This window comes from Zootoca vivipara, chromosome 2, assembly GCF_965207765.1.
Source record: "Zootoca vivipara chromosome 2, rZooViv2.hap1.1, whole genome shotgun sequence".
NCBI classification, from domain to species: Eukaryota; Metazoa; Chordata; class Lepidosauria; order Squamata; family Lacertidae; genus Zootoca; species Zootoca vivipara.
In genome coordinates this window covers 74,999,518-75,121,542 of record NC_142584.1, presented here as the reverse complement: position 1 = coordinate 75,121,542, position 122,025 = coordinate 74,999,518, and the positions used below count along the sequence as shown (strand labels likewise).

The 122,025-nt window shown below is 41.8% G+C and overlaps 1 protein-coding gene across 4 annotated transcripts; it reads left to right on the top strand.

The window, feature by feature from the left end:
* Positions 1–14,389: 14,389 nt before the first annotated feature.
* VGLL4 (vestigial like family member 4) lies at positions 14,390–121,365 on the top strand. 4 transcript variants are annotated; one of them, XM_035106220.3, is made up of 6 exons: positions 14,390–14,727; positions 19,143–19,219; positions 76,088–76,277; positions 101,589–101,811; positions 116,653–116,776; positions 118,359–121,365. In XM_035106220.3, exons 2-6 carry the CDS (start codon positions 19,156–19,158, stop codon positions 118,631–118,633), a joined length of 876 nt encoding a protein of 291 aa, XP_034962111.1. In that variant the 5' UTR covers positions 14,390–14,727; positions 19,143–19,155; the 3' UTR covers positions 118,634–121,365. The 4 variants fall into 4 exon arrangements, with proteins under 4 accessions (XP_034962111.1, XP_088518334.1, XP_034962110.1 ...); XM_035106219.3 differs by lacking the exons at positions 14,390–14,727; positions 19,143–19,219 and adding an exon at positions 46,611–47,160; XM_088662208.1 differs by lacking the exons at positions 14,390–14,727; positions 19,143–19,219; positions 76,088–76,277 and adding an exon at positions 46,608–47,160.
* Positions 121,366–122,025: the final 660 nt, after the last annotated feature.

Below are 122,025 nucleotides of genomic sequence, written 5' to 3'. Positions count from 1 at the left end.
ATTTGAAAGCTTACAAGAGCTCAGGTTAAAATGTAATTTTAATTTGATTTTTTTTCACTCTTTCTCATGGGCTCAAGGCAGGTAAATGTATACGGATGTGTTTTGCAGCTCAGGTGGCACAAGAGCTTGATGACTGATTGTAGAAAAACACACACGAAGGCTTTAAATTCTGACATTAAATAGAATGAAAAGCTGTACAAAAATAAGTCATATTACATTTAAAAATAGTCAAATGAGCCTATTGATGTGCATATTTTGTCTCAGAGAAATGGCAGAGGTTTACAGTATTCTTGATCAATTCTAGAAAAACTTTCTCATATTTTAGTCCTGTTGAAATATAGTGAGGTTTTTGTGATGGAGAGCTTTACATTTCCAGCTTCCAGGATTATTGTGTTCCCAAACTATTAAAGTAGAACAGATTGCTAACATAGTAAGGAACTACATGGGAAAGTTTCTAATGCTGGAAATGCCCTGTTGACACTTTTTCTCACAGCAAGCTCTTTTGCAAAATCCTGGTTACTTTTTGAACTTGAAGGCATCTAAGAAGCAATTTGGGGGGCCAACCTCACTCTCTGCATGGATACTTATACAGAGTAGTACCGAGCAGCTCTAGAAAGTAGCCGTGGCCTTTAATTAAGAATTCAGGAGCTCTTGCAGACTCTTCAATATTTGAGCTTTCTAGATTATTTTACTAAGCCATCTGAAAGCCAAAGATTGCAATCCTGTGTGTGCTTTTCATGTAAGTGCCACTGATTCTAATGAAGCATACATAGCATGAATTCTGTCGTGGAATAGCCGCAGGTGCAGCATACCACATATAGGGGGAAGACCCATGTTTGAAGTGAGGTGAGAGATAGAATTTAGACGTTATTCATCCCATTTGCAGTCTTTTGAGAAACACTTTGTGTGTCAAAAGACTGCAAATGCCAAAGTGAAGCAGGGTGCCTGGGGGGGGGTGGCGGCTTTGGGGCATGCCCAAAGCAAAATGGATTCCCTGTGATTCTGCACAAGTCAAAAAGGGAAAGCTCTGAAGCATTTTGTGGCACCTTGGTGATCCAAACATCAAACTCTGCAGACAAGTACCTGTGAAAAGTGTGGGGGGGATCTCTGATTTTACCATAGAGAAAACTTTGTGTGGGGCTAATAGGAACAGGAATCAACTTTGCAGAACTGAAATGTATGTTTCTAGCTTGAAGAAAATGTCAGGGTCAGGAGGAAGACTGAGGGATCTAGCTTGTAATCGATGGGAATGATCTTATTAGGAAAGCAAGCCCATTTAGTTCTTCCCACCCCAAAATTAGCTTCAAAAGCCCTTGGAAATTTTGGTTTGAAATTTGACAGGTTTCTTAGATGCAGGGGTGCCTCCCCCATGTCTGCAATTTTCAGGCCAGTTGCCCACAAAATGTTAAAACTGTTGACAGCTGCCCTTGAGGAGAAACCTTTGCAGCTTTGCTTCTGAAATTTGGCAGGATTCATGACCTCAGAATTGGTAAGATTACCTGATATATATTCTACCCCAGAATTTAAAAGTTAAGACGTTTCCTTAAAAAACAAAACATTAAAACTGTCCCATAGAAAAGCCCCTGGATCTAACTGCATGTAAATTGGCAAGCTTCCTTCACTCCGTTCCTTTGCAGCTTTCATTCACATCTGCCTAAAGGAAAATAAGTTATAGCTGATACTGTTTTGGGGGTGGGAGAAACAAAATGGACTCACGCGAACTCTCTAGATGAATCAGAAAATCTAAAAAGTACCTTGAATCAAGGTAGGCGGTTTCCTGACACCCTGGATTGTGGTCCAAAATAAATGATGTGGTCAGTGCACACTCCTAGTTCCAATGCTGTGCTTGGGGGACACCTCAGTGGTAGAGTTCATGCATGCAAGTTACATTTGCGGCATAAAAATGTGGAGAGCCACTGCCAGTCAGAGTATGCATTTATTCGTATAGAAATTTCTGCTTCAAGCTTATAATGCCTGTGTGTACTTAAGGGTGGCTTAGCAACAATTTAAAGTTGCAGTGTCATAAAACACTACACAAAATACAAAGTAGATCATACTGATGCATCGTGGTCTGACTTGCACCAGTGGTATAAGGCAATTTCCTGTGTCCTCTTGTGCAAGTCAGCTATATATTTTTGTATTCATTTACTTATTTCAAAAGAAAGGGCAATTGCATGCTATTGAGAAGTTTTCCGTGCCCTGTGCTAACGAAGGGTTATTTCAATCTTAAGTGGTTAATGATCAGGAAGGAGAGAATTTCTGCTTGACCTCTTCCAGGAACTTGGCAGCTTCCCTGATAGCAGTTCAGGTCAGTTGCTTAGGGATTTGGCAGTGAAGTGGGAAAGAAAGTTTATGCAGTCTGATCAGCAGATAACCAAGATCCAGAAGATACTGGGAACGAATTTTTCTGGCCCTACAATATTTAAAAAACTGATGTAAACATCCAAAGCCAAGAGATGGTAACATTGGAGCCTCACAGAGCTGCCTGGGGAGGGTGTTCTAAAGATATGGTGCCACCACTGATAAGGCCCAGTTTCATGAACATCTATCTATCCTCTGATGATACTGAACACATGAAGGGGGGCATCAGGAGGAAAGTTTCCAAAGGATCAGGTAGGTTTATGTGGGAGAAGGAGGTTCTTCAGATACCTTGGTCCCAAGGTATAGAAATGGCGGGATAGAAATATTAGTAATAAATATATATGATCAAAGCCAATATGTGAATTGTGTGTGGAAGCCAGTGAAAGCACTTTAAAACAGGTAGAAGATCTTCAGGCTAGTGTGTTCCACATAAAATTTTAGCTGCTGTGTTCCAAACAGTCTCTAGTAGTAGTCCCACGCACAATGCATTTTTAAAGTCTAACCTGGATATTACCACAACATGCCTTTCATTTTCTAAGAGAGCCCAGAGAGCATAAGTTGATGAAAGGCAACACGCAGAACACCTGTTGAAAGGCCTGGATCTAACAGTTCCCCAAACTGTAAACCTCTTCAAGGGGAAGTACAAACTCACATCAATAATGAGCAGGATACTACTTCCCATACACATTGAGCCGCCTTGTCATTTTTGAGATGACAAAAATGAACTCACCTGTTTGTTATTCGTGGCATGTTTTTTTAATCTGAATGAAAGTTGAATGGGCCTTAGCTGGAACTCTGTAGGACACCATAGCACAAGGTTGTCAAGCTTTAGTGCCAGCACCACGTTCAGGCATATGTGCATCAGGAAGGAATAGGATGCCTAACATGGTGCCTTCCAGGCAAGTGAACTGAAGGTAATAAAGTATCAAAGACCACGGAGAGACTCAGTAGATCTAATGAGGATGAACTTCATCTGTCTGTCTCTCCTTATAGCTCCTCTGGGAGGGTGACCAAGGAAATTTCAGTGCCATATCTGGGTCAGAAACCACCCAGAAATTTATTTAAGATATCAAGCAGTATCATTCCAAAGTTTCTGAATCTGAGCCGCTACCACCACAAGTGGAGTACCTTCCCCCAAAAGATTTTATGAAGGAAATATGGCTATTCTCAAATAACTGTGTTCTTGGTGAATTAAGTTGTTTGTCATGCACCACTGAAACCCCCTGCCTTCCTTTCCCCCTCTAACATTGGTGCATTCTCTCTTCCCTTCTTGCTGAAGTGTACCTTCTTTGTGAACATTTATTTCTGTATTTTATAATTGCATTTTGGGTAATGATTTTTTTAAAGCAACACTTCCTCCTTCCTTTTTAAGTTGGTACATGCAAATACTCTGGTGGGGTGGCTAGTGGGTGGTAGGGCAGCACACATACACCTACCAATTCTTTCAATATGTATTTATAGGAACATTCACACAGTTCTGCAAATGCAATTTAGAGGTGTTAGTATTTATCACAAACTTCCATGGATTTCTTCTTTTACAAGGTGTCCCTACATCATCACCACCCTTGCTTCGAATTTCTTTAAATTCTCAATATTAACATGCAGATTTGGGGAATTGGTGCAAGAACCTTTTAAAGCAAATGGGTGCTGTGTACTTTCTGGGAGGATTGGCCTATTCTATATAACCTAGCAGTTCGAAAGCACGTCAAAATGCAAGTAGATAAATAGGAACTGCTACAGCGGGAAGGTTAACGGCGTTTCCATGTGCTGCTCTGGTTTGCCAGAAGCGGCTTTGTCATGCTGGCCACATGACCTGGAAGCTGTACGCCGGCTCCCTCGGCCAATAACGTGATATGAGTGCCACAACCCCAGAGTCGGTCACGACTGGACCTAATGGTCAGGGGTCCCTTTACCTTTACCTTTATATAACTGGAAGCGAAACTTACTTGTGCTACAATTATTATTTTTTAATAGCCCATAAGAGTTTCCCCCATCCCCACTAAACCAAATGTTAATATATAAGCAATACACAGTCTTATTTGAGTGTTCCTGAAAAGTACCCAAGCACGCCACTCTTAAGCCGTTTATTGTGACAAGAGCCTCTGTGAGCATCAGCTTACTTCATCGTGCAAGATGGCAGGTGGTATAGTGAAGGGTAAGTGAAGCTAACAAGGGAAAGATTCTTGGATACACTAAATATACTTTGCTGGAGTATCAAAGCATAAGTACTGTATTGTAATTGGAAAGACAACTACAGTGGTACCTCGGGTTAAGAACTTAATTCATTCTGAAGGTCCGTTCTTAACCTGAAACTGTTCTTAACCTGAGGTACCACTTTAGCTAATGGGGCCTCCCACTGCCGCCACGCCGCCGCTGCATGATTTCTGTTCTCATCCTGAAGCAAAGTTTTTAACCCGAGGTACTATTTCTGGGTTAGCGGAGTCTGTAACCTGAAGCATCAGTAACCCGAGGTACCACTGTACGTTGTTGTGCTGGAGGTATTTTTCAATAGTTTATAAATAAACTATTGGAAGTGTGAACTTCCAATATATAAATAAGTTATACATAAACTTTCGGAAGTGTGGACAGATGGGCACATAACATCCGTATATTTTATATATCCAAGTATACTTTGGTTTCACATACCCTTTTTCATAAGTTAGGCAAAACAAGACAGTTTGGGGGGGCGGGGAGTGTACATTTGAGATGGACCGATCATAATAAAGACCAGTTTAAGAAGTTTACTTAAGTTGCCACTTTGGGAGACATCACCCTAATGAAAAATATGGGCCAGAGCATTAGAAGTAACTTGATCAGATTAGGAGGAGGCAGGAGGTTAACCCCTCTGCCTTGGTAAAGAGCTTTGTTGCCTTCAACTTGAAACTTGCTAGCTGAGAAAAAGCAAATGCTACGTTCCAGAGACCAAAACGAAAAGTTACCGACACAGTTCAACAGCTAATTAAGCATTTTATATGCAGCAGATGTTCTGTATAAAGCCAAGGCCCAGCAAGCCAATGGCACAGTCTCTTACACATTACAGGTGCTTTATTGTGGAGCTTGACTGTAACCTGAGTCGGTTTTATTTCTCTGACGTGGCTAAAGTATATAGTGCATCTTTGGGCAAGGTTTGTGGAGAATTTGTTTGTGTACAAAAACAAACAGGCCATTGCATACTGTTGAGAGAGGTGGGTTTTTTAAAGGTCAGTTTAATGGGGTGGGCTAGCTTATTCCAGTTGTGCGTTCCCTGCAAATATTGTAGAGTAAATCTTGTATGAGTCAGGACATAAGAAACTTTCCCCCTTTAGCAGGGACAGTCTTGAAAGCATTTTCTTTCAGTTCTCTGTAAATCATTCACATCTCTTGTGGGGTTTTTTTTTTAAAGAAAAAGAAATAAATTAAAAAGAAGTAGCCTACCTTTCCTCTGGAGCCTACAGGCCTTCGATCTATTTCGGTTTTGGCACAGAGCCACAAGTGAATCATGGGCTATAGTAGTCGATGTTGTGAGTGCCTCCTGTTTTTGTTAATAGAAAACACCCTGTTCAGTTGTGATGCCAAAGAAAACCTCATTCAGAAAAGTCTTTCTTAGAGACAAGTGTGCAGACATGGGAGAGATTATACAGTGTGACCGAAGGATATGGAGAAAAGTGTGGTTTGTTGCATTAGGAGTCCCTCTAAAATATGGAAATGAACATTTACCACAGACCTTTAATGTTAGATAAGCGCATATTTAATTTTGTGCACTTCTAAAAACTTACATCATGCTGACCACTTTTGTATTCTCTCTGTTCTTTCCTTTTGCGCTCTTCTGTGCTCACTTTTTTTAGATTTAGTACCCAAATTGCTGCTCCCTAACAATCTTGTGTGTCTTGCTCTTCGTCCTCTATAGCTCATAGTCTAGCCAACATGCTGCCCTCCAGATATTGTTCATAGAATCATAGAGTTGGAAGGGACGATAAGGATCATCTAGTGACCAACACCCTGCAGTGAAGGAATCTCTTTGTCCTACATGGGCTCAAATCCATGCCCCTGGGATTAAGAGTCTCGTGCTCTACCAACTGAGCTAACTTCCATCAGCTCCAGCCAATTGGTCAAGATGATGGGAGCTGTACTCTTAACAGCATCTGCAAGGTACCACATTAGCGAGCCCTGCTTCAATCAATAGCTTTAACTAATTCTGGTGTTGGTAGCTGCTCTTTCCTTCCTCCTTAGCACTATCAAAGTGCTTGTACCCATTCAAATAAAGCAACATAAGCAAGCAAGCACAGGCTTCTGCCCTTGGGAACTTGCAGTCTGAAGTGAAAGCCTTTGGTCCTTGCTTCCCCAGCTTCATGTGAAGATCCTCATATCCCATGGCTTAGTATATGGTGTAATTTCATCCATTTTACCTAAAGATGAACCAGAGTCAAATGAGTGACAGCACTCAAATTCTGGCTCACATCTCCACAAAAAGGGATATTATATAAGAAGGGCAAATCCAGCCACTTTATAAGAAGGCAGGAGAACATTGGGATTTTTCAGCAGCGAACAAGACGGAGAGATGGCTGTGAGTTAACTCTAAGATGCCATAGGAATAGAGAAAATATTCTGGATCCAAGCCGTTGGCAAGCAGACACCCGAGAATCTCATCAGATGGGACTTCACTTTGGCAGCTACTATTAAAAGACCATTGTGAATGAGTCACCAAATGTTGAAAGTGTCATGTGACCAGTCAGGATATTGGGCGATAGCTGAAAGTGTCTATGAATAACCTGGTTGTTTGAATTCACCCACTGATTCTGTCTTAAGGATGAACTCTACTGCTTGCATTTTTCTCCACAGCCATTTGAAACCACCCTTCACCCAGTTTTCAAGCTGGCCAACCCTAGCAGTTCAGCGTTGTGCTACAATTATAACACAGACTGCATTCGGGTGAATTCTGTTCTACTGTGCTTTGTACAGAATTGGTGAGCTACTTTGGAGACAATGCAAGCTCGAGAAATAGAACAACAAACTTTGGAAATATTTATTGTTCTCCACTTGCTCAGTCCCCGCCCCCAAAGCAATATGTGGAGCATAATTGTATGGCATGTTGTTCCAGGATGTTAGCTATCTGACTCCTCAAGTATCCAATGTTATATTTAGACTACCCTGAAGCTGAAACCCAGCTGCAGGCTCCTTTTTTGAACCTTGCTGCATATGTCTGTTTAGTGCTCCTCTGCTTTATGAATTAGTCCAATATACGGAATGCCAGCTGGTACTGCAGTATAACAGAATAACTGCAAGTGATAATCAGCTAGCTGCTGTGCCGTATCATTTGGCCTGGGCAGGAGGGATACTCATGCCTGTAGTGCATTTTTGTCATTTGATGTGTGAATGTGCCAACAGTTAGAATACAAAGTTATTTTGAGTCTTAATAACTTGCAATTGGGCAGAGAGGGAGGTCTGAATGGGAGGGGTTGGGGAGGTGCACCCAGATCTCCCATTCACCCTAATGTCCCATTACACTGCCTGTGCAAATATTAGGGTTGCCAGACTCAATAGAGGACAGGACTTCTGTGCCTTTAATTGCCCTGCTCTCTTTTGAGTCTGGAAACCTTAAAGAGAAACCAGCAGACCCTTTGCTTGGAAATTAAACAAAGGGTCTGCTGGTTTCTCTTTAAGGTTTCCCGACTCAAAAGAGAGCAGGGCAATTAAAGGCACAGAAGTCCTGTCCTCTATTGAGCCTGGCAACCCTAGGAAATATACCTGCCTGCACATAAGCAAGAAGGGAGCAAACAGGTATTTATTAAGCCCTGTTGGGACCCTCCATGTATGGGTGTAACTTGCTCAGTGTTTCTCAGTTGGGTCAGTTTGCACACACGGTAGTCAATATTATCAGGCGTTGAATCAGCTGCTCTCTCAGTATACTTGCGTAACCTAATCCTCTAATATTTAATGCTTGAAGGCTGACAAAATATGGTGGAGGTGCTCAGTCTTTTGAAGCCTGAGGGGACATTCTGAAAGCTAAGGAATTCTGCGGGCCACCAAAAAAAATAAAAATTTCACAGAAGAAACACTGGCCCCCATCTGTGCTACATTGGGCAGCCCATATGTCCCTCCATCTTTCTTTAGACTCAGATCTGTTTTACTCAGGTTTTGCAACAATGACAGAGCTGGAAGGCTTTCCCTGTGATAGGGCCCACTATTTTGAATGGATTTCCATAGGAACCCCTCCTTCCATACTGTGGGCACTGGGCAAAACCTGCCTGATTTGCTATTGATTGAAGACTATTGTTTATGCTGACATTGGTTAAGGATTTAACATAATTTTAAAAAAATCTTACTGGTTTTTGTTGTTGTTAATGTGTTAACATAATGTTGATAAATAGATAATCCTAATCATGTTGGCACATTTTAATCTATCCCCCCCATTTTATTCTAATTGTTTTTAACTATTTTTTGTTGATAATTTTCATATTTATGGTAGACTGCTTGGATGTTTTACTGGAATCAAGTGATATGCACATTTTGTTAAATAAATGCCAAACATGTTGCTCTGCTTTCCTTTGGTCCATGTAAGTGAGGTGAGGCCATGAGGAGGTCTTGCTGTCTGGGCAGCCCAGGACCACCCTACACACTGCCCAGGCTTGCACCCCAGGGAGGTCACTTCAGTGCTGCTGGTGCAGTGGTTTGACTTACCCCCCCCCCCCCGAGGCACACTCCATTGTCTCTCAAGACAGACAATGCCAACGTCACACACACACACACCCGAACTGCTTCAGTGGTAGAACAGCTGTACAGAAAACAATCTACAGTTTAAAGTACAAGTTAAATGCTAGGATATCATGTTTATGTTGTGCAGGGTTGAAGGTTTTTTTTGTTTCTTAATTATTAATGGATGGTCACTTTTAATGTGCTGTTCTTGATTTTAAAACTTAGCAACAAAATCCATACAGCTATTAACTGCTTTGTTCTGGGGAAAGTGACCAATAAACGGCATCTTTTAGGAAAGGGATAAAACTAAAACAGCAATTATGAATTGCATTATAGAAATCTAGGTTGTGCTCCCATTCAGGCCACATTCCAAAAGAGACCCAAACATACTTCATTCTGTGTTGGATTCTGGCCAAATAGCGTTACATACAATTCTGATTCTGTGTGGGTGGTGGTGGTGGTGGTGAGGAAATGAACATTTATCAAGTCAAAACTATAGAGAGAGTGGATGGAATTTTCTCAAAACCATGTCTGATCGTTTAGCAAAATTCCTTGGCAGACAAATAGACGTACATCTGCACACAGTGCACATTTTATAACGTATATGTGCTGTTTACCGTTACAATATATAGTGACTGTGCTAACTTTGATGGGACCTGAAAAAGGATTTGTCAGAGTCCTGGATAAATAGCTTTATTTGGAGCTATAACCTGTGAAGTCTATGCAGAACTGTTTATTTGAAGGCAGTATATACCCTCTGAATACCATAGGAAGAGGAGGAGGAGCAACAGCAACAACGGGATGGTTGCTGCAATATGCCTTGACCCTCTCCGAGGCACCAGTGTTTCCACCGTTGAAAGTAGAATGCTGGGTGAGTAGAAAATAGGTGGAGATCTACTGGCAGATTTCTGGGTGATGTCTAGTGAATTGGCCAGGTTTTCCGATTTCCAGATACTTGATAGGAATTACAAAATTAGGCTTCTGAAACGAAGAGAGCTAACCCAGAGTGGACTTTTTGTGCGTAAAAGGACTGCAAACTCTATTCGGTGCTGTTGCTGAAAACAAGTTATTAGGTTTAGAATGTGTTCAGAGGTATCCTGCTCTTTAATTCTAGTTGTAAGTTGTTAGCGTTTGGCTCTGGCTGGTAGATCTTGGGATTTTAGTTAAAAAAAAAAAAAAGTTGACCCAAGAAGCCTGAAATCTGCCCATCATCGGATTACATGAACCATTCGTATGAAGCTTCAGGTCAATTCATGTTAGTTTGCCATTATACTTGCTATTTAGATTGCTTTCTTTCCAAGTCTTGCCACTGTCTGCTCTTTTTGCTGCCTCAGCACACTGATCTGACACTTTAAGTAAACAGGAAATTTAGAATCTATCAGTGTATAAGTGTAGCAAGATTGTTGGTCCCAATGTCCCTTAGGTACCCATTCCCATCTGTTGATTGTCTGGCTGTCTGATTTTCCCTTTGTACAGAATGCAGAGGCATGAGCCATTAGTTCCTTGATTCATCTATCTTTTGGAACACCTCATACGCTAAGGGGGAGTGGGGGACAAGCAATGTCTGATCCAGACTCTTAAATATGCCTGTCTAGACATTTATGATATACTCATTGTAATGCTATGAGAGCACCAGTTCATGGCAGGTCACATCTTTCAAAAACAGCACTTTGGTAATGAAATTGATAGGAGAGGCAGTGTAGTACAATGGATAAAGACTTGCGGTCTTATTTTGTACTAAGGGGTGGAAGAGAGAAGTATGGGTGTGAGATGACAATGAACACTTAGATCCAACCATTCCTTGGATGCAAATCTCCATTTCCATGTACCTTCCTTCCCTTTGAGATATATAAGTGATAAATTCCATACTCAGTCCTAATGCACCTGATTTTATAGATCTGCTGCTGAAGAATTGTGCAAACGTTTCCAATAAAATATAAATGCACTACTGTAGAAAACTAATTAATAGGGAGCAAAAATGGGTTTTGCATGTAGAATTTAGTATTCAGTGTGCTACATTTTGGGAACAAACATACTAAATGCAGCCTTTGTAGTCTGGCTGATCTCTATTCTTTGCTACATCAAAGGCTACATTGTTATGGGATCTTGAGTTATAATAATTATGGCATGTCTGGACCATCCTTTCCCATTTACAATGTTTCTCTTACGGTTTGAATGCCATATACAGCATTCTTAGACAACATTTGAAGGGTGGGTGTGTTTGTCTGTGTGTGTGTGGGGGGGCCTAAACGTTTTTTCAAAGGAAACATGTTGACTTTTTTATTGTTATTTTAAAAAAAACATGCTTTGGGACTTCCCCATCTCCCTGTTTATAATGGCCTGGACCCAACAAGTGAGGCTAGGCCAAGAGCATGTGCTGATCCAACAGGGATTTTTATTTTGGTTCCTTTGAACAATTGATCCCTGTAATGTGGCAAACAGCATGCACCACTCCCTTCATTTTCAATCTTTCAAATGTAGCCTGCAGAGGTGCTACTCAAGAAACACAACTCTCATTTGCTGTGCATGAAACTAGTTTCACAGATTCATGTCTTACATCTCCACAGTCTTGCAGCACTAGAAGATGAAGTCTCTCTCCAACTAAGAACAAATCATGCAGTCAAGACACTGATACTAAAAAGCAAGAGAAATTAACCAGTAGACTAAAATACTTGTCCATTCTTGGAATAATGAGTGCTTTGTTATGTCCCCACTTGCAAGTATGAGAAGGCAATTGTCTTATAATGTCACCAGAAATAATAAAATATTTAATGCCAGCATACTGCAGCAAACTTCTTGTTGCATGCAATAATTACTATATTTCCTAAGTTTAACAATGTTCGCAGCATATCTGGAATTAGTTCAGTTTGATGAGACAGCTTGTCTCTTATTTTTCTCTTCCAAGTAACTTTTGAAGAGTATCCTTAAGTCTTCTCACATGAACCATGTTGCCATGACTGTGGCGTGTTTCTGATAGAGTTTGACATTTTGTTGTCATCTGAGTATGGCTAGATGTCAGGCTGTATGAAGCGGCAGCTTTGCAGTTGAGCAATGCTGAAATACTTTCTCAAATTATTTGCATATGGAGCTTAGTGACTTGTTTCAGATTAAAGTTTCCTTGAAGTACATTTTATAAAGCTGATGTCAGTTGTAAACTATGACCAATAATTTTATTAAGGCAAGATGTGGATAGAGTTAAGTCACAGAGAATCAACCAGACTGGCACAAAAAAAATAGCTAAAATTCCAGGTGTACGAAGATTTTGTGATACCTTTGAAATATTTAATGAGTGGTATAACAAGTAGACATGTACACATTCCACAAGCAAACCAGGATGAATGCTCATTATGATATAACCACCTTGTAAACAAATCAGACTGAATGTTCAATAAAGACTGGGCATAGTCTAACCACAGCCTAAGCTTTATGCTAGCAAGTCAGGATGAAGGCTGTTGTCCAGGTTCTCTAGGACCCCTACATTAGTAATTGGATAGAAATAATCCTGTCTATTGGGAAGTTGAGATGTGGGTGGCGCTGTGGGTTAAACCACAGGGCCTAGGGCTTGCCGATCGGAAGGTCGGCGGTTCGAATCCCCACAACGGGGTGAGCTCCCGTTGCTCGGTCCCTGCTCCTACCAAAGTGCAAGTAGATAAATAGGTACCGCTCTGGCGGGAAGGTAAACAGCGTTTCTGTGCGCTGCTCTGGTTCGCCAGAAGCGGCCACATGACCTGGAAGCTGTACACCGACTCCCTCGGCCAATAGAGTGAGATGAGCGCCGCAACCCCAGAGTCATTCGCGACTGGACCTAAGGTCAGGAGTCCCTTGACCTTTTTTGGGAAGTTACCAGGTCACCGCAGCAATCCTTGCTGAGAAATGACACACAGAAGCCACAGTGGTACATCACCATGGCCCCAAGTAAATTCCCACTTTAGCATAGGATCAAAGAATCACAGAATTGTAGAGTTGGAAGGAACCCCCAGGGCAATCTATTTGAACCCCCTGCAATTCAGGAATCTCAGCCAAGGCATTCATGTCAGATGGCCATCCAACCTCTGCTTAAAAACCTCCAAGGAAGGAGAGCCCACAACCTCCCAAGGCAGCCTGTCAAACAGCTCTTACCATCAGAAAGTTATTCCTGATGTTTAATTGGAATCTCCTTTCATGTAACTTGAATCCATTGGTTCAGGTGCGATCCTCAAGAGGAGGAGAAAACAAGGTTGCTACAGTCCCCATGTGACTGCCCTTGAGGCTAAACATACCCAAGTCCCTCAACTGTTCCTCATCAGGCATGGTTTCCAGACCCTTGGTCATCTTGGTTACCCTCCTCTGCACACATCCCAGCTTGTCAATATCCTCCTTAAATTGTGGTGCCCAGAACTGATCACAGTATTCCAGGTGTGGTTTCACCAAGGCAGAATAGAGCAGGACTATTACTTCCCTCAATACTTCTGTTGATGCAGCCTAGGATAGCACTAGCGTTTTTTGCTGCTGCGTCACACTGTTGACTCATGCTAAGCTTGTGGTCTACTAAGACCCTTAGTTTCTTTTCACATGTATTACTGGCAAGGCAGCTGCCGCCCCCCCCCCCCATCTTATATTGGTGCAGCTGGTTCTTTCTGCTGTACAGCCTTACATTTGTCCCTATTGAAATTCATTTTGCTGGGTCAGATTTTTATTTATTTTTTGCCAGGGTGTACTCTGACTTCCCAAGTTGCTGGGCGCAAAAATGTTGCCATGGAAACCGTAATGTCATCCGTAGTAAGCAAGCAACAATACTACCAGATGAAAGGCTGAATGAAGCTTGTTCAACTTCAACTGCTCTGACACATACAATCAAAAACGTGTTTTCATATGCACCTATTTCTGATGCTTTATTTCCAGGATTATTTTTGAAATGTCTACGTTGACTTCAAGGTCGACACAGAGCACATCTTAAATGCAGAAATGGAGATAGGATAGAGGAACTTCCCATCTAATTGATCTAGGGTGGGGCTTATTCCTCTCCTCCCGTCCGGAGCACGTTACGCTGAAAACTCTGCTGCAAATGACTGCTGGAGTGTTTGTGAGGTGGAGTCAGAGGAAAGAGAAAGAAGTGTGTACTGTATGTGTGTGAGGGGGGTTATAAAACCGACTGCAATGCAGCGCCGACCCTCCTCCCCGGAGGGGTCACGGCAGCTCGAGGTTCCTTTCCCAATCTGCCTCTCTCCTTCAGCTGAGGTACATTACCTCCTGCCTCCCCACTCCCCTCCCCCTTTTCTACCTGCTGAGGATGTGATGTCAGGGCCTCATTATCCTAATGTATGCTGATCTCATGGGCGCCGCAGCCAATGGGGACGCGCGGCTCTCCCCACCTGCTAGGAAGAGAATTCCATCATTCTTGGAATTCTTCCCTGGGCCAGCGCACGGCGGCGCGGGCTTCCTCGCGCGGCTGCTGACTCTGCAAAGGCGCGCATTGTTTGGGGAGCAGCCGCTCGCTCGCTCGCTCGCCTGCCCGCTCGCCCAATCAGCAAGCAGGGAGCTCTCTCCGGCCGGAGCCCGCGCAGCCCAGCTTGGCTGCCGGGAGTAGCAAGCGGCGCTTGGAGCCGCCGCCGCCGCCGGGAGCACGCTGGTCTCCGCCCCCCTCCCGGCCCGGCTCAGCTCGGCTCTGCACTGCAGGGGGGAAGCGACCCAGCAGCGTGGAGCTCGTGCAAACTGGTGAGTGAGGCGACGAAACTCTGCGGCTGCTGCAGCTCGCGGAGCCCACTTCGCCCGGCGAGCTTGGTGGCGGCGCGGGGCTGGGGAGGGGGGCAGGGGAGCTTTTCTGGAGGGAGATGCGCGGGCAGGCAAGCAAGCAAGCAAGGCACACGAGAGCCTCTTGGCGGCCCCCTGGAGGAGGAGGCGTCGGCGTGGAGCTGGTGGCCGGAGCCACTCCATGCCGCCCTCAAGCAGGCCGGGTGCTTTTGCAGAGAGTTGTGTCTAGACTTGCCACATGCCCTGCACATTGTGTGTGCGCGCGTGACTGGCTGCTTTTTGTTTGTCTGTTTTGTAGGATAACGCGCTAGAGCTGAACCCAAATCCCGAGGAGGAGGTGCGAGGGGGCTCTCTTTAGCTTTCGTGTTTTCCTCTCAGAATGCGCCCAGGATGTTTGCAATGTTAAAAATGCATGTGCAAAAGAGCGCGGGGGGTGGGAGGTCGAGTGGGACTAATGCACGCTGCATTAAAAAGCAAACAAACGCCGGTTTCTTTTATTTTTTTGTTTTTTTAAGCCGGCGCTAACTTGCCCCTAACTTAACACTAGTCCAAATGCAGCCGAATTCTTTGCTCCACAGTCACAGAACAAACCCTGCAGGCGACTCTTCCTTTTGCCTGATCCGAGGCAGCGCTCCTTGCTGTGTTTGTAAGAGAGGAGATCCTGCCGCGTGCGGTGAGCTCTTCCTCGCCAAGGCTCTTGCAAAGATGCCTCACCCAGCTCTGTTCCTGCTGTCTCCCAGTATTTGTTTCCCGTGAACACGTTTAACCCAACAGACGTTTTAGGACCGGCGACTTGCTGGGTGGATCACAGAAGTAGGTATGGTAATCCCCAGTCAACTGACTGAGTTAGTTGATTAAAGAGTCCTAGGAAGGAGACAGAAGTAACGGAGTGGCAAGAAAAGTCTGATTTGTTCAATCTTGCAGTAGCTGTGATTCTGTCCTCCTTCAGTTGTTTTGGCTTCTGGCTTCTGTTGCTTGACGGGCTCCTTGATATGCAGTTTGGCTGCTTCCTTTTCTTATTTGTTCCATGTATATGGCCTTATGCTGAGGAGAATCAGCTAAATTGCATCGCAGTAGTATCCTAGAAGTTTTATGTCCACTTTGCACTGCATGAAGGAAGAGGCGTCTGGTTCTCGTTCCATGAGAATTGGACTGTCAGTTCTACCTCCACCCCAGTGAGTGCCGTCTGCATTGTTGATGAACACGCCTTCTTCTCTGACAGTTGTGATGCAACTTTGATTTGAAATTCTGGCCATCTCCAGCTTGTGGCATTGGGAGCTTCTTAAAGCAAAAGATCACCTGAGTTCAGAGTCTGTGAGAGACAGAGTCCAACGGTGTATGAAGGAATGTAAGGATGGTTAAAAAAAACAAAAACCCACAGAGCAGTTTAAAAAGAATAGCAAGGAAATGTTATTTAATTTGTCTTACCTTCTAGAAATCTTAGTTTGATGGGAGAAGCATGAGGTGGTTCTAGTGTCATATCAAAAACTTTCTCTCTGTGTTTTCTCACACAAAGCAGGACTCCTCCAACAGGGTGAACTGGCACTATGATGGTATGCTATGTCCTAAGGAAAGAAAACCGAACTAACTGGCCTGGTTTCGAAACTGAATCAGTGTAGGATTTATTTTTTTCCAGGGCAGGTTACAATTGCAGTTTAGTTTACAATTATGAGGTAGGAGTGGAAGGGCCTCAAGATTCTGCCTTCCAGCTCTTTGTACTGACACACATTCTGCTGTAACCAATATTTCTGGCAGGTGAGCCCATTTTAACAGAAGAATGGAAGCAGAGCAATGGCTCCCACCACAAATACAATTCTTTTTTTCCTGTGGTAGTAATGAAGAATGACAATTTTGGTCCAAAAGCACGCTTTTCATGTTGAAAGAATCATAAAGCCTTAAAACCCACTTTGCTGCCCTGAAGGTAGAATCTTTCATGGTCAAACATCATTCATTTATATCCAAATTATAGTCTGGCACAGTTGGGGAGTAGGCGAGACAAAGAGTTCTGGAAGCTCCTGCAAGATGAGCCTTACTTTTGTGGAGGTTTCTGTATGCATTTTGTGGAACATCTTCCATAATATTAAATTCATTTTAATATTAAATTTAATATTTAATATTATGGAACATCTTCCATAATATCTCTCAGTAAGAGCTGTTCGGCAGTGGAATTTGCTGCCAAGGAGTGTGGTGGAGTCTCCTTCTTTGGAGGTCTTTAAGCAGAGGCTTGACAGCCATCTGTCAGGAATGCTTTGATGGTGTTTCCTGCTTGGCAGGGGGTTGGACTGGATGGCCCTTGTGGTCTCTTCCAACTCTATGATTCTATGATTCTAATATTCAATTCATTTCTTTTATTCTTAGACTATGGCATTACAGTATTATGTGTAAAGTATTTGTTGAAGTGGCTGAAAACCTATCCTGTTTCTAAATAATTGCATTTCCAAGGAGCCCAAGGCAGCAGATATGGTTCTTCTGCTTCAAGTCTTATTCTCACCAACGACTCTGAGAGTTAGTAACCGGCCCAAGGCCACCTCTCCTCATAGCTGGTTGGAATTTGAGTCTCCTTACTTCTAGGTGGATACTTTAACTCAGGCTTCCCTAATCATGTCCCCTCCAGATGTTTTGAATTACACTTCCCACCATCTCTGACCATTTGACAAGGTTGAGAATTGTAGTCCAGAGCATCTGAAGGATGCTAGGCCTGGAAGTCTGCTGCTTAATCACTGCAGCACACTGGCCTCATGTAAAATTATTTGTAAATAGTCATGACTTGCGATATATGAGCATTGCTAATTTTTGTAGCTTTTGAGCACATGTAGGCTCGTGACATTTCATTTGGGATAAAAGCGTAGAATGATGTGGGGTTATGCTTTTAACAACAGAAGGGCTATTCCCTTAATGTCTTGTTGGAAATTCCAAGAGATACATGTCAAATTGATGTGGCAGAAAGATGAAGGAGAGCCTCCTAAAATGCTCTTTCAGGCATTTTAAACTGTGTAGAATCAATATGTGGAGGAGGGATTAGTTTCACAGAGACAGTCCTCACCCTTGACCTCAACCCAGTGATTGTCTGTGTTGTGCAGAGCCAATCAATGCATCTGCATGTTGTGTGCATAGCACATCTGTGCTTCGAGCCTGCTGAGCTGATCCACATGTAGAGATTGACCCTAAAGCCATGTACAGATTGGTAGAAGCATCAGTAGTCTAGGTACTCATGGTCTATATTAGAAAGTTGTCGCTGACCACAAATGAGTCAGCTCATCGTCCATCTCTGCAGATTGCCAGATTTATAGGTCCGAAGGTCTATAGCAGGGCTAACAAGACCATGAATGAGAGTCAACGTGTTGCATTTGGTTACGTTTGCCTAGGTGAGGTTAAGTTGCTAGAATAGGGCCAAATCTGTTTGCTCCATGGAGGTATACTGCTGTGTACCATATTTGGTACTTCTGCCATCGTTGTTGCAATAGTTGTCTTTATAATTTTGTGAAACTTTTGAGACAGGGATTTTTGTGTGTTCCTGGCAGCGCTGGGAATTGACTTCAAATTCCTAGCACCAGCCTAGAAAGTTGGGTTACCTGGGACATCCAGAGCTATTGTTTCGATTGTTAAATGTGCTTTATTTGTGTGCTGCATGCCAACAGTGATTTGTTGGGCTACGCATGCAGTGCTCCTGGAACTGAGTTGGCTTATTAAGAGATCAAACAAAGGGTTCCCATGATCTTCTTATCCATTCCATTTAATGAATTAGGTGTGCAGAGTAGTTCCTACAACCTGAACACTGAAGTGTCCCCTCCCCTTGCCTGTTTTAGGGAGGAGTGTAAAGACACCTGCAATGTAGTTCGGAAGCTGTGACTCCAAAATGAATTTTCCAACAGAGCCATTTTTGGCAACCAGCAAAGGCATATGGTGGGTCGGTGGTTCAATTTCCACCCTTGAAGGTAGTTGCCAGGAAGTAATATTTACACAGTTACATCTCCTTTTTTACAGTCTTGTTTGGGCATGTTTAAGTCTTAGGGGCCTATGGCTGCTGGCTCTGTTCTAGATCAGAACTTTCTAGTGGAAGTTGAAGAATTGCATTGCTCATAGCTTGTAGATGAGAATGACTATAGATTGCACAGGTATCTCTTCAGTTACTTGGTGAGGAGGAGGGTTAGTCATTCAAGCACAACCCATGATAAATGACATTGTGATCACCCAGAAGAAACTGCTACACATTGCACTATGATCTGGTTGCAGAGGAACTAATTAAAAACAGAGATTTGAAATACATGCAGATATTTGGCTTGTCAAAGAAGTCCCTGCTTTACGGTAGCAATGAGATGTTTTTCTCATTTTATTTTTCATGTTTCAGAAAGTTACAAAATATTTCTCTTTTTATTCAGGATCCTGCCAGGAATGGAGACTCCACTGGATGTTTTGTCAAGAGCAGCATCCCTCGTGCATGCTGATGATGAAAAACGTAAGCCTAAAGTTGAACTTCTGTCTTTGTCTTGAGGTTTGGTACAGTAGTCATTGTGCATCCTTGCTGTTGACTTACATGACTATAAAGGTAAAGGACCCCTGATAGTTAAGTCCAGTCGCGAACTACTCTGGGGTTGTGGCGCTCATCTTGCTTACTGGCCGAGGGAGCCGACGTTTGTCTGCAGACAGTTTTTCTGGGTCATGTGGCCAGCATGACTAAGCTGCTTCTGGCGAAACCAGAGCAGCACATGGAATACATGACTGTAAAGGTAAAGGGACCCCTGACTATTAGGTCCAGTTGCGGATGACTCTGGGGTTGCGGCGCTCATCTCGCTTTACTGGCCAAGGGAGCTGGCGTACAGCTTCCGGGTCATGTGGCTAGCATGACTAAACCGCTTCTGCCGCAGAGCAGCGCACGGAAACGCTGTTTACCCTCCCACCAGAGTGGTACTTATTTATCTTCTTGCACTACATGCTTTCGAACTGTTACGTTGACAGGAGCAGGGACTGAGCAACAGGAGCTCACCCCTTCGCGGGGATTCGAACTGCCGACCTTCCGATTGGCAAGCCCTAGACTCTGTGGTTTAACTCACAGCGCCACCCATGTCCCTCTACATGACTTTAGTTCATGTATAAAATGCACCGATCGAAAGATGTTGTTAAAGAAATTATTTTGGTATGAATGAAAAAAAAATCCTAGTTGGTTTCTAAATAGATTCTCACTTTGCTCATTGTGTTGCCTTTCTTGTGTGTAAGACAGAAACCTTTGTGGACATTTCAATGATTTTAAAAAAGACTTGAAAGCTAGAGGGGAATATTTCCTCCTCCTAAATGTAGATTGGGGAGATACAGTGCAAATGAAATAGAGTACATGAGTTATATTGTCTGGATGAAGCAACAGGCTTTGGCCTACTCTTGCAATCCCACATTAAGACTTGCTTGGCCTGCCCATATTTGATTAAGTGTCATAGAATCATAGAGTTGGAAGGGACCATGAGGGTCATCTAGTCCAACCCTCTGCAATACAGGAATATTTCCCCGACATGGGGCTTGAACCCACAACCCTGAGATTAAGAGTCTCGTGCTCTACCAAATGAGCTATCAGTCAGAGTAAATTTGTGTTAAACCAATTCTTTTGCTAAGGAAATTCCCGAAATATGTTATGTGATCTTACATTGAGGCAAATGCTTACTATTACATAATTTGAGTGAAGCATTGAGTCACTTAAAGCAAGCAGGCGGGTGGTGGGCAGTGAGTTGCTTAGTGTGGAGATCTTCATTTGTTCTAGGAGGCATTCCCCCTGAAATACTGTATTATTACAGGCTTCCTTAAGGGTTGGTGAGAAAGAAAGTACTGTAGGTGTAAAATTCCACATTTAAATTATTGCAAACATTGCTGTTGACGTTGGCCTGTGTCCGTTTGCTTCTACTGTGTTCTGAGTATTGTACAAATAGTTATCAAACAATGGAGGGTGGCAGTTTGCCTGTTACATCTGCTTGGATTAGTACTGAATAAATCTGTGAATATGCACAGCGGTTTATTGATTTCTCCAAACCTATTTGGAAATTGTTCCATGCTTGGCTTTGCCTTGTATTCAACCATTTTTTAACATGGATAGTCTCTATTATTAATTTCAGAAACCATAGTATGTGCAGTTTGCCTGTACTGTGTTTTCTCTCTTTCATTTCATGCCCCTCCCTACACATTTGGGCCATTTATGTATATGTTATTTCTATATTATTATTATTATTAACAACAGTATACTCCTGCCTCATAACATAAGGCTCTCTGGGCAACTTGCAGTGAATAAGTAAGAAAACAATTTGGATACAGATATTGTAAGACATAAAACAATGAATAAGAAGGACAACATAAATTCCACCCACCCCACAAAAAAACCCTCTCATTAAATCACCAAAGTCAAAGCACAGATTTAAAAACTGCGAGGCCCTGATTTATTTAATGCCACCATGCATTGTGTGCAGGTTCATGCCAACATTTCTTTTTGTTAATGACATAATCTTAATTTGTTAGCTTGCATGTTTACTGTTCTGTTGTGTGTTGTTTCCCGTTTCTTTAAAGATGTGGACATTTCTTAACCCACCCCCCCAAAAAAGTGTGTATGCCTTTTTTCCTTTAAAAATAATTAATACTGATCTGGGAATGTTTGGGAAGGGTTTAATAATGCTAGCATCTGTCTGATTCCTCATTATATGTGACATTGTGGCTGCAGCCATTTTTCTTCAGGGCAAGAGTAGAGGCCTTAGTGGGGGGAAAAAAACATATCCATACTTTGTACCCCATAGGAAACAAATGTAGAGTTACGGTGTAAAAGGAATACCCTCACATGAGGAAAACAAATATTAGTGTACAGAACCATAACATCTGCCTTGTAGATGCTGAACAATTGCAGCTTGATGGGAGAGAGCACATAAGCCATCCTAATGTAATAACTTCTATTTCCCATGAATTCATATAGATGTATTAAAAAGCAACAGTAGTATGTTGCTATTGTTAAGACAATAAAGGGAGTGCAAGGAGGGAAGGTATGAGCTAATAACAAATATCCAGATTGCTGGGCTGACTGAAAGTTGAGACCAGTGGGTGGTGGTTGTTTTTTAACCCTCCTTTACAAACTGCAAAAATGTTCATGCGTAGTCTTGTTTTGTGTCCAGTTGTGTATGTTTTATCACAAGGAATGTTAAAACAGTTCACAGTTTAGAGCGCAATTGTGCCACATCAAAGCCGATTAATTTCTAGGACTGTTCTTCAAGCACAATCCTAAACATATCCGCTTAGAAACTATGTCCTGTTGAATTCAATGGGCTTTACTTCCAGGTAGCTGATACAAGGATTGCCTTGAGGAATAGCGCTGAGGTTTGTTATACCCAAATTTGTACATGGATTATTATTTATTGTTGCATTTTCACACCAGTAGTAGTACATTGTGTTGTTAACCAGAATTCCAACAGTGTAATGCAAAGAAAAGGAAATAAAGTCATTGTTTTCCATGAATTACAGTGGGAAAGGTTGCTGAATTTCTGTGGATAGGATATAACAGAAGCACTCACTATTTGAAAAGTGCAAAATCTTTAGAATCAGTTGAACCTTTTACAACTATATTTCAAAACAAATGTGAAAAATATTTAGCCATTTCTCTCCCTTAGTGGGGAATTATGCTTGGTGATTATGCTAATGAGCACCAAGCTACATTATATGTCTTTTTTTTTAAAGCGCAAGGCAGCAAAACAGACAATTGCCCCATTTTCCAGTCTATTTAACAACTTGAAAATGTAACTGTTTCTGTAATGTGTGTCTCAGCCAAATTAAGCCATACTCTCAGCATGCCAACTTCCCTCAGTTTGTGGTAAAAGACAGCTGAGTAAGAGTTTAGGTAACTCACCAAATTTAATGAAACTTCTGGGCAACAGTGTTAATTTTTTTGGCTTACTGTTTTTGATGTAAATTATGATAGTGGAAATAATTCTTTGTCTAATCAACAAAAATTTGATATTGGGAGTATACAGTATATAAAAAAAGAAGCAGTCACAATGCAGTGATAATACAGTCGTACCTCCGCTTACATAAACTTCGGGATATGTAAGCGGCAAACCTGGGAGTATATTTCTGGCTTTTTGCCGCGTGTGCATGTGCAGAAGCGCTCTACTGCCGCATGCGCAAAAGCAGTCCCTCTGGTTGCGGAAACCTCGGAATCTGACCGGAGCTCTGGAACTCCATGTCTTTCATCCACTTCCTACAAATGCCCCCAAGCCTATGGGATTCTGTGATTCTATGGGATCCTTTAAACAACAGGGTTTAATATCATTGGCGTGTGAATCTGATGAGACACCATTATCTTTGTTGATGTGGAACTGGCCTGGGAATCGGAATGTTTCTTGACTATTGAAAATCTAACCAAGACTATCTATTTTCTTTATGAGTTGAAAGTCGAGTGCTGCAAGGAGTAGCTGGGAAGAGTTTTAGTATTGGGTAGTTGAATTCTCACCCCCCCCCCCCGCCCCTGCAACTCTGTTGTTTCTGTTCCAGCTGTTCCAGCTATTTCCAGTTGCAGTAAACCACAGGAAGGGAGAGTGTTCTTGTGCTCAGATCCTGCTTGTGGGTTTTCCACAGGCATTTGGTTAACCACTATGAGATCAGAATGCTGGACTAGCTGGACCATTGACCTGGTCCAGTAGGGTTTGTCCCGCCCCCTAAAATGCTTTTGGGGTATATCTGTTCACTCCAAACTTCTAGGATTTAGTGGATTAAAAATACAAATACTGAACCTCCTCCACATACTGAAATTAAAAACACCCGATAGTTGCTGAAGTGGCTTCATCTGCATAGCACGTAGCAGTTGGCATTGCATTGCACAAGATGCAAATTGTAAAACCTGTTATGGTGGAATTACTTAACAAAGCCGTTATATTTCACTTCTAGTAAATGTTGAATTTGTATGTTGACCTCCTCCAGTGAGATTTTTTTTAAAAAAAGGTTAAACATCTAAAATGTAGTAGAAATGATTTTGTTGCAATGTATTGATTAAATTTGATCTCTAATTTTGTGTTTCCCATTCCAACAAAGAAAAATCTGAAATCTATGATTGATAACAAAGGCAATAATACCAGTGCACAATAAAAAAACCTCATTAATAGATGAGTGTTGACCCCCTCTCCAAATAGTTGCTGCTACATTTAGAAGAGAGCTCTGCTTAGAATAGAACAGTCATTTGATTTAGCAACCAGTATCTTATTTTATTCCTCAGAAGCAGTATCTACTTTAAAATAGATCCAAATTGTTAACACTTGCTTAGCACAGCCTCAGCACGATCAAATGCAGAGGTCCTGTTCAGTTCATTTTCTTACTTCATTATTGTCTTGACCTGTTTGTTGAGTAAATTTGCATGGTAGGCTCGTTTGTTTTATTTTTATGCTGCCTTTCCAAAGTTAAAAACCATGCTCAAGGCGGCTACAACATCTAAAAAATTATATAACCACAAACATAACAAAAGTAGTCAGAAACAAAATATCAAAAAGCGCACAGGCAAATTGAATAATTTCCACATAAATCATAAGCTCCCAAGAATTTGATAGAAAAAATTAACAGCAACAACTCCTGCACAACAAAAACCCTTAAAAACACCCCAGCCCAAGATTCATGTAGTGCTTTCCTTACCATAGTTTAAACTAGGAGCTGTTAAACCAACTGCCATCATATCTGATGTAATCATGAACGGGTGTTCCTTTGTAACAGGAATACAAACAAAGCATAGTGCAAACATGTCACAGCAAAGTTCAAGTTGATTAACAAAGCTTCATCTTAGATGTAGTGTTTGTGCAGGCAAATGGAAAACAACTTTGTTTAGGTAGATGAGGGATTTTAGGTATTTTGGTCCCAAGGTGCCTAGGACTGTGTTTGTCAGTACCAGCACCTTGGACTTGACCTGGTAGCTGATGGGCAGCCAGATCTAGTTTCCTGTTCCTGACCTGGAAGGTTGAAGGTTAGTTGAAGGTTATCCCTGGTTTAAATATATAGACCAGGGTTTCCCAAACTTGGGACTCCAGATGTTATTGGACTACAATTCCTATCATCCCTGACCACTGTGCCTGCTAGCTAGGGATGATGGGAGTTGTAGTCTAACAGCAGTTGGAGACTCAAGTTTGGGAAACCCTGAAATAGACCTTGGCTTGTAGTCTGTTTTGCAAGGGTTATATACATTGTTTGTACCCTAACCTTAACCTCCTTCCCATCTCAAAGAAACTATACCATATGAATTTGTATAGCCATGAGATAAGTATGCATTAATGAAAAAGGGTTTTTAGAAATTGCGAGTAGATATTTTTATGTATATTTGTTTGGGTATAGTACTTCTGTGTTCCTCTGTCTAGGACAGGCATCCCCAGACTTCGGCCCTCCAGATGTTTTGGACTACAATTCCCATCTTCCCTGACCACTGGTCCTGTTAGCTAGGGATCATGGGAGTTGTAGGCCAAATATCTGGAGCGCTGCAGTTTGGGGGTGCCTGGTCTAGGAGGAAACAGTGGCCACCAGCAATTGCTAAATTCATTTGAATGTAATTTCAGGATCCCACGACTGCTACATACTATCCTCATTAAGAAGCTTCATAAAATAAATTATCTAGCATTGCACCAAAAAATACTACAATGCTACGATAAAAAATCCACAGTAATCTTAAAAATCCATTCAGCATAAAAGCCAAGTACAAACAACTTTCATGGGTTTCTAGCATGGAGCAACACTTAATTTGTCAGCAGCAAGTAGATTCTTAATCAGGTCTCTATAAATGAGAATGCCACATCCCATGAAGGAGGATCCATTGTAGGCTGTATAGCCATCCACTTACATGCTGCATTACATGGAGATATGTTTGTGGCAGAGGTGTCGGCTGTTGTTTTGGTGCTGGAGCTGTGCTCAGACTCTAGATGCAACACTAGGTAGAAGTGTGAACCTACTTGCCTTTTCCAAGGCTGTTTTTGAAGTTTTGTGCTGTTGGAATTGTGAGCAGCTGCCTTGTTCTAGGAAGTAGTACAGTACTATTTTGAGCTTGCATGAGCTGAGTTGTCTGACAGCAACAATGAGATTTAAACATCAGATAAGCCTGCATAATTCCCTTTATTTGTTTGTGCATTAGTCTGCATCCTGCTCAAGTTGCAAGTGGAATGGAATTTCTCTGCACTGCGTTTACCATTTTCCTCCACTAACCCTTCTCTAGCCCTGCTTCCTCTTGTTATCTGGAAATGTAGCATCAGTGCAAAAACAAGGAAGGCATGTGACCATAAGAAAAATAAGGTATAGCTGCTGTTGCACTTGAATGGATAGGATCCGGAAATCTGATACACGAATGTTCACATGTGTACAACAACCTATAAAAAGACAACAATCTTCAACTTCATGTGTTGCAACTAGGAAATGCCCCCAATATTTCCCAATAGTATTCACATTCTGACATTAAGCAAACCATCTTGCAAACTTGAGGCTTGTTCTAGCATGTACCTTCTGGCAACAGTTCTCTTCAGGCACAGGAAGCTTGATGATGGTGGATGGGAGGATGTGGCAGTGACTTGATTGTCCCTGGGATGCAGGGTTCCCCAGCATGGGCCCTCTAGATGTTTTGGACAACAACTTCCATCACCTACCGTTGGCTGCGTCATCAGCTTGTGCTGACGGGAGTTGTAGTCTAAAACACTTGGAAGGCACCAAGTTTGGGAAGCCTGAAAAACAGTCCATTTTTATTGGCAGACGTTACATATTTTTTTCATTCGGTATGCACATTAGTAACATTTCTGTTCCTAATTTTTTTAACTTGGGTCTTTAAAAAGTTCGAAAGAGAAAAGGCCCCCAATCAGAAATAATGTAGTGGTTACTGCCTACTTGGAGAGGGGGGCGATTGAGCTGTTTGCTTGTGTAAATGACTTCTGTGCCACTTTAGGACCATCAATCTTCCCAAAGTGACTTACAGTAACCCCCACCCCACCCCAGCAAAATAGTAACATAGGAAATAGTCCTTTCTTATGTGCCCGAGGCTGATCTTCATGTCTAGGAAGATTATATGGGTGAAGGCCAGTGCTTTCCCCCCTAGAAAAATAGGTGCTGGTACTGGATACCCATGAAGTTGTTGCAGTAAGTGCCACACTTTTTAACAACAACAAAAAGAGGTGCTGGTACTGTGTACCCTTGAGTACCTCTAAAAAAAGCACTGGGGAAGGCAGTCTTTCAAACATCCCCAAACTGCTATAAGAATATCACTCAATAGGTCTGTGTTCTGATTTGTTTTAAAATATACTTTATTAGTAAATTGTGGGTTATATTCAGTACTCAAAGTAGACCCATTGAAATGAAAGTATTTTAGTTAGTCCTGTTCTTCAGTTTCATTGGGTCAATTCTTGAGTAGGACTAGCATTGGATGCGGCCCAGATTTGTGCTGTTTATGAACAAATGAACGAATGCCGAAGCTATGGTTTTGTAGAATAATACTGATCAAGCGATATTTACAAACATACAGAAGATCAGACTAAAATATGTTAATCTGGTAGGATTACTTGACAACAGACTCCCCCTCCCACATAACCGACATAACATCATATTATCATGAGCTGCTCTACTGACCTAAATGGAAACAAGTTGGCATTTGATCACATCTGTTGCTTTCTCACAGGCCAGATTTTACCCGTTGTGGTCTACTTTGCTATTTGATTTCGTTGTTGTTGTTGAGGTGGGCAGCTACCATGTTCCATAGGCAACATTTTTGGACTTGTGACCACTTTTCAAGCCAGAGATATGGCATCTCCCACTTTTTGAACTATATTAGAATGTTTCTTTCAGCCTAATCCCAGCAGCCTGGGGCCAATATTGTGTACCCTCTAAAGATCCATGTTCTGTAGCAGGCATAGGCAACCTTGGCTCTCCAGATGTTTTGGAACTACAACTCCCATGATCCCTAGCTAACAGGGCCAGTGGTCAGGGATCATGGGAGTTGTAGGTCCAAAACATCTGGAGAGCCAAGGTTGTATGCCTGTTCTATAGCAACAATGAAACCATTAAAATGATATGTGTTGTACTACTAGTAGTACTAGTTGTACTACTTAGAACCCAGAATGCTTTAGAAGAAACCATAAGACTGTCAAATTGAACCTTTTAGCCAAAGACAGAAGACTGCATGTATCAGTCCCCTTACAGAATAACCTAAAATGCATTCAAACCCGATGCGTGTATTTCAAAATGGTAGGCATTAAACATTTTGGCCCCATTTCAGGGAAAGCTGTGTCGTATCTAGTGTTTGAATTCATATAATTTTCATCATTAGGTCGTCCCAAGCATTTTAAAGAAAATTTAAATCCAGTGATCTTGCTTGGATCAGTGTGTCTGTAAATGTGACAGCTCTTCCCATCTCAGTAAGGGGAAAGGACTTCAAGGTATTGGGTACACTGCTTATTGCTGTTAACTTTCAGGAAGAGCCTGACCATTCCTTGCAAATTGTTACTCACCAGCTGTAGTTCAAAAGACCCAACAAGGGCTGTAAAAATTCCTGTGTTTACTTGGAACTTCGAAAAATGAGGGTGGCCATGTAGATTCTTTTTTTTGGGGGGGGGCGACAAGTTCTATACAGATATGTTGAACTACCCAAATTGAAAGGTGCTTTCTGTTTACCTTACAGAGTGAAAGAGAAGGTTCCAATGAACTGTACTATTTTTATCTGCCCAAAAGATATTTGGGTTTGTGTTCGTCAAACATTCCCCCTCCCCTCTTGCTACATGGCATATTGCCTTTTTGAAAACAAGGGGATTTCAAACACACTTTGTAATGCCACGTTCAAAGGAAATCAAGATGCCCTTGGGGAAGCCTAACTCCTTGGCCATGTCTAACAAAATCCTTTGGATCCTGGCCAAGTAATTAAAAGGATATTATACTAGTATAGTGTATAAATGGTTCAGGCAAAGTGGTGTAATATTAAGCTTCTAGATACTTTTGGGTAGCATCTGTTGGGGTTTTAAATGAGAAGAGTGAGTGTTCATTGTTTTACAGACTACAATTGCCGTAGTTAAATTATTTTTGAGGAAAGCATTCTCCATGGAAACTTGCCCTCTGACCTTGGGTTTGTCATGTTTAAATGGACCTGAGCTTGTTTCACTATAAACCTATTGGTTGATTCAGTCTGACGTAGTGACGACATTCAGATTGATCATATTTCAGCTTCATGACCTGAACTGAAAATGAGCCCTCTGTACTCAGAAGAGGCAACTTTGCTCCTTCTTTCATGTAGGTGGGGAAATGACCCAGAAAGCTGGAGTTGACCTTAATTTCCAGTGTGGATGTAGAATGAACCTATGGTTAATGGCTTCCAAGCAAGCCAGGATCAGACAGGCAGCCAACTTTAAACCATAGCTTGATATCCCAGTTTGTTTGAAAGCTATTAACCATAATTTCCTAGTGTGGATGAAATGGGGAGCTGTGGATAAATGTGGCTTCCTTCCCTGTGTGTACAAATGTGGGAGCAAAAGCAGATGTGTGCAGGGGGTTTGTTCATATCTCTGCTTATTAAATTGAGGTATGATGGTCCAAGCATGACCAGCATGTTGCTTCAAGATGAAAATCAAATGCAGACGATAATCTTTTTAATGGGTTTGTGTAACACTTAAGGGAATTTGTTTTTAAATTACAAGCATATTCTCTTTCTAAATTATAAACTAGGTAATAGAAATGAATATCAGTATCATTATTTTAATAATAGTAACTGTATGTATAATCCACCCCTGAACCTGAAGGTTCCCAGGGTAGTATGTAGGGTTGCCAGACTCAATAGAGGACAGGACTTCTGTGCCTTTAATTGCCCTGCTCTCTTTTGAGTCGGGAAACCTTAAAGAGAAACCAGCAGACCCTTTGTTTAATTTCCAAGCAAAGGGTCTGCTGGTTTCTCTTTAAGGTTTCCAGACTCAAAAGAGAGCAGGGCAATTAAAGGCACAGAAGTCCTGTCCTCTATTGAGTCTGGCAACCCTAGTAGTATGCAACATTTCATCAAATGCAATGCAAAGCATTAAAATGTAGTATACAGCAGGTGACATAAATAATAATAAAATGTTTGGTGCATTTCATGTACAATATAATGGAAATGATTTCAAAAAGTACTAGCTTTATTTTCCTTTGGTTAAAACCCACTAAGTTTTACTTTCAGTAGACTCACTAAAATAAAGGGGCAAAAGTTATTTGTTTGTTTGTTAAAGAATTGTATTCAGCAAAACGCTAAGGAGATTCTTTTTAATAACAACAGCAACAATTTTTATTAGCTTCCAACAGTGTATAAACAAAACAAGAAGTTTTTCCCATTCCCATCCTCCTCCCTCAGGAAATAAAGAATAATGTATAAGATTTTGTCATAATTCCATAGGCATGGCCAGTGGTTCTACTCATCAGGATGTTCATTTCAGTATTTTGTGAAGGGGTACCAATTTTTTTTAAACAACAACAACAACAACAGATGTGTTTTTAAGGCATGTACCCTCTTTGTTAGTTTTTCGGTTAGGGGAATTAGCCATACATTCCGTCTCCATTATGTGATATTCCTTTCCAATTCTGTGCTTATAAGCTGTCATGCTAAGAAGATTGTTCTGTCTTTTCTGCTTGCCCAGTAGAACAGTCTTACCTCTCCTTCCCTTGTGTGTTGTTCTGGGGCATTCTCCCGGCCCTCCTGCGGATTCGGGGAGCAAATGAGGGGAAAGTCCTACTGATCTACTGGGAATCAATGTGCTGGCTTCTCCTAGTGGAATATGGCAATCTATATTTCTATCCTACCCTCCCTCCCAAAGGAGCCCAGGGCAGCAAACACCAAAGGGATACAGGGGAAAACACTTGCATTTGGGAGCCCCACTGGGAGCAGCTCTACCTGAGAGCTCTAGAGTGGAGCCAGATGCTGCTTAAAGTGGGGATTGTAGTCAGCACTGAATTTAAATTTGAGCTGTGGCTGCAAAGCAGAGGATAGGCCAGATCTGGATCAACCTCATCAGCCTGATCCAGTTCCCCACTCCTTTGGAGTAGGCAGTGTGCTTTTTGTCATTTTAAATAAGCTTTAACCAGTAAGCCTGGAACCAACTTTCATTTTATATAAATACGATGCTCTCATATTTGTCCCTTTGCTTTGTTCCTTTCCATCATGAACCACTGTTTAAAAATCAACAAGTGTAAGTGAAAATAGTCACACACCTATGTTTATTTAAGAATAAATGCCAATATAACAAATGGGGATTTGTTATCCAGCGACCTAATAGCAACCAGACCATTCATGTTTGCACAACATTCGAGCAAACGTTCACAAATATATTCGCACGTCAATACCTTTCTCTGCCCATCTTCAAATGGAAGAGAGGTGGTGATTTTCTTCCCTTGTGCAGAAGTGAAAAGTCTTTAAAAAAAATAAAAATCCACGAGTTGCCGTTATGATTTCTTAATGGAGACCTCTCCATCTCCCTCTTCTCCAGCCACAAGTGCACAGAATGCACTTCAATCCCTGACCTCAGAATGAATCTGCATCAGTCTCTTTTTGGGTGGTCCCTCTGCAGTTCCCTTCTTATTGCAACATACTGGTTTTGAACCTCCCATAACTTGAGGCCAAATAGATAGGAAATAGATGCGTTGATGATAGCAACATATTTCCCCCTCATGCGTGTCTTGACCCATTCTCTTTATCATCAAATGGAGTATGGGAAGTGATGAGTGCTGAATCTTCCCTGTCTCCCTCCTGCAGCTTACCTATCCTCATTCATTTGGTTCAGGCCCTTTCCTGCCTTTCCTGCTCACTTCTGGGTATTAGAGCATTGAAAGAAGACAAGTGCCCAGAATAGCTGACTAAAAGAAGATAGTAAAGGTACACGGGTGGCGCTGTGGGTTAAACCACTGAGCCTAGGGCTTGCCGATCAGAAGGTTGGCAGTTCGAATCCCTGTGATGGGGTGATCTCCCGTTGCTCGGTCCCAGCTCCTGCCAACCTAACATTTCAAAGGCACGTCAAAGTGCAAGCAGCGGGAAGGTAAACAGCATTCTGTGTGCTGTTCTGGTTCGCCAGAAGCGGCTTAGTCATGCTGGCCACATGACCTGGAAGCTGTACGCTGGCTCCCTCAGCCAATAACGCGAGATGAGCGCTGCAACCTCAGAGTTGGTCACGACTGGACCTAATGACCGTTAGGTCCAGTCGTGAATGACTCTGGGGTTGTGGTGCTCATCTCGCTCTATAGGCCGAGGAAGTCGGTGTTTGTCCGCAGACAGCTTCCGGGTCATGTGGCCAGCATGACTAAGTCGCTTCTGGTGAACCAGAGCAGTGCACGGAAATACCGTTTACCTTCCCGCCGGAGCGGTACCTATTTATCTACTTGCACTTGACATGTATATGTGTTCATTTTAATGTTAAAGTAGCTGTGCCTTCTGCTTTGCATTGTGATGTCATGTCAGAATTTGGTACTGAGGGGTGGACTTCAACCCATCACTGTGACTCTAGGGCAGGCATCCCCAAACGTTTTGGCGTACAACTCCCATGATCCCTAGCTCACAGGACCAGTGGTCGGGGAAGATGTGAATTGTAGTCCAAAACACCTGGAGGGCCGAAGTTTGGGGATGCCTGCTCTAGGGTAAAAAGAGAAATACTAATTTACAACCCAATTGGTTTTTAAGAAAGATGCATCAGTGCAATTCAAGCCACCAGGAAGACGTGTATCTGTTAACTGCTTATTATTTCCACATAATTCCTACTATTAACTGTGTGTTATAACTGCCTGTTATTTCTACAAAATGCTTTAAAAATTCGTCACAAAATGTGTGATGCAATAAATAGAAGAACCTTTGGCACTCATCCGTGCCACTCCACCCATGCTAGAGCATTAAGCAAAAGCTGTTTCCCAGTTCTTTATTTTAAGATTGTGGTTCCTTATTTGATCCGAAGGTACAGATATAGTTTAAATAAGGAACTGGGATTTGAATATCTCTGCACCCTCAAATACGTTCTGGGCTATTCTTATAACCAATGCCCTATAACATATCACCAATGCTCTATAAGGTTTCATATGCCCTATAAGCCCTATATGCTACAGCAGCATATATTTTTGTTTTTGAACATGCACTATCCAACAGTAGGCATAGAACATAAATAAAGAACTGGATTCTTTTAGGGTACAGCTTGCTAATTAGATGGATGTATTGGTACGAGTGGCCCAAAGTTTTGGGGTATAGAGATGTGGGATTTGGAAGGAGGTATTTGAAATGGAGAAACTGAGGGCAGTGAGAGGGTTTGGATCCCCCTCCCCTGCCACTTTGTGCTCAAAATTGCAGTCTCCTAAAGTTAATTTTCATAGTGAAAAATGTACAATGATATGTCCTAATGGGCAGCCACATAACCTATTGTTTACACTGTTGGGCTGCATAAAGCATTGGTCTGATTCACTAAGCTATGTTGTTGTTTAGTCGTTTAGTCGTGTCCGACTCTTCGTGACCCCACTGCCTCCCGCAGCTTGGTCAGACTAATGTTAGTAGCTTCGAGAACACTGTCCAACCATCTCATCCTCTGTCGGCCCCTTCTCCTTGTGCCCTCAGTCTTTCCCAACATCAGGGTCTTTTCCAGGGAGTCTTCTCTTCTCATAAGGTGGCCAATTCTTCGGAGATCAGCCTTCTTTATGGTCCAGCTCTCACTTCCATACATCACTACTGGGAAAACCATAGCTTTAACTATACGGACCTTTGTCGGCAAGGTGATGTCCACCTTGTACTGTATTATAGCTCGCTGTCAACATGCAAGCATACTGTTGTCCAGGATGAAAACTGTTGCCACTACACTCTTCTCCTGCTACACTACCTAGAGATAACCCTTAGCTTGACTCAGCATGATGTCCAATTGCAGAATCATGATTTGTCTCAAGCAGCTGTGGTTTTCTTCCTGGGTGCCATCATGCATACTTGTTCATGGTAAGTCATAGTTTGACTTAGTGGCATTGTTTAGACATCTCTGCTTGAAACGCCATCTGTGCTTCCTGTTCATACACATCACTAGTGAAAGCAGCAAATAGGTATTCAAAAGTTTGCCACTAGTTCAACATTTTGGTTCATCCTAATTAAATTATTGCACAACTGTGGGGTTTGAACAAATAGCTAGGTGACTTTTATTGCTCTTCTACTGTTCATGTTGCAGTTTGTAAGTGACATTCTTACAAATAAATACATACAGTATAGCTTTGTAAACTACCATTTTTAGTTCAACACAAAAGTCTCATTCCATCCATCCAAGAGGGCCACACTTGTTGAGAACTGAGATCAATAAACAAGACAGGAGAATTGCCCTTGAACACTGCAGGTGTACACACGTTTGGGCTCATTTGTTTTGAAATGGAAATAGTAAAAAAACCTAATATGATAACTTAAATGTGGGAGATGTTTGAATGCTTTCTTTTTCAAAGCATAAAAGGTAAAAGGACCCCTGACCTTTAGGCCCAGTCGTGACCAACTCTGGGGTTGCGGCGCTGGTCTCGCTCTATTGGCTGGCGTACAGCTTCCAGGTCATGTGGCCAGCATGACTAAGCCGCTTCTGGCGAACCAGAGCAGCGCACGGAAATGCTGTTTACCTTCCTGCCGGAGCGGTACCTATTTATCTACTTGCACTTTGATGAGCATTCAAACTGCTAGGTTGGCAGGAGCAGGGACTGAGCAACGGTAGCTCACCCCGTCGCAGGGATTTGAACCACCGACCTTCTGATCGGCAAGCCCTAGGCTCAGTGGTTTAACCCACAGCGCCACCCAGGTCCCTTTTCAAAGCATACTTGAATTTTAATAATAGGGTGAGAAGTATAATGTAAAAACATAATCTGTCATCACAAAGAAGGTCTCTTTGCTGAAATACAGAGATTCTGTTCAATTCTGTTCTCCATGACTCAAGAGTTTCTAATCTGAACTTTTAATGGTAGGAGTCATGTGTGCTGCAGATGGCTTTTCTAACAATTACCCCTGTAATATGAAGTGTAATTCAGCACTATGCTGAAGTCACCTTGATTACTCATGAGGAAACTATGCAAAAAGTGAGCAGTAGGAGCTGCTACTACTACTCATGAACACATATCTGAAAATGACAGAAGTACAGAGGCTTACACAGATTTGTGTAACAGTTACCCTTCCCTTTTTGAATGACTTCAGTTGACATATGGACAACAGAGAGGCAATTATGAAGCAAAGGTTAAGGGGCTAGCCTTTATCAGCCAAGCGTGCTTGCCTTATGGTAACCTCAGTGTGGAAGATAGCCACATTTACAACTTGTGTAAAGGCATCATAGTCCTTTTGCTACATCAGGAGAAGGATTGCAACCAAAGTAGTGTCATTGCCTTGCTGTTCATAGTTTCATACTGACCCAGTGCTAGCAGTGGCGGAGGGGCTCAGAGGGCCCTTCCACCATTCTGATCTGTGTTTCCTAGCATAGCGCATGGCCCAGAGATCTGCCCTGGGTGATGGGCTCACAGGACAAATGAGACTTCAGCTCTGTTCCTGGGGAAAGAACTAGCAGGGCTATAGATCTGTAGGCTTGGGGCATTGCATTTTGGATAAGTTAGGGCGGCAGGTGAGTACCCATGGACATGAACCAAGCTGGGCTCCATTCAAAACTGGCACTACTGTCAACCTATAGGGCAGGCATGTCAAACCTGCGGCCCTCCAGATGTTTTGGCCTACAACTCCCATGATCCCTAGCTAGCAGGACCAGTGGTTGGGGAAGATGGGAATTGTAGTCCAAAACATCTGGAGGGCCGCAGGTTTGACATGCCTGCTATAGGGGAAGGGAGGATGGTCAGTGCTGCTGCTGTGGCAGAAGAGAGGACAAAATACTCCACAACTGCATTGCATGGGGGGGGTGTATTTTGGGAGGGGAGTTGGCAGCACCATATCAAGGGCCTCCAGAAGTCTGGGCCTGGTTTTATGTGATGCTGATGTATACACACAACATACAAAATAGATGCTTCAGTTGAGGCTTAATAGTTCAGTCCTCTACGTGTCTGCTCAGGAACAAATCCCAATGGGTTTTTTTGTATTTGATGGCTGCCTAAATCTCTCACTGGTATGCCTCTAAATACCAGCTGCTGGGAATCACACATGAGAAGAGTACTGTTGTCTTCAGTCCCTGCTTGTGGGCTTTCCATGGGCACCTGGTTGGCCATTGTGAGAAAAGGATGTTGGACTAGATGTGCCTTTGATCTGATCCAGCAGGGCTCTTCAGTTAAGTAGGACTTTCATTAGTTAGGGTTCCTAATCCTATTTGTTTGCATGCCAGTGGAACTTACAGGAAGGAGAAGAAGGGAGGACATGAAGATATCTTAATCTTAAATTCAAAAGCCTGCAGATGACCCATTACTCCAGTAAAAACATGATTTCAACTGAATCAATCCCCATAAAGTTTTCTAAAGGAGAGAGTTGTAGTCCCTTGCGCGACACTGAGTAGGGTGTGCGGTATTGTGGAACCATTGTGTTCTGAGCTCCTTGTTAAGAGTATACATAGACTGGTCATAGACTGAAGTCAAGAATGTCTCTGCTCTGCTGACTTGTGAAGACAGGGCATTAGTTTAACATTGGCTACAAACTTGTCAGAGCAGTTTTCTTTCTGTCTCTGTGTTCTAGTTAGCCCCAGGAGGAATTCTGACTCAGCTTCCTTATGGGTGCTGTTGCTGCAGTACAGCCTCTACCTACATCCGCCAAAGTGCCTTAGGCTGCAGAATCAGTAATTCACCTCCAATCTTTCATTACTGCTTTTCTTGGTATTTCCCCCCTCCTCCTTTGACTTTGGCAAGCTGCATTTTTAAAAGCCATGGGTGGAATTCAAAGGTGCGCTATTATTACCGGCGTTCTGTCTATGCAAGCGTATCAGCTTGCCAGGTGATATAACCCCCCCCCCTGTTCTGGGGGTACTCTTGATACCCCAACCCTATTTCAGGGGGCATAGGGAGGAGGAGGAAAGTCGTGTTTGTTACCTGAATTCTACCCCATGTTACCTGTTTTTAAATCCTGACATATTTCGGCTGCTACACTTTTTCTGAAAGTTTTTGGAGTTAGTCCAGCCTTGCTTTCCAGCTGGATGCTGAAGACAGGGGTGGCGCCAAAAGCTGCAGATGGTGGAGGCACTAAGCAACAACATTGGAACGAGAAGGGCAATGTAGGTTTTGAAAAGGTGCGAGCTGTCTTTCATTTCGTAAACTCATAGAATCTGTATGATACTAGGTAGCAGGGACTGCTCTCACCCCTGTAGCTCTCCCTATGACTGCACAGACAGGCATGTACAGACATCACTGTAAAGAGGAGGTACTCTGTTCTGTGTCTCTTGGCTTTCCAGTGCACTGTATTTCCAGCAGGTCAGACAAGTTCTGCATGAAAAAACTCATGAATTACTAAACTGTTTTAAATGGAGAGGGTGTGGTATTGAGCAAAAGATAGTAGTGAGCCAGGAAATTGATTCCTCAGGCAATTCTCATCATTTATGTATTTCATTAATTATATCTCCTTACTTTCCCCTTTGCAAAATAGGTGGTGTTGCAGATGATACTGGTATGCTGGATGAATTTTAACCCATTTTCTAAGTAGGATTCTAGTTTTGCTTAACAATGTTGGTTCCTTGCGAGTAGATAATCTATCACTACAAGATATGTCTTCTATATACAGGTTTTCTTTGGTGAGACTCCTGAGGGGTAAGAGTCCATGGTATTCCTGAATTCCTTTCTAGTGCATGGACTATAAATCAACACACAGTGCTCCTGTCTAATGCTTTTGGTTGCTGCTTGGCTAGGAACTCCCCGTCCTGGCCTAAGCTGATCCTGGCAAACTGAATAGAACCATTAGCCAGAGTGTTTGAGTTGTATGTAATACAAGTCCTGCTCAGAACAGAGCAATTGAAATTAATGGACAGGGCTGACTTGGGTCCATTAATTTCACTTGGTTTAGTCTGAGTGGAGCTCATATTGGATATAATCCGTGGAATGCTCTCCCCAGGGAAGTTTGCCTGACGCCTTCATTATACACCTTTAGGCAAAAACATTCCTTATTAACCAGGCCTTTGGCTGATTTGATTGACGTGCTATTCCCTTTTAAAATGTGTGTGTGTGTGTGGGGGGGTATTATTACAGGTGAAGATAGAAATTAGTGTCCAAGCAATGCTGCGATACTTTGTTTTGAATTGCTGACCCCAGCATGGGGAAATGTTTGGGCTCTGCTTCAGGCATCAAAATGCCTTGGACCAGCACCAATACCCTGGCTTCATTTTGCAAAAGCAGTGTTTCCTAATGAAGTTGAATGGAGAAAAATATATGGCTAGAGGAGGCAATCTTGAAATATACCACTAGGTTTGGAAAAAGTGTACAAAAAACAACAACTAGGAGGCATGCAACAAAGCTTGCTGTATTTAGTAGATGTCAGCATCACTCTTATTATGCTGAATTTTTGAATATTATAGGATAAACGGTTTTTAGTTTTGCTTGCACTTGCAACTGCAGGCAGAATTACTATTTTGTGAGGGTTAGCTTATTTTTAAAAGTATTATCTTAATCTTCTTAATCTAAATGTTTGTGAGCAAGCTCTAATTCCTTGCCCCCATAATGCATAGCTGCCAAGTTATCCCTTTTTAAAAGGGATTTTTCCTTATGCTGAATAGGCTTCCTCGCGAGAAAAGGGAAAACTTGGCAGCTATGCATAATATGTTTAACAAAACTTCTTAATAAGAGTAGGAAAAAAGTTAATGAAAAAAATTAACCTGATTACTGTAACAGGCATTGCCTTTCTGCTTCAGATAACTACAATTTCTTATATATATACCGTACACTTTTATAGGTAATAGTTCAGTTACATGTTCTGTTGACATGAAGTGCATTGGCTAAGAGTCAGGGTGTCCCTGTTTCAAATGTAACCTTAGCCATAAATCTGTTAACAGCACCCAGTGCAGAGAGGAAGGAAGCCGGAGAAGATAACACACAGGTAAACACCCCCTGCGATATACTGCTGGGTCAAAGCGCCATCACACTCTGGCCCTCAAACCGTCCTGGATGATGTATCGATATATCACCCAGCACTAGCATGGGTGACCCCTGCTTTTGGATCAGACAGGATAGACAAACTACCTGGTTTTCATGTCTTCATAGGTTGTGATATTACAGTGGTGCCTCGCTAGATGAATTTAATTCGTTCCACGGTTCAATTCGTATAACGAAAAATTCGTTTGGCGAATCCCATAGGAATGCATTGAATTTATTTATTTGTTGCCCATAGGAACACATTAATTGAATTTCAATGCATTCCTATGGGAAACCGCGATTGGCTAGATGAATTTTTCACAAAACGAATTCGTCTTGCGAGGCAACCTCTGCTCGAAAAATCTCTTTATTAAGCGAAAAATTTGTCTTACAGGGCATTCGTCTAGCGAGGCACCACTGTACTGGTTTTGCTTGTCAAGGCAACCTCTCTTGTTGCCTTCCCAGCTTAGATTGGGTGCAGCACTATTGGATGCCAATTTTCTGGACAGTGTGGTGGCCAGTTCGAATGCTTCCACTGCAGTACATGTGGGCATGGCAACATGTGGATGTCCTACCCCAATACTGTATCATAACTTTCCCCATGGAAAATTGCCTATTGGAGGCTGAGTGCAGCTGGGACTTGTCAGAGACTTGATGCCACTGAAGGCTGTCTCCACGGAGCCTCACAGATGTTGTGGGGTTGTGCATTCCCTCCTCAGAGGGAAAAGCCATGACCTAATCCTGTTCCCCACATTCCCCACAAAGCCCACACATCTAACAGAGTGCTCCTGGACAAAGACTAGTTCTCGAAAACCAAGGAAGCAATTGCAGTTTTTTCCAGTTGCCTGTAGGAGACAGTGTTGTATTAAATATATATCTGGAAATTGATGTCTGTCTGTGTCCTAGAATTCCCATACAATTCCTTTGTTACAGTGGGGAGAGGGGCGGCTGAAGAGTTTTCTGGAACCTCAAAAGACTTGTGGCATAAGTTTTCTTATGAACTAGGCGCCACTTTATGTATCTGATAATGTATAATGTTCAGTTGGCAGTTACATAGTGGTTAGTGAGAGAGAGAGAGAGAGACAGAGAGATTGTAAACAAAGGATCCAAAAGGCCATAAAATGCAAGAGATAGTAGTAGGTCTGTAGTATTACTAATCAGAGCTGAAATGTATGCAAGATAAGAACAAAGCAGCCGATTCACAGCAGCAGTTACTGCTAATTATCTTTTTAGCCATAGTGGCCTTGTGTAATGCCTGTAGTGGGAAAGAAACCCACATTCTTTTAAGTCTGATTTGAATGGAACGTGTGTGTGTGTGTGTGTGTGTGTGTGTGTGTGTGTGTGTGATACACACATACATAGCCATTAGCATTCATCCCCCCCCCACCATGTGTCACACACAGTTGGCAAACGGTACTTTTGTTTTTTTTTAAAGACAAAAGAATCTAACATATCATACTTTTATGGTGCCATGAGGCTTTTTTTGTGTTTGCTGTTGAAAATATTTATAGTATTTCTAAATGCTAGAGTAAGGTAAAGGTAAAGGGACCCCTGACCATTAGGTCCAGTCGTGACCGACTCTGGGGTTGCGTGCTCATCTCGCGTTATTGGCTAAGGGAGCCGGCGTATAGCTTCCGGGTCATGTGGCCAGCATGACAAAGCCGCTTCTGGCGAACCAGAGCAGCACACGGAAACGGCGTTTACCTTCCCGCTGTAGCAGTTCCTATTTATCTACTTGCATTTTGACGTGCTTTCAGACTGCTAGGTTGGCAGGAGCTGGGACCGAGCAATGGGAGCTCACCCTGTCGCGGGGATTCAAACCGCTGACCTTCTGATCGGCAAGCCCTAGGCTCTGTGGTTTAACCCACAGCCCCCCCCCCCGCTAGAGTAGTGCAAAGCAACAACCAACATCCTGAAATGAAAGACTTGGTAGTTTCTGGCTAGCGTGAGTAAGTATTATCAATAAATGTAGATTATGAAAGACCCTGGTATTTGTCTTTCTCATGTCTAGAACGCATTGCACAATGACACATGCTTAGTGCTGATTGTATTCCAGTCTGTGCTTCATGCATACTGGTTACATTCTTACTGAATTATTTTATAAGGCCTGTGGGAATCATTTCCTTGGAATAACAGACAAAGCACTTTTTTTTAATGTTAAAGGTGCTTTTTAGAGGGAATTTACAACTTCTTTGCAATAACGTTTATTGGCGTGTGTATGGTATACTGGATTTCATATAGTGGGGCTTAAGGTTAGGTAGTGAGGGAAGCAATTTTCCTGCTGCTTGCAGCCTTGCCCCTGCCCCCTGCAACATATCACTGACAATTGCTGCCCAAAGTAGGGGGAGAGATTTCCATTTATGCTCCCTAGCAACCTTATGCCAAATTTGCTCCAGAACGTTGGCAGATGAGTGATTGGATGAGGTGACTCGTACTGAGAGAATTAGCAGCCTCTTGGAGTGTGACATCAATTACCTGGATTGGTCTATGTGTCAGTCACTGTGATTCAATATCTCACTGCCCTGTCTCAGATAAATAGATGTGCAGCTCTCCCCTCCCCACAACCTATTCTGGAAGCTCATAGCCTGTTACACTGAGCTATGCCTCCAAGGTGGTGCCTTTGTGAATGTATCTCTTGCCTCTTGCCTGTGAGACTAGACATTGCCCCCTTGCAGTGCCCCTGCATCTAGTGCTGCTCCTGGATGTCTGGGTGGTGGCAGTGGCCAGGAATGTGCCCCCCAGCCCCCCTAAGATTATTCTGCCACCTATGCCCTTTCATAGAATGATTGTGTCTACTTTCTGTCCCATTTGCCCTCGTAATAGCCACACTGGACATGCTGTATGGCGCTGCTGTTAAAGAGTGTTCAGAAATGCCACTGCTAGGCTACTAACTGGTTTCTCTTCAGATTGTATAAATCTTTCGCCTTTTACTAACTGGCCCTTGGGTCATCCAGTAGTAGCTCTGCACCAGTGGAAAATGCTTCTGCTTGTAACCCCCCTGTACTGCAGCTCCCTGTGCCATATCCTGTACTCCAACCCTTAGTGGGTAGTGTGGATTAGTGAAAATCAGGTGCTGTGTCTGTGCTAAGCCACGGCTGGATTCAGTCTATAATCCCCCTCCTTAGGTGGCAGGCTGACACAAAGAGAATAACCAGAGTGAGCAATACATTCAGGTGGCTGAGTGGAATCCTTAAAAGATGCTGTGCTTCAGACCATTTAGGAGTTGACAATGTCAACACAGCACTTTGAATTGGGCTCAGAAGCAGCCTAGAGAACAACGACCATTATACTTTTTGGTAGTAATGCTCCCTCCTGTGAAAAAGCTCTTACTCTTGCACGTTGTTTCACATTGGATACACTTTGAAAATGGTGCCTTTCCCCCCCAAACAGCATTTGTATTGTTGTTGTCTGTTGCTTTAGTTTTAATCTGAACTTGTTGTTTGCTACCTTGTGGGTCCTTGAAGTGCATAAGGGTGAGGTATGTGCAATCCGTTTCTTGCTTTGTGGAGTGGGGAGCCACAGTTTGAATCTTGCTGTTTCTTCCCCCTCCCCACTGGAATGTATGGTAGGCATTGCCCTTGTGGGGGCCATATTTAAATCTGTGAAGAAGAAGAAGAAGAAGAAGAAGAAGAAGAAGAAGAAGAAGAAGAAGAAGAAGAAGAAGAGTAGTTTGGATTTGATATCCCACTTTATCACTACCCGAAGGAGTCTCAAAGCGGCTAACATTCTCCTTTCCCTTCCTCCCCCACAACAAACACTCTGTGAGGTGAGTGGGGCTGAGTGAGAGACTTCAGAGAAGTGTGACTAGCCCAAGGTCACCCAGCAGCTGCATGTGGAGGACCGGAGACACGAACCCGGTTCCCCAGATTATGAGTCTACCGCTCTTAACCACTATACCACACTGGCTCGGATTTACGTGGTTGTGTGCCAGCATCCAGCTTGCCATGCTGTCACTAGACCTGCTTTCATAGTGTGCATTCTTCCTTGTCCAATTGGCTCTCTTCCCTCTCGCTTGCAAATTGCTTTTTCCTCTTGTGCAGACACCAATTACAGCATTGTCTGTGTGGAATGCCTGATACCACAGCAAGCCTTGAGCATTTCTCTGGGATGGGCGTAGCTTTTGCTTTTTGGACAAATGTCCTATATACTGGGCTATGGACAGGGCTGGTTGCTGTGTTTGGAACAGCACACGCCTTTCTTTTCTCACCCATAACATTGTTCCTGGGGAAATGCTTGTCTGAGTGCTGTGGCTTTATTTGTTTTTGCCGTCAGGAGATTATCTGAGGACCCTAATGAAGCTTGTGGCAACAGGTGTCAGTTGCTGTTCCTCGAGTCATTGGAGCATGGAGGCTTCATAAGAAGGGGAGATACTGAGGGGTGGGGTGGGGGTGTTGATTTAATTCATGTTATTAACATGGTGTGTCTTTATCATGATTTGTCTGACATTGCTGATCTTTGGTGCCTTCCCAACCTGGGTACTGTAGAGATGCGTTCTGTGCTTGGTGTGATGATTCTTGGGTCCCAGTTGCCAGGCAAGGTGTAGAAGTAGCCAACAGTTTTGCTGCAATTGTTTGTTTCTACTGGTAAGAGTTTTGCTTTCTACTTAACTGCTGAGAGTGTAGAGGATGCATTTATGCTGGTGGGGCGCTGGTGTAGTCCCAAAGTAAATGAAAACTTATTAGGAGACCAAATGAAAACAGGCTATTATCAAAGTCCACAAAGAAATAGCATGAGTACACAAAAAAGGTTAGCTAAAATTTATAGAGATACTAGTTTGGAAGATGCTCTACAATTTTAGAAATAAAAAGAGAATGAAAGAAACTTAGGTTTGTTGATTTTATGAAGGTGGTAAATTTTAAACTGAAAATGCAAATTTAGACAACCCAATAAGAGAACTATGATTGAATAACCAAACGATCAAGAGACCCTCAAAATAAATGACCTTTATGTAAAAGTTAGTTGCTTTTATGAAGAAGTCAACCTTCTAGTGTGAACCCGTGTTTCTAGAGCCTAATGATTTACTATACCCTCATATGCTGCCAGAGCTACTTACAATATAATATAATAAATATAATATAATACAATATAATATAATTAATAATAATAATACGTCAGACAAAACAAATCTAATTTCTTTAGACTGGTTGGTAAGGGAGTTTGGATGGAGAACAGATTGAACAAGGCTTTTTGATACTTTTCTACAGACACAATAATAAGTAAAATGAGTGCACTGGGAACAGAAGATAGCATTAAAAGGTTGGATACACATGTTATTTGAAAACTAGGAAGTAAACAGTAGTCTGCAAGTTTCACTTTTTTAAGGTTATTTCTTTTTTGATACCTTAATTGCAGTCTTGTATTTCATAGAATCATAGAGTTGGAAGAGACCACAAGGTCCATCCAGTCCAACCCCCTGCCAAGCAGGAAACACCATCAAAGCATTCCTGACATATGCCTGTCAAACCTCTGCTTAAAGACCTCCAAAGAAGGAGACTCCATCACACTCCTTGGTAGCAAATTCCACTGCCAAACAGCTCTTACTGTCAGGAAGTTCTTCCTAATGTTTAGGTGGAATCTTCTTTCTTGTAGTTTGAATCCATTGCTCCGTGTCCGCTTCTCTGGAGCAGCAGAAAACAATCTTTCTTAACTTTAAGGAGTGCAGAACTGAGTTTGTTCACCAGAAGCATTTCCCCTTTGAAAGATTTTTATCTTAAATCCACATATTGCCATCTTTTAAAAAAATAAGCTTTGAGAATTTTAAAAGCTACTGGGGGTAGGGGATTCTTAAAATACCTTCTGGTGGGAAGCAAAAAAATCCATGTGCTGGTCATATTCCTCTAAATTTCTGCACACCTCTCTTTTGGAAGACTATAAATATTGGTCGATTCTGGTTTAAGACTTTTAAATCTAGGATCAAAGCATTACAGTGAATTTTAGTTTGCACTCCCAGACGCAATACTGGCTCATGCCATGTCCTTAAAATTTTTTTCAAGGCCAGAAGATCCCGTTTATCTAGAAACTTGTTTTATTGCTGAATTGTTTCATGCAATTAGAAAGCATTCCTTGATATCCAGACTAAATTTGTCTCGTTTCAACTTTAACATTACTACTTGTTTTCCTTCAAGGACTCCGATAACTGGCTGTTTCTACCCTTTCCACTGCTTTTTAGCAGCCTTTTGAAAAGTGCCTTAATGCTCCTCCTTGATCTCCTTTCTAAGCCTCTGGTTCTCAAATAATGGCATCGTTTACCACTAACCTAAAATCTGCTACATAGCACATCCAGAACTATGCAGTGCCCTCAATGTAGCTGGAGGAATGTTGCCAGGTTTTTGCAGTGAATTTCCGTCTCCAGTGCAAGCAGACATGGTCAGAGACCACATTTAGAAACTGGGTACTGAGCAAGGAAGTAAACAGCAATGCCCCCTTTCCTAAGCCAATCAAAGGGGGCACACAAAATGTGGACCAGGGAAGCACTCTCCCAGAATAGACTTCCTGCATCCTTTCTGGCTGGAGTTCCGTGACTGAAGCTTTCCATGCTTTCTGCAACGTGAAAAATAGACCATATTTAGACAATCTTCTTTATAAAATAAACATCACAATGTGGCATCAAGCCTCCGATGAAGGAGAATCCAGCACCTTCTGCACAGGAAGCTCTTCCTATTGTTTGGTTAAAACATTGTGTTTTAAGAAGTTTACACTTGGGAGAGGCATTTAATTTAAACTGCCTTTGGGTTACAGTGACATTCTCTTTGAACGTGTATCAAATGAAGAAATTTGACTTGTAAAATGTAGGCTTAAGTGGCAGCCTAAGTAGAAGCTTGGTTGGTATCTAATTCTCTTTCACCTAAGCAATACTTGCTTCAAAATGTCCCATTAAATCCTAGCAAATATGCTTAGGATTGCAACCTTCAGCTCCTTAAAATAATTTTAAATTGTACCTGACGAAAAAGTACATAAAACACAGAGGAAATTATTGTCAAAGTATTGGATATCTCACTGCCTGGCTCCACCCTGCCCTCCAACCCCAATTTTTAGTTTTAAGGCATTGATCTGCTATGGAGGAAGCAACGGATTGAATTTTATTGGCTCAGGATTTATATAATGACTGGTTATGGATGCACTACCTCGTGGGATGATGCGCTTGCATCTGTATAAACAACTAGGAAAGTTTAGGTTCAAGGTTTGGAGTGTGGCAAAACAAACCACATCCTGAAATAAGAGCAGTGGAGGGAGAAATCCCTTTTGTTTCTTTCAAGGCAGAGAACAAGCAAAGAGTAAAACCCTTAGATACTAAAATATCCCCTTTATAACTATTTTTTTTAAAAAAACAAGTTTCTATGACTATTTCAAATGTACCAATTTACTGAATACACAATAGAAAGACAATAATTATTTCTCTTGATGTGTTTCTGGGTGAAGTGCAGGTGGCAGCTTAACTAATGGTAACAAAGACATAACTTTTTAAAAACAAACAAACAAACAACGCATTGTCATAGTTGATGGGAGATTAATTTGGAGTTGCAAAAAGTTTATAAGCACAATTAAATTGAAACAGTGAGAAAATTAAAAGAGGAATTTGGCTTCTGCTCCAGCCATTTCAAAACTCCTTTCAGGGGAAAAAAAAAGTTGCTTGCGCTCTAAGCAAAGAGCTGCTGCCGATTTCTTTTTCAATTGTGCAGCGACAACTCTGCTTCCAGTAAGGGCAGAATCTGACATGGCCACTTCTGTGCAGTCTTCAGCTCCTCCTCCTTCCCCGTCTTGCCTTCAAACACTCAATACATTTAGAGACTGATCTTGTGCAGAAAATATCCCTGACATTTGAAGAGCTCCAGGGATTCACTGAGCATGCTCAGTCATCTCCGTCTGCTAGAAAGAGGAAGCCAGTTTACATAGGAGTCATACCAAGCATAGCCTGCATGTCAGTGCAGTTAACTTGCAGCGGGCTGTGAGGAGAATTAGCATGTCTTTGTCCTAGGAAGTCTTTGCCATTCCAGTTTCCCCCTCCCCCGCCCGAAATTTGGCGTCAGATCTGTAAGCAATTTTTAATTGCAATTGGACACAATACATTTCAAACTCTGTCTTCGTTTCTGAAGCCTTTGAGGGGGATTTCCCCCCCCCTGCCTTCCTTTTTTTAACTCGGTTGTGTGTGGGTTTTTTTTAATATAAAAAAAATACTTTGTTTTGATTAGTCGGAGGCTGGGCCTTGAGCTTGTGGAACTCGGGAAAGAGCCAGGAGCTACTCGCAACAGCATTTCCCCCGTGTTCTCGCCGCTGATTTCTTTGGGGGGGTTTCAGGGCGGAAGCAAGCAAGCTGGTCTTCTTTGCTAGCCCACTAAATGCTATTTATGAAGATGGACCTGTTGAACTACCAGTACTTGGACAAGATGAACAACAATATTGGCATTCTCCGCCAATATGAAGGTAACTTAAGATTCACGCCGCGCTCCGGCGTTATGTCTTTGTAAGTTTGTGCTGATATCTTTTGCTTGCTTGCTTGCCTTTTCTGCGTGGAAATGCTTATTTCTCCTCCCCCCCCCCGCCCATTTTAAAGCCAGGCGTTGTGTGTTTTGTCCGGGAGACATTGATCACTTGGAAGTAGCTTGCTTGAAGGAACTTTTGTTTAACGCCCGTCTCGTCGTTTTGAAAGTTTTCCCGTGTGAGATGTCCCCCTCCCCCGAAAATAAATGTTGTTCGTGCGCTCTTTTCCTTCTACACGGGAGTGCAAGGGGGTAGTAGCGTGACAATGACTGGGTGGCAGGGTGGCATGTTGCGTGCGTGTTTTGTGTGTGTGTCTCTCTCTCGGGTCGCCTACTGTCTTTAAGGGCACAAAGGAAGAGTTTTTACTACTCTGCTCCGGGGATGGAAGGGTGCCTGTAGTACAGAATACAGAGTGCCCCTTTGTTTGACTTCTCATTTCCTGTACAGCTCTGAGAAAGCTCTGACACAGAGGGCTGCCTCCCCTCCCCTTCCCTTCCCCTCCACAATCCCACATCTCCTCCCTCAAGAACCACCTCAAGCAAGCTTGCCTGTAGCAAAAAGAAATGCACACAGCCACTAGGAAACACAACTTCATGGCCGTCATCTTCTGGGTGGATTCTTCCTCCCCCCGCGCCCCCCACCCTCATGTTTGCTCGTTTCCTGACAGAGAATTGTTTGTTACCAAGTCCCAAATTTTGCAGTAATCTCCCCCCCCCCAAATACCATATGGATCCTGGCCACAGGAGTGGTAGAATTTCGCTGCTTTTTTTTTAAACTAGCCGAGTTTTTAACCTACGTGCAGTTTGAACAGGCTGTAATGGCTTAGTTTTTAAGCTAGGAAAGAAAGGCACCACTGAGCTAATTGTACTTGGCAGGAGGGCTGTTTTTCTGTTGCCACACACACAAACATTGCACAAATTGCTTTTTTTCTCTCTCTCCTCCTCCTTCCAAATTTTCAGTTGGAAAAATTTCCATGCTTGTTAAAGAGAGTGGCTTTTATTATGCTGGCCAGTAAATGATACCTAAATGCAAACCTGTTAAGTTTGGGAGGTGGGGGGTGGGGTGGGGTGGGTAAACAAACAGGGCCTTGTCAGTCTGTTCATGTTGGAAGCAGGTCAGCTGAAACTGAGTTACTGATGAGGATAATGATTACTACAAGGGGTGTGTCTGCTACCTCATGATTTTAAATGTGAAAACATTAAATTTCAATGTTTATTATACATTTGGAAGAAGAGATCAGTGTGATGGCTCAGTCCCTTATCTTCAGTGTTTTCAGAGGTTGCTTACTTTCTCACGTGTTTCTGAACTTCCTCGCTCCAGACTTTTTTTTGCTGGTAGTAGTTGAGCTGTTTTAAAGAGGCCCTTTGTTGACATGAGTCTAATATGCTGTTATGTTTAATATTTGCTGCTTTCCTCTTTTTCATTATATTTAACACCAAATTTAAAACAAATTAAAATGGAGAACAAAACATGGAAAGATTTAATAACTGGGCATTCATATTCTTGTGTTTTAAAATTTATGAACATGATCTCATGTCAAATGTATGGTGAATATTTAAAAATATTCCATGTAACTAGCATAATCTTGCTATTGTAGATCGGTATAAGCAGTGATGATTGTCTGGGGCACAATCTAGGCCAGGCATGTCAAACCTGCGGCCCTCCAGATGTTTTGGACTACAATTCCCATCTTCCCCAACCACTGGTCCTGCTAGCTAGGGATCATGGGAGTTGTAGGCCAAAACATCTGGAGGGCCGCAGGTTTGACATGCCTGATCTAGGCACTTTTAAATCCCACTGATTTTAGTAAATGTGTGAGTAACTCCGTCCCTTTGGGTTGGAGGGTTTGAACTGAGTGTATTCCGTTATAACAAGCTCATTTCTGCTTACAGAGCATGCATTGGAGATAAATGCATTTCATTTTGTGTTATCTCCATTTTGGATTTTTTTAGAATTCTAACAGAACTTAAACATTCCTTGAGGAAAGCACTTTGCAGCTGCAAGTTTAACATGACAATAGAATTCGGGAAATTCCTGAAGCAAATGTGTTAACTTTGGTGATGTTCTCATGGATTTTGCATGCAACCCCCCCCCCCCCCCCAATGCTATGTAATGCTTTTACTGTCCTTTTTGAGAGAGGTTACTGAGGTGTAAACAAAGAGTTTTCTCTGAGGAGGAATAAAAACCCTTTCTCTTGAATTATTGTTACTATGAAAACATAAACATTTTCAGAATAGGGCCTTCTCTTAATCTTTCTAGGATGGTTCCTTCCCCAAGAGAGGATTGCTGTATCTAGAAAGGGGAGCGATGGAGATATTACCACATGGCTTCACTGAACATGGTCTTCCTTTCAGGAAATAAACTTCTGTACATAAAGTGCATGAAAGTGTTATGGAAGTGAATCATATCCATCTGCATAACCCAATTATATGACCATGATCTATAAAACTAGAAGGGGATTTCCAAATCTCTCTTTTTTATGCCACAAACGTGCATTTGTTCATTTGAAGTGGTCTCTCCTGAGGTAGCACTTCCTTTGTAAGGGATATTCCTTGTAAGGGATATTGTAAGGGAAGTTGCTGTTGTTGTTGTTTAGTCGTTTCTGACTCTTCGTGACCCTATGGACTAGAGCATGCCAGGCACTCCTGTCTAATAATGATTGCCAAGTGGAAGGTAGGTGTGCACCACTGGATAGTGGTTTAGAGGTGGATGGTGATGATCAGTGATATGAATCTCTGTCTTCCTTGTCCTTTCATCATTCTCTTTTTGGAATTGTTTGCTGGATGACTGCCCTTGTGTTTTCCATCTCAGGTGCTGGTTTACACATCCATGCCTTTGCCTTTACTATGAACTGCTTGTATTGGGTGTTCCCTTCAACTTCTGCCAGTTAACTGTGTGAAAATCCCTGGTTGCCTCCTTGCTGCAAGGCTGTTGCAAGATGAATGAATGGACCACATTTGATGCCATGGGTATTACTGTACATAAAAAAATACAATCAATGGAGAAGGGGGCACACATTAATCTTCTTGGAGTACTTCAGAGCATGTGGCTATAATACACATAGTTGCAGGATCAGCGCCATGTTTGAGAGGCGCCACAACAGTGCTGCACTTCTGGCTGCCACCCTGGTGGGCCCTATGAACTTAACACGTGGTAGGAGGATGGGTGGCAGTACACATCCAGCAGCAGTGGAGATGAGCAATGGCACCCAACCCAGCATTCTGATAGGAAGCACCTGGTGAGGCTGCTATAGCTCCCAAAATGCCTCTGGATCCTACATTGGGGTCTAGAGGTATTCTGTAAATATTGATGTGGCATTTGCAGCCACGTCACTCAGTGCATCTCTTGAAATTATGGGCCATTAGAAACATTTTTAAAGAGGCCATCTTCAGTAGTGGGCTCTGGCATTTTGCTTTTACTTTCTCCACACTGAATTTCCATCATTTGCATCTAAAATATTCAGATGACCCTAACGAGTATAATTCATTTATTATGCTGTCAATGAATTGGCCCCAAATGCAAATTACATTCTATAAAATGTACAAAAAGCAGTGTATTTTCTTCCATATATATGACTTTGATGTCCCTTTTGGCTTATCTGCAGAGGCATTTTTCTGCACAGATTTTCTGCTTAATCATAACCTGGATTCCTCTGTCTGCGGCTTGCGTGGGAATCTGGCTTCAACAACACTGGTGACAAAATAATGCTGATAACCTGGTGGCCTTGTTGATGGGAGTGTGTGCTTCCTGTGGGGGGGATGTTTTTTACTTACGGTACTGGTAACAGGAAGACACCACTACTGCATAGCTGTGATTTGAGTCCGGTGAATGTTGGCAGGTTTGTGTGAAGCAGAAGTTGGAACTGGATTAGAAAGTTCATTTAGAAGTATGCAGTGGTGTTGACAGACAGACAGGGTCACTCTTAGTCTCTTTGCCCATTGTGTCACGCTCTTGTGGCCCAGTGTAGCAAGGAAGTATGAAATTACAGTACACAAACAAAAACAACTGGCAATTTAGAAACTGCTTTCCCATCTAATTAGGCCTCCCTTTCTGAAGAAGGTTGGAGTGAGGGAAGTATTCAGATGCATTTTCAAGTTAAGGAAAATATACAAGGCACCTTTTTGTTTCATTGCATTATTGTTATAATGGAGTCCGCAAGCTTCAACTGAGATCTGACCCAGATAATATGTGGAAAGGGAATACAACGTACAGTAGTCACTTCCTCAAAAATGTGCAGTCTGAATAGACAAGATGGATAAAGAAAGAGGAGGTAGAAGGTAGACTGAGAATAATTTGCCAACAGTGCAGAAGCTTATTGGGGCAGAGGCAAGAGGAGAATAAATGTGATCACTATTATTGGTTAATGTGTGGCATTAAAAAAAAAGGTATTGAAGCTGCAGAGGGGTAAAGTTACAACACATATTAATTTATTTGACATAGTTCAGTTTAAGATAGTAAGAATGAACTACGGTAACTTCACTGTGGTAACCAATGAGCCATGGGATTGCCCTACAGGAAGTAGAACAAATTTACAGTACAGTACAGTACTCAGTTTGGGCTTGGAGGTCAACTATCTTTGATCTTGAATTGATGTGGATCAGTCAGTTTTACCTAGTTCATTTGCTTTTTGTTGGTCAGCGTTAGAGTATACCAGGATAGTGGTGGAATTGGTAGGTAAATAAAATTGATGATGATAATGGTAGGTATGGATATGGAAATGTAAGGCAAGCTGTGGAGACAAAAGTGGTGCAATCTGTTTATGAACACAAAATAGTATTTTTTTCTGTTCATCTGGGCATCTATAAATGTTATGCCTGATAGTCACATATATTTAAGAACCAGCAAACTTGTACAGAATTTGACTACTCACTGGGGTAAAGATGCAAATCTTGCTGTGGCATTTCCTAGATTGCATATGGAATAACAGGCACTAAGTGACGTGTTCGTAGTTTGACTCTGGATTTATGCTGCACTGGAAACTTCATTTTAATTTCTTAAGGCTGCCACTTCTATGTTACAGTCCCATTAGGGAAGCTACTAGAACTACTGCTGCATGACTATGCTTTTTGCTGGTGTCTGCCAAGAATGTCTGGTATTGGTGGTGTGTAAATTCCGATGAGCCTGTTGCATACAATAGGGATGCTTACAAATTTTACATCCTGAGTAAAAAGGCCTACTATGACATGAGATAGCAAGTTTTGGGAGCCTTGACATTTTGGATCAATACTAGGGCCCTGTTCAAACAAATATAGGCCCCATGTGGGCATTTTGGGAACGTTTGGAGTGCATAGTGAATGATTGTGAGAACCAGATTTTCTGTGTGAACACTGGCCACACCATTGCTGCAATTTGTGTGGTTGTTGTGACCTGAAAAATATGGCTTCATGAACAATCAGGTTCTTCCTCCCACTTCTTCAGACAATACCTCAGCTTTAGCCTGGAGGTGATCTCTGCATGCTTCCTAGATTTTGTGCTATAGCCTAAGACTTCCTTTATGTGAACCTGTGGAAGAAGAATGAATGTGGTTGAAGCCTCTTCTGTGGCCTGTAGGTGAGGCAAAATTCTCAAAATGTGAGAATGTGCTATTGGGCTGCCCTCATGAAGCGTGCAGATGCCTCTGTGGTGAAGGTGGATCCTCTTCCTCTTATTCTGTAATATTTTTGCTTTTTGTTGGTATTGTGGTATTCTTGGGTAAGAAATAACAAAATGCCATCATTTGCAGAGAATAGTCTTCTACATCTTATATGGATGGTAGGGAAGACTGAATGTTAAAACAAAGGAAATTAGACCCATATGTGAGGACTAGGACCACTTCCCCCCCTCCCATTTCTACATGACAGCGTACATTACTTAGTTGCATATTACATAATTACTTCACTTACTTCCTGTAACAACAAAGCATGAATTGACTGCAAGTAATGTTTAGCAGTGTAACAGAAGGCAAACCCATTTTGTCTTTCTCTTCTCAAACTGCCTACTAGATATGCAATATCAAAAGCTGAGCCTGAGAGTTAACACTGCAAACTTCAGTTTTGCATTAATGTACAATTTGTTTTCAGACACAATTTGCTTGTGACCTGCTAAGTTGCAAGTTAATTTTTTAAACAGTGCTTAGCTTCTTTGTATGTAAATCCAGGAACTTTGGAGACCTTTGACAGCACTTAAATTCCGCACAAGTTCAAAGGATGTGCTGTATCCTGCAGAACCTACTTTGCATAGCACCTGTAAGCTTACTACATCATATCTAGTGTGGCAACCACACTATGAATACAAAAGCAGTATTGCTTTATTTATTTTTAAGCCTCCTTTGCATGACAATGGTCTTATGCTGATTCTGTTTTGAAAGATCAAAATAGATAGAGCTTCTTGCTTCTGACTGAGTGGGTGTCAGAAGGGAATATGCTTCATGTAGAGAATGTCACAAGCAAATGAGGAAACTCTTAGCCCAAACTGTCACCTACAGCCCATGCATAAATATTTACATATAATGGTAAGGAGCTTATTTTGTGAAAATAAGTTTACAGTAATTGCATCACATACATTGAGAATTAAGGGAAGTTCTGTTTATTTAATTTTTAACAGCTGCTAGCCTTTGCCCCTTTGGGTATTGTCATCCTGAATGTTGTTATTGCTTGATAAGGGACCCTTTGTTTTCTTTCCTCTTTCAGTAAAAGCCCAGAAGGTAATTGTTAGTGGTACATGGGCATGTTTGGATGCTGTTTTTAGAGCATAAAGACCATGGTTGCAGTCAAATGTACACAAAGTGTAACACAGAATGCAATTTCATTTTACTCCTTCATTGATGCTTATAGATTTGATTTTTGCAGCTGAAACCCATTGTGCATACAGTCATACCTCGTGTTACGTCCGCTTCATGTTGCGTCTTTTCAGGTTGCGTCCCATGGCAACCCGGAAGTACCGGAACAGGTTACTTCTGGGTTTCGTTGTTTGTGCATGCGCAGAAACGCTAAATCACACTTTGTGCCTGTGCAGAAGCACCAAATTGCACCACACGCCTTCGCAGAAGTGGCGCTCTAGCTGCATTTTGGGGGGGATACAGACGGGCCTCCGGAACGGATCCCGTTCGTAACCAGAGGTACCACTGTACTATACCGGTAAGTCTGGTACAGAACTCAGATTTGTTAATGCAAGTGAAAGAGTGTAACTAGTTAACTGTGTTGCCTTGAAATGAAGTCTGCTTTCTGACAATGTATTTTATTGAGCATTCATCGTGATTGGCTTGCACAGTTTGAGGGGACATTATATGACACCCACTGCTTACTCATTTCAATTTGTTTGCAGGGAAGTTATATGATGCTGTGGCAAACAGCTGTTATCTCACACCTTTTCCTTATGCAAAAAGTCTTACTTTGTTGCACAAAGTGCCACATCCATTTTAATTAGGAAAAATGAACTAGATTGTATGCAAATAGCAGAAGCAGCCATAATTAACTAATTCACTGGGGAAGAGAGCAATGCAGTCTGCTAACCTGATAAGCAGATCTGTGATACCCCTACCTTATTGAAGAACCTCCAGCCTGTGGGCATAATTAGGCCTACCGGACTTCCCCAATTGGTCCATCTACAACATAGGGTGTGGGACAGGTAAAGATGCGACTGGCCAAATGAGGTTTGGCAGGTACCACCTATCTGCTTATTGGCTGCATTTGGGGTGTGGCTTTAAATCATACTTTGAGTGAGACATTTGTTGTAGCTGAGCAGATACTTCACCGTTATAGGTATCATTGGAATGAATTGGGAGTGGTTGGCTCAGTACTGTGCGACTTTGATCAAGTTCATGTCATGTTTTTATCAAGTGTTTCAGTCAGTTGATTTCTTCATTGGGTTGCAACTATCAGGGAAGTGGATTGTTGGTGGGATGGAAGCAGGAGGGAGACTCCCCCCCCCATTGTTGCTGGGAAGCAATGCTAAAGTTAGGGTAGGAGGAAGTACAGTGGGCTTCTGAAATGGTGAACAAATACTGCTTTATCATGAGGACTAAAAGTGGATTAATAAGCCACTTCTATATTTTGCTAGGTAAATGGTAGGTTTTTGAAAAAAGAAAATTTGACAATTAAATTAGATTGCCAGTGCCTTTCTTCCTTTGTAGATATGGCTTGGTTGGAAAGGAGATTTTTCCTTTGCGGCTGTGTCTTGAACTTGACCATGCCTAACACCATAGATGATGTCATGAGCAGGAGAGGTAACTGTGGTTTGCCCCAAATGGCCTGGCTAGGGGTTGGCTAGATGACCCTTGTAGGTCCCTTCCAGCTCTACGATTAGGCCCATGACCCACAATTTCCCTACCACTGCACTATACCAAAGGGAGCAAATGCATTCGTAGGAAATAAATGTGATTTCTTTGGAGCTTTGAAATTTCTTTGCTTGTCCCTGGCCTGGAAATTGAGTTCAGTCAAGTGGGCATAATAATATAAAGTAGGAGGAAGCAAATAATTTCTAGTTGTGCAGGAAAATAAGTCCCATTGAAAAGCAGGAACTCTCATCTAGAATACAGCATATTGTAACAAAGGGATGAGGAGAAAGAGATGTGGTATGTTTTCTACAAACTGAGTTTAAGCATGCTTGTTTCTTGGATTAAACGCAAACATTTTTTAGCGTGGAATGAAGATTCTTTCTCTTGTCTGCTAAATCTGGATAAATAATTTTAGGTGTTCTGTTCTAACATCTGGTGTGCATTGCTTCTGTTCAGTCCCCCACCCCACCCCCAGCTTGCATGCTGTGGCATCTTAGAAAGCTAGCACAGTCATTCTGTGGTTGGCTTAAATTAAATCACATGGAGCCAGCTAGAAGAATGCTGACATGCACAGTTTTCATGCTGAACACACTGAAACCACAGGCTGGAGTTAGAGAGAACTTCTCACTGTTTTGAGTCTAGACACTAGGCTGCAACATAAAAAAAGAGAGAATAAAAGTGCCATCAGGCAAAGTTCTAATCACTGCAACCCTGTTTTTGAAAAATCTGAAAACTAAAAAAAAGAAAAGAAAGAAAAATCTGAAACTTTTTGTTGAAACCTACAAACACTTAGGACTCCTGAAAGTAGCTATAACCAAATGCATTTTAGGTTTTCACCCCACACCTGTTCGCTACATATCGCCAAATGCTTATAATAGGTGGTGGGACATTCATAGTTCTCTAAAAAATCATTTGAATGCAAGTGGGCCAGTCTCAAATATGAAAAGTTAAATGTCCACAACAGCATTGTGCAGCTTTGCATCTTGACCACTAGTGCTCTAGTCCACTTTCATTTTTCATTTTTATTAGAAATGTCCTGACTTTTCAAAATTTTCTGGGTTTTTTAGTGCTTCGTCTGAGAGCAGGAGTTGGTTTTTCATGCTCCAGGTGCATAGCTTTGCTGGTGCAACATGACTTCCATTTGCTGGTGCAACATGACTTCCATTTCCCGCTCCTCCCCTCTGCAGCACCAAAATCCACTTGGGAGGGTCTCCCAGCCCTCAAACTGATTTTGAGGCTACATGGGGGACAGGAGAGGAAATGGAAGCTCTGATGCGCTTATAGAAGCCTGTTGCGGCATCGTGGAACTGTACCACCGGCATCAGCTCACTGCCCTCGCCCACCTCCAAGATGCTGCGCCGAAGCAGCACTGCGCCCGGAGCCTCCATCTGCTGGGGCCACCGTGGCATGAAGCGGCCAGCTGAGCCGGAAGGCGCCGCAGCCAGCCTCCACCTCTTCCCCGTTGGAGGAGCTGCCCTCCAGCTGCTGCCCGCCTCCTCCAGCACTGCCGGCAGCGCTGTCCTTCCTAAAAAACTCTGGGAAATGGGGGGGGGGGTGGCGGTGGAGGGAGCTTTGCACCACGGCGCCGGATATGCTTAAGACGGTCCTGCCAGCCAGTCACTAGTTCCCACATGTGAAACATTAGCACATCAAGAATCCTGATCCTAGATGCAAACTTGCACTGAAATTATACCAAACATTTGCACATCTATCTAAAAATAGGACCTTTCACCAGCTAGCTGGTTGGGGCACCAATGCCAACCAATGGCTAAAAGATGCTTCCCTTCCCAACCCTATTATTCCTTTGCTTGTGTGACTGCTTCTGCCACTCCTGTCCTTTAGAGAGGGAATATTTTAATCCTTGAAATCATGCTGGGATTTGCCACTCTTATCTCAGCACAATTGCAGGAGTGAAGAGAAATATTTCCCTCCACCACCACTCCAGTGAGACATGAGCGAGCCCTCATCCTTGTCCTAATCTTGTCGCTCCCAGATTCACATTCCACCAGGGTGGGAGGGGATGTTCTCTCTCTTAGTGATCATGGGAAGTGAATAGTTACAGGTAGGTAGCCGTGTTGGTCTGAGTCGAAGCAAAATAAAAAAATTCCTTCAGTAGCACCTTAAAGACCAACTTAAGTTTTTATTTTGGTATGAGCTTTCGTGTGCATGCACACTTCGTCAGATACACTGAAACAGAATCCACCAGACCCTTATGTATATCCCACCCCCCACCCTCTGAATATATGTTGAATTTCTACTCCAATCAGACTCAGCCAGTTGACCAGTGGCCAGAGGTGATTGGAGTGTGAATCCAGCAAATTCTGTAGGGCACCATGCTGGCCACCCTGGAGTAGGTAATGGGTTAAAAAAGGAGAAAAGTTAGCCAAAATAGACACAAAATCATTAGCTGGTTTAATGAACCTTAGCCAAAGCATAAACTATTAAAAAGTTTAAATTTTTTATCCCTGATTTTATTTACATGCATCTTTATATAGTAAGAAGGGAGAGGCTGTATCTTATGCCAGTTCCACTTACATATTTTCTGTCTCTCTTCTCCCCACACTCCTGTGCAACAACAGCAACACAATTTCATCAGGGATTGTTTCAGCTCGCAGCTGCATCCCCTCACTGCACCTTGAGCTTTATCATTCAATCCCATCTGCTTCACTGGGGTAGTTATGCTAAATCAGTTTTCAATAGCCACAGGAAAACAGCATCATCTGGAACATTAGAGGAGACTTTGCCTAGTTTGTACTGTGAGGCTGGGGGCAGGGAAGGGTTTGTTTGCTTAAGGAAGCTTACCCTTTCCTTTCTGCGAACTGCTGCAGCTATACTTGCCCTCTGTCTGCTCCATACTTTGCAGTGGTTCTCTGTTCCAAGAAACTGCTTCCTGTTCCTTGTTCATATGGATCATATTTTGGGAGATTATCTGGTGAAGAACAAAGGATGAAAGTTGTTGCATTTGATGACCAAAGCATGTGATAGGATACTGATCATTCCATTTAGTAAGTAACCTGGTGCCAGATAAATTCAGGCACATGACAGAAGGGCATGCTGTGTAAGGAGCATTTCCAAGCACTGACTTTATTTGTATAGATAAAGGTAACGGTAAAGGCATTTAGGTCCAGTTGTGACCGACTCTGGAGTTGCGGCACTCATCTCGCGTTATTGGCCGAGGGAGCCGGCATACAGCTTCCAGGTCATGTGGCCAGCATGACAAAACCGCTTCTGGCGAACCAGAGCAGCACATGGAAACGTCGTTTACCTTCCCACTGCAGCGGTACCTATTTATCTACTTGCACTTTGACGTGCTTCCGAACTACTAGGTTGGCAGGAGCTGGGACCGAGCAACGGGAGCTCACCCCGTCACAGGGATTCGAACCGCCGACCTTCTGATCGGCAAGCCCTAGGCTCTGTGGTTTAAACCACAGCGCCACCCGCGTCCCGTAGCACTGCAGACAGGACTAAGTAATTGGTCATCAGTCAGCCTCTGAATTCTTCTAGTATTTTGCATGAAACTTTTAGGGACTTTCAGAGTGTTCTTGTAGTTTTTCCTCTGCTCTGAGTCACTGTGCCTTTTTGAGTTTTATGTAATGCTTTTAAAAATCCCCACCATTATCGTATATTTTTACCATTCATATTATCTATAGTATTTTGCTTTTTGTCATGCGACATTCTGAGTAGGTCTACCCTGTAAGAGAATCCAATAGCATGTCTTCTTGTGTCTTCAGTTCCAAAACTGATTTTCCACTTATCCTTACAAATTTATCAATGTTTTTCTCTTGTGCCCGCTTTTGTCAGTATAATGGTGTGATCCTGCCCTCCACATTAACAGTGAAGGGAACATTTGCTATGATCCACCTCCCTTCATTTTTCATATTAGTTTATTTATTTAATTTTTGTATAGCTTCCCATAAAACAGCCTGAAGCAATTTTTTAACAATTTTTGTTAAAAAGAAAGTCAGCACAGAAAGGAGAAACAGTAATTTGATTGAATTGAAGCCCTCAATACAGTACCTTTGGTTGTTTATGCCAGGGATCAGCAACCTTTTTCAGCCGTGGGCCGGTCCACCGTCTCTCAGACCATGTGGGGGGCCGGACTATATTTTGAAAAATAATAATGAATGAATTCCTATGCCCCACAAATAACCCAGAGATGCATTTTAAATAAAAGTACACATTCTACTCATGTAAAAACATGCTGATTCCTGGACCGTCCGTGGGCCGGATTGAGAAGGCGATTGGACCACATCCAGCCCATGGGCCTTAGGTTGCCTACCCCTGGTTTATGCTATAATCAGCTGCTGCTTATAGCAGTGTTATTTTCCCTCAACTTTCAAAATGACTCCCTTGCAGACGAAAGCTAACATTTTTTTAAAAAAAATTGGCTCTAGATTTGCATTGTTGTCACAAAAAACTAACTTTATGGTCAATAATGTTGGATGTGGCAAACTCTAAAAAACTCAGTGGAGCCTTTCACCCAGTTTCACACATCCAGCCACAGCTATAAGAGCTTCTTGAAACTGCAACTATATGGAAGAACTCGCTATTCCATTCTAGCAACCCACCCTACTGTCTAAATCCTTTGCTTTTCTTTGCAGTTTACTGCAACTATGTGATGAGCCATTGATATCAACAAATGTTTCTCTATGCCAGGCACCCCCTGTTATGTCGTGAGTGCGATTTCAGCTCTTCATGAAGTCAGCTCAGAAGAGTGATTCAGCATACTAGCAAGGAACTGCTAGGAGTCAAGTATAACAAGAACAGTCTTCTTTATTGCAGCAGGAATCTTGACTAACAGGAGGGAAAGGGTGAGCTCCTTTTATACTCTCAGGAGCAGGGGTTGGGGAAAGGATACATTTAGATTTTGGCGGGACCCTATCAGAGTGAGGATCCAAATTGTGCTAACAAGTTAACCAATAGCAACTGTCACCGCACCCATTTGAATCGCCCTGGAGCAGGAAAGGTAGTTACAGGATTAGCAGAGAAACTTGTGTACACAAATTAAACCAATACATAACACACCCAAACCTGGCCCTCCAGCTGTTTTGGGACTACAATTCCCATCATCCCTGACGACTGGTCCTGTTAGCTAGGGATGATGGGAGTTGTAGTCCCAAAACAGCTGGAGGGCAGAGTTTGGGTATGCCTTCTCTATGCGGCTGCATTTCAACTGTCATGCTTTTGATTCCAAGTGTAAATGGAAACTTTCACAAGCACACACTTCTCCCTGAAAATGGTAGTATATATTTCACTTCCTCTGCAAGGGATTTTCGAGGTTTCCCTCATTTCAAGCACTTCTTTCCCTCATAATGGAGTTCTGTAACTGAGACGTCATGTCCTGTGGGAACAGATGCAACATGGAATCCAAATCTGCTTTTTAGAAAAGGTCTCTCACACACAGCAGTTTGCCCTCTCATCCAGAAGCATGTTGAGATGTAACACCACAGTTTGCCTCTTCCTCTGGATGGCCCGAGTGATAATTTGCTTTAGAATTTTTTCTCCATTCCTCCCAATTGGCTGCTGCTTCTTTTTTAAAGCAGTCAGCAGTAAATGAAATGGTTAATTATGAAACCCAGGTTTTAGCATTTCATTTCCTCTCTCATGGCAATTTCTTATGACTGGACTATTCCTGGAAAGGAGTGGGTTTGTACTTTCTTCCCCTGATAGACATTATCATAATAGCACAGAAGAAAGTAAATTCATCCTGGCCCCTTCCCATCATGCAACAGTCTGTTTAGACCTCAATCCATTCCTGGTTTCAAGGGTCTAGTCATAGTTTGGGCTTTTCTCAGATACTCTCTGCCTTAATCAAAAGCTGTAATCTGAACAGTGGTGGTGGTATTTGTTTGTTTGTGATTTTATATATATAATATCTGCAGTGGGACTGAACTGGTTGAGTTGGGCTCTAAGAGTTAGAAGAAATCTCTCCAGAGGATGATGAAACTTATCATCTTTTGAGTTCCCTATTGTTAACTATTAAATGGAGGAGACAGATACATGGGGAAAGTAGCCTGCTGTACAATACAGTACCAGGTTACCTTTCAAAGAATAACCCGAAGTTTTTAATAGACAGTGAAAAGTTGACGTGATTATTTGGTTTGCAAGGGACACCAAATGTTAAAGGAGATATTAGTCACTCCAGTTGGCAGCTAGCCCGATGAAGCCCTTAATTTCTTTTTAAGATAAGATATCTTTATTGTCATTGTCCCCTTGCGGGAACAACGAAATTACTCGGTTGCTACATCCACTTTTGACAAGTTTGGCTTAAATATGCAGGCTGTCTTGATTCCAAATTTTGGAGACAGGAATGTCAAGACTATTGCCAGAGTCATAATTATGATAATGAGGCTAAAAGTTCTAGTGTAGGGTGACTTGTAGGAAAGCATGAATAACAAACGTACCAACTTCCTGCTCTGTGCTGCTGGAGGGGGGGCGAAGATATGGCAACGTGTCTGTCTGCTGGGCTTGTGCCAATGGGGTAACGGGGCTGCTATAGAACCTATTTCCCCCTGCACTTGCTCTGTGTAGTGCAGTAGTAGCAAGCTTAGGATCTGGAAATGGGCTGTGGCAGAGGCAGAGCCGAGCCATAGACCTGCTGAATACAAAGCTGCTCTCCCACTCCTGTTTTGTGGGAAGCTAGCACAGCAGGGGGGGGGGAAATACCCCAGCTTCCATCATGTCCAGTATAATCAACCAGAGTTCAGATGTAGTGGTCCATCTGCTGCTCCATCCCAATGCTCCCGGTCAGGGTTAGGATTGCTCTGATAATCTTTTGGCCCCTTAATGACTAGAGTTCAAATCACATGAGGTTATCACTAAATTGGTTGCTAAGAGTAGTAAAGGGAGATAGCTTTGCATCTGCTGGGCAGACATAAAGGTTTGCACAAACAACTTACTCAGAATAGAAGGAGTGGAGTAGCCAGTTGTGGTGACTAAGGTTTCACTGCAGCATGCCTAATGTCATGGACCGGCTAGATGCCGAGGAGTGGTGGGAGGCACCAGCTGGGGAACCCCCCGTAGAAAGAAGAGAGCAGACTCAGGAGGAGGTTCCAGAAGCTGAAGAGGCAACAGGGTTTAGTGAGTAGGAAGAGGCTGGGGCAGAGAGCAGTCCAGGCTCAAAAGCAGAAGAGGAGGGGACCCAAGAGGCAGCTATGAGGCAGGCTGCTGAAGAAGCCAGGGAAGTTTCCCCTCCTGCTGTGACCAGCTCTCCTCCCCGCTGGTCTCCCAGAATATGTGGAGAAATGAAGAGGGTGGAGCAAATGGAAGCAAGATGATGGAGCCATAGGCTGTTGGGGAAGGAACCCAGGGGAGGAGCCTTAGAGAGTGGTGGGAAGGCAGGGACCTCCAGTTCTCGCAGCTTCCTCATAGGGGGCAAGACCTACTGGGAAAAATTGCTGTGATCACTAGGCCTGCACTGTTCTGGTTCCTTTGAATAAAGAATTAACCGCTGACACTGGGTGTTTTATTGCTGACCTACTCCTGACTCTGGCTCCTGACACTTAAATGCATGCATCACTGTCCATAAGTAAAACCAAGGTTTAATTTAAGCAATATTTCAACCTCTTTTTCATCTTGTTGTAAAACTGGAATTCATGTTTGGCACTAAAAAACGTCAGGATTCCACATTAAGATGTTGCTATAAGCACAAGTTCTAACTCATTTTAATGTTGTAACCATAATCTTGCACAAATTTACTTTTGAAGTGGAAGGGCAGTCATTAAGCTTTGATCATTTTCACCCAGTGACAGACAGGCCTTTGATCATTTTCGCTTTCCTGTGTCTTGTGTTTCAAACAAGTTGCTTTCCTGGATAACAGAGAAAAAGAAGACAAGGATTCAGTGATGCTATGACTCTGGGAAAGCAGTAGTAATTTGAACTCCATATCTAATGTATTACATACATTAGATGAACAGTTTTGTGTGTTCACAGATTTTTATTTTTAGGCTTCTTAAAATTTCAGGCTTTTTCTTAGAGTATTGATGTTTGGATCAGTGTTGAAGACAAAATGGAGAAATCTCCTATTCAGTACATTTAATTTTCTGAATGTACCCACCTGTGGAAACTAAAATAGCTTTTCCATGCATCCAAAATACAACATTTCAATGGAATGTTTAATTAAGCATATATGACCCAAACCATGCAAGGGAAATCCATGGACATTAACATAGTTCACAACCTTCACCAGCCTGGTATCTCCAGACATTTTGGACAATAGCTACGATCAGCAGCAGGGAGCACAGCTGGGCACCAGGTTGGTAAAGCCTGATAGAGCTAATGAGATGCACATTTGGATATACATCCCCATCTGGATTATGATGACTTATCTGGGTTCCATTGAACTGGCTGAAGAAGTCTTTTGATGTTCATCTCCATCTGGGGCAACCAGTTGTGCTCTACTAGTTATCTGAGGGGGTTGTATGAATTTTCTTTGTCATACAGAAATTTTCTTTGTCCTACACTCTTATCCTTGTGTAGTTCTTCACATTGATGTGCACCAAGGCTTTTCATTTGAGCCACAAAGTAGGAAAACTAAACATAGAAAGAGCTTATTATGTTTAAGTAAATCAAAATATATTTTCCAAGCCAACTTTTTTGAATGTCTACCTTTTTCGACATTTCAGATTTGAAAAATTGGATATACTCTGAAGCAAATTCTTGTGATTGCTGTAGTGCTTTCTCCAGCCACTGTGATTGTGGGAATTGCTGCTAATCAAAACTGAAGTGTGCTTGTGTGTAAGAGTACATACCTGGGAATGGCTGAGATTGTTGATGTGGGGTGTGCCAGCTGCCTTGAGTATTGCTTGCATTTGAAGTACAGTACTTTAAGGAATTGAATATTTGAATTGTTGGATGTCAACATGCTGCTCTTTATAAGTAAAAAAAATGCAGTCATGTGGCTGTTTCTAACAGAAACTTTGTGACTCCTATGTGTATGTTTATAAGTTTATGCGGTGCACATTCTTGGAGGCTATAATTTGTTGACATCATCCTGTCTGGGAGAAATGAAGTGTAATTTGCAGCCACCTAGGACCTCCAGTACCTCTGCCAACAAATTGTTAAAATGGGCTGCTCAAGTTGAGGATCCATGATTAGAATGGTGAAAATTCCACATAGCAAAGTGTTGGTTACCACAAACTTGTGCTGAAATAACTATCACTTACATTCTCTAGTAGCATACGTTTGAAAGGAAAATAAATAGAAATATAGTTAATTAGGGAAACCAAGGAGGAAGGTCAAGATGGGGAAAAAAATTCCATTAATTTCTATCCATGATCATATGTAGCCAAAGACCTTTCCAAAAGTAAGATACAAGCGCTTTATTGGACCCTAAGGAAGTTATTGGAAAAGATGTTTCACATCCCCTGCCCCCTGCAACTCCTGAAAAGTGTCTGAATAATGTGGGATGGGGCACAGGGGCTGCTGGTGAGAAGAGGGGACAGAGTCATGAACTTTCTCAAATTAACTTATCTTCTGGGCCAAGCTAATACATCTTGTGATGAAAAAACAAACAAACAAACTTAAAATACATATTTTAAAAATATGTTACTACCCTTCATTATCACTGCTGGATAGAACAATCAATCTTATCAACTGAAGTCTGCACAGTTAGCTTTGATTCCTGCTAAATTCTTTTTCATAACTTTCATGGCAGCAATGACAGAGGCTGCACGCTAGGTCACATGTTTGTCTATATCAATTAGCAAATAAAAAATCATATTAATTTTTAAGGATTATACAAGGGGCATCGTAAAACCTAATGGATAATGACAATACTTGTTCGTGATTTAATTATGGATGAGAAAGTAAAGTATGGACTTCTGGCAGCTGCTCCTACATGAGATGACTGTAGAACCCAATCAGCCCCTTTGTACCATAGAGAGCTGTAGATGATGAAGCAGGCTAGGCAAGGACCAGATTATAAATGGTATGAGCCTCGTTCTCAAGCAGATTGCACACTAGCTAGAGGACACAATCTCATGCCTACGACTTACTTTGCTAGCTGTAGTATGTAGTAATTGTTCAGCAGCGCTTTGTGGTCTGAAAGTTGATTACTCCTGCTTTGTTGGATGTACAAAGTGCCCTTGGAGACCCTCTATGACCATTTTGCTTTGAACTTTGAGGAGAAACTTGCTGTACTCAGGAAGGACCTGAGTTTCTGCCGTCTCTGTTGAGGTGTCCAGTGCCACATCTAACGTGATGTGGTGGGATCAATTTCAGCAGATAAGGCATGATGATGTGGACAGCGTGCTTGCAACAATGCGTCTGACCATATTTGAGCCTTTGTCTTCTTGGCTAATAAAACTAGCAGAGACAGTGTGACTGGTTGTGTTCAGCATGTGGTTAACACATCATTGGGTGAGGCGGTGCTCTCCATTATCCTCAAAGAGGCAGTGATGTTGTCACTCTTCAGGAAGTCTATAATATACCCACTGTACAAAACAACTACGGACTAGTCACACACACCCTGTTTTAAAGCAGTGTACAGTGGGACCTTGGTTTGCATCTGTCTTGGTTTGCATACATTTTGGATTACAAACACATCAAACCCGGAAGTGCGTGTCCCGGTTTGCCACCTTTTTTTTTTTACAACCCATTTTTTTGGATTATGAAATTTTTTTGGGGGGGAGGTCCCATTGGTGAAAGCTCACCTTGGGTTACAACCTGTCTTGGTTTACAAACGGACCTCCGGAGCAGATTATGGTTGTAAACCAAGGTACCACAGTACTGGAGAAAGTTGTGGTGGAGCAGGTGTAGGCATTCCTGCAAGATACCAATTATCTAGACCCTTCCCAGCCAGGCCTGGTTATGGGATTCAATCAGTCTTGGTGACCTTTATCAAAAGGTTGAATGCAGTGCTGGGCTGGATGAGGGCCAATAAACAAGTTGAATCCTGGTAAGATGGATGTGCTGCATGTGATGTGCTGTTTTAGTGTCCAGGAGCTAGGCAGATTGCCTGATCTTATGGGATTGCACACAGGGAGCAAATTCAAAGCCTGGGGTTGTCCCTAGATCCAACTTTTTCAGGGAAGGGTCAAATGGCCTTTGTGGCTAGGAGTGCTTTATATAAACTTTGCTTGTTAAGAAAATTAGAGGTGTTCTTGGATCGGGATAGCTTTGCCAGTGTGCTTCAGGGTTTGGTGATCTCAACATTTGACTACTGCAATGTACTCCATATGTGGCTTCACTTGTACCAGCTGTTGATAGAGGCTTCCTATCAACAGAGCATAAAATCTCTCATTGGGGATCTGTATTGGCTAACCTATATGCTAGCTAACCTTGCTGTTAGTATACAACAGCCTGGGACCAGCTTACTTGAAGGACTACTTTGTACCATATATTCTGTTCAATCATTGCATTAAACCAGAGAAGCACTATTAAGAATTCACCTTGCTTCTGCAAGACAGAGGGCATTTCGTGTGTCTTAAGCAGGCACCCCCAAACTTCGGCCCTCCAGATGTTTTGGACTACAATTCCCATCATCCCTGACCACTGGTCCTCTTAGCTAGGGATCATGGGAGTTGTAGGCCAAAACATCTGGAGGGCCGCAGTTTGGGGATGCCTGGTCTTAAGCCTTGGTTGTGGAATACTTTGCCTATTATTATTATTAAGCAAGTACTGTTGATACTTTGTTTCAGATCCTTTCTTAAGAATCTGTTGACAGACCTTTCCTGATGTATATAGCTCAATCATACGTTTTTGTGTATCAGTATCCATATGTTGGCTAGTTATTTTTTCCAGTTTTATAATAATATTGCAAGGTTCTGGTTAACCTCCAATGCAAAAATGCTAGAATACCTTCATATATGCAATCTTCTGCATGTTTACACAGAAGTAAAGCACACTATGTTTGTTCAAATAATATTTTTTTAAATTGTCCAGTAGCACCTTTAGAGACCAGCTAAGTTTGTTCTGGGTATAAGCTTTTGTGTGCATGCACACTTCTTCAGTGGGACTTATTCCCTAGTAAGTGTGTTTTGGATTGCAGCCTGCTTTCCACGCTAGTTTTCAGTATTCAGTGTGTTCGAATGTAGCTCTATGAATTCTTATTAAAGGTTAAAATCTGTGAAATCATCTACATGTTCAGCGTATATGGTACATATGAAGACAAATAAACTAAGTTTAAATCCTTTTTCAAAGTAGCCTCATCTATATTATTTCAAATAATATTTTTCTGCATATCCTCTGGCAAACAATTGAGCTTAGTTCATGAAAAGCCTTGCTAAGTCCTAAGGTGGACTCACAATGCACTCTGTTACTAATGGGCAATACAGTGTTGAGTTCAATCAAACATTTATTCAGTAAACTTATATAATACAGTCATCATAGTTTCAACCAATGAATAGCAATTGTTCATAAGCTTTACTTTCAGCTCTCAGTATTTCACACTCTAACCTGAATAGGGTAGACAGCATATATTTAGGTAAGAACAGCAATACTCAGAGTGATTTTTGGGATGGTTCTAAATCTTTCATCATTAAAATACCCCAAACCTCAGCCTGATAAAGCATCTAGACAATTACTTTATGTTTCTAAATGGATAAATAAGGATTCTCCAAATACCTGCTTCTTCTTTTGATAGGTGTACATTCCCATTTCTTTATGGTGTTTATATCAAACTTCACAAATAAGCAGAGAAGTTCAAATTTGAGATAGGCATTTTCCACATCGGAGAAGGAGAGCAGCAGTCCTGTGAACCTCATTCCCTTTGGGAAGACATACGGTACTATAAATTATAGTCAAAAGTAGCTGTAATTTCCCCGTTAATTAAAATGCAACTCTGTGAAATGTTCAATAGCTGCATATATATTTGTCTGATATAAATGCCCTTTGTAGCAGAAAAGTCTGGAGATTGGAATGCAAAACAGAGTTTGTTACTGTTGTAGTGAGTAGCTTTATTGGTGATGCATGAAAAGAGTCCAGGGTCTGAATGACAGTGTGGTCAGTCTCTCAGTGAACACCATAAAGCCAACTAAGAATAGTTCACTAAGATTACACATGCACTTTAAATTTAGGTACATATTTATGTAGCATGGTAAAAATGGACCCTGGAATAGCATACACTGGAAGTCTTGACTTGTGAAGTATGAAAAATAATCAGTTGTCACTGGGGGTTAGCGTGGGGTGCTAAGAGACTTAGTTGAGTTTTTTAAATTGTTTCTCTGTAACTTGTGTTCGTCTGGCAACTTCTTCAAGAAACTTGGTCTATGCTTTAATCCTTTTGAGCAGCTTTTGAAGTATCCTATAGCGGATGTGCAATGACCATCGCTTAATAGAGAAACAACATGTTACCAGAAGTATTGTTTCTTTAAGTTCTCCAGTATGCCCAGTAATTTGTGCTAAGTATTAGAAGCCTGGTTTGGGTTCACCTATGAATACAGCTGCCAACTTCGGAAGTGGCCTCCCTAGCAGCTTGCTGATCCTTTAGCAGCAGCTTGATCTACAGCAGTTAGCAGATGATAATGTTGAGCTTCAGCTGCTGATTTCTGTGTAAAATAAAAAAATTCCTTCAGTAGCACCTTAAAGACCAACTAAGTTTATATTTTGGTATGAGCTTTCGTGTGCATGCACACTTCTTCAGATACACAGTTGTATCTGAAGAAGTGTGCATGCACACGAAAGCTCATACCAAAATATAAACTTAGTTGGTCTTTAAGGTGCTACTGAAGAAATTTTTTTATTTTGCTTCGACTCTGACCAACACGGCTACCTACCTGTAACTAGATTTCTGTGCAGTAAACATCTGTTAAAGGGACGGGAACAGGCCAGGCCAGATTTTGATCCGGCTGTATTTAAATATAGGGACATCTTGTGAAATAGCACCAATGTGAAAAATAAAAGCATTGGAAAACAGAGGAACTTCTGAATCATGTAAGGTGCAAACTTTTGCAATACCACATCAGCTACGTGGAATTAATCATCTCAAAAATCCTTACATCTGGACTGCACTTTTAGATCCCAGATAGGAGTTTGCAAGACTGAATGCTGTTCTGTCTGTGCATGCAGAAAAGTAGCATGTTAGGGAGCAGGGTAAGCAAGAACTCTTTTTCGATGCATCTGATATTCTATAATAAAGGGATTAAAAGCACACACACACCACAAGTTTAATTAAGTTTACTACCTCAGTGAAGAGTATATGTGTTTAGGCGGGTGACAATTTGCTTCTTAGGGGGTAAACCAGGCATGTTGGGAACAGCCATACTTGTTTTCATCTATACCTCCCTCATTCACAACTAAAAAGGGGAATTGGTGTAGTCTATCTTTTGCATCAACAAGTGCTTGCAGGTGTATGGAGATGGACCTTCCTGCATTCTGTCAGCTGAATCACTTTCTGTCCTGCCCCGTCTACCTACTTTAGAACTGGGATGTGGAAGAGAGGTGAGATGCGACTGTTTCAAGTGATGTCATAGGGGAGAAAGTTTTGAAGGCTCTGTTTTCTTCACCAATATGCACGTTTAGTTGTAAAAGGCTCCCAAGTTTCATTAAAAATATATATACGTAGGAGGCAGGCATATGTATGAATGAATGTCCACATCATGCCTGGTTTGGTCCTTTATCTGGGGTCTAGTGCCCATCTTTCACATATTTAAATTTTTTAAAAGCCTGACTCAGTTATGACAATATCTAAATCATTTTCAGCTATTTTCTTAGGCCACGAGAGTGCTGGCTGGATTGACCGTAAGGCAGGGTGGGAAAATACCTACAGATAACTGGAAGTTATTTAGTGTGTGAAGGGGAAAAAAAATCCCGACTCAGTGTATTGTTAACTCCTAGCAGGATAAATATACTTGTATGATCTCATTTCATGGTCATAAGATAGGCTTGCAAGATTTTGGGGGAGTGGGGGAGGGGATCCTTAAATGTGCTAGTTATTGTTATACCTAGACTACAAGAGTTTTTGTTTTGTGGGTGTTGTACTGTTACGGCACACAGACAATAGGTCACATTGTTATCTCTGATTACCTTATATTGTTTATATTTCATCATGTTGCCTAACATTCCAGATCTTCGGGGCAGGGGAGGGGGAAGGGAAGCTAATGAATGGAACTATAAGCTGAGCTATTTGAGAGATGCAGATACGCTGTGCCCCAACCCAGCTGCTTGCTGAAACAAAGAGGAGCATTGGTGCAATGAATATGCATTGGCTGTGTGTGTGATTCTGTTGCAGGCCAGACACAGACCTATACAGTAATGAATTAGGAAGGCTGGCGCAGGCCCTGGGGATTTTTTTTTTAAACACATTTGTTTTATCAGTATGTTACCTTGCCAATGGGATGATGTCAGTCTGGTTACCATAGAATGTGGTCAGACAGAGAAAGACATATGCAGTGTGTGGCAGTATTTTGTTTTGATTGACTGAGCTGCGGTTTTTCTTTCCCATTTGGAAACTTTAATACTGCAGAGAAGGAAAGATTTGAAAATGTATTTGTGAGCGTGTGAGAGAATGAACTTTGGGAGCTTGCGTGCCATTTTAGAAACAAATAAACAAACAAACATACAAACGTGCATATTGAAGGGTTCTCTCTCTTTCTTAATCCAGTATGTAAAGGGTACCCAAACCTAGAGTGATGGGCAAATAACGCATACCTGATATCCACATACATTCAGAACATCTGTTTTGTCAAAACATGCATGCTACATGCCCATTACTTTAAGCCAGGCATTCCCAAACTGCGGCCCTCCAGATGTTTTGGCCTACAACTCCCATGATCCCTAGTTAACAGGACCAGTGGTCGGGGAAGATGGGAATTGTAGTCCAAAACATCTGGAGGGCCGAAGTTTGGGGATGCCTGCTTTAAGCTGTAGCTTAAATAACCATTAGGGTTTTGTGGAGGGCGGGGATAGTGTTACACCCAAACCTGGTGCATTAACTATGGTTCACAAAAATAAATCATGGTTTGTTCTTTGCTTACTGACATCTAAAATAGTAAAATATGTTTGAACTTTTATGTATAAATTTTGTAATTTTTTTGAACTCGGCTGTTCTAAGAGAAATGAACAATGAACTTCTGTTTTGGATATATTATACACTGCAATTGTATTGTTTTATTCAGCAGTTCAATATAAATACCCAAGCAGTTCTTGAGAGGCTTAGCATGCAAGCTCTTAAAATTCAAAACCAGGTGTGTTGTGGGGTATATATGGTGGTACCTGTAGTTGGTAAAAATAATAATTATGCAGTTAATTATTTTGTGCTCTGTGTAATAGGTAGTGGTTAACAAGCATTTTTTAAAATTGGACGTGGGTGGCGCTGTGGGTTAAACCACAGAGCCTAGGACTTGCTGATCAGAAGGTAGGTGGTTCAAATCCCTGCAACAGGGTGAGGTCCCGTTGCTCAGTACCAGCTCCTGCCAACCTAGCAGTTCGGAAGCACGTCAAAGTGCAAGTAGATAAATAGGTACTGCTCCGGCAAGAAGGTAAACGGTGTTTCCATGTGCTGCTCTGGTTCGCCATAAGTGGCTTTATCATGCTGGCCACATGACCCGGAAGCTGTACGCCAGCTCTCTTGGCCAATAATGCGAGATGAGTGCTGCAACCCCTAACGGTCAGGGTTTCCTTTACCCTTTAACCAGGCATTTAATCTACTGATACTTGGTGTATCTGTCTCTGTTTTCTATGACACTAAACCCTATTTCATTTCTGTTTTTGAAAACTGAAACAGTAGGTTGGATAATGGCCATTCCTACTGGATTTTGTTTTCTTCAAATATTGGAAGACCACGAGCACAGAAGAGGCATGAAAGAAATTTAGGATGCATCAAACAGCGACAAGTGCTTGGAGATTTCAGCTTTTGAAGTTGGTGCCAGCTTGTCTATCTAAGATTATAAAATGCAAGGAATCTTCTCTTTTGCACTTTTTCAAGTTTCTGACTTGATGGCCAAAGTGAAATGATTCCTGTCGGGATGTCAACATACAGCATGTGATAAATTTTATGTTGCATGTCCTACAAATGAAGATAACATTTTATTAAACTCTCACTTCTATGTTGGTTTTTTAGTTGAGTTACTGATGGAGTTGTTCTGTGTGACTGTTTGGCCTATGTGCTTTTATACAAGTTTGATCTAACAAAAGTTTGATTTGGTTATTAACACAGCAGAATGTCCTCATGGTTAACTCCAGTGTCTGGCCTGCTGTGGAGTATACACTTCTTGCTTTTAACATTCAGGTGGAAAGTTACAGTTTAATTTTGTTGCCAGAGTCTTGAATAGAAGCCATGACTTGCGGTGTGTTTATAAGCCGCAGTATATTTGCTAGTTTACATCTTGCCTACTAAATTGGCAAAATGTTTATTTTCCCTGGTGAACATAGTGGAGATTAGTCCCTAGTGGTTCCTTTCACACCAAAATAGTATTTGTTGAATATATGAAACAGGGCTCTTTTTATATATCACCTGCGCCTTGCATGGGGTATGAAAATGTGTAGTAGTAGCAAACACATTTCCATTTCCAGATGTGATGTGTTACTGATGTTGTTTTTCTTATGTTTTCAAATTATGCACTTGAGAAAAATGGAACAAGCATCTATAGGGAAAAAATATTTACCAGTTCCAGAAACCTTGAATAAAAATATCAGTGTATCCTAAAAGGTTGCCAACTTTGTGAAATGTGATAATGTAGTTTCTGTGTGCTATGTGAAAGCCTATATATCACATGCAAAGAAAGAGCATCACTGAGCAGAGCGGGGAAAGCATATTGTGCTCACAGAATTGTAGAGTTGGAAGGAACCCCGAGGGTTATCTAGTCCAAGCTCCTGCAATGGAGGAATCACAACTATGCAGTTCTCCCCCCCCCCCAGTTTGTTTTACTTAGTTGAAAACTAGCTCAGTAGTATTACTTTCTTTATGTATGAGCTAGAAGTTGTGTTGTAACATCATTTTTTTTCCCCCGAACATACTTTTTATTAATTTTACAAAATACAAAACAAAAAACAAAAAAAACGGTACATACTTAAACCCCCTTTCCCCCTCCTTCCTACCCACCCACATGGGTCCTCCCCTGCCACAGAAGTATCCCATGTATGTGGACAGTCAGAGATGGTCCATTTTATGCTTGGATTTCTGTCCCCCTCCCCCTCCCCTGACCCCAAAGCCCCCCCCTGCCACCAGGGAGCTCTAGAAACCAGGGCAGTACGCAGGAGGACATCCATCCAACCATCTATTGTCATACCAAAAAAAGAAAAAAAAATAGAAATAGAAAAAAGGGAAAAAAGAAAGGGCAAAAAAAGAAAAAAACAATACAAAACAGAAATTTTTTTCTTACATTCATAGTTGTAAAACCATATTTTGTGGGCTTCCCCTCCCCCCCCTTCCCCGGTTTTCATCCCTTTTTTATCATCTGCAACAGTTTCTTACTTTATAAAAATACACCTTTGTATCTTATACAGCTTATAAATCAATTGTTAACATTTTCATCTAATATTCAAATCACTGAAAAATCAAACTCCCATTTTCTCTTCCCGTGCCTAATTTTTTCTCCCTCTATAAGCCTCCATATTTTCACATTTTCCAAAATCCATTCACTTTTAAAACTATAACTATTCTCAATTTAACCTTACATCCCCGATACCGGCTCCACCCCCCCCAATCCAGCAAATTCCAAAATCAGCAGACCAGTTATAAACCTGTTAATCCATCCTTATAATCACAACATCACTTTCCCTTCACCCCACCCCCTGTTTACAGTCTTTTACCATCCAGGCCACCATACAGGACCCCTGGATTTCTTCTCTTCTCTGCATATTTTTTCCTTCTTCCCTGTGGGCGTTCTGGAATTCCAATAATACCAATCGTGCCCCCCTCAAAAGCAGGGCACTCCATCCAACTTTTTGTAGAGTAGAGTCATCATTTTTTTCGTGGTGTGCTTCATTTTGTGTTGAATCATCACAGTCCTCATCTTCATCTTTTCCTTCCAAATCATAGTTATCATCATTGTCATTCTCACATTCATCTTTTTCAGTGTCAAAAGCTTCATCACCTAAAAAATCATATTCCGCCATCACCATCTGAAATTTTTCCTGTAACTCTTGCCGTCTTGTCTCCTCTTGACATAGCTCTATTCTTGTTTCCCACATTAAGGTCAAAACAGACCGCTGGAACTCAGGGGAACACTTTTTTGTTGACATAATTCAATCCTGCCAAGGTCAAAACTTGTCACGTGGGGTGGAATATGATCACAGTTTATTTTCTCGACTCCATTTTAACAAGCTGGCTGCATTCTTCAAGTCTTGTTAACAATAAAGTTCGAACTCACATTTCACAAGCACTTAAACCAAAAAAGAAATTCCACAAAGTCCAGGAATACCAAGTGAAATACAAATTGACTTATAAATCCTGATTAGCTCACTGGGTTGTTGGGCTGCCGGCTCCCGAGGGAAAGAAAGGTTTTTCTTAGCCTTTACCTCTTGCTGCAGGGCAGTCATAAACCACAGTCTCTCTCCCCTTTTCACCCTGCATCAAAGGGGAGATTCTCTTTGATGCCTTTGAGGGATCCTTTTGAATTACAAATCTTCTGTTTATGGCTTCGGGTTTCTATTTACTGTCTCTTTGTTGCCGTGGGGGGGGGGCTTCCTCTTTTTCTCCCCTCTCTCCCAGATCCAAATTGTTTTATAATCCAAATCGTGAGGTTACTTACAGTCTTTTCCAATCGTTTTATTTTCGGAAGAATCCAGCGCTCTCCGCCTTCGGCTTGAAGCTTCTCCCTGCTAGAATAACGTTGCCGCTCAAAATGGCCCCCGCGACTTCTACCCTCCTCACTCCGGAGCTCTTATTAGAGCTAACCGAAGAGTTGGGGAGTCCGGATTGGGTCTATGCCGAGCAAATTGCCCCCGGGACGCCCTTCCCGAGGTTCTAAGGGGCGCAGCGTCGCTCTCGCTGCCCTCCCCACTCCTAGCAGAGACGGGCCGTCTCGGAGACGAGACAGAACCCCGCCGATCGGCGCTGGCGCTGAACCCGGAAGCCTGTGTTGTAACATCATTACCTGAATTTGTAGTGTGGCCACAAGAAGACTATTTCTAGTTGCTGCATCTTCATAGTAAGCTGCCTTATACTGAAATTTACCATTGGCCTGTCTAGCTCAGTATTGTCTACACTGACTGGCAGTGTCTGTCTGTTTTAGCTGGAGATGCTAGGAATTGAGCTTAGGACCTCCTCTTCAAAACAGTTAGGAATTAAATTGTATAAAGTTGATTGCTTAAGTTATAATCTCAAGTGCATGAAACTCAGTGTTGGATTGTTCCATCTTAAAAAGAAGGTACCGGTATGTCTGCCAATAAAAACGCTATAAATATTATGTGTCAGTTTAGACCTTAAGTGCACCTGAGATGAGTCAACTGTATTTCCCCACCTCTCTTCCTCTGCTGTTTTATTCCAGTGTTTATGTTTCAGAAACTTAATTTTAACAAGTATTTTGTTTGTAGAAGTCATGTTTTATTTTAAGAAAATGAATATTTAGCTTCTGACCACAGTTTAAAATCTTAAACAAGCCTGACAAGGCAAGCACCCTATTGATTTATCAAACACTTTGCTTTAAGGAGGTACAAACTTTAAAGGATACCCTACCTTTTTTTTTGTTTCTTTTTATGACTTTTTTTTAAACCCATGGTTTCTTTCCCCTGTAGGTGAAGCTGCTCTAAGAGGAGAACCCAGAATGCAGTCCCTCCCAGTATCAGCGGCTGTAACCAACCATAGGACAGGGCCACCCCCGATCAGTCCTTGCAAGAGGAGGTTCAGCATGGACCAAGGAGACGATGACCTAGACTGTGAAAATGAACACGTCTCTAAAATGAGTCGAATGTTCAGTCCTCACCTGTAAGTTTGCTTTACCTTTTCCTTTCTGTGGTCTTTTCTTGAGACTAAACCAGGCACCCCCAAACTGCGGCCCTCCAGATGTTTTGGCCTACAACTCCCATGATCCCTAGCTAACAGGACCAGTGGTCGGGGAAGATGGGAATTGTAGTCCAAAACATCTGGAGGGCCGAAGTTTGGGGATGCCTGGACTAAACTAATAAATACTGTTGCTATTTATACGGATTCCAATGTGTTTTCACCCAGATTTTAATTTTGTTTTGAAAAATGAGAATCCATATGCAGTGTTAGAAACTCAGATATAAAATCTTAATTGCCAAATGGCATCTTAAACCTAGGTTGGAGTTGTCAGAATTGAAAGTCTAGGTACCACCCCCCCCCAAGTGGGATATCATCATCATTCATTTCATTTCCATCCTGCTTTATATTTTATATATCCTATGCTTTAAGACTCTCTACCCTGATGTGAGAATAGATGCTTTGCATTTTTAGTGTGCTCCCCCTCCTTCTAAAGGCCAGGAACTTTTGGAACAGCTGCTCAGCAGACTGCACACAGCAACAGCTGGTCAAGCTGCAGTTGTTGCTAAACACTAGTTAACGTGCTTCCATTTTCACATGCCAGCAGAGTATTTCACTGTGCAGGTAAAATGTGGGTTGCTGGAAAGGTTTTTCCATCCATTTAGTTTTTTTTCATTCCTAGGGAAGCAGCTGTAGCTGGCATGAAGTGTAGGCTCTGAGAGAATTCCTTTCATTCCTGACTAGAGGAAGTGATTGGAGTATTCCAGCCAGAGCCAACTTGATAACTGTGTACTGTTCCCTGCTGCCTCAGCTCAAGAAGCCCTCTGCATTCCACACATTCCACTCAGCTTTGGATTGTTGCATTCAGTCATAAGATGTGGACTGAGGCATTTTATCCTCAAATAAATCACAGCAGTGTTAGTCAGAGGCCTGCAGATTGCAGGCTTGGAATTTCTTACAAATAAGAGCTTGAGTACCAGAGCAATAAAGACTCTCACAAACAGTTCTCCCACCCTTTCTTTCTTTCTTTCTTTCTTTCTTTCTTTCTTTCTTTCTTTCTTTCTTTCTTTCTTTCTTTCTTTCTACATGCAGTGATTGTTGTCTTTTAGTCATTTAGTCGTGCCCAACTCTTCGTGACCCCATGGACCAGAGCATGCCAGGCACTCCTGTCTTCCACTGCCTCCCGCAGTTTGGTCAAACTCATGTTGGTAGCTTTGAGAACACTATCCAACCATCTCGTCCTTTGTCGTCCCCTTCTCCTAGTGCCCTCAATCTTTCCCAACATCAGGGTCTTTTCCAGGGAGTCTTCTCTTCTCATAAGGTGGCCAAAGTATTGGAGCCTCAGCTTCTGTCCTTCCAGTGAGCACTCGGGGCTGTTTTCCTTCAGAATGGATAGCTTTGATCTTCTTGCAGTCCATGGGACTCTCAAGAGTCTCCTCCAGCACCATAATTCAAAAGCATCAGTTCTTCGGTGATCAGCCTTCTTTATGGTCCAGCTCTCATTGGACCATAAAGAAGACTGATCACTTAAAAGCACTCCTTAAGAGTGAAATTTGTAATCACTGGGAGAAAAAACACAGACACCAAGAAATGAGTTACTCTGCTTCAACTGCCACACAACTTTAGATAGGAAAAAATGAGGTTATGTTTGAATTATTACATAATTTGGGAGAGGAAGGGAGGGGAACCATGTAACTTCCAAATTCACAAAAATAAAGGAAAAGAAATACAACTAGCAGCTCGGTAGATGGTTCCACTTCAGCATTTCAAACTCCCGTCTGCCTGCAGAGTCATGCAACACCTTTAGAATCACTTTTATCGAAGCTATAAAGCAAAATTTTCATTGTGCTTTCACTCAAAACTATAAATCATTTAGATTTTACAGAAATTCACTTTTTTAACACTTGACAACCATCAGATCCTGAAGGGCCTTTTATTAGCGGTACTGTAAATGTGAGAAACAAAATATTGTGCAAATATAGAGTTTGGCTTTTACTTTCTTATGTAATCAGGAAAAGATGCCAACTTGTTGGCAACATTGAATGGTGTTACAAATAAGTTGGAGAATTAAAATTATATTGGGCCCTACTAGAAAAAACCCAATGTAAAATATTTTGGCCATGAAGTAAAAAATAAATTACTCCTCTATTTAAAACTACATGTTAAGGGTTGTTGTTGTTTCTTCATTGGTGCCCCACTTATTGGCAATTACAAAAGTCACTGCAGGATTAAATGAATATGTAGTCATCAGAAAGCTGAACTACCCTTTTATATGCATGTATTGGTTTGTTTACAGCGGGAAGTAGGAATTTGCATCCTGTCTGGTATAATAGGTGATAAATCATAAATACTGTACATTGTATAAAGAGTTTTTAGCTATCAGCATTTTCACTTGAATTCATTTTTTGTTAGTTCACAAAAGAGACCCCTTGTTTTTGGTTACGGTCCTCCACTTCCTGTGTGTATGTCTTCACTTTAAGCTAAATTCATATTGCATGTGTGCATTGCAGTAGGCCTGCATTGTGTTAAATCATGCGTATAACCACAATTGTATACTTAAGTGGTATGATGCACCTTCTAAGTTGTTGAATGCAGCTTTTAATGAGTTATGTTTACTCATCTTCCTGATAGTCTAGTCTACTGTAGAACTTCTGTCATTGAACATTACATGATAATAAAGCCCGTTTGCAACTCCTGAAAAAGCAAATGGAATAAAAAGCATGTTGAAACTATAAATATGTGTGTGTGTGTGTTGCACACAGAGTTCTGCAAACAGAATGTCTGATAGAATATTACTTATTTCCACAAATCGGATCCTCCCTGCAAGAGAGGGCATGCGTTGCGGTGGGTCGCAACAGACCAGGTCTAGGTGTTGGGACGGGACAATTGGAGCAGCCACAACACCCTACTGGTGGTCCATCTGACGGGGCGCAATTGGGCTGAGGGCTTGCCAATCAAAGAATTAGATGGACCAGTATTTAAGCGCTGCACTCACCGTAGAGATCCTCCTTCTCCGGTTGAAATGCATCAGAACACCCGCCCACCGCTCCCTAATTTTAGGGCTTTCGCTTGACCTTGCTATGCCATTGTGTGTTGTCTGCCGTTGTTGCAGGGGCACGGCAGGAATTTTCCCCACTTGGCTGATTGGCTGTTGCCATTTGGGTTTTGCCTGCCACTTAGCAATTTGTCACAACTTGTAGGGTTGGCGGATAGGCTCTGGTTCATGCTGGAGGGGGGGGGGTATGATCCCTTACCACCCTTTCAGGTATTCCTCTTAAGGGAATCCATGGACCGATGGTTGGTATTCCCCCAGGCGGGGTTGCTCTAATCCAGTGTTCTGGGCACATGTGGGGGAATCAGGGCCTGGCTGGCGCACGCCAGTCGAGCAACCCCGTCCCAGGTGTATACCTGGCTGCTGACTCATGGTGTGCCCTGAGTCAGTGCTACCCTAGCCTATGCAACCACTCACTTGATTTGTAATCAATAAAGTTGTGGCCTAAATTCTGCCAAAAACCAAACCAAAAATATGAGTCATGTCTGAATTTATTTCTAGGCCTGGGATAGAGGGTCTCCACACGCAAAAAGCACCCTTTCATCAGCTTAAGATGCACATTTAACTATGTACAGAGTTGTGTCTTAGTAAGAAAAATGGAAATTACCTGACAGGTGCAAGCCTTGCCTTGGTGCCATGTCCCACATAAAGATAGGGGCCCAGAAAACTGGTAATATCTCATTCAGCCCAAAGCTGAAGAGGAGGCTTCCGCAGCATGGAAACCATCTATGTCAGGGGTCTCCAAACTAAGGCCCGGGGGCCGGATGCGGCCCAATCACCTTCTAAATCCGGCCCGCGGATTGTCCGGGAATCAGCATGTTTTTACATGAGTAGAATGTGTCCCTTTTATTTAAAATGCATCACTGGGTTATTTGTGGGGCGTAGGAATCAGTTCATTTCCCCCCCAAAATATAGTCCAGCCCCCCACAAGGTCTGAGGGACAGTGGGCCGGCCGGCCCCCTGCTGAAAAAGTTTGCTGACCCCTGATCTATGTGTTTTAGACTGTAACCCCATCAGCCTCACCCAGGGTGCCATCTATTACAAAAACCTTTGTGCCTCAGAAAAAGGCAAGTTGGAAAACTTACACAGCTTCACTAACATATCAGAGCTGTTCAATTAAGGAAGAATAATATCAGCCTAAAAATAAAATTATATCTTGACTTCTGATTTCCACTAAAAAATCATTTAGATTTATTGATGTAAGTTCCTATGTATGTGGTTTCAGTGAAGATGCAGAGAGATCTTTTGGTGATGAGTGGAAGAGAACTCACCCCAACTTTCACCTTTAACCTGTGGGACCTTTCATAACCTTTAAAGATGTACCTGGTTTATTTTGGAGCAGCTTCTGTTTAGTGTTGAAAGTATCTGGATGTCGCAGTGCAAGTGCAACGCTAATGCAGTGTTGTCCCTTTAAACAAAGGTCTCAGGCCTGACCTATGTTGTGTGGGTTTCTTGTTTGTCAGACTGGAGGTATTTTCTCATTTTCACAGTTCAGCTGAAAACAAAGGCCTCCTTATCCTTGCAGGGAGCTCTTAAGAGCTGACATCAGCCTTTTCCCAGCAGGCAACATTTCTGCCTTAAGAGTCCTTGCACAGAGGCAGAAAGCTTGATAATCTCTCCTTAGGTCATTTTCTTTGCTATGTAACAAATAAAATGAGCAAATTCTGAAAGTATCAAAGAGTTAAGAAAGGGGGGGGGGAGCCACAGCTGTGTGTGCTTTTAAAACTTATTCTTAGAGCCTGTAAATAGGAGGCTTTAATGTGTCTTTGCAGCAAGAAGAGGGTTGTATAGCAAGCTTTGATGGAATATTGTTAATTAACATTACATTATTTTTCCTTGTTGCTAAGACCTTGTACTTACACAACACAACTGTGTCAACGTAGAATGTGCTTACGGTTTTGAGTCAACCTTAAGTGGTTTCAGCATCTCTTTATTGGTAATATTGTAGGTAGAGTTTAGTGTATTAAAAATTAAGTGGCGAGCTGCAGAATTTCCTGGAATTCCATTGGTGGTTCATTAGGGAGAGGATTTCTAGTGGTCCAACTTTGATTGGACTCCTGTGCTTTGCCTCTGACTGTGTGGTGCATATGATTGATGTAGCCTTTAGCTTTATGTTGTTCTGCAAAGAACTACAGTAATGCAAGCTTGGAAGTGGGTGTGCTCTAAATGGGCCATGCAAGGCACTGTGGTTAGCATGGTAAGCACCAAGCCATTGTTTTTAATAAGGTGCCAAATTCCAATTCTTTGTTGTTCTTGTCCTGCTCACTCCATGAGCAGCTGCTTTTAAAAATTGGGTTTGTGTGTGTGTGAACGGCTGTTCTATGGCTTGTCATTTCGGTTTAGTGAGTATTTTTACCAATGTTACCATGTGAGTGAAATGCAAACCTTCAGAAACAGCACTTATGGTTGAATAGCTTGGGTGATGATGGAATGAATGAATCAGTTATTCTTTCCTCATGGGCAACCTAAGAGTGTAAGCTTCTTGGCATAAGGTCATTTCTGCTCCTCCTTTGCCTTCTTATTGCAAATTGTGTCTTCTCTCTGCATATTGAAAGCCATATCATTCTTGTTTCTGTTGAGGTTATATCTAAGTTGCTGCTCTTAGGGTTGCAGTTTTTAATTATTGATATACTGGACTGCATATATTTTGTTAAGAACTTGATCTCATGAGAATTTCAGGTAAATTATTTGTTGTTAAAAATTAACAAATTATTATAACATGTCTGGTCTTTTGGTTCCAGACAATTTTTTTTGGGGGGGGGCGGAAATTGGCATGTACTATAATTATGGACTGCAAGAAGATCAAACCTATCCATTCTTAAGGAAATCAGCCCTGAGTGCTCACTGGAAGGACAGATTGTGAAGCTGAGGCTCCAATACTTTGGCTACCTCATGAGAAGAGAAGAATCCTTGGAAAAGACCCTGATGTTGGGAAAGATTGAGGGCACTAGGAGAAGGGGACGACAGAGGACGAGATGGTTGGACAGTGTTCTCGAAGCTACGAACATGAGTTTGAACAAACTGCGTGAGGCAGTGCAAGACAGGAGTGCCTGGCGTGCTATGGTCCATGGGGTTTGAGAGTCGGATACGACTAAACAACTAAACAACAACAAATAATTATAAAGACCAAGATCATCTCCATGTGTGACATTGTTTTTATGCAGAGACTATCTTCACATAGATGTGTGCACATCTCATAAATGAACTGTAGTGCAGGAGTTTTGCCAGTACACAGCTTTGGACAGCATATGTATTCTACTTAGTGAATCTCCCAATCTTTTCCATACCCATGGCTTCAAAATAAAGGAGCAGCTGGGGAAATGCAGGTGGGATGGCACAGAGACTGTGGCAGTTAAGTAAGTTTCTGTCCTCCTTACTCTTACTGTAAACCAGTTGTAAATGATTTGCTCAAGCTGACAATTACTGTCTTCACTGGGATGGTTTCAAGAGTGAACATAATCTACCAGCTCACCACATGAAGGTGTTTTCTTGTTTCTTAAACATGTGCCAAGTTGTGCAATACAGACAGTGGTTTGGTTGTTGCTTCAGTCCTAGATGATGACTTGTTTTGTTGCTTTAAAATGAAGGTAATAGTTTTTGACCTGTTGATCCAGGCCTTGTTGCAGCATTTTGCTACTATTGCCTTGTTGTTTGTTTTCGGAGGTAGGTGGTGTATTTTATTTGTTTGTTGTGATATTTTCAAACTTTGTTTTCTGGGCAAGCTTATCCGAAGCAACTCGTAGCATTTAAACCATCTATGAACTATTAATAGGCAGGCCTCTTAAAAACAAAACAAAAGAGCATCTGGACAATGCATCAACAAAACCTGCCTGGAAGACTAATATTTTTATAATGTACATTTTTAGAGCCTCCCTGCAGTGTATTAACATGACACAGATTTGAAGGGAGATAATTCCACAACCATGGTGCGACTCCCCACCTCACTGACCTAGGAGAGAAAATGGACACTGAAATAGAGTCTTTGATGTTGATCTCAGTGTGTGGGCAGCAAAGAGCTTCAGCCCAAACCATTTAACACTTAAAACTTGGACTTTAAATTGGGCCTGGAAACACACTGGCAACCAGTGAAGCTGGTATTGCAGTGATGTCATTGATAGCAGCTGCCTCACCCCTCCTGACCTCCCAGGAGAAGCGATATGAATGTATTAAATGGTTATACAGTATAGTGTTTACCACAAGATAGGGACACAGGTGGCGCTGTGGTCTAAACCACTGAGCCTAGGGCTTGCTTATCAGAAGGTTGGTGGTTCGAATCCCCGTGACGGGGTGAGCTCCTGTTGCTCAGTCCCAGCTCCTGCCAACCTAGCAGTTCGAAAGCACGTCAAAGTGCAAGTAGATAAATAGGTACTGCTACAGCGGGAAGGTAAATGGCGTTTCCGTGTGCTGCTCTAGTTCGCCAGAAGCAGCTTAGTCATGCTGGCCACATGACCCGGAAAAACTGTCTGCGGACAAATGTCTGCTCCCTCGGCCTATAGAGCGAGATGAGCGCCGCAACCCCAGAGTCATTCACGACTGGACTTAACTGTTAGGGATCCTTTACCTTTTTTTACCACAAGATATGTGATGGTTAAGTGGGAAAAGCATATACCGTGTGAAATGTGATATTTTAAAAAAAGAATAAATATGGCCACAGTATGGTTATTGCACCTACGCTACTATAATATAGTATACACCCTTATATGGAAATCTAGTGCTCATGTCTCTCTTATTACATTTAAACTTACAAGCAAGAACCAAAGTAGGCATACAATAACTTTATAAGTACCTTCTACATACCATGTTGTATCTGGGTACGAACAGCCCCCCCCCCACCACTGTAGAGAAAATATAGTTAAAACAGTGTGAATGTGTCTTTACACGGGACAGCGGTGCCTGCTGTCCTTTAGGAGGCAGTATTGCAACCCTATGGTTTTAGATAGCTAGCGTCTAGTTGCTAACATTCTCTTTTTTGAGCAAGGTGGCTGAGCATTGTGGTTGCACAACGGTACACATTCTTGGAGGGTACTGGTTTATATAAAATGCTTCTAGCCTGGTTTTTGCTTGGCTTTGGGATTGAATCAACCTTTGTTGCCCTTGTTGAAATAATTGACCATGGTATCTTCCTGGACTTGCTCTGTGAGATAATAATTGGGGGAATTGGGGGTCAGTTTCATAGAATAGCATCAAGGCATTTGCCTGTCATTCCTGTGGCAACTACACTTGGAGCCCATGCTGTTTAACATCTGCAGGAGGTTATTGGGAGCATCATAAGGAGGATGTTGATGAGACCCAGCTCTCTTTCTCTATGATATCTGGGTACAGTGGTGGGATAGATGAGAGCCAATACATTGAAACATGATAAAACTGTCTGAGATATAGGTCCCTTTGAAGGAAGAGATGCATAGTTTAGGAGTCTTCCTTGATCAATCATTGTGACTGGAGGCTTAGTTCGCATGGTAGCTTGGATTGCTTTCTACCAGCTGATGCACGAGCTGTGACCATTCCTTAACAGAGACAGCTTATTACACTGCGTGTCATGCATTGGTAACCTTGTGTTGGATTATTGCAATATGTTGTATGTGGGGTTCCTCTTAAAATAGATTAGGAAGCTGCAACTGTGGCAGCAGAATGGGGCAGCATGACTTTGTGGCTGGGGTTAACTAAACAACTTAGGACAGCGATATTTGAGGGCTTGCCTTAATACTGTACCTGTCTGCTCATGGTCATCTACAGGGGACCCTTCTGGCGCTACATGTGCTGGAGGTTCATTCCATGGCAGCTTGGAGTAGGTCCTTCAGCACAGTAGCACTTGCCTTGTGGGATATTCTACCCATTGCAGTTATGCAGGCTCTGAAATTTTATAAATTTCATTGGGTGCTGTAAACTTACTATTTTTAAAAGCTTTCGCAAAAGGATAAGGTTACCTAGGCAGTATTTATTTTTTAAAGAACTTTTTACTTGCTTTGGTTTTATTATTGCATTGCATACTACAATGGTGGTATTGTAATACTGAGCAAACAAATGCTCAATGCAAACAAATAAAGGGGGACAATATACTACAGATCTAACAAAACACCACTGGTTTCCATTTTGTACACAAGCTGGTCCCATTCATTTCTACTGAGTCTATATGCATGCTAACTTCACAGGGTTGCTAGATTGTGTGCTGTAAGCTTATAGAGCACAAGTTTTAAACTTGCTCCTTTTTGTTCAATCATTTTCCCAGATGTTTCCTGCAGTTTGACAGATGTACCGTTTACTAGAAAGTTGCACTCCTGAGAGTTTGAATGTTATGGACACTGTTGCTATAGACAATGACTGTAAAGTCAGGATTTGGAATAAAACCTTATGTTTTCTTTTAGTTGAATAAGATTTTTTTCCCCTAGACAAAAAAGTGATGGATTTGAGAATATTCTTTTGTTTGGTCTTATACTGCAATCTGCTACAATATCCCCACCTCCAAACTGGCATTAATTCTGCCTAAAACTGCCAAGTGTTAACACTCACTCAGGAGCAGGATTCTGGAGTGCTAAAAGGTTACACAAGTTGTTTTGGCTCTAATCGTGAATCTTTAAGCCAATTAAGGTACTTCGGTTCAATATTTGGCAATGATTAAACATTTTATCATTACTACCTCTTTATTACCCCATCTGAAATTAGGGTAACTTTGTGGGGGGGTTTCATATACTGTTTGTTCACTGAGATCATAGTCGAGGCCCTCTTGATAGTGATGCAGCCATCAGAAATCCTGCAGGAGGGCCTTGCTGTTGGTGGTACCAACCATGTGGAATTATACCCCCCCCCCTCCGGCAGCATGGCAAGTGCCAACTTTGTTCTGCTTTAATGTACTGTATGGTTAAAACTCACTTGTTTTCCTCAAGCGTTTCTGGGCCATTAATACTGAGCTGTTGCAGAAAGCCTGCAGCTGGATAATGTTCTATACTGTAGTGGTTATTGGACTATATTAGACTTCGTATTGTTCTGCATTGCTGTATTTTATTTTATTTTTGTATATAAATCAGTATATAAGTGTTTTTTAAAAAATAAATATATTTGAAGATCAGAAACCTGCAGGTGTGCTGAAACATTAAGAGAACGGCAATTTGTGGGATATCAAAGTGGATTTCCCCCTCCCCACAGTCTATAAAGATAGTTTCTTTAACATATCATTGACCGGTGAAATATAAGGGCCTCCCATTTAATGTACCTTCATGATTTATTTCACACTGGGCAGTGTTAGAAGATTTTTCTCTATTCTGTTGTTTAATGTGCCTGTTTAAGAGTGCAAACCTAAATGAGCTGAGTTTGTGTGAAGTGGCCCTTCCAGTCGTAGTTCTGTGCCCCTGGAACCGAGCAGGCAGCTCCACAGAAAGGGATCTCCATTTCTTCCTAACTTCCTCCAGCTAATGGATCTGCGGGTTAGGACTACACTATCTGGATATTTTCCCCTCCCTTGTGTTTTAGTTTTTTTATTTGACATTGCTCAGCTCAGAAATCACTGTAGGCTCTATCAATGTTATATTCCCCTGTTTGTGATGCATTAGAAGACTCTAGCTTAATACAAACCAGCATCCTCGTTCAGTGGAAGGAGGAGAGAAGGGAAGCAGCCCTGATCCTTGTTCTGATTTAAGTCCATCAATAAATGCAGTCAACACTGAGCCACTCACTCAGGGCAGCCTGACTGACAAATCTGCATGTCGGATTTATGGATTGATTTACTGGTTAATTAGAATGATTAGGTTAGCTCTCTTTTCATTTTGTTTCTAGTATTGTGAATATAAATATATTGGCGTAGCCCAGGTTCTTATCTCAGCTTTTGAGATTTGACTGCTTCAGGGGTAGCCAAACTGGTGCCTTTGGACTCGAGTTCCCATCCACTCTGACCCATTGGCTGTGATCGCAGGGGCTGATGGGAACTGACACCACATTGGCTACCCCTGGACTGTGTGAGAGCCCTCACTGGCTCTTAGCCATCTTGAAAATGAGTGTGGAGACTGAGTTAGGTTTTTTCTTGAAAGGAATCTCAAGGTGCACACTAACTTCCATGCTTCAAAGGAGATAGTTTACTACCTTGCATTTTGCAGTTTTCCTTTGAAAATGTGGTGGTCAAGCTAGTATTTGAACTTGAAATAATCATGAAATGTCAAGTTGTGCCTGTTAACGTGCATACCAAAATTTACTCCACTTCACAAATGTTCGGATGGACTAAGTGCATTGCATAAGAACATAATAAAAGCCTATTGGATCAGGCCAATGGTCCATTTAGTCTAGCATGCAGATGCATGTTTCCCACAGGCAAGCAGGATTTGAGCACAAGAACACTCTCCCCTCCTGTGATTCCTAGCAACTTGTATTCAGAAGAGTTACTGCCGCCAACTGTAGAGCCAGAGCACATCCATCATGGCCTTTTAAAGCCACCATCCAAGTTGGTGGCCATCACTGCCTCCTGTGGGAGTGAGTTCCATAGTTTGACTGGGCACTGCTTAAAGAAGTACTTTCTTTTATCTGTCCTGAATCTTCCAACATTCAGCTTCTTCATTGGATGAAGGCAGTCAAATGTACATATGGAGCGCTGAAAAGGCCAATGGTTCGGTCAAGGGTTGCATTTGGGATGCTTAAACTGTCTTGGCAAGCAACAGAAGCGAACATTTACAAAGCCAAACCTGCCTGGGTTGACTCCCAAAAAGGCCACGTGAAGGTTGTTGTAGGCAGAGTGCCAGCTTGCTGCTTTCATTGCTGTGCCACGTCGTCTTCCTTCTTTGGCGATCACTTGTAGCCGAGTAAGATTGTCTTCCATGAACATGGTTTTAACAGTGTGTCCGTAAATGACACTGGAGGCCAATTATGGATCTGTACCTCCTTCTACAATGAGGACATAGGTTTCCGGGTGGGAGTTGATAATGGTGAGGATTTGCCAAATGTGCCCTCCTCTTAGTTCGTTTCTCCCTTTCATCTGAAATCTGTGTTTCTTCAAAGTCCATGACGCCTTCAGTAAAGGCTGTTCTCCAGTTGGAGTGCTCTCAGGCCAGTGAATCCCAGTTGTCAGTGTTTAGCCTACATTTTTTAAAGTTTAGTCTTGAGAGCATCTTTAAACCTCTTTTTTTTTGTCCACCAGCATTATGCTTACCATTCTTAAGGTAAGCATAGAGGGAATAGAGTGGTTGCTTTGGAAGACAGTAATCAGGCATCTGAACGACATGACATCAAGTTGGTGTTGATGAATAATCATTGCTTCGGCATTGGTGATCTTTGCTGCTTCCCATATACTGACATTTGTTTGTGGCGCCTTCCCAAGTGATATGTAAAATTCTCCGGAGATACCTTGAAAGTACAATGCAGTACTCTAGTTGCACTGCAGTGCAGTCCTCTAGGTGCAGTGGGCAAGTAATAGCTTTATTAAATATTTTGTGTCTTTTGTATTTTTATGTTGTGAACTGCCCTGTGATCCTCGGATGAAGGGTAGTATACTAATTCATTCATTCACGCGCACACACACACACACACACACACACACACACACATACACATACAGTGGTACCTCTACTTACAAATAACTCTACTTACGAATTTTTCTACTTACAAATGGAGCTCCGTCCGCCATCTTGGATGCGGTTTAGATAGGATTTTTTCTACTTACGAATTTTTAGATAGGGTTGCTTCGACTTACGATTTTTTTCGACCAATGCATTCCTATGGGATTCGACTTACAATTTTTTTCAACTTACAAATGTGTGTTCGGAACACATTAAATTCGTAAGTAGAGGTACCACTGTATATGAATATGAGGCTTATTCTTCCGAGGTGTTGGTGCTTAGGGAATTTTAAACCTACTTTGGTTCCCTATGGTTTTGCTTTCTTCTCTCCTGTTCCATTCCCCCCTTTTCTTTTGATCTCTTAAAGGTAAAGGTAAAGGCCCCCCTGACAGTAAGTCCAGTCGCAGACAACTCTGGGGTTGCAGCGCTCATCTCGCTCTATAAGCCGAGGGAACTGGCGTTTGTCCACAGACAGCTTCCAGGTCATGTGGCCAGCATGACTAAGCCGCTTCTGGCGAACCAGAGCAGCGCACGGAAACACTGTTTACCTTCCTGCTGGAGTGGTACCTATTTATCTACTTGCACTTTGATGTGCTTTCGAACCGCTAGGTTGGCAGGAGCTGGTACTGAGCATCAGGAGCTCACCCCCTCATGGGGATTTGAACCGCCAACATTCTGATCGGCAAGCCCTACCTAGGCTTTGTGGTTTAGACCACAGCGCCATCCGCGTCCCTTGATCTCTTAGCCACCAGCTAACCTGTCTCCATGGGGGAGACCCAAAGCAGTTTCCCCTCCCCTTTTTGGTGGGGACAAGGGGGAGAGACTCGCTTCCTCAAGCATGGAAACCTTGCTCTGGAAGAGAAGGGAGGTTTCCCCAGAGATGGTGTTCAACAAGTGCAGCAGAAATCCATCCTTGTTGCTTTTGAGTACAGCTTATCCTGGAGGGAAAAGCTCTTATTTTGAAATGACTTCTGCCTGCTGAGCTTTTTGTGCAGGGAAGGGCCTGCCAAGTTTGTGAGGCCCAAGGCTTTCTTGTGGGAGGACGCAGGGCTGTCTTCATGCTCTTTGGCAATGATTAAAGTGAGGTTAGTACAAAAAGGGGGGGGGGAGGGAGAGCTTTCATTTTATTCCCTGATCCTTGCTTTTTCATACCAGATGGCAGTGCCATATTTTCAGCTGTAATTAATTTAAACTAAGTGCTGAACAGAGAAGTAGAAGAGTGGATCAGTAGCTCTCTTTTGGAGAGGGAGCAGTGATTTTCTTCCCAATTATACATCAGATTCATGTTGCTAACACCTTTAGTCACCTTCTGTAGCTCTTGAAGAAAAGAGGAGCTCACTGACTGTAACTATTGCTAAACAGTGAACCTCATGCTGCTAGACTTCAGTGTACGCAAAGGTGTTATTTTTCTAATTGGAACAAGGCAGGCTCAGGTGGCAATGAAATGTTATTGTCACGTGACAGCCTGCAAAATGTAATTGTGCATTTTTGAAGCCAGGGTGCGAGGAGTTGTGTGGTCTTCTCTTGAGCCATTCACCTTTTCATACACACAGGTTAATCTTTATGATGTTTTAAGTATGGTTGCAAATGTTTTCCTATCCTCTGTTGTGAATATGGATTAAGCATCTATTGCACGCGGTCGTCCAATGCAACATTTATCTCTTTCCCCCATCCCTGCTCCCAAACCACACATCAAATATAAATGTGCACATGGTTTCCTACATTTGGAGAGGGGAGACTGGGGTCAGTTCCTTCAGTGCATGATACAGATTGACAGGATTTCATCCTGTGGTGGGTGGGTTGGTGCAAAGGTAGGTGTAAGTATGTTTTGGTTTAATGTTTTTCATTAAAGAAGATTGCAAGAGATTTAAAAAAAAGGAAGTAAGTGAAGTTTCTGATTTCATTAACTCACCCTTTTTCTTTAGTGGGATTTTTGCAGGACAGTTTATTAGTCACTTAAGTGCAGGGGTCAGCAAACTTTTTCTGCAGGGGGGCAGTCTACTGTCCCTCAGACCTTGTGGGGGGGCCGGACTATATTTTTTTGGGTGGGTGGGGGGGAATGAATGAATTCCTATGCCCCACAAATAACCCAGAGATGCATTTTAAATAAAAACACACATTTTACTCATGTAAAAACACCAGGCAGGTCTCACAAATAAACCCAGAGATGTATTTTAAATAAAAGGGCACATTCTACTCATGTAAAAACACGCTGATTCCTAGACCGTCCGCAGGCCGGATTTAGAAGGCAGTTGGACTGGATCTGGCCCCCAGGCCTTAGTTTGCTTACCCATGCTTAAGTGCATAAAAATACAACAAAACAGATATATAAGGGGGAGCAGAAACTGAGATGTCTTTTCAGATTTTCTGCTTTGCTGTCACACTATATGAGTTTTATGTAGCATTAAAGTATAAGTTGTAAACAAAAAAATGAATGTATACTTTAAACTTTACATAGTTAGTTATGCTATATATATTCATGCATTGCATGCCTACAGTTACTTTGCCTATGTGGCGCACCAAATTATATACAGAGCTGAATTCTATTTACCTTTTTTTTCATCAGTTCAGCAGGCAGCTGACTGATACAGGGAGTTATATGTGATTAATTATAACCTCAGGAGGTAGGCAACATGTGACCCGAGTTTGACTTTTATGTAGCTTGTGAGCTCTTGCTCAAACTCCTGAGAACTCCAAACATTTCCCCCCCTAAAATAATAATAATACAGATTCAGATTGGGCTAGAGAGTGCTTGTTTGTATTTGGGTGGGGAATGGAGAACCACTCACCCAGGTTGCAAACACTTCCAGGGGTGCCACTTGAATAAAATATTGGGGGGGGGGACTCACCTCACAAGTCTCTCTCTCTCTCTCTCTCTCTCTCTCTCTCTCTCTCTCTCTCTCTCTCTCTCACACACACACACACACACACACACACACACACACACACACCATTTGAATGGCAATACTAATCAGCTTTGGGGGGTGCCCCCAAATATTTTAGGGGGTCAAAGGGACCTTGACCCCTCCAAGTTGGCTCCTGTGTACACATAGCATCTAGATCTTCCATTTTGTAGCCTTCTGAATTCAAAGTTGACACTTCTCCTTTATTTTTTTAAGGGAAGTAAATACTGTGAAACAGCTAACCCAACTATTGGAACCCAACAGAAGTGTCTTGGTCCTGTCTGTGGCTTTTGGTTCCAGATCACCCAGAGTTCAGTTGTTTGTTTATATAGTATCATAAATGTGCTTGGCAATATTGTGCAGCATTGATTTTGCTGACCGGTAGCAGCTCTCCAGAATATTGAGCTGGGTCCCCTCCCAGCCCTACCTGGATGTGCTGAGGTTTGAACCTGGGACCCTTCTGCAATGCAACAAATAGGCTTCTTCCACTGAGCTGCAGCCCTGTCTCAATCAAGTGATTACTTTTTAATCTCATTAAGCCCAGTGTGGGAACATTATACTGTTCTGAGAGAGAGCTGCCTTATTGCATACGGAAATTTACCTCTCGGTTTGTGTATATCTATGTGGATTAGTAGTGGCATTCTCTGGAAAATGGTACGTAATAAAACAATGGGGTTTAGCCTTGACTCGAATAATTTAGCCCTGAATTTGCAAGTATGTCTTTGGGAACTGTTATGAGATACTGTGGATAGGTGGGTAGATAGATAGACAGATTTGGCTATAGGTTGCATGTAGGTGTGTAAGTGACCAAATAACAATTTCACCCTAAATTTGGGTATATGCAAACAGCATGAGCTTTTCTGCCCTTTGCTAATAAAAGGTGCCTCTTGCTGATATAATTCCCTTCCAATTACCTAGGGCAGAGGTTTTCAACCATTTTGAGTCCATGGCTCCCTTGACCAACTGCATTCTTTCTGAGGCACCCTTGTGGGGCTCAGGAGCCCAGTTAGGTCACCCCTTGCCTGCAGAGCTGGCAGCCTCTCACCCTTTTCTGAACACCCTCCCTTGTGGAGTCTTCCCTCAGCCTCCTCTGCTCTCTGCTCTCCCCTCTCCTTGGGAGTTCTCCAGGTAGCCGCTGCAGCAACCCCTGGTTTCTGAGCTGCCTCAGCTCCTGACAACCAGCACCTCGTGGCCAGCCCCAGAAGAACCATTTGCCTGGGGAACTTGTAGCTAGGGCTGCTGCAACAAACACCTGTGCAAACCTTTGGGAGGCAGAGGCATGAGAGGGCATCAGAGCAAGGGAAAGAAAGAGGGTCAGAGGCCAGTGTTGCCCACAGCACCCCTAACCATCATTCAATGCACCCCAGGGTGCCACGGCACACTGGTTGAAAACCATTGACCTAGTGCTCTGTTCTTTACTAATCTATATTGATTTTTCACACCTTTTAGCTCCCTCTGATAAAGATGCAGTGTTGTTGAGGAATGTTCTTGTGCTACCTTAAAGACTAACAACTGTGGCATAATCTTTTGTGAATCACAGTCCATTTCATAAGGAGCGGAAGATCTGTAAGGAAAGGCACTTTTAGAGAAAACTGGTTTTGTTTTACTACATACATATTTATTGCATTTTCTGCTGAATACATATTGAACACTATGATGAGGATTTACAATCTGAATGGCATACATACAGCATTAGAATGGAGTTAATATTTCTTAATGTCATTTTGTTGTACAGTTCTCTGGGGAGGGGAAAGTGGCAACTGTTTTGTTTTGGATTTGTATATTTTTTTAAAAATATAAAACATATGAAGAGAGAAAGAAAAGAAATATCTCTAGCTAACTCCATGTTTATCTTGTGAGGAAGAAATTGGAATGATGAAGGGGTGGGACTTCCTAATTTTCATTCACTCATTTTGCAAAAGGGAAGGGCTCGCTATCTGTGGTTTGTTGTTCTCTTCTCTTGTTAGATGTACAGTGGTACCTTGGTTCTTGAACTTAATCCGTTCTGGGAGTTTGTTCAACTTCCGAAATGTTCGAAAACCAAGGCGCGGCTTCCGATTTGCTGCAGGAACTTCCTGCACTGAAGCAGATGCCGCATCAGACATTCGGCTTCCAAATTTTTTTCACAAACTGGAACACTCACTTCCGGGTTTTTGGCATTTGGGAGCCGATTTGTTCATCAACTAAGCCGTTTGAGAACCAAGGTACCACTGTATACTGATATAGCTCATCCATTATGGACTTACCCTCTGGTATTGAGGCAAAACAGTGATATGTGTATATTTGCTAACTTACACATAGCATTTTACTATTGCCTACCTGGATGTGTTCATTATCAAAGTGTTAATTCTTCGGTGTTCTGTTAATCTCTACAGTTTATAAATTAATATTTCCAGTCACTATGATAACCAAGTAATGGTGCGTGATCCCGTGTGTTAGAAGAATGAAGCAGAAAATACTAACTGAAAGTGGTGCTTGGCATTTCATTTGGATGCAACTTTCCAGAACAACACCTGGAGATCTACTGTTTCTCCAGCCTAGCATATATAGGTCCTTTACCTTTACCTTTATATAGTTTGCAAAAAGGGTTGTTGTGTTCAATGTAACCCCACATTCAGTGCAAAGCACCACTGTATGGCGCACAGAGTTGTGCCTTAGGCATGAAGAAAACTCCCAAAGCTTTCAATATTTGAGTTACCTGATTATTCTAAGCAATGAAAGATGCCCTTTAACCTGTGCAAATAACGCCACAAAAGTGAGTAGCCTGAAAGGGAAGGGGAACCCAGCCAAGTCTCTTAATTTACAAATGCGTATTTTCCTCCTCATTCTTTTTCATGATAGGATACCACAAGAGTGGCTTTTTACAAGCTGGATTTTAAGCCTTACAGAATATGTTGCTCAACAGGGTCTATTTTCATTTTACACCAGCTGAATATCAGCTGTCAGGATGTGAAGTTAAAGAAAGTAGCTCCAGCCCTGATGGCCTTCTGGGGATTCCCTCACTGCACTGTGAGAAGCCAAGTTACAGGGAACCAGGCAGAGGGCATTCTCGGTGGTGGCGCCCACTCTGGGAAACACCCTCCCATCAGATGTCAAGGAAATAAACAACTATTTGACTTTTAGAAGACATCTGAAGGCAGCCCTGTTTAGGGAAGCTTTTAATGTTGGGTGTTTTATTGTATTTTTAATATTTTGTTGGAAGCCGCCCAGAGTGATTGGGGAAACCCAGCCAGATGGGTGAGGTATAAATAATATATGATGGTGATGATGATTAGTAGTAAAATAGTAAGCAGTTTATAAATGCTTTTAAATTAAACAAACAAATAAAATAGTTTTGCAAGTGGGATATGTTGAGCCTGGATTATCATTGTAAAAATCGTTTTAAGACACGTTATATAGTGGTTACATGTTGAATTATCATTGCATTAATTGGTAACAGGATTGTTCATTTCCTTGTCCAGTGTTTTAATAATATGTTAGAAAGGAGCAGTAGTATAAAATGGGTGCTTTTGAAAGCTGTTTAGGGTTCTGGACAAGGTCAGCTAGGAGGTCTTCCGGTTGGCTTTAAGTGGACAAATGCTACTATTTCTGGCTCCTTTTCTGTATTTTACATATTGATGCTAGTTGGCTTCACTCTTGACTGTTCAAGAATTTTGACCATTAAACTCACACTGGACTGAAACTCAAGCTAGGAAAGCTCATTTTGTCTGGCAGGCTAGGATGTTCAACACTTGACCCTGGGAAACTATCGTTTAATTGACTGTTGAATTCAAGTTTCTGGCTGGCATGTGAAAATTCTGGGTGCCTTTATTGAGCAGTATACTCACCCTGAGGCCAAATATGAAAGCTATCCACCTGCTTCTCTCTTCATAAACATGACTAAACGGGCAAAAAAGCAGATCTTTTCCCAGCCAAAGTACTTGCCAAAAGTTCTTTTTGGCAATGCTTTAGACACACAGTACACTCCTGAAATGGCACATCTTTGTGTGCAAAGTTGGGCGAGAAAGGACAAATAGGTTGTATTGTTTTTAATATTGTATGTGGAACAGCTGGGCCTGGTTGGAACAGAATAAAGGTCACTTTCCTTTCTAACACCCCCCCCCCCGGTCTCAATTTATTGGTTTCCAGAAAACTAAAGAAGTGTACAAAGTGCATTGACAATGTATCTTGCAGAGATAGCTGAAAAGAACGATTGGTTTACTTACAAACCTTTTAGAATTATTAGCTACTGAATATGAGGAAACAGTGAAGTTGGGATCTGAGGCATAGGGTCTGAAGAATAAGGAAATAGTTGTTGGAAATTTTAAAGGGTAATAGATATGTTTAGAGAGTATCTGAAGTGTAAGCCACATGATAGGTTTTGAAATTAAGTCTTGACATGCAATGTCAATGACGTGGTATACTCCTGAGGGTTGGTAGAATGGACTGCACCACTTTGAGCAGCAACATTTCATACATAGTCACATGTAATTTATGCTGGATTGGGCCACAGTGTGCTTGCAGTTTAACTGACTTTTATCAGAGAGCATCAGAAACTAGTGACGATTTGCTGATAGGCATGTTTGACAGTATTTTTTTTCGTTCAAGGGGTTTATACCTTGCATGTATCAGAAATAATGCATAATAAACAATGGCAAAACATCAAATTCAAGCAGTATGGAATAGTTGAGCTCTACTTTAAAAGGCCCAGGAGAATAAAAAACATCTCTGCCTGGCACTGAAGGGGTAATGCAGGTGCCAGTTGATTTTCCTGGGAAATAATTCCAAAGGTGTCTCCACTTGCCACCCCCATCATTTCAAAGGTAGTGAGGACCCTTGGAGAAGAGATTCTGCAGCGAACCTCATTGGGTGAATGGATGGTTACGATGTTGGCAGACCATCAGACGGTCAGACTTCCCAAAAATAGTTGTGTTTTTCTTTTTCTTTTATTTCGGCTATTAGACGAAATTTCGGCTATTCAGCATATACCCATGTTTCATCAGAAGTAAATCGTCAGTACCAGTCAGTGTGTTTAGGAATGTATCCCAAGTCACATAAACACTTCGGAAGAATGAGAAATTATTTTGTCGTCGTTGTCGTCCCCCTCAATATTTGGCAGCCAGTATTACCAAGGGACGTAGGTGGCGCTAGCCAGAAACTACCAAGTCTTTCATTTCAGGGTGTTGGTTGTTGCTTTGCACTACTCTAGCGGGTGGTGCTGTGGGTTAAACCACAGAGCCTAGGGCTTGCCGATCAGAAGGTCGGCGGTTCGAATCCCCGTGACGGGGTGAGCTCCCGTTGCTTGGTCCATGCTCCTGCTAACCTAGCAGTTTGAAAGCTCGTCAAGTGCAAGTAGATAAATACGGTAGGTTTCCGTGCACTGCTCTGGTTCGCCAGAAGCGGCTTTGTCATGCTGGCCACATGTAAGCCAGCTCCCTTGGCCAATAAAGCAAGATGAGCGCCGCAACCCCAGAGTCGTCCGTGACTGGACCTAATGGTCAGGGGTCCCTTTACCTTTACCTATTGCCAAGTGTACAATTGCATCAGTTAATATTCATGAGGTGCATATCTTAAAATCAGGCCAACTTGAACGAACACTTTCTGCTAAAAAGACTCTGTACGATTTTAGCTTTTTTTCAGCAATGCTTTTGGCTTCTCCTCTGTTAAGAGTTGTGCACTGGAAATGAGCGTAAGGGAACAGTCCCCCCTTTCTGGGCCTCTTGCTCTCTCTCCCTTTTTCCTTAAACAGTTGGCAAAGTTAGTCATTTCTCCAGGATGGGTGTGAATTACCCATTTGCACTGTTCCAGTAAACTGAGTGGGCAGCATTAACTGTTCTACAACACAAGAATCGTTTAAGGACAATATGTGTCCTAACCACACCTAGAACCTTTTTTTAATGCATGGGTTCCAAACATTGCTTTGAATTAGCAAAGATAAAAAAACAAATCTGTGCAGCAGTTTGGTTCTAGCAGTCAGGATGTGTGTGGTTTTGGTATGTCGTCCATCTGAGCACATGATGCTTGGGTAAGCGCTAGGAGCCTGGGTTATGATTCACTGGGGAAAATCATGGAAAACAATGTCTGCTTTAAAGATAAAAGGGAAGATAAAAGGGGAGAGGGGGGTGTTGTATAGTAACCAAGCACTTCAACATGATCTGTCCATACATGAAAACAAACTTAAAGGTATAATTGCTATAGAAAGACTCAAATCAGGTACTATGTTCATACCTCGTTACAGAATTCATATGGTCAGTAAAGTTGCACATCTTATTAGTAGTAGCAGCCAAAAAGGTAAATAAATGATTGTATCCAAAGTCAACAGCAACAAAATAAAGTTCAATATATACTATCTTTATTTGATCAACTAATGGTCACAATTCACTGTGCACTTTTAAGTTACACAGGAGCTTTCCTTTAGCTAAATTCTTTTTAGATAGATAGATAGAGAGAGAGAGAGAGAGACAGTGTGTGTTAGGGAAGAACGGTTTTAAGTTGCTGGCAGTTTTACCTCATTCTTGGTGGTAATGGAGGAAGTTTTTTTAAATAATTTAATTCAGCCACAAACTATGATATTGTGTAAAGATCTCAGGTTATGCAGAATGCTGCTGTTGCCAACTAGCAGTGCATGGCAGCAAAATGTTCCTGCGTGGGCTGCTGTACATACAACATGTTCACATTTTCCAATAAGATAGATACAGGTCATTATAAAATCACATACATTCCTAGACTAAGGAAGGTTGCAAGATATGTTTTCCTTTCCTTAAACAACTTACCTATGGTGGCACAATTGCCTTTGCCTCTTTAACTGCTTTCATTGCAACATCCTGTAGTTTGGGTTTTTGTTTTTACCTCTAATGTATCATGGAATTAATTTAGAGTTGGAAGGGACTCCAAGGGTCATTTAATCCAACCCACTGCAGTATAGGAATCGCAGGTAAAGAACCCCTTGCAGTTGGGAACAGCTCTGGAGGTGGCAGCCAGTGAGCTGATTGTGCAGGCCTGCATGTAAGTATCCAAGCAAAATGCAAGGCACCAGTGAATTAGCCCAAAATGCCCTCACAAAGGACAAAGCTGCCATTTATAAAGGGAAGATCTCAAGTGGTGAACGCTGCTCCAAACCCCTCCACATGATGCAGACTCACAATCTCATGGAGACCTTCGTTTTCTTTGTACGTTTCAGAGAAGACCAGGAATGAAAGCATGATTTGACATTTTAAATCCTTAACAACAACAACAACAACACACAGTTATTTTGATAACTGTTAATTATCGGTCTGTTTTACCCTGTTGAAGTCAGCAAATTATAAGGGACCCTTTTTTGTATAGCTAGCATTTATTTCAAGGAATTGCCTGTGTTTACAAGGATTGTGTGCCAAATGCACTAATATTTTGTAAACAAAACTTTTTTTTATTTAAGAGCAGTTACAACATGCAATTAGTATCTCACTGAAAAGCTATATTTTTTTTTAGTCTGAGCAGAACTGCTGAAATAAATTAACTGCAAAATGACTTCGTAAGACTGGAGAAATAAACACAGTGTGTCGTTCTGTGGAAGTAGCTTTACTATATCCAGATTTGGCAGCAGTAATATTCCATCATTGTTTTGTGACTGGGGAGTGAAATCCCCTGTTCACAGCCCCATGCTGTGTTCTTTAGTTGCACGTTCAATATTTTGCAAGTGTACACCTAAAAGTATGACAAGCAGGCATTTGAAAATGTGTCTGTTCTCTCTACGTGCATTTGTTGCTGTGGGAAGTAGTCTTGTGATGAGTGCTTTTTCCACAAGCACCCCTTTTTGTGCAGCATAATTTGGGCCCCATATTGGTAACTAGGAATAATCTACTGGATGACAGAGAAAATGACAGAACACCATTCATTGTCCCCTGTAGTTCCCAGCCAAACTACTCAAATATATTATCGGAGATCAACAGCCCATCTTGGACAATAATATTTCTATTCCATCGGACTTCAGTTGTAGGTCTCTACTTGCTTGCAGATAGTTTCCCAACCTAAAACACCAGCAACACTGTTTTTGTGGGGGTTGATGAAATGAGTTGCCACCAGTATTCATATTTTGATAACAGTGCTGTGGGTGTCAGCACAAAATGGCTGCCCCAGGCCAATGAGTTCCATCTCAAAAAGGCAGACTACATAACAAAGACAACAGACTACATAACAAAGACACAAACATAGGGACCAGATCCTGCAAAATAAAAATTGAGAGGATAACTTTGTTCCCATATTATAGGACCTCTACACCATCAGTGGTTCATTCACCTGCTCACCTTTCAATGTGGTATAGAACATCATCTGCCAACAATAACTCTCTGGCATTCTGTAGGACAAACAGGGCAATCTCTATGCAAAACAACAAATATAACATAAAAAAATGGCAATATCCAGAAAGCAGTACTTAGTAAAACATTTCAGCTTACCAAGGCACTCTGTAACTGATCTTAAGGTGGATGTTGAACAAATGAACTTCAAATGGAAACTCTGACATGACCCTACTAAATTACAGTTTATCAGGCCATTTAATTCTGGATTACCCTGTTGCTTGAATCCAGATTACATATTTTTTTTATCACACCATACATTAACTACAGGTAGGTAGCCGTGTTGGTCTGAGTCGAAACAAAATAAAAAAAAATTCATTCAATAGCACCTTAAAGACCAACTAAGTTTTAATTTTGGTATGAGCTTTCGTGTGATGAAGTGGGCATGCACACGAAAGCTCATACCAAAATTAAAACTTAGTTGGTCTTTAAGGTGCTACTGAAGGATTTTTTAAATTTTGTTTCATACATTAACTAGTTTACCACTGCCCAGGTGTCTTTGTTGTCACCACTGTTGGCTTGTTAATTGATCACTGTATTTTTAACCCCCCCCTTTAAGTAATCATTGCTAATCATTCTTTTGGCATTTCATTTCTTTGACCTCACTTCCATACATTTAACACCCCTCCCCCCCCAAACCCACCCAGTTTAGGATTACACTTCATGCATCTGAGGAAGTAGACTGTGGTCCATGCAAGCTTATGCTAGAATTAATTTGTTAGTCTTTAAGGAGCAACAGGACTATAACACTGATACTCCCAAGAAATGCACACAGATCAACCTATGCTCTGTTTTACTCAGACACTGGGACACCAGGTATGGGGCCTGGGAAAGCTGGCTCTCCTTTTGCTGGTAGCTGGAAAATGTTGGAGAAGGAAGCCGCCACAGCTCTATTGTGTAGCAATTCCTTGTCTTCATTTCCAGCCCTATCTACTGCTCTCTCGCTCTGTGTGCACACCCATACTTTCTCACTTGCTTTGCTTGCCAGTGTGCATGCTGGATCAGGCTGCCAAGGATTCCAATACTCAGTGAAAAATGCCATGGAAAACAGTAGGTTTTAACAAAATGTTCTTTGTTATTAACAAAAACGTGAGTGACTAGAATCAAGTGAAGCCTGACATTTAATGCATTTTGATCACTATTTGTCAGTAGTAAAACAGAATGTTCATAAAATGGGGGTGTAAAATGTGCCTTATGATGAGGACGTTGACTGAGCAAGGTCAATTGATTATTATTTTTCTCTGCAGCTTGCCCAAACAGCTAACTGTGGTTAACAAGTAATCACCCCTTTTTAAAACAAACAAACAAACACCAACAAACCAAAACTATTGTTCATGCCAAGTGTCAGTTCAGCTGTTGAATTTTGTGTGTGCGCTTGCTCACGTGCTTCAGTAAAGACAATGGATAAACAATAGCATGCTAAAATCGTTCTTCTTCATGAGTGAATTAAATGTGTCAGGCTTGAATAATTGCCTTGTCTGTTTTTCTCTTAGAATGAAGGCTGCCAATGGGGATTATCGAAAAGAGCACAGAGACAGAAGTCGCAGTCCAATAGAACGGGCTGCTGCACCAACAATGAGTCTTCACCCCAACCACATATATGCCTCAATCCCAAGCTTACCCATGGATCAACCTCTAGCACTGACCAAAAACAGCATGGATGCTACCCGATCTGTTAGCATCACTCCTACAATGACGTCAGTGGAACGGCAGCAGGTATTTATGCTGTTCTCCACTATTTCTCTCTCTCTCTCTCTCTCTCTCTGTGTGTGTGTGTGTGTGTGTGTGTGTATTTAGCAACTACTTTTTTCTCAACTTGTTTCTGTTCCTTTGTCTTTGCCAACATCATTGCCTGGGACCCAGGTGGCGCTGTGGGTTAAACCACTGAGCCTAGGGCTTGCTGATCAGAAGGTCGGCGGTTCGAATCCCTGTGACGGGGTGAGCTCCTGTTGCTCGGTCCCAGCTCCTGCCAACCTAGCAGTTCGAAAGCACGTCAAAGTGCAAGTAGATAAATAGGTACCGCTACAGCGGGAAGGTAAACGGCATTTCCATGTGCTGCTCTGGTTTGCCAGAAGGAGCTTTGTCATGCTGGCCACATGACCTGGAAACTTTATGCCGGCTCCCTCGGCCAATAACGCGAGATGAGCGTCGCAACCCCAGAGTCGGTCACGACTGGACCTAATGGTCAGGGGTCCCTTTACTTTACCTTTACATCATTGCCTAGTTCCTCTTCCTGTGAGCACATAAATGCAGATTAAAATGTCACAAATGTTTTAATGATTGTGAGTCACCCTGACCATAAGGAGATTCAGGGGCAATTGAAACAACAGCAACATATCAATAAATTTCTGAGCAATCTGCTTCAGCATGTCCCAATAAGTCATATAGCTTGATAGCAAGTAGAAAATCATTCATACATATTTCCTCCTGCCCAACTCTGTTGAAGTCAGAGGGCTGTCCTCAGACAGCCTTCGGACAGCAGAAGAGGCTCCCTGTTGCATTCCCTTCAGTCTTGGAGATCAAAAAAGGAGCAGGCGAAGTTGTGGCCCTGGCTGCCTCTGATCAGCCAGTTCTTCTCAGGAGCTGGCTGAAAGCAACAGATCCTCATTTGCAGGTGATTTGTATCTTTCAAAAGTGATAAAGAGATAAAAACAGATTTTGGATTGCACCACTGCAAGTTTAAGGTGTGGAAATTCCATTATAGAAAGACCTCACATTCAAAAAAGTAAGAAACAACTACCTTCAAACCTCACATGCCTGTGGTGGTGGATGTGGAGACAGAGGGTGCTAGCATTCTCTGCTCCATCGTTACTTGCATTGCCTTTCAGCTCATAGAAAGAGAGATCTCTGCATATTTTACTTCAATGAGTTGGAAGATGTGTTTATTGGAAGGAACCCTTTCCCCACATACTGTAATTTCAAACAACTTAAGAGCTCCCATCTACGTACAGTATTTGAATTAAAGTTTGCCAGTGTTAGTTTCTCATGGATTATTATGGGAAAAAATCTTCAAAGGCTCTTAGATACTTATCTTCTATAGCAAGTTTTTAAAGATCTGGCTATAACACGAGCCTTGTAAAATATCCATTGTTGTCTGGGAATAAACTGTAAGAGGGATGTGATATGACCTTTTGGGGCAAAAGGTCTGATATGACTTGCTGCTCTTTAACATGGAGAGACAGAGATAACTGGAAGCCTGACCTTGACCCAGAATGCAAAAAGCTTTTGAACAGTGAGCAGTCTCTAGCCTATGTAGCAGCTGTGTAGGGAGCCCCCGACACCATTTTCCCTTCCTTCTGCTGACTGAGAACTTGGCTTTCCCAGCCTCTACCTGGAGGTTATTATAATTCCCCCCTCTTGGGCTTCCTATGTTAGTGTCAAGTAAGCAGGATATGTGGTGCAAGCACCAGCATTTTTCTCTGAAGGCCTGGATGGCTGTTTGTGCTTTTTAAAAAAATATTATAGAGGGGCATTTTTTAATTCCTTTAGGAAAATTCCTACCGAATAAAGATAAAACAGTCTTGTTTATACTTCCTTTCCGTCAACTTAGTTTTGTGCCAAGCTGTTCTTCCCACAATGCTCCCCTCCTATTTTACTCTTAGATACATGGGAAGAAGCACAATAGTTTATAAAGCAAGTGGCACATTGGAAATTGCAACCTATGTGAACTAGGATGATAGCACAGACATGCTTGCTAATGTTTTGAGATGATGCTCCTTCTTGATTTACTACAAGCATAATCACACAAGCATTCCTCTTGGAAATTAAAAAAAAAGTTTGGAGAACTTCTCACTCAGCATTCTTAAGTGTTTCTTTAACACTTTGATTTTTATTTGGCACTTCATAGTTGCTCTGAAATCCTTATATACTGTACGTATATATCTGGGATGTGATCTGTACTCTGCCCTGCATTTGGTGTATTATTTTGTATAATCCATTGTACGAGCCCAGCTCTTGCTGTTCTGCATACACCACTGCCTCTCTGTAGCTGGTTCTGATGACAGACAAGGAAGGGAGAGACTCCCATTGACGACATTAGGGCTCTTTGATAAGTCTTACTATTGTTTCTCAGCTTGGCAGCCAGATCTGCCACTCTAAAAGTACATTGGGAACTGTTTTTACTGGATTATACTTGGGAGGTTATGGCCAGATGGTTAGACGTTTTGTTGTATTTGGAACGTGATTGAACTCTTGTCTGAAATTGGATGCTGCTTGCCGATATTATGCTAATCATGGGGTTTTTTTAAGAGAGAGAAAAAGGTTGGCAAGCAGCTCTTTTGCATTGCTTCCATTCATTTCAATGGTGTTGTCTGCACATAGTGAAAGGAGGGTGTCCACAACTGTAATCATGTTACCAAAGCTGTATGGAAATCAGCTACCTTACCGACGCACTCTCCTCTTTACTGGAGTCACGGGTAGGTGCTTTTCATACCAGCAAGATCCACAACCCTACAGAGGAAGCAGCCAGGTCAACTCGATCCACATAGTTCCTATTACAAATGTAATTGGGCTGTTTTCTATTTATTCGCCTATATATAGGGTACATTGTACCTAGTCATTGTGAAGAATACAAAGGATTAAATCAGTGGGACTAAATATTCCTCACTGTTCCTCTCTTTCCTTTGGTAATAAGTATCCTAAGCATGTTTGAATTTGCTATTGGTTCAGGAAGATGCAAATCGCTTTGTTCTCCATAGAAGCAGAACAAACAGCAGCAACCTGTCGCTTTTGTTTTTATATTGCTGAAGCCTGACTATCTTTGATCTTGCAGTCAAATATAATCTCTTCTTAGGGTGCTTTGACTGAACATTTGTTAAACAATGAAATCTCTCTGCTGGTTCCTATGTCATGTGAGGTTTTTGCGGCTAAAGCACATAAAGGATGAAAGGCTTGGTCCCTTTGTGAATGCCCACCTTTTGAGCAGGCTTCTACACTAATCTCAATGAACCAGGACACTCCAGGTGATAGTCTTGAATTTGGTCTTGGGTTCAAGTTCCATGTCAGCTCATTGCTCTTTGGAGTGTCTCGAGCTCTGTTTGCCGCAGGCTTATAAAATAAACCCGTAAAATACATACGGTCTGCTTTGAAAAGGTGTGGTTAACTCCAGTTGATGATGAATTAATGTTCTTAATCTACCTAAGCATTCTGTCTACCTAAGCGTTCCACTTTTCCTGTGCCGCTGGTTGAGTTGACAGCTCTGGGTCAACACATTTAGCAACTTATGAAAGCATTGCTACTAACCATCCCTTGCAGGTTCCAAGTGTCAGTTCTGTTATAAAATCATATTGGGGGGGTTGCAGGACACCATTATTAATGAACAGAGAGGGGTAACCACAGCTTGACAGCTACGGCTACCCAGAGTCCTTCGCACCACCATTTCGCCGCCACAGCTTGGCTCTCCTTCCCTCCACAGACCCGCACCCCCTCCGCAGGGATTAACATATTCAAACACCTCCTAAAATCCAACATAAACTCTGCATTTCCCCTTCGCCTAAGGACAAGCATATGCAACCCTTGCCTAGACATCTGCATTTCCCCTTCGCCTAAGGACAAGCATATGCAACCCTCGCCTAGACAATTATCACAGACAATTATCATAAACTCCACCAAGTAACGCAGCCCATTTTTATACAGCCTTACCATTTTATACAAACCTTATACAAACTTGCTATGAACTTTTACCTTCTCGTGATTATATGCTTGCTTCTTGTGATTATATGTCTGCTGGCCTTATGTGCCTTAAATGTGAGAAACCCCTTATATCCCTTGAAAGGCGTCCCTCCCTATATGCCTAAGAACCTAACCACAACCTCAGTATTACTCTTGATTAATTAGACTAGTGTTCCTCTGTATTAGAAAATAGGTTTGTTAGTATCTCTTTGTATTAGAAAACCACTGTTTTATATTTTAGAACTGTATACGTCAGGATGTATTAGAAATGTTTTCCATACTTATTTTCTGTGCAACCCTTCTCTGACCCCAAGCCCCCCTGAAACCTCCCCATCACCGTCCCATACCCAACGAAGGAAGACACGGACAATAGAAAGATTAGCTTGACAACTTTATTCAAATAAATTGCCATCCTCAACGTAGCCCACCCTTCCATGGCCTGGAGGAAAACACTGCCGGGCGGACTTCCACCCCATGGAAATCGCCAGGAACTGCCCCACCTCTGCACCCATCTTGACTGATTGCCCTTCCTGCCAAACAACAGGGAGCACCATCAACGACAGGAGAAGAGAGATTGACATCTCTCCATCTGAAAGGAAGAGTCATCTCCGCACCCCGTCGCCCTTGTCTCCCCCTCCCTCCTAGTCCAGAGATTTCCATGCATGAACAGGAGGGTATATAGGGGGACTTCACCATTTCCCGGGGTTCCTTCCTTCTTTCCAGAGGCAGGGACCCTACAGCTGTAGCTTTGCATTCTGCAATAAAGGGATCAGTTTGTTTTTCCTGACAGCATCGTGTGGTCTCTGTCATTTTCCCGGCGGAGCTGAACTTAGTGCAAATTTTGGAGCTTCCGACCCGCGTCTGTCCTTCTTAAAAGGCAACGCATTTTGGGGTACATTTTTCATAACAATATGGCGAGCCAGGGCAGGAGACTCCGTTTAGCCGTACTCTTGGGGCGCCGTGGTTGGGGAGCCCAAGCGCACCCAGCCATTTGCAGGGGGGATCCCCTTCCCCGACTGTCCCTGGAGTTCTGGCCTAACTGGGATCCTTAGCGGGACCACACAGGGAAAACAAACAGGATCCAGACGGCCGTGGGGGTTGATTTTACAAGATTTTTCTTCTCCTGATTGTTGCGAGGTGACCAAGCTTCAGGAAAAGAAGGCAGCGCGCTGCGACGTGAGTATCAATAGGGAAATTGGCTTTTCGGGGTGGGAATTGTCACAGCAATCAAACTCTTTCCTATTTTTCATAGCCAAAAAAACCCAAAGCCCGTCGGAGTCTGCCCAGGCTGGAAGGTTTTGCGGCTGCCCTTTTCCTCCCCAAGGCTTGTTGTCCGTCGGAGTTTTGCCCAGATAGCGAGCCTTGGCAACTCTCCCTTCTCTCGCTTAGCTATCCCGGGTGAAGACGCCCCTCTGCCATGGCGACCTTTTGTTAGGTATGACCCATGACCAGAGATTGCAAGTGCGCCCGTTCCCTTTTCCTACTTTTCATTCCTCAGGTCCGATCTGGCATTGCGTAGGCAAGCGTTCAGTAGGACCTGAGTCTAGAGAGCAAGAGGCAGGGAGATTGCTGTGGCACTATTAAATTGTGGGTGGGAATAAGAGTCCTCCTCGGAGTGTGCCCACTTTCCTAGAACGTTTTCCTAAGGAGACTTTCCAAACCCCATTTTTCCCTTAGAGAGCCCTTTAGCAAACCTTCCCAAGCCCACTTTCCTATCGGAGTCGGTCCACTTTCCTATCGGAGTCTGTCCACTTTCCTTAGACGTGCCCCACGTTCCCAAGGAGTCCCCAGAACCCCGAGAGACCCCACAGCCCCGTCGGAGACTGCCCAGGGCTAGAACTTGCGCAAGTGCCCCTTCGGAGACTGACCAGGGCAAAAATGGGTGCACCCCTGTCCAAAGAGACAACTCTGCAGGCTTCAGGGGAGAAATAAGCCCAAGGAGAGCTTACTTCCCGTCTGAACTCTGATAAACGCCTCCAATTGTATTTAAGAAATGTTTCAGGGTCTAAAAAAAAAACAAAAGGAAAAACCAAAACAAAATGCAAGCTTGCTTAAATAATTTTTATGTAAGGGCTTGATCAACCCAAAAACATGGCAAATATTAAAAAGAGTGGAAGTAGTGTGTAAAGGTTTGTTTTAAAGAGGCTGTAGAAGGGTTTTTTTTCTCTCTCCAAAAGTATAAAGAGGTGTGTGTGTGTGTACCTACCCATTTTTCAACAGAAAAGAGGGGCAGGATGGAAGAAAATAAAGAGTTGTAACTTTGAAAATGCTTGCTCAATGCTTTGAAAAAAATTTCGAAACTTGAAAATATTCACTTCATAAACTCCAGCTATAAGTGGATAAGAGATGTACTCAATGTTTAGAAATGTTGTGGGGTTGTGTTTAGATTGGCCACAACATCCATAGACTGCCTTCTTAAGTGTGCATAGTTAAAACTGCCAACTTGTTTTAAATTTCTAGTATAAAGAAACAATGTTGAACCAATCAATCTTAAACATGATAAATATGAGAATGAGGTGTGCAAATGTTGTTATTGAGAGAGGCTACAAAGGGGAGTCTTTCTCCAAGTGACTAGAGGAATATTGACTAAAGGAAAATTGAACAGCTATTCCTATAAAGGTGATTTGTTTGTCAAAAGTAGAGCTTCCATAGCCAGGAATTGTCTATCTGAGTCTAGTTTTAACTTTGATTGTGTTGGACAGAAGGGTTATTGTCGGGCTCCTGATATCAGTCTCTTAAGGAAAAAAACTCATCTGCTAAAGGGTTCTGTATAAAGTTGGTATTTTCATTCAAATCTTGTGAATCCTGTATCTTAGAGGGTTAGACTAAATGACCTCAGGGTCCCTTCTAACTTCCATTTTAGAGCTATGTGAAAGGCAATGTGTCTGATGTGGTGATGGGTTGAAATTCAGCCCAGCTCTGCTTTCTGGCAAGGAAAGATTATTGGTTTTCAGAGTTGGAACAAGAGTGTCATTGTTGTTATGGAGTGATTATATAAGTTTTTATCACTTTCTCTATTAAGGTTTAAAGTTTAAGCACATATGAAAGTCTTGAACATTTCCCAATCTTTATCCAATCTTAAGATTTGCTAAAGGCTTCTATATAACGTTGGTACTTTTAATCTTCCCCTTCCTTATTTTTCCCTTAGTACACACGTGTGCTTCCGTGATAGGGCATAGCCCGTGTTTCCTTCCCAGTCAGGCATCTGTACTCAAATGTATGTGTATCCTAAGGGCGGTGATAGTGTTGAGATCCCCATATTTCAGAAGGGGTGGACTAGATTACTCAAGCACTGAAAAGTGAGTTTAAACTCTGGTGGCTTAGTGAAATGGCCTGAATTCAGTCAAGCTTTACTCTTTGGTGGAGAAGGATGGAAAGACAGATTTTTAAAGTTTGGCATGAAGAGTTTGAGGTGCCACTTAGAAAGAGGTAGAGATGGTATATCATACATTGGAAATGAATGTCTGGTGTTTTCCCCCCCCCCCCCACCATATTGTCAGCTATTTTTTAACTGCAAAACTCCACCCAACAGTTCAAGCACATACAAATTCATAATCAAGCAGAATGAGCCTTGACCATCCCTGTACATAAAGGCCAGAAGAATTAGTCTGGAAGATGGTGAGGCTGAGATGAGTGAGAATGTTGAATATCATTAAGTCTGCTCTGGCCATATCACCCATAGATAAGGGGGCAGAGAATTTAGTCTGCCATGGCTGTAATAAATTAATTAAAAACAAACGAAAACATTTGCAATTACGAATTCACCCCGAACCCTGTAGATAAAGGGGGCAAATCAAGATTTATTTTGCCTGGGGTATGAGATGTTTATATAGTACAGTAAACATGGCTAATTAGTGCCATGACTTCATTAAGGAGTTTAATTTGACCAAACTTTTATTGCAGCTTTCTTGTGAAAGTATTGGGTTGGGTTGTCTGTGAAAACATTGGGTTGTCTGGATGTTGAAGTTTTATATATTTAAAGTTTAAGATTTATAAGCCTGCTTCCTAAGCAGCAAGGAACAGGAAGTAAGAGGTGTCAGAAATATCTCAGGACACAAAAGCTATAGAAATGGATTTAAACTGACCAAAAATAATTTAATTTGACCACTTTTTGTTGCTGGTTTGGTGGAAGTGTAAATTGTTGGGTTTCTGTGTAAAATCTAACCTATTCACCCTTCCCTTCCTCTATTCAAATGGTAATTTAGCCAACACCAGCAACACTTTCAAGTGGTACAATGGATTTCTGAATCATGAACTTTGTACATGCACAGAGGCTATGCCAGCTTGAAGAGAAAAATAGAGAGAAAAAGGAGGTTAAAAACAAAACAAAACAAAAACAGCAACCAAATGCTGAAGGGCCTGTGCCATGCAGGGGAAAATTTGTTTAAATTTCCTTATGTGTCTTTGACTCCAGGGGGTCACTTGAGAAAACAAAAGGGTCAAGTGTTGGACCATCATTCCAAATCTAATATGCAAAATTCTTTCCAGAGGTAAATATCTCAGCACTCCCACTTTGAGTTCATCGCTTGAGTACTTTCATCGCTTGAGTACTTTTTGTTGTTGTTTGTTTCCCCTTTCAACAGGATACTGATTGTGATTTTAGTCAAGGGCTTAGAAAAAACTCCAGACTATGCAAACCAAGGGTCTGCTCCCCCTTTCCAATGGGTATTCAGGAAGCACCTTCAGATACTTATCTCGCATTTGCATTTCACCCCAAGCATTAACTCCTGCATAACCTCCCCCCTTGCAAAGTTCCAACCTAACATGCAAAAATTATTCTCACAGCTTTCCCAGGAAGAACATTTCTAAAGGATATGTGAACCTTTAAGAAGACTAAACTCCAGTAACAAGTGTTTATTTTTTCCTTTCTCCCACAGCAAAAAAAAAAAGGGGGGGGAGTGAAGTGATACAAACAGTAATTTCCTTTTTCCTCTTTTATTATTTCTCTTTGGCTTTGACGCTTCTCTTTAGCTTACAAATAATCTGCTTCCATTTATTAAATCAGTTTTTCCATTATGTCTATGAAATTAATCTAACCATACTTGTACAACTTTAGATTGCTACTCTTTATTTTCATTTGAGATGCTCATTATTAGAAATTGTGTGTTTTAGCATTTATTTATTTATTTTGGTTCCTCATATGTCAGTGTTTTGTTTTGTTATATTTTGGGGCATGTCCATCAGTCCATCACGTGGAATGCCAATATTAACCTGTGTGGTCTTTATAATGTCTTCATATTATTTGATAATAATTTTTTTTTAATCTGAGATTTTTGTGTCAAGTCCTTCTTAAAAAAAAAAAAAATTGTTGTTTGAGTGGTAATCTAAATATCATTTTGTTTTTATTTATGCATTTTTTCTATTTCTACTTTTTCTTCCTGTACATACGAATGTAGCATCTAAGTCATTCTTTCCTGTAAATAATAATAGTAATAATAATCCCTTTCAAACAGGATACGCGAACCTCAAAGAGAATTCAGAACCACACATGGAAAATGTTAATAACTTATCAATTGTGTCCTAATTAACAAAATTGTTGTCCTCCACAGCCAAACTAGGTGAAGTAAATTAAACAGACTGAGTAGACAATAACAGCAGTAATTAAATATGAATGATAATAATATTTAAATGAATAAAATGCTTAACTATGATCACATATTATTTCCAGCTTCCCAAGAAGAACTTTATAGAATATTTTCCCCTTTATTATTATTATTATTTAACTAATTATATCTTCAGGCCCCAACCCCCTACAGGCCTATTTTCAAAAGGATGTTTTACAGGAAATCAAATGCTAATACCATCCCCTCACCACCTTACCAACCTGCCAATGCATCACAGTGGCCACAACAATTTATTCCCATAAAAGACTTGAGAAACTAAGTAATTGAATTATGAAGGGCATTTTATCTCTTAGCTATAATGTTTCAGCAAGGTTTAGAAGTGCTGTTAACTTCCTCCCAGTGACTCAAAGGCAGACAAGAAAAGCCCTTGTGCCCAAGGTTGGAAATACATGCAAAAGCAGCAAGAATTATCTCAAGTTCACCCAATTGCCTCAAGATATACAAATGGTGTAGACTTAACAATGCGAAGGTTTTATGCATTATGTGTTATTATGTAGGAATGCTGAAATGTGTCAAATGGGACGGACAAGGGGGGGGGAATGAGTTACAAGGATATTTCTTTTTTTATTTTAGACTGTGCCCTCAAGATTGTGCAACTGATATATAATTATGTTTTATGTTACGTGATATTCTGCAGAAACCTTGACCTATGTCTGACAAGTATATGTTATTTCCACAAAAGGGGGGGGGGCATTTTTGTGTGTAATTGCTTTCATGTTTTATGTATAGTTAGTTATTGTATAGTGTAACATTCCTTATGCACCCAATGGTGGTATTATTCCTTATACGCCCAATGGAGGACTCGCCCAATGGAGGACTCATGTTTTCTAAAAGATCAGGCGATTGCATAGTCCATTGTTGAGATTTAGATCAATTTATGACCACATTTCCTTATCTCACCTGGCACTTTGTAGTGTGCCAGCCTTCTTTTTACCAAGAAGCAGTTTCAGGATTCATGAAACCAGCAGATACAAGAAGGTGTATATGCCTTGATTTACCTGGAATGATTCCTTATAGAATTAAATTGACCAATTTGGACATGTGCCCTTTTCAGAATGGTTTTTATGGGGCTGTATAAATTATAATTGGGTCAGTTCTAATTGGGCAAGTGAATCCAAGGTGCAAGTAGCTTTCTCCCTTTAAGAGTAACTGAGCAACTCCCTACTACAGTGCAAGACCAGAGCCTATAATAAAAAAATCCCATAGAAAGCCCAAGGCAAAGGCATCTCTCTCATGACATGTCCAAACCTGTGGCAGCTATGGTGAGTGCCAGGTGACATGGTCGATATGAAAGCCCTAAGGGGATTCACCAGGGATTGTTGCTGCTGTGCCATGATGGAGGTGTGAGACCAGAGGAGAGCTAGCTTTGACACCTGACAACACACAAAAAGGTAAAAACAAACAAACAAACTACGCTTTCCAGTCAATATTGGTGGATCTTCTGGTAAATGTAAAGCATAGACCACTTGTTTTTCCCATAAGTGCTAGAATACTGCTGCATACAGTGAAATGGAGAATGCGTCACTGTCGATTATATGAGGCAATGATTGGTTGTTACACAACAATATTGCCTCAGAGAGGGGACACTGTTATAAAATCATATTGGGGGGGTTGCAGGACACCATTATTAATGAACAGAGAGGGGTAACCACAGCTTGACAGCTACGGCTACCCAGAGTCCTTCGCACCACCATTTCGCCGCCACAGCTTGGCTCTCCTTCCCTCCACAGACCCGCACCCCCTCCGCAGGGATTAACATATTCAAACACCTCCTAAAATCCAACATAAACTCTGCATTTCCCCTTCGCCTAAGGACAAGCATATGCAACCCTTGCCTAGACATCTGCATTTCCCCTTCGCCTAAGGACAAGCATATGCAACCCTCGCCTAGACAATTATCACAGACAATTATCATAAACTCCACCAAGTAACGCAGCCCATTTTTATACAGCCTTACCATTTTATACAAACCTTATACAAACTTGCTATGAACTTTTACCTTCTCGTGATTATATGCTTGCTTCTTGTGATTATATGTCTGCTGGCCTTATGTGCCTTAAATGTGAGAAACCCCTTATATCCCTTGAAAGGCGTCCCTCCCTATATGCCTAAGAACCTAACCACAACCTCAGTATTACTCTTGATTAATTAGACTAGTGTTCCTCTGTATTAGAAAATAGGTTTGTTAGTATCTCTTTGTATTAGAAAACCACTGTTTTATATTTTAGAACTGTATACGTCAGGATGTATTAGAAATGTTTTCCATACTTATTTTCTGTGCAACCCTTCTCTGACCCCAAGCCCCCCTGAAACCTCCCCATCACCGTCCCATACCCAACGAAGGAAGACACGGACAATAGAAAGATTAGCTTGACAACTTTATTCAAATAAATTGCCATCCTCAACGTAGCCCACCCTTCCATGGCCTGGAGGAAAACACTGCCGGGCGGACTTCCACCCCATGGAAATCGCCAGGAACTGCCCCACCTCTGCACCCATCTTGACTGATTGCCCTTCCTGCCAAACAACAGGGAGCACCATCAACGACAGGAGAAGAGAGATTGACATCTCTCCATCTGAAAGGAAGAGTCATCTCCGCACCCCGTCGCCCTTGTCTCCCCCTCCCTCCTAGTCCAGAGATTTCCATGCATGAACAGGAGGGTATATAGGGGGACTTCACCATTTCCCGGGGTTCCTTCCTTCTTTCCAGAGGCAGGGACCCTACAGCTGTAGCTTTGCATTCTGCAATAAAGGGATCAGTTTGTTTTTCCTGACAGCATCGTGTGGTCTCTGTCATTTTCCCGGCGGAGCTGAACTTAGTGCAAATTTTGGAGCTTCCGACCCGCGTCTGTCCTTCTTAAAAGGCAACGCATTTTGGGGTACATTTTTTCATAACAGTTCCCAAACCTCCTATGTGCAAGGGTTGCAAGGGCTGGGCGATAATCTGGTTTTCACCATCACAATATATAATCAGTTAAACATTGCGGTATTTCAGTATATCACAATATCTGACATAAGGCTGGAGCTATGTAGAGGTGAACGTAGTAATGTCCTGGCAACTGCTACTAATTATGGGATGAAGTCTAAAACTGATAATATTTTACTTAGCTTTAACATATTGTTACAACTGTTATGTTATAGCAGTGTTTCTCAACCAGTGTGCCTCCAGATGTTTTGGGACTACAACTCCCATCATTCCTGACCACTGGTCTTGCTAGCTAGGGATGATGGGAGTTGTAGTCCCAAAACATCTGGAGGCACACTGGTTGAGAAACACTGTGTTATAGTACTACTGTACCAATGATTTTTAAATTAGCACATTTTCTGTAAAATTAAACTTGTAGAAGTAATTAGTAGCATAGATAACAAGACAAAAGCAAATTCAGTGTCACACTTTTAGATAATCAAATATCATTCATTATTGAGTCTTAGTTGAATACTGTATATAACATCAGTTATTTGATTGTTAGTTAATTTTCTTTTCTAAACCTGGCCAAAATAGAAATGGATAAATTTTAACAGAACAAAATATAAACAAAATTTATATTTTTATTGCCAGGAAAATTTGCATTTCTTTTATAAATCTGGCCAAACTAGAAAGAATGGATAAAATTTTACCAAACAAAAAATACTAAATGAAATTTATATTTTTTGCAAGGGAAGTTTGCATTTTGGCATTCTCTGGCCATAGAGATGCTCTTTGTATCTGAAGAACATTGCTGGCCTTGCTGAACCCACTAATACTAATTTGTGCCATCCCCTATCTCCTCACCTAGTGGTGCCAGGTGAAGCAGATCATTCCACATTGGTAGATGGCAAGGCCACCTCTGCTTATGATCAGGGGAGGAAGTACACCATACGGAGAATACGAGGCTGTCACCAAAAACAGCAATGTGTGTTCCTTATACTGTGCTTGCTTGTACTTGCCAGCCAAATGTTTGGGTGGAAAGAGTTGTAGGATAAAGTGGCCCAGAAATGCGTAAGTAGAACTAGATCCCAAGAAGGGGGAATAGACAGACATGGGGTTGCTAGCATTGGCAGCAGCCAAGTTCTTTAGCCTCCTCCTGTTTTGTCCCTAGGCAGCATAGTTCTTAAGATATGGCTTTGGACTAGCTACAGTTTGTGCCATTATGGCAGTTGTCTGGTTTGACCATTCTTCTCTGCTTGTGGTGAGGATGGCAGGCAAGAGAAAGGGAGGGGTAGACCTTGGAGAAGGTCTTTGAGAAGACACCCTTCTTCTCTCTTTGTCTCATGTAGGACCAGTTCATACATTGAGTTCTCCCCGCCCCCTTTCAGTGAGTAGTCTTTCAACCTTCTTTGGGGTATACAGATGTTGTGCGTAGGTGTATTGTGTGAACTGGCTGGTTGTGCCCAGTACCAGTTTTCCATTAGCAGCAGCAGCAGCTGAAGTCACAGCAATTGCTGCCAGCCATCTTTGTGATAAGCCCATTTCACACTTAGTGACATGCACTATCTACAGCCCCAAAACAACATGCAGATTCTTCATGCTTAATATCCGAACATGGTCGCACAATTTTTTTTATCCTCTTTCTTTCACCTCCTTGGTGGATATATGGAACTTTTAAATTGATCTATCTTAGTCTACACATATGGCTCCGTATATGGCATGCCCTCCCAATGTCCAAACAGGTAGCCAAAATAAGTTGATGCCTATAAAGTGTTCAAATGAGGCAAGAGTGTTAAGGTCTTTAGAGCATTGTGGGTGCTTATCTTTCAGGGCTTGAAATAGAAGATTCAGCTAAGTTGTTGCATGCATGGAATGAGGTCCACTTGTGAAAAGGTTTTCCCTGTCCCCTAAATCTGCTCTGGAGGGCTGGGGGAAATGGAAGAACAGGTTAGGGGGAATTCCTGTTGTGTGAATGCACCCTGTTGCTGTGTGACACCCTTGGCCTTGGGACTACGCTGAATTCCATCCTAAATCCCTTGGTGACCATAAAGACCACAAAATCCATTTCTGTTGTCCTGCCATTAATTCCCATACTGCAGGAGTATTTTGAATTTGCAGATTTTCTTCAACACTTGAGTGCTTTCCAAATTTAGTGTGCTTGAACTTTGTGTGTTGTACTAAATAGAAAGCTGTTTATTGATACCAGATATTTTTGGCTTTCTCATTTTGCTGCTTATGCTCACTAGCAGCTACCATTTTATTTGTCGTGTGTGCTTTGTTCTGCTGGAAAAATGAAAAAAAAATTACTTAGAGGCATAACTGTGCTTATTGATTGTGTTTTTCTTTGCCCCTCAGAACCGTCCATCTGTAATCACATGTGCCTCTGCAATCAATCGTAACTGTAATCTATCTCATTGTCCGATCGCGCACAGTGGATGTGGAACTGCCATGCCAGCCAGTTACCGGAGACCATCTAGCAGTAAGTAATGCTGCTGCATTTCTAGTTTTCCTTCTGAGTACTTGAAAGCTTCATATGGACATCAAATAAAACTGAACATGTGCAACAAATTAAGAGTAGAGCGGGATATTTATTTTATTTCAAGGGAGAGGGTATACTAGGGTCAAATTAAATCTGTAATTGTGTGCTGGAATAGAACTTTTATTGGGATCTTCCTCCCTGTCTTTTGGCAGCAGAAAGCTTGATTCATGCCAGAATTTGGGAGCAAATGTAACGGATGGAGAAAAATCAAGGTTCCCCCCCCCCCAGCAACATTTTTTGTACTTTTTGTGCTTGGAAAATGTAGACCTGGTGTTTCTTCGACATTGTTTTGAGCATATTTTCTTAAGTCCAATTGTCAGTCTTATTGTTGCTATCTTCTGTAGCATTACATATGGAACTGTAGTGCTAGCTCAACTAATTAAGAGTGTATTCTTGGATAAAACACACAAGTAGGGGAGCATCCTTGTCTCCTCTTGGGTTGCATCCAGAGCACGTTAGTCAGAGAAACCAAATTTTCCGACTGATTTCAACTGGACCTAAGCGTGACTCATTTGCTCTAGTACCCTTGACTTTGAGATTACATGACAGTATCAGTTTTATATATGGGCCAGATACAAATTATATTAGAGACAACATGCAAATATGACTTTTTCTAGAAGAAAGTGAGCAAGAGGGAACAGAAACCTGAAGACAAGGACTGGGTGTAGTAAATGTCATTCTCCTATTTTTTAAACCCACATAATTTTCTGGTTTCAATATTTATTTATTTATTTTCTCTGACATTAGCAACATTGTGTTCATACGACAATTTTACAGGAGGGCATTTCAGCAAGTGTGCAAACACAGGTATTGCATAGCTGCAAAATGTAGCTGGCTATGTTGCACTGTAACTCGTGTAAATGGAACTGTTTTCATGTGCACATTTTCAAAAATCCCTTCAAATATAATTGCATTTCTTTTGTTTTGCTCTTCCTTGGGAATGAGAATTTATATCTCTATTGTATGTACCCAAATGAGTTTTAAAGGGAGCAAACCTATTAGAAAGCTTATTGTATTTGGGATCCACTTCTAACTGGTACAAAAGAAATGATGGGCAGTATTCAGCCGCATAATAATTTCTGTTTGCACAATGGGACTTCCCATGCCCTTCCCACATTTTCTCCAGAGGGTTGGTGGAACACCTAGAACAAAGGGTGGGGGAGGATGTTCCATTGCATAAGCAGAAATCCTTCTGCTGATGGAATGTTCACTTTGTGGCTAGGTTATATATAACTCTATGGGATTAACCTTTTTCCTTTTCAAATATCCAGTCTCTTGTTTTAGAAGCCTCTTTTCTGTGTGATATACCGTCTCTTATTCTTTTTGCTACTTGTCTGTAAAGAACAGATGCTTTAAGTATTACAAATATATTAATTTGAAATGGTAGGTTAGGACTTTATTTGCAAGGGATGTTGTTTTCTGCATTTTTAAAGGTCACTACATGAAAAAAAACTGCAAGTGTTTTTGCTTGCATGGGTTTCTGACTCGTCTTTCTCCCCCATCCCTTCATTTCCCCCTTTAGCTACCACTGCCTGTGATCCGGTGGTGGAAGAGCACTTCCGCAGGAGCCTTGGCAAAAATTACAAGGAGCCAGAGCCAGTGACAAACTCTGTATCCATCACTGGATCAGTCGATGACCACTTTACCAAAGCACTTGGAGAAACGTGGCTTCAGATCAAAGCTGCAAAGGACGGCGTGTCCAGTAGTCCTGAATCTGCCTCTAGAAGGGGGCAGTCGTCTTCTCCTCCTTCCTCCCACATGGTCAATCATAATCATTCCCCTTCTGTAGTCTCATGAAGAGAGGACCACAGTTTCTTCATCTGAAACATCAGTTTGCATGGTTTGACTGAGCTTGGAGCAGTGCTCAAAAATTGAAATAGTGTTTGGGAGGGAGGATATGAGAGATTAGTTTTCAAACACATTTTGTGTTTATTTGCTTGGGGTTTTTTTTTATACGTGTGCCCTTTTAAGATGATAGCAGGAACTATTTGACTAAGAAATAAATTTTATGATGTAGCACTCTTTTATTTTTTCCTGCCTCAGTTACCAAAGAAACCTCTGATACAAATCTGCTGCCCCCTTAAAAATAAACAAACAAACAAACCACAGAATGAAGTTAATGGGCAAAAATAAAGTAATAACTTTTTTTAAAAGCCATTCTGTACAGTTGGTTGACCCAAATGCTGTGTGCTTTGGTTAGCTTCTTGAGAGTAGAATTTTGTCTGGGTTTTGCTTCCATTGCTTTTGTTTCCCTTGTGAAGTAACTTTGTATGTATATACTTGAAAAGAACTGTCATGTATGATTTGCACTATTGGAGGAGGTCTAGAGTTGCATAGCAACTTCGTGCACGATGCTTATATTCTGAGGGCAAACTGCTTTGAAAAAAAAAGTCTAAAGATGATGTTTCTGTCTCTCTTTAAAGCAAGAAAGCAAAATTTGCTTAGGAAGGGGAAGTCTCATACAGGTTATAGGTCTTTCTCTCTATTAGATTTCAGATGCTTAACGCTTGCAACTGGACTGCATAATTGACCGATTCATGGGCATTTTAAATGTTTCTTAACACTGCAGTTTGTAAGAATAGAGCTGAGGTCAGAGGGTTCAATAGTGCTTAAAGATGCATGTTTTATGAAAAAAATAGCTGGTATCTATTAATGTATAGACAGTAAGAAATATAATACTTATTAGCCTTCATTGAGAACTAGTTTTATTTTTATTTTTCAGTAACAGTCCTAGATAGACTTACTGCTGGTACAGTTGTACTCTGATATTTGTATTTGATATTCACTTTAGTAGCAGCCAGCAACCATGGACAGCCTCAGGTCAGGCCTCAAATTAAGCAGTTTATAGTATATATATACAATGCTGTGGGGTACATGATTCTATAGTTTCATTCATTACTGAACAATTTTAAATCATCATCTGCTTCATACACAGTTAGTTACGAAAATCTAAAGAACATCTATGAAAGCTACCAGTTGGAGAAAACTGCTATCTTGCTAAATATTTTTACCAGGACAAGATTGCCTTTCACAATCTTATTTTTTGAGGCTGCTTATAAACCTAGGCCAAGGCACCAGTACATTCCTCCATTTAAAAAGAAAAAGAAAACACTGTTATAAATGTGTTACTTGCATTTATTTCATTTGCTATATTAATAGCCACTAACTAGGTAATAGAGGCAGGCATAAAGAACAGACTTGTGTTAGTAGTAATGAGCTTCTCAGCTTTTTGTTAAATGCAGCGGCCCACCCACTCCTTAGCCACACCCACACATTCCACCAATCCCTAGTACGGGGGCTTTTTATATTGGGTTACCTGACAAGACTGGCTGTATTGAGAGTTTATGAATAGGTGAAAGACGGAACTGCATGTGATGTATTCTGGGCTGTGTTACAGTATTGGGTCCATACTGGCTTTTACATTTGTTTAAAATAGTAAAGCTATTCAATATGAAAAAGGCATAGGTGGTCAAGACCCATAAGATAACCTGTTTTGTTTCTGTTGTTCCATATTAAGTGTGGCTGCCTATTATTATTATTATTATTATTATTATTTTGAAAAAGCAGGAAAAGGACCGTTGCCACCCATTTCACTATCTTCATACTGGGTATTCAATGCTCTATCTGCTTTGGCATTTGGTACCCTACTCCCCGTAAGGAAATTGGAGAAAAAAAAGAACACACTTTTTTATATAGGTAACTTTAAGACCATCATTACGCTGTGCGTAAAGAATGTACAGAGAAATTTGTAGGTATTTTTTGAGGAACAATTAATTTGTTAATGATATGTAGCTATTTAATTTTTCCCTTTCCTTTACTGTAATCATTCTCTCTTTTTTTTGTCTGGAGAAAAAAGTTGATCTTTTTTTTGTTTGTAGATGTCTGTAATACAGTAAAAGTGCAGGAACACAGTTATTCTATGAGAACACTGCATTAGCAATTAATAGCCACTAGTGTGTTATTGCTACAGGCTACTGAGCGGTCTAACAGGAAAGTACTAATGACTGTAGATGGACTCTGGGACATGTAACTCCTTTGACATTTCGTTTAAGCACAATATTACAGTATCAAGTTTACCTATCTGTGATAGGTAAATGGATTTGTGGTGGGGCAAAGATTGGCGCCTCATCTTAAATACACAATACTTGGAAGTAAACGTTGCTGATTTTGGTGGAGCATACGTCCAAGTAACTGTGTTTAGGATTATAGGCTCAGTGAGATGTGTTGTCTTCTGTATAATCATTTGGAAATAAAGACTCTATGGGAAACATAATTACTCTGAGAAAGCCAAAGGGGTTGGGGTGGAAAGAGGCAGAGGGAGAGTAATCTCACTGTTACATGAAGTTTTTTTCACAGAGCCACATTATCTACAGTTCAGCTTGAACAATGCTCTCCGTGTTTGTAAATCTGTAATATATCATTCTTTTGTGGCCTTGTTTCACCTGGAGATTTTAAAAAAAGGTTTGGCAGGCCATCTTTTTTGTACTTAAAAGTAGCCTTAATGAACAATAAAGTGCTCTTAAATCTCATATATTTGTAAGCATGTGGTGTTTTTTTAAATTAAAAAAACTGATAAGAGATTTCACCCACCCACCACCACTCTGTGCTAAAAAGTCATAATCCCCAAGCAAGCAAAGATGGACACAGTGTACCTCTGCTACAGTACTGGTTTGTGTTGGTTCACTGGTTGTGAACATTTATTGGGCCTTCATTTAAACATTCCACAGGATACTGGACACAATGTGGGGAGAACTCTTGTTTTGGATTACAACTCCCACCAGCCTCAGCTAGCATGGCCAATGGTCAGGGATGATGGTCCCCCTGACCACAGGAATTGTGGTCCCCCATATCTGGAGGCCACCAGGCTGGGGAGGCCTGATCTAGCTTCTTACCAGTATCCAGCTGTTCTGCTTGCAACAGAGATTTACAGTTACTATTACAGTATTGTGTTAGCAATGAGAAAAGCTTCATCCGGTGTTTGTTCAATGTAATCAACAAAAAAAGATCATTTTATCTTATGCTTTCTCATATTAACAAAAGATGCACAATTGCTAGTGATGGCTGCCTGTGGAACCCCCCACCCCCATTTTTATTTTAACACTTTTTGAAACTGCTGTGATAGCTGTGGCTTTGTATATGCGCTTCACATAACGCATTCTCCAGACAGACAATCCCATGTAACAGGACTA

Excerpts from the sequence above, each read along its gene's own strand:
- VGLL4 (XM_035106219.3), top strand. The coding sequence starts at position 47,076 with ATGCTATTTATGAAGATGGACCTGTTGAACTACCAGTACTTGGACAAG. Across the intron at positions 47,161-76,087 it reads CATTCTCCGCCAATATGAAG|GTGAAGCTGCTCTAAGAGGA; the intron begins GTAACTTAAGAT and ends TTTCCCCTGTAG. Across the intron at positions 101,812-116,652 it reads CGTCAGTGGAACGGCAGCAG|AACCGTCCATCTGTAATCAC; the intron begins GTATTTATGCTG and ends TTTGCCCCTCAG.